Raw genomic sequence first — 143204 nt, 5'->3', positions numbered from 1 at the left:
TTAAAAAATTGCAAAAAATATGAGTTTTTAAATTGAAGAAAAGCTAGGAGGTGTGTTTTAAAAATACACAAGAATTTTAAACTAAACTTCGATTCTGATTTTACCAAATGTTTTAACCTCGTTTTTAAAAATTAGGTTTTAAAATCGAACGTTTCAAAAAATTGCTATTTTCAAATCATAAATCCAAACAAAATCATTCACTCAATTTTTAAAAATCACGTTTTTAAATCCCAATTTTTAGAATCGTTATTTTTAACATGTTTTAATTTCTAACCAGTTTGGAAGCATGTTGCATTTTTTGAAAGATCATAGCATCCTTTGTTATTAGGCGGCTCAAATTTTATAGAAATTTGAGTATAACCTAAAATGTTAGCCTGCAAAGTCAACCTTGTTCAAACAATTTAAGATACGGGATTCACTTGCCGGATATAATGAATCCCATAACTTCCTCTCTCTTAAATTGTCTAAATTTTTTCAAAATTCAAACAGCAAAATCCTGCATTTTCACTTGTCCTGCATGCATGCTACCCAAAAATAACTTAAATAAAATTCCATAAATACAAAATCTTACCAAATGTTGCAGATTTGAAGGTCGGAGTCCCGTCGACAAAGTTGAGACTCCCGGAAACAACCGTTGAAGTCATTCCATCACCGACCATCACAACGTTCCACTTGTTCTTCCCGACCTCCACGTTCTCGGAATAAACTCCACTCTTCACGTAGATCACGAATCTCTGGTCGCTCTTATCTGGAACAGCCTGCAAAGCAGCCGTGATTGTTTTGTACGTGCTCGATCCATCTTGCGCCACGACAATTCTTGCCATTGTTCTCAAATCTGGATTTTGAAGCAGCTTCCGATCTTTTGAATGCAGCCATTTCGGCTCTCCGTCGTGCTCGTCGGAGAAACTCATTAGTCTTCTTAGCTTCAGAGAGCCCAAGACGCCGGAAATCCATGTGGTTATGGCAAGCCCGTTGCTGGTTGTCTCGGTAGAATTCTTTAGATGATTGGCAATGGCTGCCTTTAATGACATCGTTCCATTTGCGTTCTCAAACCCGTCTATGCACGTCTCTTGGTAAGTACCTGTTGAAATATAAATTAAATAATTAATTTTTTTTTTAATTAGGTTAAATTTTTAAAATAAATAGTGATTTATATATTAGCAAGGTTGACATCTCATTTCGAGTTATATATATAACTCGAAATGTAGCAATGACGACTTTTAAGTCATTATTAGTGTCGACTTTAATTAGAATTGGCCGGCACTCATGCACTCATGACCAATAAGGTCAAAGTTAGGAATTTATATTGAACGGGGCAAAGTATGAAGGAGAAATATATAACACAGGAAAAAAAAATAGATGAAAAATATATTAAGATTAAAGATTGATTCAACATATAAAAAATAAAATTAGTATTTATTGATCAGTGTTAAGAAAATATAAACAAATAAAAGACAGAAAATAATTGTTTTTCTTAAAAACTTAGTATTTTTTGCAGGGTAGGCTAGGGGTAGCCGAGCCCGGTCTTCATATACATCCTCTCTAGTTGGAGCATTTGCGACGCTGCTAAAACCCAATAGCGACAACATCTTAATTTTTAGCAACCACAATTTGTGTCACATAAGACTTTATGTTTTGTAATGAATTTTTCATTTTAATTAAATATTTCATTCACACTTATTAGAGTAAACTTTAAGTCACACATGAAAAAAAAAATTAATATAAATTAAACGATTAAATTCAATGTACCTGCAGAACTTAGCCACGTTTTGAGATCATCCATGACTTGAAGTAACGAAACCGAACCGGCCAACAATGTGTCATTGAGATGATCCATTGCAAGGCTCAAAAGTTCTTGACAGTTCTCCAAAGCAATCGTCGTCATGTTGTTGGCGGCGGCACTGCCAAGAGCGCCAGACTCAGACAAGCGTTTAGCAGCATTCGACACTTCAGTCATGGCCGCCTGTATCGCCAACTTGAAGACCACGACAGGCTCAATCTGCGTGGAGTTTGCTAAAGAACCAAGGCTGCTGTAACATGTCTCCGGGTACAAGGTAATGTCGCAGACGGCTTTCATAGACGTCGCGATCAGTTGGTCTGCGCCGCCGCTTTTGGCACTGGAATTACCTCTTCTGGTTCCGACCGCCGCCGCAACCATAACTCCGACAAGGATAATGGAGCATAAGGCTATGATGGTGATTCTCTTTTGGGTTTTCCGGCGAGCCTCCAGCTTTGCCTGCTCGGCTTCATCCACTTTGCCGTAGCCTTTGAAAGAAAACATGTTTTTCTACTTGTAATTGGAAAAATGGTGGTGTCTGGATTTGTTTATATATGAAGAACAAATTGGAAGATTAACGCGTCTCTACGTGCAGCGCATGATATATATTATCATCTGTGGAGTGCTTCTCATGATATATAAGCATGCAAGAATAGCTGGAAAATTGATGTATTTCTACACCAAATAATTAAATAATTTCATGTCTCTTATAGGAAACAAGAATATATATATTAATTGTAGTATTATCAATGGAAGCAAATAATATTTCCTAAGTTAAAAAAAAAAAATGTGTGACATTTTTCTTTGCAAAAGTTAGGTTTAATTGCATTAATTAAGTATAAATTTAACATTAAAAAAGGAAGATGTTATCAATTAATCTTATATTAGGAAAGTTCAACATTCAAAAAGGAAGATGTTATTGATTTATTTAAGGCAAAAATAATGTCTCTTAGGAGCTACCTAGATATTTAGGGTATCAACCTATATTAGGGGCAGATAAAATAATATATATTTTAGAAAATATTTAGGATATCAACTTATATTAAGAAAAACTACAGTTGTCTCCCCTCCAACTAGCTAGCTACCATAATTTTTGTAATATCCCACATTCAAAAAAATAGAAAATTTACCCGTACATTAATATAGTATAATAATCATGTCCTTAAGTTTCTCCTCTTTATCCCAAAAAAAAATTATTTCTTTACTGTAATGAAAAACTCAAATAAGTTAGAAAAGAGCATTATTTTAGATAGAAAATGAAAATATTACTCAAAAATGCATTAGAAAAAAGTTAGTTCCTCAAAAAGATAAAAATATTTGGAATTATCTTAGGGTGTGTTTGAGATTGCGATTTCGAAAGAATAATCTATATTTTTAAAATATATATATGGCAAAATGTAATGTGTTTGACATTGCGATTTTAAAAGCATTTAATCTAAAATAGGAAAAACAATCTGCGATTTCTATAAGCAGGTTAGGGGGTGTTTATTTGAAAAAGTGCGAATTTAAATCAAAATCACGATTTAGCATAACATGTTTTACCAAACGCCTTTGCAATTTTTAAAAAGTAACAATTTCAAAAACACAATTTTTAAAATCGCACTTATTGAAACTGCAATCCGAAACGGACCCTTAGAGTCTTAGAATATGAAATATACGCCGGCCAGTGCCTATTTTATATATTAAAATGTGTTTGGTATTATTCTCCTACACATTTTTTGTTCATTAATTTTTTTTTTTTTTTTTATTTAATTCATGTACATGTGAGTCTCATAGATTCAATGGTAGATTTACACATCTCTTATACGGAGATAGACAAAAAATATGTAGGAAAATGAAAACAAACATTTCTCTTTCCCAATAATTCAATTTTTTAAATATTTTCCAGGAATGTTTTATTATAAGTTTTTAGAATAAAAAACCTTAAATCTCTGGTGCTCGAAATATTGCCACAATATTTTGAATAATATATAGTAATTTCTTATTGTTTTTGGTTGTTGTTATACTCATGATGGTCAAACTTTCTTATAAAAGGAAAAATCAACGTGCATTATTTTATCCAGGCTAATTTGACATTCAAACTCCTATATTAAATAATATCTATGCATAAGAGCCATCTCTAGGTGTTCTTCTAGTGCTCTTTTGGTGTCCTCTCAACTGTAATGTGGCTTTTAAAATCATCGTTGAATTTGAAATTATCATTATTGACTTTTAATCTAATGGTGATTTTAAAAGACACATCACAGTTGAGAGAACACCATAAAAATACTAGAAGAGCACTTAGCATTTTTCTTATTTAATATATATATATTTCCCTTATATAATTTCCAAACTTTAGCCCCAAAAGAGACAAAAGGGAATTGCTCAACTCGTCGCCTAGATATGCGGATTTAGTCATTGTTTATTTATGGTAAGTTGAGATTTAGTCGTTGTTTATTTATGGTAAGTTAAGAACCACCACAATCTTCTTTTTTATCAATGATAGTTTTGAAATCTTTCCTTTTTTTTTTTCTTTTAAATTTTAATCAGCTTACATTATTTGTTTTTGACAACATATTGAGGGGAGAAAAGTCAAGCAATAATTAAGAGATTCAAAAGTCAAATCAAGTGCCAAGTCAATTTATAAGAAAAACTTGTATTATCCCTAAAAGTATATGATTAATAGTAAAATAAATGAGAAATTATATTTCTCCGTCTCTCATCTATATCTTTTTCAAGTTCCATTATTGAATTTGTACATTGATTCTCCAGATCTAATGGTGGATTCGAAAAAGAAATGAACGGTAGATGACACTAAACACATCTTCATCTTATTCATCTTTTTTTAAAAAAAAATAAATAAATCCACTATTGAACTTGTATAATTTACATTAAGTTCCACAAATTTAATGATGAATTTATACGTTTTTTATATAGAGATAGACAAAAAATGTGTAGGATAATGAAACCAAACATTTCTCAATGCTTAAATGTTGTTGTTTTTATATTTATAATAAATGATATAATTATATATTATTACTTGGCCGATTTAAGTTCTAAACTAGGCTTCTCTTTTCCATAAAAGAAAATCTTGATTGATTTGGATTTTGATGTGAATTAGTTATAAGTGATGACCACGCATGATGCAAATGTGTATATATAAGGCAAAAAAAAAAAAAAAAAAGGTTTCAAAGGCATTTTAAAACTGTCCAAAGAAATGCAAAAGAGGGGGAAAAGAGAAACAAAAATCATTAATAAAGAAATGAAGAGTTGTCAACTGCCTATAATAATAAACTATTAACAATATAAAAAATTGGAGAATCAATGGCAATTACACCATTGAAAGGAATGCGGACAAATAAAAAGAAATAATTATTCAAAAAAATAAGGAGTTCATTTGTCAACTACTTACGTGTAAGTTTGTAACTGATAACCAATGGGAGGAAGAGAAGAAACCCTATTTAAATAAGACCAGATCAATAAGGACACTAAATATACTTAGAAATCCCACTTTCATTTATGGTAAATCAAAGTTAATTGTTTGAGAATAACTTCTATAAAGAGTTGGTGTAAGCCAGTTTTTTTGTGCTCACCCATCATAATTGGACACCTCAACATATCAGAAAAAACCTAAGTTTAAGAAAAAAATACTATCACACCAGATTATACCAAAAATGAGAAGAAAAAAATTAGAAAACTGATTAATTTAAAAACAAAACAAAACAAAATTTAAAGGGGTGGCTGGCTACCACCCCATCCTCCACTTGGGGTGGCCGGCACAGATGGGCTTGGGGTTGTTGCGCCGCAGGCAAATCTGGGGTCGCCGCGCAGCCACCTTATGGCCTGTCTAGGGTCGTCGGCGAGCCACCCCATGGCCTATCTGGGGTGGCCTGCGAGCCATCCCTAGGCCATGGGTGGCTGCCGGCCACCCCAAGTGGGGCTGGGGTGGCAACCAGCCACCCCTTTAATGTTTGTTTTTCTTTTTTTTAAAAAAAAAAAAAAATTAATTGGTTTTTTTAATTTTTTTTTCTTCTCATTTTTGATATAATCAATTGTGGTAGTGTCCAATTATGATTGGTGGGCACAAAGGAGCTGGTTTACACTAGCTCCTTATAAAAGTTATCCTCTATTTTTTTTTTTTTTTTTTAATTTAACATTGGTTAGGAGGCTCCTTAAAACCGCCCTTTTGTAGCACCCAATTAGCAACTGACACCTAAGCTAAACCACAACAATTGCTTTTTTCTTAAACTACAACCAACTTCACTGAATGAAGAAAAGAGAGAAAGAAGAGAAGAGACCCAGTGGGTTTGGCTGAAACGACGCTGGTCGTGGGTCTTGCCGTGACCCACGGCTGGCCAAACCAGCCACTCCGGTGCCGTGAGTTACCGTCTCCGGCATCGATCCAACCTTTAGGGTGATACAATCCCCTAAAGGGTTAACCTTCCCCATCTAGATTTTAGATTTGAATCCAAAAACGAGTTTTGAAGTATTAGAAACGATTTTTTAGGCTTTAGAAACGAATTTTGGGCATTAGAAATGGGTTTATTGTTTGCTTTAGGTTTTGATATTTAAAGGATTTGATGGTTGGTTTTGGAAAACAGTTCTAAGAGGAGAGAAAGCTGGGATTTTGCTGTTGAGGAAATGGGTTGCATGAACCAGAGTTTTTGTGCGAGAGTCTGTATTGGGTTACTGTTGATTTTTACAGTGAGATTTTTTGTTGGGGCTCTGACCCTCTTGATGAAAAAGTAAAGAGCTCACATTTTCTTATTATATTTGTCTAGCAGTGCTCTGTTTGGTTCTCGGGAAAGTAAAAGGAAAATGATTGAAGGTTGCATCTTTCATTAACATTTTATTTCATAGCCAGCGGGTTTTGTCGTGGGTAACGGCCAGCCAACGATAGTCATGCGGGATCCATGGCGTCGTGGGTTTGGTGAGACCCACGGCGTGGGTTTGGCCAGACCCACGACGGGGGTCTGGCGTGGGTCTGGCCAGACCCCTAGTGTCGGTCTGGTCTGGGCGGGTTAGGGTGTGGTTTGGATGGCTTTGATTTGGTGTGTTTGTGCTCATTTTTATTTTTTACATTTTTGTTAAAGTAATGATGTGTCACTTGGTGAATGGTTGCTGTAAAAGGGGTGGTTTGCAGATGGTCCGGATCATAGTGGCTCTCCTTTTTTTTAAGAGAAAATCATTTCAGTCTCATTAATCGATGAAGGATTAAGAGTATAAAACTCTTACATCATAAAGCAGAAGCTCTTAGAAAATCATAGCCGAAGCTACAAGGTTACAAGTCATATATATATACATAACAATCTGACATTTAAAACCTATCTATCACATCAATATCCGCTAACCCATAACTAATCTTCAGTTGTAATAACATATCTGTTCCAGACAGACTCAACTCAATGCGTAGGTAGCTCATATTCCTCGGCTGTAGGAGCAGAAAACCCAATGCCAAAACTCATCCTCCTTAACCCAAAAGCCAAGAAACTGTTCACATCCACAACTCAAGGGTCTAGACAATCCTTATTCAAAAAAGTTACAAAGAAACTGCAAAAACAAATTAAAATACAAAAAAAGAAAAATACAAAACCATCATACAGGGCGTAGCATCGGTGGAGGCGAAGCAACAACCGCGCGTGTGAAGCACATGCAGGAGAGTGAAGCTCCAAAACACAATATACCAATTGAATTTTGTTACTTCTCTATAGGGTTTTCTCACTTTCTCTCTAGCGCCGCAGCCTCAGGTAAGCCCTCTCCCCCATGGTGAGGGGAGGAGGGATGGCCGTTTGTTGCCTCCCTCCTCCCCCTCGCCTGCCCTTGCACTGAGTGCCAGCAGTTTACTTTATGTCCCTGGCCCAGGTTGCCTCCTCCCTACCCTTTCTCTGCCACCCATTCCTCTTTGTTCCGCTTTTGTCCTTGGCGAGGCTCTCTGGTTGTTTTCTACTCCTTTCCTTTCTGTTTTTTTGCTGTGTTTTTGGTAAGATGGTCTTGTAGCCTTGTTTGTGTGCCACTCGGTGTAGGTGCTGATTTTGAGGGTTTCTTTCAAACTCCCCTCAGTTTTGTTTTGTGTTCGCCGCCGATCTCTTCCGCTCGCTTTGCCGCCCACCGTTTGATGCTGGGTCTTTCCTCGTGCCCCTCCAGCGATGAGCTTCAACATCCCCTGCTGTGATGGTTTTTCGGCTAGTTGGCAATCGGTTTCGCCACCCTCCGTCCACTGTTTTGGGCTTTGTCCGCGTCCCCACCGCGTCGAGCTTTCATCGTTCCCTTCCGGTGTCGATTTCTGGCGAGTACAGAATCGGCATCCAGGCTGCGTGTGTCTGTTCCCGTTTGTTTTATTTTCCTCGTATTGTCTTTGTTCATGTTTTTTCCTTGTATGCATTTCATTCTTGTTATTTGCTTGTAATAAGGCCCTGCCTCTTTGGGTCGCCCACGTTTTATTTAGATTTTCTTGCTTCTGTTTTGTAATAAGGCTTGGCCATTTGATCTGCCTGCTTGGATGTGAACTGAACTTTGGTCGAGATCTTTTAGGTCGTGGATGTGAATTTTAATCCAAACCTTCGAGTTGTGGACATGAACGTCATCCTGGCTTTTGGGTCGAGGAGGAATTTACGCTACCTATGCATTGGATTGCGTCTGTCTTATGCAGATCTGTCATTTCAACTGAAAACTAGTCATAGGTTAGTGAAAGTTTTAGGTGATGTTGTATCCTTATAGCTTTGGCTATAATTTGCATTTTCAGGGCTTTGTGCTCCTACGATGTAAGAACTTTATGCTCGTGATTATTATCAATAAAATTGGAATGTATTTCTTTCAAAAAAAAAAAAAAGGAGAGTGAAACTCCCACATCAGCTCGTGGTGGCAGTGTTGCGACGAGGAGGGCGGAGACAGGTGGCGAAGAGGTTGGAAAAGGCGGGGGAAAGGCGTGCCGTTAGCCTGGCAAGCCCAAAAGGAAAAGATCTAGGGTTTCTCCTAGTGTTTTTCTGATCTTACGTGAATATTGTTTTATAGAAAAGCAGAAAAAACAAAACTTATCACATTAGTCCCTCATTTAAAAAAAAAAAAAAAAAAAAAAAAAAAATCAACGTAAGATCAGGAGAACATCAAAAAGAACCATAGTATTTCTCTAAAAAAAAAAAAAAAAAAAGCAACGTTGGTAGGAGAATAATAATTAATCACTGGACAATAAATATAGAGTAATCAACAAGTATTCAACATCCTCGACCGGTTATGGAAAAAATTAAGGAGCCGTTTCAAGCAACACAGGATCAGAATGGGAGTTTTCCAAAGGAGCTGAGGGGGGAGATATTAAAAGGGAAAGAAGATATTAATAATGGGGTCAGCAGGAATGTGGGGAGCGGTGTTGACATTTATGGGGAAGGTGAATTTGCTGGGATTGACGGCATATACGGGAGAGCTGGTACACAAGGAAAAATAAATGAAAATAATGAGGAGCTGGTGGCATCTACACAAGGCGTTGATTTACAAGGGGGTGGGCCACGTGAAGCCAAAGCACCTGACATGTCTCCCATTGAAAGAGGCAGTTCGGAATACAGGGGCAAAAATGGAAAAGAAGAGCTAGAGCTGGACAACAACGGCTGCATGAGCTCCAGTAACCCGAACCCACTGGGAAAAGGAAGCAACTGGGAGAAGTAGCTGTTGACCAAGAAGGAAAAAAGGCAAATGCTCAGAGGAGAATGAAGCAAAAAGGGGACACTCATTTTGCACTGTATGATAAGGATGAGGAATTTATTCATGGATCAGGATTGGCGGGGTCTGTTCAACAGCCCTGCCGACCGACATGAAAATCTTATGTTGAATTGTCGAGGGCTTGGGAACCCGTCGACAATTCGGGAACTTTGCCGAAAGGTTAAAGAAAAGTGCCCCGATTTGGTTTTCTTAATGGAAACCAAATTACGGAAAAATAAAATGTCGAATATTAAACAAAGGATAGATTTTTCTAATATGTTGGTTGTTGATTGCATTGGAAAAAGTGGAGGTTTGGCGCTGTTTTGGAAGGAGGGATTGGGAATTGAAATTCAAAATTATAGCAATAGACATATCAACGCCATTATCTCCCCAATCAATTCTAGCCCTTGGTTTTTCACAGGCTTTTACGGTCATCCGGAAACCCATAAAAGAAAAGAAGCTTGGAATCTTTTACGGTATCTCAAAACTCTCACTTCGGGCCCATGGATTTGTGCCGGTGACTTCAACAAAATTCTCACCCAATCCGAAAAGGTTGGTGGATGTAGCCGACCCAACTATCTAATGGAGAATTTCAAATCCACTTTAAATTTCTGTGGATTAAGTGAAATAGAGTGTCGGGGTCCAAGGTGTACGTGGAATAATGGGAAAACAGGACGTGATTTTGTGATGGAAAAATTGGATCGAGTGGTTGCAAATGCTGCATGGCATGACCGGTTTTCTAATGTGGAAGTTTCCTCGGCGGTTGCTATTTTTTCTGACCATTTTTCTCTAACAATAAACCTGGCAGGCCAAGCTAGGAGGGGTAGGAAGAAAAGTGGTTTCAGGTTTGAAGCAATGTGGGCAGAAAATACGGCATGCAAGGAGGTCATAAAAAAAATCTGGCGGGTCAAAGGTGTGGAGAATGGAACATGGAAAGCAGTGCACAGAAAATTAAATGAGAGTAAAAGAGGTTTACAAGAATGGCAACGTGAGAATGGAAGAACAATGGGCCAGCAAATAAAGCAATTATCAAAACAGTTAGCTGCATGCCAGACAACTCTCACGGAGGTTGATACGGACCTAGTCCAAAAGCTGAATTTGGAATTGAAGAAAAAACAGAATGAAGAAGATCTTTATTGGCGTTAGAGAGCAAAGGAAGACAGGATGAGGGATGGAGATAAAAACACACGTTATTTTCATGCCTGTGCGAATCACAAGAAAAAAGCAAATTCAATTTCTGGGGTTACGGATGAGAGGGGGCAGCGATGGGAAACAAATGACCTTATTGGAGACGCTTTTGTGTCTTATTTCCAAAATATGTTCACGACAGGGGGGCCTCGAAGCATGGAAAGTGTTTTGGAGGTAGTAGGGCGAAGGGTGACACATTCTATGAATGAAATGCTGCGGAAAGAATTTACGGTTGAAGAAGTGGGGATAGCTCTAAATCAAATGGCTCCTTTGAAAGCGCCCGACCCGGATGGTTTCGTAGCTTGTTTCTTTCAAAAAAATTGGGCGTCCATTGGCGCTGAGGTTAGCCATGCTGTACTCAATATTTTAAATTCGGGATGCATGAATAAAGAGCTAAATTTAACATATATTGCTTTGATTCCCAAATGTAAAAACCCCACTAGTGTCACTGAATACCGACCCATTAGCTTGTGTAATGTGCTTTACAAATTGGTTTCGAAGACTTTGGCTAATAGATTGAAATTGGTGCTCCCTGAAGTTATTTCCCCAAACCAAAGTGCATTTATTTCGAGGCGGCTAATTTCTGATAATATTTTAGCCGCGTACGAGACTTTGCACACCATGCAGACGAGACTTTAGGGAAAAGTGGGTCATCTGGCGGTGAAACTCGATATGAGTAAAGCCTATGACATGGTGGAATGGGATTTTTTGGAAGCGATTATGGAGCGGATGCGTTGTGATGGTTGGTGGATTGAAAGGATTATGATGTGTGTCAAGTCAACTACTTATCAGGTCCTTATCAATGGGACCCCTATGGGTCGGAGCGTTCCCACTAGGGGCATCCAACAAGAGGACCCAATTTCACCTTATCTTTTTTTGTTGTGTGCAGAGGCACTAAGCTCCCTGTTGACACGGGCGGATGGAAATGGCACTTTACCTGGAGTTCCAACTTCTAAGAAGGGGCCTCAGTTAAGCCATCTATTCTTTGCCGATGACAGCCTATTGTTTTGCAAGGCATCTCCCTCACATTGGATTCGGCTGACAAATCTCCTTAAGAAATATGAGGTGGCTTCGGGACAACGTTTAAACCAAGCAAAAACATCAATTTTCTTTAGCCGCAACACTCCAACAGAGGCTCGACTAGAAATCTTACGACTATCAGGGATCCCAGACACTTAGAGATATGACACCTACCTCGGGCTACCGGCACTTGTGGGCAAATCTCGAAAGCAAGCTTTCCAGAGTATCAAGGATAGAGTTTGGAGACGACTAAGTGATTGGAAGTTAAAGTTTCTGTCACAAGCAGGGAAAGAGATCCTATTGAAAGCAATCATTCAAGCAATCCCTACCTACAGTATGAGCATCTTCCTCATGCCAAAGGGATTGTGTGCCGAAATCAATTCCATGATGCAGAAATTCTGGTGGGGGCATCAAGAAAATGAAGCACGCATTCATTGGATGAGGTGGAGTCAATTGGGATTGTCTAAGGAACGGGGCGGCTTGGGTTTCAGAGATTTGGTGAGTTTCAACAAGGCCCTCCTAGCAAAACAATGTTGGCGTTTATTACAATCCCCGGAGAGCTTAACAGCTAAAATTTTGAAGGCAAAATATTATTCCAACTCCTCTTTTTTGGAGGCAAAGTTGGGCTCAAAACCCTCATTCGCATGGAGGAAGTATACATGGAGCTAGGGACCTACTTGAGGCTGGCCTAATATGGAGAGTAGGAAATGGGCAATCGATAAAGATTTGGGGTGATGCTTGGATCCCAATACCATCAACTTTTAAAGTCCATTCTCCTACGAAGGTGCTGAATCCAAATAGCACGGTACAAGAATTAATTGATCGGGAAAGGGGTGAGTGGGATCAACATCTTTAAATAGCATCTTCATAACTGAGGAGGTAACGGCTATTAATTCTACACAAGTGAGCCAGATGCAGCAACCGGACAAACGAATTTGGAGGTGTACAAGTTCGGGCATCTTCTCGGTTAAAAGTGCCTATCACTTAGCAAAGGAGATGGAGATGAGGAGCTGGCCAGGAGGATCTACAAAGAGGGAGGAATGTATTCTGTGGAAAGCACTGTGGAAATTACCAATCCCAAACGCAGCAAAGAATTTTTTCTGGAGAGCTTGCCACAATGTACTTCCCACTAAGGCAAATTTACTCCAACGTAAGGTAGTGCAAGAACCTTATTGCCCCATTTGTGAGCAAGAACCGGAGACAGCTCTTCATGCCTTGTGGGATTGTTCGGCAGCAAAAGATATATGGGGTTGCAGTAAAAGAGCATTCCAAAAGATGACCACAGAGGGGGGGAGCTACATGCAGACTGCGGAGATCATTTTCAATAAATGCGACCTGTCCGATTTTGCTCTATTTATTCAAATATCACGCCAAGTATGGTTCCGCAGAAACAAATGGGTCCATGATGGAATTTTTGTTGATCCCAACGTCATTCTCCACAAAGCTACAGAAGATACACTAGCCTATGCCCAGTTACAACAAAAAAAAACCAGAGGACAAGCATGGGTCTACTTCTTTGAAGGTATGGCGAGCACCTAACCAAGGTTGGCATAAAACAAACTGGGATGTGGCTATTGATAAAGTTAATGGAAGAGTGGGGATCGGAGCTGTCATCAGGGACGTGAATGGGAAAGTGATCGCTGCTCTATGTAAAACGAGGATGGGTATATTAGAGCCAGCTATGGGGGAAGCATACGCTGCCTTTCATGCTGTTTGTTTATGCAGAGACATGGGAGTACAAAATTTAATCCTGGAGGGAGATGCCAAGCAAATTGTGGAGGCTATCTAACATGACACGGGCATATGGAGTCGATTTGGGCATCTAATAGAAGACACAAGACGGATACTATTCACTTTCTCAAGATGGAATTGTGTCTTTGTTCCTCGTGAAGCAAATGAGGCGGCTCATAGGTTGGCGAAAGTGGCAACAACTAATATCAGTGATAAAATTTGGAGGGATACCACCCAATTCCATAGGAAAAAAAAATCCAGGAATCTTGTCCGGATAAATTGATATCACTAATAAATGAATAAGAAAGCAGGAGTATATATAGATAGAGTTATTTATGAATTATGCATGCTCGATCATTTCCTAATTTATGCATCCATGCATGATCCTCCCTCCTTAATTATTTGTAGTAATCTAAGGGAACCTATATATACAATAGAGGAATGTTATGCTTACAAATAAATTTTATAGAAAAAAAAAAAAAAAAAAAAAAAAACTTTTACAAATTGATGTGGCACAACATGATTGGATATAAGATAAGTTCAAATTTTGAAAAATTTAATCATGTTGTGCTATATCAGTTTGTAAAAGTTTTTCTATAAAATTTGTTTGTAAGCTTAGCACTCCTCATACAATATACTCCACGCTCTCTCACACTGCGTCTTTCTAATTTCTTTGTGAGGAATACTAGAGTTCTTTTTTATGTTCTCTTGAATATATATATATATATATATATATATATATATATGAAGGACGAATGGAATTACCTTTTTCAGAAAATAATATTTACATTTATTAGAGCACTAGAAGAACACCAAGAAGAATTGTAACATTTCTCTTTGCGTAATACCAATTTCACACACTTGTGTAGGATAATTCCACATGTAATGTCCCACTTTCAAAAAAAAAATTACCCTTACACTAAAAAAATCTCTCTTTTTCGCATAAAAAAATTGGAATTAAATATGGACCGTTCAAAAGACTACAAGAAATCTTATACAATTTTTTTTTTTTTAAAACCACCTAAGCAAAATCCATAATGGAACAAATCCCATTGTCAACATGTACATATCATGGAACAAATTAATTTGGATATATTGGGTTTCTACTGGGCTGGGCTGGACATCCTATGCCTTCCCACCCTCAGCCCATGGACACCCCCTCTTTGTTGAACATCAACAGGAAAGGAAAATATGGGCATGTGATACAGGAAGCAGTTGAGTCATTGAGTGGATTGCCGGAATGGAGGGTCCAACATGTTCCACGACAAGCCAATGGAGTGGCACACTGTCTAGCAAGATTTGCCTTGTCTTTCACGGAGAAGAAAATCTGGTTAGGAAGTTTTCCATTATGTATCAGAGATCCTGTATTGACAGATCAAGCAATTATATGAAATAAAACAAGAAGTTATTTCAAAAAAAAAAAAAAAAAAACAGGAAAGGAAACAAAAATGATGGTGTCGGTGAAGACTGAAGAGAGAGATAAATAACTTTATGGTTGAAGCTAAAAATGTTTATGAAAAAAAAGAAAAAAAAGAAAAAAAAAAAAGAAAGAGTTATATCGCGGATTATGTCAAGTTCAAACTCAAAATTTTTGTTCAGATATCATGTTAAATCACCATTATTCTAAAATTAAACCGATAAAAAAAATGATAAAATTTATTTTCTGATATGAATTATTGTAGATTCTAATCCGGAATATGAAAATATCTAATAAACATGAAGAATGTTTTATGATTCCTTCATGTGTTCTACTTGTATTCTCTTGATTCTACACTAATATTGTTTTCTAAAAAGAGATGAGAGGCCAGTAGAGTAATTTTTTTTTTTTTTTCTGTTATTTTACACGACCTAATTAAATTGTTGGTCATTATATATATATATATATGATATGGTCTTCTCAGACTTGACTCTCTGCCTTTACACAAAACAAGTGATTTTCTGTCATTATTTACTTTTCCATATACAGGATATAAATAGGAAATTATGTGGAGAACAATCTGGAGACACAATTTCTAGAGTAAAAATATGTGGCAATATATATGAAGCCAAAGTAGGTTTGACGTGAATGCATGTTTGCTAACTTATGCGCATTAACATCTACGTAGATTTATACTACAATTATTTTACAATATTAAATTAACATGTTTAATTAATTTTTGAATTATACAATGAGTAATGCTACATTTTTATCCTACCGTTAGTAGTACTCTTAACCAATCACATTATATGGTTCTCTATAACACGATGGTTTGTGATGGCAATCACATCTTCATCCATCATTTGTTTTTTTTCAATGATAATTAGGTTTTTCATGGAAAACGTCTTATCATAGGGAACTGACATAATTGTATGTAATCAATAGAATTGCACCAAATCAATTTTAAAAAGAGGTAAATTTAATTATTTAATTAATACTTTAACATTTTACTTCACGTGCTCAAACTTTCTTTTTGATTGGTGAGGTTCAACACGTAAAATATTTAATTTAAATTAATGGTGAATTAACTGAGTGAATATTCAAACTCATAATCTCTAGCTTTAATACAATGTTAAATTATCATTTGTCTCAAAAACTTAGAAGAATAAATAAACTCATTTAATCAATCCCTTAAAGTGGTGATTAAAAATAAACTTCAAAAAATGGAATATCATTTTTATAAGTAAAAAAAAAAAAAAAAAAAAAGGGTGAGCACTAATTATGAAAAAACGGCTGCAAAAAAATCACGTGCTAGAAATAGGTATAATTATGACAAGGTATAAAGTAGGGTAAAAATACGATGTATCATAGTTATGACGTGCACCCAAGTGTTGTCTAATCAAAGCCCAGAAACAGCCAAGGTAAACACAAGTCCACATCTCCCTTAACTTCATTCAAAATATCGTCCAATTGCGTTGAAAAGGATAAGATCCCTGATGACACGATAGAGGGGTGTGTGCTACTTTTGCTATGGAGGTGACACGTAAGTACTTCTCAACAATTACGAGAAGGTGGGGATCCACGATGGATGGGGAAAGGTCGCAAAGTTGAAATCGGCAATTAAAAAGTTAACGCACATGGCGAACAGATCTGCCATTTGAGGCGGCTATGAACTCCACCCACAAAAAATTAAAACATATTTTATTATTTAAATTAATATTTTAACATTCCTCTTTCTTTCCCTTTTTTTTTTTTTTTTTATGTGTAAACTCAAATTACCGACATATGAAATAAAAAATAAATTGTTATTTTGATACTATTTTTAAATTAAAATGTTATTTTTTATTCTCTAGTTCGTCTCCCATTCTTAGCTCAGAATAGAAGAAGAATAAGAGAATATAAAATAGCATATCTCTTTAAATTATCATTTATTCTAAAAATTTAAATTAATATTATAATAATATATAATAAAAATTGAGAATGAAACAAATGCTCATTCTTTATTCACTTGTCATGTGCAATTCTTAACTTAATTTTGAAGAATAGATTTCTGGTTGTTTAATTATGTTTTTTTTTAAAAAAAAAAATAATTATTGATGTGATAGAAGAGCTTTCAACTTGAGAGATTTTTTTAAAAAAAAAAAAAAATTAAAGAGCCCCTACTACGAGGACGAGCTGCAAAATCTCACTTTTACTGCCTCCAATAAGAGATTAATACATTATTTAAAAACATCAAATACAATAGATATGAAAACATTGGATCTAATTAAAAAAAAAAATACAAAATACAAAAAACAAAAAACAAAGGAAACTTTACTTTACTCTCTTAAAGTTTTAGGTATTTTTTCAATTTAAACCTCAATGTTTAAAAATTTGTAATGTACTCCTTAATGTTTTAAAAATTGTCAATTAAATCAGACTAAGATAGATTTATGTTTTATTTTATAAAACACTCTAGTCTTGGATATTTATTTCCAAGGCTGGTTTTCTTTTCTTTTTTTTGGGCAGTATTAGATGTGTGTTTTATAGAGGGTAGAAGCAGACATTTTAAGATTAAAATGTGGTACAAATTATGCACTCTCTTCCAAATGAAGCACGATGAAACTGAGCCCCTATGTTCCAAATTTGTTGTGCCCAGTCCTGAAAGGTACTATCAACTATGCCTCTTGTCTTGTCCTTTTGGTCAGGCACAAACCAAAGCACATGAAGCCTAGGTAGGCTTCCAAGAGTAGCTCCAATGTTTTGTTTCTTTGTGGGGAAGGTTTATGTGGGGGAATGCAAGAGAATGTTCATGGAGCCATGCACAATCATTCATCAATGCCAAAACTACATTTATCCTCTACAATTGTAATGTCTCTAAAACTTTTAAAAATTTATTTATAATGAATCCTCAAACTATTATCCTACCTAGCTTCCCGTTGTTATCATTTTTGGTTAGATTAGACGGAAACTGCACACGACCCAATATAATAGTAATACTCCCGCATTAGATTACCCTCGTCCACGACCAAAGGTCAGTTGCTAGATAGACGGACATTTCATGCATTTGCTATTGAAGTTAACAACAAATTCTAACAGTGGGGGGCTAAGTGAAAACGACTAATAGTTTTGGAGATCAACTATAATGTTATAAAGTTTAACAGACATTGCAATATATATTGAAGTGTGAGTTCGGAAGATAAGTGTAGTTTTTTCATCAACAAAATTATATAGGAAAGGCTTAATTTATCATCTTCTTCAAAACTTTGAATTATAAAAAATAAAAATAAAATTGAATAAACAACATTTTTTTGTCTTCACAAAAACTATTTTGGTGTGTGATTTATATCTTTAACTTTAACTAGTACAATTCAAACTATATATATATATATATATATATATATATATATATAAAGAAAGAAAATACATAGCCCTCCAACAAATCTAGTTGGTGCTGATTGAAAAACTTTGAATCCAATAGACAAGAAAATATACGGCCAACTATGTAAAGATCTCCCAAAGTCAATACCTATTGATTTTTATTCGTGAGCAATGACGAGAGAACAAATTAATTAACTCCGTTTACTGTTTCCTAGTGCTAAATAATATATTATTTTACTAGCCTTTTGTAGCTAAATAAATAAATCAATCCATCAAGCAAAGTGTCAATATAATAATAAATAATAATAAAATAGGAAGAAAGAAAGGTAGAGAGAAAGAAAGCTAGTGATGCAACATAAACAATTAGAGAAGAAAGAAAACAATATATTATATCAACTTTTTGGTTAGAATATGTTAAAAAAATTCTAATTAGCATTGATTTTGTTGCTTTTGAAAGCACGTTTATGAAATGGGAGAGATTAAGGGTGCGTTTAGTATTGCGACTTTATAAACAAAGTTCAATTTTAAATCAAATTATAAAAAATAAATTATTTGAGATTGTATTTTTAAAAATTTGCCTTTTAAAATCACATGTAAGGTGGTATTTTTTAAAAATGCAGAATTTTAAAAGGTTAAACTGTAATTTTAAAAGTTAAATTGTGGTCTTTAAAAGGTAGTTCAATCGACTGGGACCACGTCTAATGAAACAGAAGTCACTAGTTTGAATCTCTGCCCCCCTCTTGTGCCGACATGTCAAAAAAAAATAGTCAAATACTTAATTACGTTTTTACCTTTTAATAAAAAAAAAAATTATATATTTTAAAATCGCACTTTTTAAAATCACAAATCGAATCTTTATAAGCATTGATTTTATATAATTTATAAAGTAAAATATTGGAGATGAGATAAAAGATGCTTTGCCATGTATTAATTAATTAATTAATATGTTAAAATATTATGGCCCACACATGAGTCCATGACAGCCTGAAAGTCAAAAGTGATAATGCTAATCCCCTCGTGCCTAAAACAGTTACGTAAAGAAAAAAGGTACGAGGACATATTCTTTTATGAGATTATGTAGTACTGTCTTTTTCTTTTCTTTTTTCTTTTTTTTCTTTTTTTTTTTTTTGGGAGGATCTGAGAATTTCGGTTTATAAAATTATGTAATGGCAATTGAAATAATTGGTTTAGGATTTTATGATTTTCCATATTTCAGAAATTTAATTTCAGTACATTAAGGAATTAATAATTATAATTATAATGTTCAAAATAATTAAGTTCCTTTTATTTTGATTGCCCATGAACTGGGGAGGACACTACTGAAAAAAATAGAATGAAGAACTTTTGAATTAAAAGCTGACCTTGTCTTTTAGGGCTTTTTTCTTTTGAGAAAATATATTTTAGCCTCCAATTATCACCCATTTTGCAATTATGCCTCTAAACTTTAAAAGATAGTATGAATGCCCCATATATTTTAGCTCCCAATTATCACCCATTGCAAGTATGGGTGAAAAGACAATTACGGTTAATAGTTATTGGTTAAAACCACTAACTATAACCGCATTCGCTAACCGCTTAGGCAGTTAACCGATAGTAATTAGTAATTCTAATAACCGCTTTTCAAAAGAATTTTTTTTAAATGATATCGTTTCTATGGTAATACGATAATATGAATATCATAGTATATACGGCATCGTTTCTAGATTTTTATAGATATTTAAAATTTTAAACACAAAAATGACATCGTTTCGTGTGTGTATATATATATATATAAAAGCTGTTAGCAGTTAACGGTTAGTGGTGGTTAGTAGTTAACGGTTAGTGGTTAGTGTGATTAGCATGCGGTTATTAACTGCCCATCTTTTCACCCCTAGTTGCAGGTAAAATTAGATGCTTCTGCATTTTTCTACCCAAAATACTTTTGAAGTTATTAATAAATAAAATTTTGAAAAAAACTAATTTTTTTAAAATGATTATTTTTTAAATAACTTTAAGGGTATTTTGGGGAGAAAAGTACATAATTATATAATTTGACACACGGTGGAAATATAAGAGGCCTTAATATCACTTTTAAAAATTTGAAGGTGTAAATGCAAAAGCGATGATAGTTCAAAGGGGACTGTAGTGTATTCTCTCCCTTTTTAATGATGTGGAACGCCTTTAAGGTAAGGTTACTTTGTGGCTCATCCATGCCAGATAAACTCTGGATACATTACCTCATCCACAAGAAATCAAGAATTAGTCATCTGTCAAATGAGAAGTACTCGAACAAACGATCTCCTAGTATTAACAAACACGTCGACCATTCGAACTGACTTTTGTCGACTTATTTTAAGATATTTTATCAGTACAAAACAAACAAACAAACAAGAAAGAGAGGAAAAAGATAAAGAAAACCTTATAATTACCCTTAGGTTGCTAAAAGAAAAAATGTTTATCATACTAAAGATGTCAAGGCCATATGAACGGACCACAATCATTTTAAGAATGGCAATTTGGCTCTTTTTTTGAAGAAAATTTTCAAATGCAGACAAAAGAGAATCGTGTGGACTTGGTCACAATTGATTTCTCTCTCAAATATATGCACATGAATTAGATGTTCCATCAGTTATCCACAGCATTCTAAGAAAGCTCCGACAGGAGGAGGACAGTTCATAAAAATCTCTTTGATCCACAACCAGGTGGTCCTCTTAAGTCCCCATTTTTCATGGACAAGTAGGGTTAACTACAAGGATCTTTAAAGGCTTCTTTCTTGGACTCTTATGAGAAAGACTTACCAGGAACTAGGGCTCATTTGGGTGTGGGAGTCACTCCCAAGTTAGACGGGTGGCTAACTCAGTCACTCCCAGACTTTTAGGGTGGTCTGGTCACTACCCCAAAATATATATTTTTATAATTTTTTTAAAAAAAATATGTATTAATTATTTTTATTAGTTGGGTTAAAAAATTTTGAGTTGAGTTGAGTATTAGTGATCTCAAATCAACCAAAAATATATATAAAAATAAAAAATAAAAATAAAAAGTTGGGAAAAGTGAGGTCCCCAAACAAGCCCTTAATATTTATGTTTGTTAATTTATATTTGGTGTTTTTTTTTTTGAAAAGTGTTTTGATATGACATGAAAGTAAATAATTTTTATGTTTTAAGAAGTATTTTTGTGCTTTAGATTGTTTGTTAGTGTTTTTCACTTGAGAATAGAAAATAAAATCGTTAACAAACATGGGTTTATTATTCCTTAATACCATAATATCGTCCTAAAACTTTTCGAACCATTAACTTCTTAATGCTTATTATTTAACAAAACCTTCTTCTTTTTTCTTTTTCCTAAATGAATAAGGAAAATAGTTACAAAAGGAATTCTTCTCACTTTTGATCCGAAAGAAAGAAAGAGCGGACGCTAAAAACGAAAATGGACTAAGCTCCTCAACAATATAACCCAAATGAAATAAAACAATACAAAAATACATATATTTAACAAAACCTTGTTTCGGGAGAATGTTATTGAAGTACTCACTAACTTCCACAATGAAATTAACTCAGTGATATTGAAGTGCTCCTTTATCTTGGGAGAATATTTGAACAAATAAGGCTTTTTTTTAAAAAAAATTTTAATTTTTATTATCTTTATTATTATTTTATAGTGGTGTACTTTGCTTAATCGACTACATACATTAAGAAAGAATCTCACTATGGACAATCTAAGAAAGCGACAAGTTATTGTGATTGATTGGTGTTGTACATGTAGGAAGAGTGTGGAGTCAATGTATCATCTTCTACTTTATCATGAGATTGTCAATGCTCTTTAGAATACTATCTTAAACAGTGTAGGGTTGGTTTTGGTTGAATTGTAGACCCCTTCGCTAGCTAGGAACGCAAGGTGGAGGGCTTCAATTTGATGTAGTGTGGAAGATGATAAGGGTGAAAATGCAGATGCAGATACGGTTATTAACATTATCCGCATCTGCAAAATGCAGATAATGATTTGTGGTATCCACATCATGCAATTACTATCTGCATTCACGCGATCATTGCGGTAAATAAATGTGATTATTATTCGCTATCCGCATGTGAGGTAATAAACATTTTAGACTTTGAAGTTGTAATTCTTTTTTGTAGTAAATACAAAAGGGAATTATCTATAGTCAAACATTATTATTCATATCACACTTACTAATCATTTTCCTACCACATAATTGACAATATCTCCCTTACATTTTCAATTGAAAAAATGTCCCAATAAACTACGAAAACATTATCAATGTTCCTTCAATGCTAGCAAAAAGATAAAAAAAAAATGATCCTACAAATTTTTCAATTAGACAAATACCACTATAAATTTGGGAAAAAAATAATAATTTTTTAGAAAAATTATATTTTAGGTTTTCTTTTTAGAATTTTTGTTTTTTATTTTATTACGAGTATTTTTGTCATTGAGGAAACATTGCAATTTTTGGTAGTTTGAGAAGTACATTGTCTCAGTTGAAAGTTTGAGAGGGGGTAGGAGATGAGACATTATCAATTGAGTGGTAAAGGGTATGTGGACTTTCTCCAAAAAAAGTATATATATGATGCATGGTTACACTTAGTTGTGAAATTTGAGTTACATTATTTCATTGTACAAAATATGATTATTGATATTCTTAGATTTTATCAATTGAGCCTAGGTCAAGAAGTCCATTTTAAGTAACGATTAGCCGAGACCCGCCAAGACTAGTCCATCAACCAATTTTGGCAGCTGAACAAGGATTGTAACACAACTTAATAAAAATCATTATTTCAACCATCTCCATATAGTAAATTGGTGAATCTACCATTGAATTTTTGTAAGACTCACATGAGTCCACAAATTCAATGGCGAATCCATTAGATTTGTAAAAAGAGATGGTTAAAAGATGATTGAGAGAATGATGTATAGCATATCTCGACCGCGTAGCCCCCAATCCTTCCTCTTACCTGAAAACTGCCAACTCACGACATGTCAATACATTTTTTTGGAAGCCCACGACAAGAAAGCATTATAACGCCACCCTCCTCCTTTGCAAGAGTAGTTAGCATTAAATGTCGCCCGACTCATGACAAAAAAGAGGTTATCGGGACATCTCTTACCAAAACCGACAATCTACCTCCACAAACTCACTACTCGCCATCCAATCAAAGGATGACACGTAACAGAACTATGGGAAAAATATAAAAAAATACCCCCAAACTAATAGCCATTTTTGAAAGAATCCCACAATGTTCAATATGTGCTAAAATAGCCTATCAAACTACCAAAGTATGTCAAAAAGGCCACATAATTTTTTTTATTCCAATTATACCCTTATTCTTTTAAAAACTAAAATAAAAGAAATTGATAAAATAAAAAACTAAAAATTTAATTTTTTTTTTTAAAAAAAAAAAAAGAAAAAGAAAAAACGAAAGAGATGGCTTTCCTTTTTTTTTTTTTTTTTTTTAGTTTAATATATATATATATAATGACACCTGTCGCCATTTTTATTGGTGTTGACATCACAGAATTCGTCACACTTTTTAACAGAATTTGACTTCAGGAACTAAATTGTATTTTTGGAATATCACAAGAACCTTTGATTTTACTTTCATACAACATAAAGCGATTTGTAATTTAGACCAACTACATTGACTAAATTATTTATTTATTCCAAAAAATATATATATTTTTTGTTATTTATTCACCCATTGGTTTTTTATTTCTTTAAAAAATTGTTTTGTTTTTTTTTTTTATAATCATTTTATTATTATTTTTTTTTTAAAGAATAGGGGTATTATAGAAATATAAAAATAAGTGACATTTTTTATACATTTTGATAGATTGATGGATTACTTTAGCACCTTTTAAACATTACATAGCTATGTTACAAACGGTTGTATTTTTTTCCCAAAACTATATATAATAGCTAACAAGGTTTGTTAAGAACAACAAAAAGGTACGTAGTCATTGTGAAAGATTTTCCTCATTTCTCTTTCCTATATGCCTCCAAACATTTCTTCTCAATATTTGAAAGTCCCCTCAGCCAAAAAAAAAAAAAAAAAAAGTAGCCGTGGCCCGTGCAGATTTCTGACTTTTTCAATCATCATTTCTCCTATTGCAGGAAGCAACCATTATATTAATACAACTAGAGCAATTAAGGTAATAAAAATCTGAAAAAACTTTTTCTAGAAAACTTTCCTTTTCTGTATTGATTTCAATCACGAGGCCTCAAACTTTCCCGTGACTATTAGAATACAATATAACTCTAGTTAAGTTATATAAGTTCTCTAACAACTAATATATATTAGGATTGACAATTTTTATACGATTCGTGAATTTGATACGAAGTCAATGTAAAATTGAAAGATTAAGATTAAGGAGTTAGACCCGTTTAATTAAATGAATTAAGTTAAAATTGACTTATATAATCTTATATCAATGCATTGATACGACCAAAAACCGACATGTGAATACACATTGTTACCATATATATATATATAACAGTTTAAGTAATACTTACGGTATGAATTACTAAAATGTTGATTGTAACATGGAAGTTGATATAATACTTATTATGTTAACAAAGTGACTTGATAATTTATGTCGTACTTAACACGATAACTATTAAACTATGAACTGCTACGTAACTGGACCGGGATCTGCTCCAATCCAAATGGACTGGAAGGAAACTGGTTCTCTTTATTATAGGGGCAAAATTATCCGAAAAATACTTTTTAAACAATTTTACTCTTTCTTTAACAAGAACCGGCTTGACCGGAGGAGATTCAAATGCCACGTAACTCTCATCTTTTAATAAATATGGACGATAATAAAAATCATAATACCCCGAATGTTTCATAATAAAGTAAAAATCAATGGTCCCCACAATTTTTTGTTTTTTTGTTTTTTTAAGTTAAAAATCAATGCATAGTAGCAATAATAGAGATACAAACTTGGGACTTTAAAATAAAATAAATTTCTTTTAAAAGAAAAAAAAAAAAAAAAAAAAAAAAAAAAAACGCTAGATTGACGTCGTTCCGCGAAGCGAGGCTTCCACTCCGTTCTGGTGTGTTGCTTAGCTTAATTGCTCTCCTGCACGTTCCAACGCATAAATAATAAATAAAATAATAATAATAATAATAATAAAAAATTTGGCAAAGCAAATCTCTCAAACAAACACTCACACCATTATTGGGTACACACCACACAATGGTTGCTGAAATCAGACGCAATTTTCTTGGTCGCCACTAGAATTTGCCTAAAGAGGAGCATAAATCCTTTACAATGCTTTACAAATATGGTAAAAATCTTTAATCATCACCCCTAAATAAATTAGAGTAAAGTTTTTCCCTAAAGTATTATATCATTTATAACATATGATTTTCACCTACATTTTTAATAAATTTTAGAACACGTAATTCTTATCAACATATGTCGTATTTTATTTTCTTACATTAATTCAAGTCTTTTTTTTTTTTTTTTTTTTCTCGAAAGAGCAGGTGTTAGTTGTGATTATCTTAGCGGAAACAATGACATTCTTTGACGTGTTCAAGTTATTTATAATAAGTAATGTTATTGAAGTATATTGTCATATAATATGAATGATGTGACACTGAAAATTAATTTTGAATGTCACAATATCTCAGTTATATGGCAATTACATAATTATCTATTAAATAATATTACTATATTTATAATAAATAAAATCATATATCTTTATGATTGACATATGAATAAATAGATAAAATTTATAATAATATTATAATTAAAGTTGGGGTGTTTATAAAACTACCAGAATGCCTATTTACACGTGTTCATTACTTAAGAGAATGTCAAACAAAGAAAATATATAACTATTATCAATCAAGTTATTGGCAAATATATATATATATATATATATATATAGCAGAAAAAAAAAAAAAAAAAAACACCCAAAGTAAACTACATTGTCAGACCAGTGTAAGACCAATTTTTTTTTATTAAAATAAAAATACTATTAGATGATCAAAATAATTATTTAAATTTCTCAAAATTGTTGATAATAGTGTTTTAGTCAGAGTAATATTTAAACTTATTTGATTTTTTTTTTATTATTATAACAAAGTTTTACCTAACACCAATTATTTTAACACTACTATTTATAAATAGCTAAAATAATAATAATAATAATAATAATAACAATACTAACGAAGACTTGTCAAATGCTTACCTCTTTATCAACATGTAATACTTCAAATGAGTTTCATGACAAAAGCAAGTCATACAAAGTATAATTAATACTCATAACATAATCTTGATTTCTTATAATCAAAGTGCTTGAATTGCAGCATAATTTGGACCGTTCATAAAGACAGAACGACAAAATTCACGTTTTCAGATAGGTGGGCTCCATATCTCAAATTATTCGGATCAAAAGAGTCATAATTAATTATCATGATCACGATTTCTTATAATTAGAGTGTTCAAATTGCAGTGTAATTTGGACGATTCATAAAGACAGAACGACAAAATTCACCTTTTCTGTCAGGCAGGCTCCATATTTCAAATTGTTCAGGAGATCAAATGAAAGCCGTAATCTTCGCTCACGAACCTGCAAATGCAACTCAGAGACATCAATTATAAGGAATATTAATTCTTATTATCATTATTATTTGTGATTTTATAAATTAATCAATAAATAAATAAAAAGATTGTATGACATGAAATTTAATGGTTTAAAAAATTATGGGTTGAATATAAGTTGTTTCCACGAGGCTGGGAATGAGATGTTTCTTCTTCTTTTTACATTTTTGGCTTTTAAATAAAATTTTGTTTTTCCCATATTTGACCGTACATTCCTAAGCAACACAGAAAGTGATGAGATCATGACCAACGCCGGCGTGCCACGCGTCGATCGAAACAGCAATCATGTGAGACTGAGTTTATGAGACAGATCAGAAAAATCCTATCCAACAAACATCGCTGTTCCCACCGCTTAACCGCAGTTAAAACGTTAACCCGACCAATCTCTCTCACTCTTTTGTTTTCTCTTCCGATACAGAGGAAAAGGAAAAGAGAACCCCAAAAACTCTCTCTCTCTCTCTGTCTGCGTCTCTTTTTTCTCTCTGGGTGTCTTTCTTTGTTTGGAGCAGTACGAGGAGCTTCAGAGTTCAGAGGCCAACAACGTGAAGTAGATATTGGGTAACATACATAATCTTCTGCTATTTTTCTTCACTCAACTGAAGCACATGCATAGTATAAGAAGTTTATCACCTTTTGTGATGTTAGCTTGAATTGTGTTGATTTTTGTTTCATTTGGGTGTTGATAAGTATTGGGATTTGGCTGTTTTGTCATTTGATTTATGTAGAATTTAATGTTGCCAATGTTTGTAGAGAGCTATTGTTGAGTGCTGTGGATGGCTGAGCCTCTGGATCTAGAAGAGGCGGCTGCTGAGCCTTTTGGTGTGCTCAAAGCCATGATTTTCGGATCCCATTAATCAATTTTTTTTGCTTGATTGTAGTTTCAGTTTTCGTTTTTTAAGTTGCTGTTGTGTGGGAAGAGATTTGAAAAACAAAAAAGTAGTAGTTTTTCTTGCTTGGGTAGGAGAAAATTGTCTGGAAGTTTGTTTTAAAAGCTAAACCAGATCGTGTGTGGCGTGGTTTAGACGGAGAAATCTGAATCATAGCCTTAAAGTTATATGCCTTTTGGTAACTATGAACGCATATTGCAGTGGATCTGAGGGGAATTAATTGTTTTTCTTTATGGTAATTATCTAATCCGAATATGACCACTTTTTTTTTCCTTCAAGTTTGTAGCTTAGATTGTTTCTTTCTATAACTGGGAAGCCCATGAGTTATTAGCTTATTTTGATGCCTAAAACATATAGGCCTTGGTGGGTTTATCTTTGTGTTTATCCATTATTATTTGTTCTTATCCTATTTCAGACTATACTTTGTACTTTCTTGTTTTGTTTGTGCTTTCGTTTTTGTACTTTCCTAATTAATGGATGTTATAAGATTTTTAACTTCTTTTGGATTTACATTTAGTTACAGTCTTTTCCAATTCAGTGTACCTGATATGTATGAGATAGTATTATGTCTGAACTGACTTTTATTTGTTCTGTAATTAAGGTATTTGCAAAGATAATCTAGTGGGTTTCCTTAACTTCACTGGGTTTATATATATTGGAAGTCCTGGGGATTGGGAGTTGGTACTTTGTGCGCAAAATTTGGATATTGATCATAAGAGAGTGAAGAGTGGTGACGTCAACGTTAACTGGGTTGTGAATGGGAATGTTTGAGGAAATGGGGTTTTTTGGAAATCTTGAATTTCTTTCGGCTCCTCCTGGGGAAGGGGAAGCACTTCCTGAGCATGAACCAGAGGCGACGGTGGAGGAGGATTATAGTGATGATGAGATGGATGTTGATGAGCTTGAGAGGAGGATGTGGAGAGACCGGCTGCTGTTGAGACGCCTCAAAGAACAGAGTAAGGGAAAGGAGGGAGCTGACAATGCAAAGCAGCGCCAATCCCAGGAGCAAGCCCGGAGGAAGAAGATGTCCCGTGCACAAGATGGTATCCTGAAATATATGCTGAAAATGATGGAAGTTTGTAAAGCTCAAGGTTTTGTGTATGGGATTATTCCTGAGAAGGGCAAGCCGGTGAGCGGAGCCTCCGACAATCTGCGAGCATGGTGGAAAGAAAAGGTCCGGTTTGATCGTAATGGTCCTGCTGCGATTGCCAAGTATCAGGCGGATCATTCAACCCTTGGTAAGAATGAAGACTGCAGTGCAGTGGCATCCACTCCTCACACCTTGCAGGAACTCCAGGACACTACTCTTGGCTCACTTTTGTCAGCTTTGATGCAGCACTGTGATCCGCCTCAGCGGCGTTTCCCATTGGAGAAGGGTGTTTCCCCGCCATGGTGGCCGACCGGGAATGAGGAGTGGTGGCCTCAACTGGGTTTGCCTAAAGATCAGGGGCCTCCCCCTTATAAGAAACCTCATGATCTGAAGAAGGCTTGGAAGGTGAGTGTTCTCACAGCTGTAATTAAGCACATGTCCCCTGACATTGCCAAGATCCGGAAGCTTGTTCGTCAGTCAAAATGCCTGCAAGACAAGATGACTGCCAAGGAGAGCGCCACTTGGCTTGCCATTATAAACCAGGAAGAAGCTCTGGCCAGAAAGTTGTATCCTGATAGATGTCCTCCTGTGTCAGCTGGTGGGAGTGGATCTTACATAATCAGTGATGCTACAGATTATGATGTTGAAGGAGTGGATGATGAAGAAAATGTTGAAGCAGAGGACTGCAAGCCCCTCGAAGTCAATCTCATCAATTTGGGGGCTGCTGGACCAAGAGATCATAGGCTTATGATGCCCCCAGTGGATCCTCAAATCAAGGGAGAGCTCATTGAGATCAACTCAGATTTCACTCAAAAAAGGAAGCAACTGGCTGATGATCATCCACCAATGATAGTGGATCAAAAGATCTTTACATGTGAGTACTCTCGATGCCCGTACAACGATTACCGCCTTGGGTTTCTTGACAGGAATTCGAGAAACAATCACCAAATGAATTGTCCGTACCAGAGTACTAACTCTTCCCAAGTGTTTGGAATGCCAAACTCTCAAATCAACGATGACAAGCCAACAGTTTTCTCTCTACGCTATGCTCAACCTAAGCCAGCCTATGTTTCGGGACTTGGACTTCCGGAAGATGGACAGAAGATGATCTCTGAGCTCATGTCATTCTATGATACTAATCTTCAGAGTGACAAAAGCATGAATCCTGGGAACCTCAAGGCTCCTGAAGACCACCACCACCATCACCAGCAGCAGCAGCAGCAGCAGCAAAAATTTCAACTTCAGATGGACGATAACTATTTCAGCCAGGGAGTTATGATGGGAGGCAACATGTCTGCTGGAGAAACAACCAACATGTCCATGCATCATCACACTGTGCTTCCAACAACAGAAATTCAGTTTGATCAGTGCAAGGCATTTGATCCCCCATTTGATAACAACCCCACTGATAATATAGTGGACTTCAGGTTCAGCTCTCCTTTTAACCTGGGATCTGTTGATTATGCAGTGGACTCTTTGCCAAAGCAAGATATCCCCTTGTGGTACCTTTGAAGAAAAAAAAAATGGCAGAAATTCTATCTTAGGCCTTCTCTTATTGACCATGTGTTGAAGGGCGCAAACTAATCTCTACTAAGTTGTGCTCTGGATCCAATGAAGCTTCTTGGACCCTTTCTCATCATGAAAACCTAGTTTTGTAATATATAAGCTTGTTTATTAGATGTTTTAACCCACATGAACTTGGGGCAAGTCGTGCGAGTCTAGGGCGTTAGGATGCTTTCAGCGCAGTACTGAAGGGCCAATAAAGAACTGGGGAAGTATTAGTCCATTGTTCTGTACTGTCATTGAAATGTTTAGAAGCATGTGCATCTTCCTGTTGTTGCAACCATGTTATATAATATACACATATACAGCTGCTTGTTTTATGTGTTGCTGATTGTTACCTTTATTAATATGATTCGGATCTTTCAGCCTTAACTTACTAATTTTGTATTGAGTTTGTATCAGGCCAATCTTAAATGTCGCTTGTCAGATTTGAGGCAGATTTTTTAACCCTAACTCGCTAATTTTATGTTGCGTTTGTCTTGGGCCAGTCTTAAATGTTGCTTGTCAGGTTTGAGGCAGATTTTTTAACCTTAACTTACTAATTTCGTGTTGAGTTTATATCAGGTCAGTTTAAATGTCGCTTATCAGGTTCGACGCAGACTTTTTAACTTTAATTCGTTAATTTTATATTAGATTCTTGTTAAATAATGCGAGTCTAGAATTTTCGGTTTCCGTATTGATACGAAGTAGAAATCACCTGTAGTAATTATAGTACAGCAGTGGAAAGATCATGTCCCAAAAGTTTGTTCAAATCGGGAAAGATGAGATGAGAAAGGTGTGGCTTTCTAGGACAAAAAAAAAATCTATGCATTAGATCCAATCATCCAAAGATCAAAGTATGGACCCATGAGTTTGTCAGTTTCCTAAAAGGTCCAAGTACGAAGTGCCCTCTGTTTTAGGGCAGAAAATGTGATAGAAAAAGAGATAAGGACAACCCCAACGCCATCCAAGGCTTCTTGTGAGTGGAATTTCCTCACAAGCCGCCTCAACTGCCGGTGGAAACACATCACCACAGGATTAAAGTAGGAGGAACGTGACCCTCCTCATGAGTTGTAAGACTAATATTATTAAAAAAAAAAAGGAAAAAAAACTATTATATTCTTTCTTAATACTACAGAAATAGGTTGAGTGATTTGATCTTATAGAAATGGGTTTAATTTTTTTAACAGGAAAAATATACTTTAGCCTTATCTACTACTATTACATTTTTATTTACACTTCAAAATTTTAAAACATGGCATTAGACTCCTATATAATCAGTTCGTGTCAAATTAGATACTTTTATATTTTTCTTCCCCAAATACACTTAAAGTTATTAAAAGATAATTATTTGAACAAATAATTAAACAAATAGGGGTGACCCTTTTCATTTCATACTAGCCCGTTTAAGGTTTTTTTTTTTTTTTTAATGGTTATTATTTATTTATGTGGTGGTAGTTTAGGGGTTATAGTATATTTTTCTTTTCTTTTTTTCAAAAAAAAAAAAAGGAAAAGAAAAACAGAATTTTGCCCATGAGGGTTGGATCGGTCATCCCCAAACCCCAAAATAAACCCTACCCCCGGAATGGCCGCGAGTCGCGCTAGCAACTTTTATTCATTGTTTTTTAAAAGAATGGTTCTCAAGGGCAAGATTGGTTTTTTTAGTGGTGCAATAAGGGCAAAATTGAAAGATTTGGGCAAAGTAGTTACGTGTAATCCAACCTAACGAAGGGGCTTAATCGCAATAAAATGATAATTTGATATATCCAAGTGTTATATATGCTGGTTCACATGACTTTTTTGAAGTAACCAGTAGTTAAAGGGCTTAAATTTATTGAACTTTACTTTTTAATGTATGAGAAAAATAAAAAGGTATTTTTACTGTACAACTTTACCTAAATCTCATTTGATAATTTAAAACTATTTTACTTTTTCGTTAATTGTGTGAAATATTTTTTACCTCTCAAGTGATTTTTTTAAGTGCTCAGAAAAAAAGTGATGTTCTTAAGCTTTGTTTATTAATAAACAAATCAATCACATCCAGGTCAAACTGACCCTTGGTGCATCATAGGGCCAAAGGCATATTTCTTCTCTTACTTTCTTTTTTCTTTCTCAGTCAATTTTCTGCTCTCTGAAGATCTGTATTAGGTAGAAGGTCTCTTGGTGTTGACCAATTAATAGTACTCCTTCACTTTTGAAGGTTTTGTGGTTTGATGCAATTATTGATTTTTGAGACAATTCTAATTGGCTATTAGATTTTCCAAGTGGTGCCCACATTTGGCATGGGAGAAAATTTGGCAAAAATGTTGAAGAACATTTTATAAAAGAAACGAGAAAGGAAAATAAAAAAAGGTGGTCAAATATTGGTTATATGAAGTTAGGTAAGCTTTGAAAGTAATTGCCATATATTGTCGAAAGATCGGGGGGAAATAGGTGCAATAATACGGACAATTCATGTGAGAGAATAGTCAAACATTAACTCCTCGAACATATCTTCAAATACTCACTTTTTAATGCATTATCCTTATTGCATGCAATACGATCGGCGCATCACACCCTATTTTAAGGAAAAATGAAATTTCATGGTGTCATTCTATCTATGTGCAAGTAGCATGCATCAATTACCATTATCGAAGGATCGGGAGGAAATAGGTGTAATAATACAGACAATTAGTGTGAAAAAATATTCAAATACTATTTATTTCGACAGATGTTAAGATAGTTTGAACAGACATCCGAGTAAGTAAGGCTCAAACACTCTCGTACATGAATTATCTTTATTGCATGTAATACGATAAATGCATCGCACCCGATCTCAAGAAAAGATTAAATTTCATGGTGTCATTCTATCTATGTGAAAGTAGTATGCATCTTCATATATATATATATATATATAGTCTTTGGTGTAGATAAGAATTTGGCCGACAAAGAAAGCTAGTTTAATACCGTTAGAGTTATTATGACCCCTAGTGAGCAGAGAAAGCAGTATTCATCTATTATATGAAGATATCTATAATATTCTATATTTCTTTTCACGTACTGAAGTGACCAAGCTTATTAAATATGTTACTTGTTCAATGGTCCCCCATATGTTATATTTGTACACACTTTTGCCAAAGCCGTACCCTTTTGTAAACTATAAATGTTGTAAACTTGTAATCTTCATTATTTGCACCTTTTCTAAAATTTATTTTTATAATATTGAATTTTAAAGTGAAGATAGAAAGTAAAAAAAATAAAAAAAATCAGTCCAAGTGGGATGACGAGATCAACAGATATTGTTGATTAATTAAAAAGTGTACTTATCTTCCATTAGTGCCTTGGAATATTTTTTGGTTTCATTCCTGGTTCTTTACATCATATATGGCTCCAGCAGTTTTTTTTAAGCTATGAATGAAAGAAAGTTACTAATTGTTGGAATTAGTGGCTTATATTAACACTAGTGAAAGGCTAAGTAGATGGGAACAAAGTGAACATTGTGACAAGGACGTTCATGGAGTGGGAGGAATGATTAGGTTGTTGGGGTGCATGGGCAACGCCCTCACGGTACGGTACAGGGTATTTTGGGAATTTCTTTAATACGTCCGTACAAATAAGGTTTAGGATTTTTTCCTATATATATGGTATGATGTAATCCTGAATCATTAAGAAAAAAATACAACCGCTTCGCTGCAGACGTAGGCACATTGCCGAACCACGTTAAATCTGTGTCTCAACTCTCTCTCTTAATCTCTCTCTTTTCAATTCTATATTGTCCATCAGTATTGTGCATGGTAACAACACCAATGTAGCTATTCTTTACACTTGTTTATCACACTTGTTTATTACACTCATTCAATTTTGCTAATGTGTTTTAAGTGATTTTTTTTTTTTTAAGTGACCGACATGAAAAATCACTTAAAACACGTCATGTCAACTAATATAAAACGAGTGTGAAGAGCAGTGTTACTCTTTTTTTAATTAAAGCTCCTTATAATCACTTATAAGGTCTAGTCACACCTAATAAGGAACTAATGAGGGACTTAGCACCCATGAGTGCCTTTATAATCTATGTGGACAATTCAATCACCCAATGTGAGGCTAATTTTCTTGGGTGTCACAAAATCTCCCCCACTCAAATCCCTGACGTCATTTGTAATGGTTTAGGGAAAGCCCTAACTAGATTTGTGTTATCATTCCAAAATGACTGGTCGAAGTTAAAATTGAAACTCCTATAGAAGCATTTATGAAGCGCAATCTCACCTACTAAAGTTAGTACCCAATAACATTTTTATAATGCACGCACTGATCACAAAATGTTGTACTAACATTTTGGGATGTCACAATCTTCTCTATTCAAATCCTTGATGTCCTTATTAGGGCCCATGTCATGCAATGTCTCGATGCCACTTGGTATTATTAGAAACAGCCCAAGGAAAATGTTAGTTATGTTTACAGTATCACCCCAAAAAACTAGTCACATTATTAAAGCTTTATGAAATAATTTATAAGGCTCAATCTCACCTGATAAAGAGCCAACGTGAAACTTAACAACCACGAACACTTTATGATTCATCTACTAGACTAACATTCTAGCCCTAGGGCATCACATCTGATAACTTTCAAGAAACAAATTTCTATACTTTCTGTTTTAGCCTATTTATCAATCTTTTCAACATAAATAGAAATGGCCCTGGCCTTGTCAAGAAGATATGCATCATTAGGAGAGAAATCAGAATACACTAGGAATTGTCTCTTTGGGTCACTTCAGCTAGCAAATGGGCATGCTTCCAATATTATTGGTTAAGGTTTGAATTCCTTAAAAAAAAAACAAAAACAAAAGAAAAATCAAAAGCAAAAACAAAAGAAAGAAGGAAAATACTAAGAATTGTAGAGGGCAAAGAGAGAGGGAATTTGTCTGTCCTCACATTAGAGCTAGGAAAGGATAAAGTTAGACATGAACCAAGTCAATATCAAGGTATGGAGGTAGGGAATCGCGCACTCAAAAAGTTGAAAACAAAAGACATCACCAAATAATTATATGTAGGCATGAACCCCCCCCCCCCCCCCCCCCCCCCCCCAAAACTTTAGTTATCATGGTGGAGATAGGGCATATTCTCATGGAATAAACTTAAGCAGCTTAGAGATATGAAGAAAAAAAAAAAGATTTCTCTAAGTCTTTAACAATACCACCAATACCACCTTATGAAAGTAAAGGTCCCTTTTTTTTTTTTCTTTTTTTTTTTTAATTATTATTCAAAAAAGGTAGGAGCGGGCTACTAGAGTAACCACTTAATCGACGTGACCATAATAGTACCTACTCATTGCGAATCAATGATATAAGTGGCATAGATGGTGAAACCTACAAGCACTTCTTCAAGCCCGGTTGAGCCATAACTTGGCTCAGCCCTATTAGAGCATCAATATGACCCAATGTGGTTTACACTAATCAGGTATGAGGATTCTCATTGCATGAGTCAAACTTAAACTCTAGTGTTTGCCTAATCACATAGAGATTACCTTGAAGCCACTAAACTACCACTCTTAGGGCCTATCTGGGTGTACGTTTGAGGGGTTTAAAAATACATTTAACACTCAAAAAGTCTATTTGAAAAAAAAAAAAAAAAAAAAAAAAATGCGATCGCTTTCAAGGGTCAAAAAAACCTAAAAATGGCAAAAATACACTTTTGGCAAAAGCTTAAAAATGAAGCTTTTGCCAAAAAGCATTTTTTGACTTAAAAGTTCTATTTCTCAAACATAATCCCAAACATACTCTTAATGGTCTAATGATACTGGTTCACTCTTGATGTTGAATCCAATATCTTATAATGAATTAGGATCTTATAGACTTATAGTAATAATGGGAGTATTATAAATTTGAAAAATGTTTGTATAATTTTTACTATAATATTCTTTAAAACTGACGTGCTAGTCCATAATTGGTAGAAAGTTAGTCACTAGCTAATTAGATTAACGAATCTAATTTTTATTTAATTATTTTGCCAATTATAAACTCTTAACAAATTTATATAAAGTGCTCCACAAATTTTGAAACTTCTACTTGTGTACATAACTTGTAACACCTTGAATGGCCTTAATTTTTAGTTCAATTCCCATGATTTTGGACAAAATTGGGCCCAACAGAGAATGAAAAGCCTCGTAAAATTGCTATTGGGCCCCAAGAGTCCACTAAGGCAATAATGAGATTGTCAAACTCTAACTTCCATTTAAAAACAACTAAACCAGTGAGTTTAATAAAAATAATTAAAAGCTGGAGAATCCAGAAATTTTTCCATAACATTAAAAAAATAATAATAATAAACTAAATAGAAAATAAATAGAGGATTTTCGGTCCAGTTTTCTTGTAAAAATAAAGGATTTTTGCATGATGGATTTAGACGGTGGAAATCGCATTTAGTCCTTCAAGTCTGGTTGAACCATAATCTGAATAGGCTCTATTAGAACATACATCAATAGGATCCAAGATACTTTACACTAATCAAGCATAAAAATTTTCATTGCGGGAGTCGAACCTATGTTCTAGTGTTTACTTAACCACGTGGGATTGCCTTGAGGCCATTGATGGGTTCAATGTTAAACGATAACTTAGTAAGGGTGCGTTTGGGATTGCAATTTCGCAAAAATAATCTGCATTTTTAAAAGATATTGTAATATGTAAGGCTTTTGGCATTATGATTTAAAAAGCACTTAATCTAAAATAAGAAGAAGAAAAAATATGCGATTTCTATAAGCAGGTTAGGGAGTGTTTATTTGAAAAAACGTGAATTTAAACTAAAATCACAATTTCGCATAACAAATATTTTATACAAAAAAATGCTTTTTAACATGTTTTATTAAACGCTTTTGTAATTTTAAAAAATAACGATTTTAAAAACGCAATTTTTAAAATTACACTTATTGAAATCACAATCAATTCCAAAACAATCCCTTTGATTTCTTGGCTTGCAGGCTTTGCAGGAGACAAACAGATCAAGTTCGCCATTAGGGGGTTCTTGGAGCCTTTTTTTTTTTTTTGATGACATGGCATTTGTTAGTGACTTGGCTATCTATGAAGTGGTATTTTTAATGACGTGGAGATCCACTGTGGCACGTGACTGGCATGGAGAAGCGAGTTGTGCAATGTCTACATCTGTGTTACAAAACTATTGGGTACGATGTGGCATTCGTCGAATAATTTAACGGAATGGAACGGAGGGATTAATTTGAAAATGTATTAAACCTTAAGGATCGATTTGATCAAATTTAAATACCAGAGAGTGCTTTGATAAAATCTCAAACCCCGAGGGCTAAAACAATATTTTCCTTAAGCTTCATTGTGTCAATGAAAAAGAATGGTGTTTGGCCCAATTACACTGGGGAGGGTTGTTCCTCCAACAAACCAGTAGCCCATAGTCCTAACTCACTTTGCCCAAGCAGTCCATTGTGGGAATCTCTTTATAGATAAGAGAAATGCTATTTTACATTTTGCTATATATCTCTCATTCATCTTTTTTACAATCGATCGTCAAATTTGTAGGATCCAATGGTTGATTTGAACAAAAGATGAATGAGAGATTTACCACAAAATATGAATTATATAGCACTTCTTTAAAGAAAACGAGAAATCTTCTTGATTCTACCCAACTGAACTGCATTCCCATTTCAAATTTGGAAAAGTTTCACTTATTATATATATCTGATCTTTCATTACTTTTGCAATCATACTTTTAAACTTTTAAAAATAGCTAATTTAGGGTTACCATCTTTTAAAAGTTTGCAATGTTAACCATTCCATCCAAATTCAACGTTAAATCCTAACGGAATAAGTGAAATCTCCAAAATACCCCCATCCAAATTCAAGGTATTTTTATAATTTTATAAACATCTTAAGATTATTTTGGAGATTTCACTCATCAACGGTTTTATCTAACGCTGAATTTTGACGGGAGAGCTAACATTGCAAACTTATGAAAGATGATAACCCTAAATTAACACTTTTTAAATTCTAAAAATATGATTACAAAAGTGATAAAAGATCAGTGACAGTAAATAAAGTTTTCCTTTCAAATTTTCTTAATATAATAACATAATATTGTGCTGTTTTTTTTTTATTATTTTTATTTTTATTATATGTCCATCCATCTCGGATCCCTTTGAATTCAAATGTATGAACATTGTGGACCTTGATGCATGCCCATGATGAAAATCCCTCTTCACAAGATCCAAAATAGCCCTAATCAACTCTAAGATCTAACCCTAGCTCTACAACAAATATTTAATTTAGGACTCTTTTAATCAAAATTATGCATTTATTTTATTTATTTATTAGTTCTTTTAAAAATATTGATATCCTAGCTAATTACACATCCCTTACAAGTATGGCCTTTGAGAATTAACAAGTGCATGCTGAACGCGTCTTCAAAGGGCAGAAGTGTTTTTCTTCACTATTGCCGTACCACACACTCCAGCATATCCTCTTTTTGTTCTTTTTGGCAACATTATCTCATTTGCCCTAATTTCATGCACCTATTTTAAAAAATAGCATTTTCAAATCACACGAGTTTTAAAATCGCTCTTTTAAATTGCATTTTTTTTTTTAAATCACAAACCCAGATGGACTCTAAGAGTATATGGTTAAAGAGTTAGTCATTAACTAATTAAATTGACAAGTTTGTTTTTTTGGCTTAATCTTTCACAAATTATGGATGGCCACGTCATTTTATAAGAAAACTTGTACTAAGAATTGTAAAACACCTAGCATCACTCGTTTGTAAACTCTCAAGTTAATACTAGGTTGAGTAGATACTATTCATTTCAAGTGAAATGAATATGAGCAATTTCATTGTCAAGATTTAATTATTTGTTACATTTAAAAGTGTATATGATGTCATAGCATTTAAATTTTTTAAAATAATGTGACAATATATTTACCATGCACGTGACATCATATACAACATTAAATGTAACAAAATAAAATTTTAACCATGAAATGAATCGATCACTCTTATCGGTCGAGAGACAAACTCATAAATAAATATAATAGTATTAAGAGAGAGAGAGAGAGGAAGCAATGCATCATAGGGAGGAATTTTTAAAGCTATAAATGGAACAAGTAGCACAACATTAGTTGACTATGTCTTTATCCCTTCCTTTGCAGCTCCTGTCCCTCGTTTTATTCTCTCGTTTCCATCCTAATTATGTTCATATTTTATGCTATAAACTAATGCATAAACTGTTCACATGCTCATGTCAATCCTTGTCATTCCTGTCTGCAATTCAACTTCATCTCTCTCTCCCTCATCATTGAACCTCCCACCTGCCCTCTTTCTTCCTCATTCTTTTTCCCTGCAACTTCTTCCATCTCTCTTTGCAGTTTTGTTCAGTAAACTTGTCATTATGAGACAGGAAAGGCTGGCAGATGAATATGAGGTCTCAGAGATTTTAGGAAGAGGAGGCTTCTCTGTCGTGAGAAGGGGTGTGAGGATATCAAGTGGTGAAAAAACCCACGTGGCCATCAAGACCCTTAAGAGATTTTGTCTTAATTCAACAACTCCACCAGGAATTCCAAAGAGTAGCCGTGGTGGAGAGAAAAGCATAGCAGCTTCCATGGGATTCCCAATGTGGAAGCAGGTTCCTGTGTCGGATGCCTTGCTGACAAATGAGATCTTGGTTATGAGGAAGATTGTCGAAAATGTCTCCCCTCATCCAAACGTTATTGATCTGTACGATGTCTATGAGGACCAGAGTGGTGTTCATCTTGTCCTCGAGCTCTGTTCCGGCGGGGAGCTGTTTGACCGAATCGCCGCCCAAGAGAGGTATCGTTAAATTACCATTTATCTCAAAAGTTTAAGTTTGTAAGAAAGAACAACAGAATACGTCAAATATTTAATTAAAATGAGACATGTACAACAGGGACTGAGTTCGAACTCATAACTAAATTACCACTTATTTCAAAAACTTAAACTATCAGATATGTTAGAATATCTGAGTTTGTGAAAGATTGTCACCTTGAGTTTGAGGGGGATGTTAGAATATATTCTGATATTCACCGTATTTACTGATTGATTTATATTCCCCTGTATATATATATTGATTTGGTTATGTAATATTGTTCATTAATTCTTGATTGTACTCCCTATTTTATTGGGCTTATTCAACTATAAATAGGCCCTTTGATAAAGTTCAATATCCAACATATATTCTCTAGTTATTTTAACAAGATAATTTATATTCTAACAGGTACTCGGAAGCAGGAGCAGCAGCCGTGGTTCGGCAGATTGCGAAGGGGTTAACAGCTATTCACCGGGCGAATATTGTCCACAGGGACTTGAAGCCGGAAAACTGTCTCTTCTTGAACAAAACTGAGGGTTCTCCATTGAAGATCATGGATTTTGGACTGAGTTCTGTGGAGGAATTCACAGACCCAGTTGTTGGATTGTTTGGTTCAATAGATTATGTCTCACCAGAGGCCCTTTGTCAGGGCACAATAACTTCTAAAAGTGATATGTGGTCCTTGGGGGTTATCTTGTATATCCTGCTCTCTGGGTATGTTGCTAAGTTTCCTGCATATCTCCTTTCAAAATTCAAATCATACCATATTTATAGAAATCTTACAGTACTCCAGCAGCTAGAACCTGCTGCAACATTGCAGATTACAATATATTTCTTGATGGTTTCTATTCCTAAAGATATATTTGATCTCTATTTTCCATCGAGCTACCTCCCTCTGCAAATGGGATTGAGAAATGTGACACTTCACAAATTTTTACTCTAAAAGTTTGTTTCTAAATGACGTACCACTATCTTATGAATTGGTAACACGTCATTTGGGAACAATCAGGTTAGTGCTTGCCACTAAAGTATTATATGAGTTTCCAGAGGAAAACAAATCTGAATTGTCTAACATGTATGCTGCACACACACACAACCCTGGCACCCTAGGGCTAGCCATTGACAATTTGACATTACCTGCAAACCTAACACAAATAAACCCAACATGAAATTAGTGAATTAAGGTTAAAGGATCTGATAAGTTTAATTAAATAGATTATGTTAGAATTTGCATATATAATATTATACTCATACTTCGACACAACGTGAATCCGACACATAAACATGAATTGTCACCCATACGGCGCCATCATTGACCTAACTTATTCAACTAAACAAAGGAGGCAATAACGTAAATTAAGAAGTGAAATCTTTCTTAGTGTACTTGTCAGATTCTGGAGTTAGTTTCTTAATTTAATTTTGGTTCATTTTAATTAGCTGAATACAAGGCTATGATGAATTTGTCATGGATATATATATATATATATATATATATATATATATATATATATATATATATATAAGGATTTTCAAATTCTAAAAATTTCAGGGATATATTTTAACACTCTTCTGTGATAATATTTTTAGGTATCCACCATTCATTGCTCAGTCAAATCGGCAAAAGCAACAAATGATAATGGCTGTAAGTCCTTTTCCTTTTCTTTTTTCTTTTTTTTAAAAAGTCTTATTATAATATGATATTCTTTATTTCAATTTCCTTGAAATGCATGCAGTTTATCTAATTTGCCTAATTTCGAGAGAAATGCTTTTATATGTAGGGAGAGTTTAGTTTTTATGAGAAGACTTGGAAGAACATTACCTCATCAGCAAAGCAATTGATTTCAAGTCTCCTCACAGTTGATCCTGATAGGAGACCTAGTGCTCTAGAGGTATTTTGCTCTCTTCCTTTATACCAACCATATTTTTATTCATTTTATAGTACTGATGTCACAGTTTCAATTAATTTTAAATTACGATTTTTTTTTAACATTATAAAATAATTATGGAATAAAGTTGTAATATCTAGCATTATACATATATAAATAAATTATATGTTGGTGATTTCCAAATAATGCCACAAGTCCCTTTTATGTCACTCTTGTGTTCTTCCAAGAATGATGTGACTCTTAAAATCACCATTAGACTTGTAATTGATCATTATTGAATTTTGATTAAATTGTGATTTTAAAAACCATATCATTTTTAGAGTGATAGAAGAATGACACAAGAAAGATTTTGAGTATTAGTCATGATTTCCACAATGCATCAAACTAATTCAGTACGGGTTAAATTAGTTTCAAACTTACAGGATTGAAGAAAGAAAACCCTATATAGAGCCTTGTGTTAAGTCCCACATTGGAAAGAACAAACAAAAATTCAACCTAGCTATGACATGTGTATAATTAAATAACTCCAAGGGATTGGCCTAGTGGTTGAGGCTTGTGGTCATAGGAAGTATTACCCTATAGATCCTAAGTTCGAGACTTGCTAGGTGCAAACTCTCCCTTGGAGCCACACCCCGTTTACTCTATAGGGGTGGGACTGAAGAGCCTTGCCTTGTCGAGGTTCCTCGTCATAAAAAATAATAATAATAAAAATAAAAATAAATAAATAAATAATAGTAAACTAATTTGTCCATTTGCGGGAGTGAGAATATTTAATTGCACTTGCATTAATCTTTTTGCAGATTGAATCATGGTTGTATAATTGTATGTCATGATTTGGAGGGCCAAGACAAAACCCATACTAAATATCACACAAATATCTCACAAGTGTTGAGTAGTCCTTTGATCGATCCTTATTTAAAAAAATCAAAATAAAAATGGACTTTCAGTAATTTACTAATTTAAAAATAAGTGATAATATAAGCAGATCTAGACTTTCAATAATTTACTATCTAAATTACAAGTAATTTAAACAGCAAATGTGAGAAAATATCTTTAAAGTCTACATGTCTGAACAGAAGGCATTTTGTTCAAAACTTGTTATTAAATTGACATATGTATTTAGAACATATGATTCTTACGTGCATTTGAAGGAAATCTTTGTCTAAATTATTATACGCGCCTCATTCATCTAACCTTGCACATGATTACAATTATTATACTAGCAACAAATTGAAACCACAACCATTATGGTTCCCTCCTTACCTTGTAGCTACTTGGTCTGTTTTTTTTTTTTTTTTTTTTTTTTTTCATGATTATTATTTATAGTCAATCAAGCAAGTAAGAGATTATTGAATTAATTTGGTTGTTGATAATGAAATTCACTTTTACAAAAATTAAATTAATGAAAATCTGAAAACAGCTTCTGGAGCATCCGTGGGTGATAGGTGATTCAGCCAAGCAGGATCAAATGGAATCCGAGATCGTTTCAAGACTGCAGCGTTTTAATGCCAGACGCAAATTGCGTGCTGCAGCCTTTGCTAGCTTGTGGACCAGCACTGTTTTCTCTAGGACCAAAAAGCTCAAATCTTTACTAGGCTCCCATGACCTTTCACAAGAGGAAATTGAGAATCTCAGGATACATTTTTCCAAAATGTGAGTACCCAAATGTCAGATTTTCTCTTCTTCTTCTTTTTTTTCAAGTATTAGGTTGAAAGGTTATTTTTGGGCGGATGGGATCCACATAATTACCAGTTCGAATAGCTAGTAATTTGGATAGGTTATGTGAGAGAGCTCATATAAGACTTATCTAACTACTTACCCCAAATAAATTTTGAGTTGTCCCGCTACCTATCCAAACAAGTGGGTCTTATATTGTTTCTGTTGTATTATTTGCCCAAATTACTAGCAATTCGGACAAATAATTGTCGTGAATCCTTATTTGTTATTTACATAAGTTCAAGTCTGAGGACTGGGATTCCCAACAATTGGGAATCCCTCCTCTTACCCCTACCTCTCTCTTCTTTGGATAGAAAGGCTCTCTTGACCAAGCAGATGGCCTTTTTGCTCGAGTAGGACTCCTCTACTTAGACAGGGAAGCTCTTCTCACAGTCTTTCTGTTATTACCCATATCCCCTATTCTTTGGGCAAGGATGCTCAGACAAGAAAGCTCTTCTCACAGTCTTTTTATTATTACCCATTTCTCCTTTTCTTTGGGCAAGGACAGAGGATCCGGGTCCAAAGCCTAGTGAGGTGCAGAGCATTAAATGGTCTTAGAGAAAAATCAATGAGACAAACAACTTCTACTACTTTACCAATAAATTCTTGACCCCTCTTCATCAGCCAAACTCACAAGAGTCACATTTAACCCTATAACCAGTCTTTCAAGATAACTCATGAAGAGAGAATATCATTGACAAACTGCAGATGTTCAAAAGGTGACAATGCCACTCAATCTGAGTTCGAGCAGGTGCTGAAAGCAATGAACATGTCTTCGTTGATTCCTCTAGCACCCAGGGTTTTTGACCTTTTTGACAACAACCGTGATGGAACAGTTGATATGCGAGAGATTCTCTGTGGGTTCTCCAGCCTCAGGAACTCACAAGGGGATGATGCTCTTCGTCTGTGCTTCCAGGTGCACTCCTTTCGTTGTTTTTTATAACACCAACACATGCACATCCACTCATTTGATTTGCACTGAGGAACCTGCAACTTGTTTTGTGAATTTCTGAAACCAATATCAAATAGTACAATGCTCCATTTGATTGCCAAGGAAACAGAACAAGAGAAGAGATTCTTCTTGCTGCTGCCAATCCAACACAAAATAGTTTTTGAGAATCCAAATTTCATTCCCTCTTCCCCTGCCTTCCAAGCTACCAGAAGAAGCACAAAAATTTCTATGAGAGACACAGAGAGCCACTTCAAAAGCTTTCATCAATTCTTGAACAGATTGCATATAATCCAGACGAAAAGAAGCCGAGGCATATATAAAACCGAGCTAATAGTCTCTCTTGTTTGTTTGGCCAACAGATGTATGATACAGATCGGTCTGGATACATCAGCAAGGAAGAAGTAGCATCCATGCTTAGAGTAATGCTACTTCTAACTTCTTCATGGTGTATTTCTCTTGGTAGCTAACTTGCATTTCTAGCTGCTTTTACTTAGTATCATGACCCGTTGATTTTGTTGAGCAGGCTCTGCCTGATGACTGCCTCCCAGCGGATATCACCGAACCCGGAAAATTGGATGAGATATTTGATCTGATGGATGCCAACAGTGATGGTAGGGTAACCTTCGAAGAGTTCAAAGCTGCCATGCAGAGAGACAGCTCTCTTCAAGATGTAGTCCTCTCCTCTCTTCGCCCATCATAGTTTTCCCACTCTCCACTTTCTGTCAACTTTCCAATAAATTCTGGATTTCTCTTTTCCTTTGTTGAATATTTTTGTCATAGGAATCAGAAGACTGGTAATCAAATGAGATGAGAAGATAATGTACTTCTAATTTTTGAGATAAAAACTAGGACCTGTTATCCTTGATCGCATACTAAAAAAGAGAAAGAAAACCAGGGAAGCAAGCTTCACAGATTGAACATCGAAGTCACCAAAACCAGTAGCAGAAAACTCAGCCCCAGTTTCAACTTAAATTTTATGTTTCAAATGCAAAAGCATTGGAAAGAAGTGTTCTTTTTAAACCCACCACAAGAGAAAATATTTTTTATTAAGATGAAATTACTCAAAACATCCTTATTTTGAACTCCAAAAGGACATATTTTAAGGTGGTTTAAGGTTATATTTAATGGACCTCGTTCACTTATCTTCCTTTCTTCAAACTACCTAGCCAAAAAGACTAAAAAAACAGTGACAGGTGTTCACAGCCTCACAGGACAGGTATATCACTATATGCAAAATTGATAGAAATCATTGCCAACCAACTGAAACGCATCACTTATCAAAAGAGATGAATCAGAACAAAAATGTCAATTTCATGACTTATCAATTTAAATATAATACGCTTTTTTTTTTTTTTGACATGTCCACACAAGAGGGAGAGGGGGGATTTGAATTAGTAACTTCCGCTTCATGAGGCGTGGTCTCCAGCCGATTGAATATTATATACTATATCAATAGTGTTGAGCGATTTTTTATTGTGTTTTATTTTCTTAAAAACAAAAAACTTCAAGTTCAAAACTTTAATGGAGAAAAAATCCTCATTTTCCTGTTAACTACTAGCATCGGAATGCCAATTCAAGTCAAATCTAAGGAAAAGAAGAACCACATGTAAATCTCTACTGCAAATGCGCAGAATGAACTTTCTTCTTTTCTTTCCATCTCTACCTTCATTTGAATTTTATTCTACTTTTCCTTTTTGATTGATATAAACTGCGGAACTTCAGTAGGGGGCAGAGTTACATATGGTATAGTGGGGAATTCTGTGTTCCAGTAAAAAATGGAAACCTCATGGATGAAAAGGGTATAGTCATATTGGAATGGCAGCTATTGCTGCGTTAGCCAGCTCTCCCATGTCAAAACGCGAACACGCAAAATTTAGTTTTACAATTCTGCTAAACATTACAAGACTACCAAATATCAGTAGAGCACACTAATTATATAGAAAAGAAAGTAGAACCACCAAAAAATTCAATTTGGATGTAAAATTAATTATCAGTACACATGCCAATTTGTATATTGGAACAATATCTAGGCACTACAAATCATCATTTTCATCCATACCTCTCATGTCATCACTGCCTCTGTCATCTGTACTGTCACTACAATCATCCAGATCTTTTACTTTGTCACTCAAAAAAGTAGGCTCGCTGGGGACTGTTACATCAATCCAGCTCACGTCCTCTCCCTCCAATACTCCTGGGTCCTCCACCCAATCTCCCATGTTGGCATCTATAGCTTCTAAGCATAGGGGGTCAATCGTACCTCTTCTAATCCTAGCTTTACTTGCTTCGGGTCTCCTGGTTGGACAGAAAAAGGCCAAGACACAGGTTGTAAGCTTTTGCAGCACAACATGTTCAGAAAATAAAAGAGAAGCCACCTTAGCTAGTAGGGGCAAAAAGAACAAGAAAATTAAGATAACTAATCACCAAAGGAAAAACATAAAATATACACTTAACATAGGATGACAAAAAAGAACTGTCTATCGTATCAGATATTCCATCGTTTCAATCATGTTTTTTTTATTTCATTTAAAATTGTACTTTTACTTGGGGGGGGGGGGGGAAAGGGGGGGCGGGAGGTTAATGTAGAGAGGAAGGGAATGAAATCAATGGCCATTTTTTTTGGCAACCAGAAAAAAGACATACCATAGGCTTGTTTCCCCTTTATAATAATGTGAATAAATTGCAGTGGACAGTCATTCAACTTCAATTTCTAGAAGTTAAAAGGATCCAAAACAACCCAAGATCCATATTGTATGGGTTTGGAGAGTTGCTTCAGCCGGCTTTCAGACTTTTTTTCTTTTCTTTTCCTTCTTTTTTCCAGTGAGTTACAGTTGCACCAAATGGATCTTGAAACTATGACCTTGCCCTCCACCCCATTTTCAAGGGAGGAAGTGCCATTTCAGACCTTTGATCTCCTGTCTTCATTTCTACTTACCAATCAAACTTGGAAAGATTAGTTTTCCAAGGGAAACTGATGCCAAAGCATCCTCTCAATACCCAATAATAAGATCTAAACTCAGGCTTTAACTCTTCATAATGAACATGCCATTCCATCATCACCATCACCAAAACTTTCACCAAGTATAGGAAACTAAGGTAAGAAACCCCAGTCCTTCATCACCTTTAGCCAGTTGTAACTCACTTGAAAATACCACCTCTAACACCGCTTGAAAATACCATTGGACCAAGCCAAACAATTAGCCAGTTGTAACTCAAATACACTGCAGTAGAGTAAAGCTTTAGAAACAAATCTATCAAAGTAGCAGACAACCCACCAAATCCTAAGCCCAGGTGGGCAACCAGGTTTGGAAGACTAGGATTGCGGCTGATCAAATCCTTTCTGGAATGAGGAAATGGTGTTTGTGGTGGAAGAGTCATTTGAGGATTACTTGTTGCTTTTGGTTGAGGACCGTGTTTGTGGTGGCCCATCAAATCCTAACGCCTGCCAGAGTAGGGTGGCCATTCGCCAAAGGGTCCAACCACATGGTTTTTTCCTTTTTTTTTTTTTAGTTGTTTCAGAATTTTTATTTTTATATTTATTAAGGGTATTTTTGCATTAAAGGATATTGACAACTTTTGATTGTTTGAGAGGAATATTGTCGCACTCTAAATTTTGGGGGGAACATTGTAAATTGGATAGTAGTTTAAAGGAGATATGTTGACTTTTCCCAATATTCAAACACTCCCCTCATGTGTGAGATCAAATTGTTCCTTAATAAGTGAGGCCCAACACATGACACATGAAATATTTGACTGATATAAGATGTGAATTACAAAAATAGAATTCGAACTCAAGACCTTTGCTCTGGTACCATGTTAAATCATTAATTGTCCTAAAAGTTTAAGACGATAAAAAATGAAGAATTTGATTATTTAATTAATATTCTAACAGCAACCCTATAAATCAATTTGCTACAGCAATAGGAATACGAAAAACTAGCATGAAATATGTCGATAGACATGAAATGGTAATCTTAATCAAAGTGGCCTATCTCCTTTGACAAGTACAATCTCTTCAAACTAGCCAACCTATTCCTCCGATTTTACAATCACCACATCCCAAAAGGTCCTAGTTTTGAAAGAAGAAATAAGAGGCAATCCCAAATATGACATCGAGAGAGATCCTACCTCAGAATCAAGTAACTCACCAACTCCATCCACCCCTGCACCTCTTTAACAAGGAACACTCTTGTTCAGGCTAACTTTCCACTCTGAATGAAAATTAAGCTTGAAAGCTAGAGTACCCCTCAAAAAGAGCTACTTCCCCAGGTAGAGTAAAATGAAGCAAATTCATCTATCGAACCCAAGTAGCTGGAAATTACTTTGTTACATAAGTCTGGTTTTATCCAGAAGATAGCACATTTACTCCAAGACATACTGTTTGAATTATAAATATTATATGGGGAGATTACAATGTTAGATAACTGTCGTTGTATCCATAAAATAGCATATTTTATCTGGGATGTGGCATTTATATACTGTTAAATTACAATAAGCAAATATATCCTGATATACCTCTGTTAGAGTGAATATATGAATATTTGTGGAAGGGTGTGTAATTTTCTAAGTGTACGAGGAGTGGTATGTAAACCTTCTAGAAGGAGGCTAGCTGTCCTAGTGAGGTGTCATTCTATAGCTGTCATAATACAGAATATTATTGTATTTTGTCCTTCTATTAAATGAATAAGTGAGGAGGAAGGAGCAACACTAAATCAGGAGCTCCATTCCATTCCATAGTTTTCTTTCCATTTCAATTTCTTCAGTCTCGTTTCATTATAACCTAGATGAATGGCAAAGTCTTTCCAGCACATGAGAATAGAAGTGAAGTGATTCATGAGTATGAAACGCCTCACTAGAGGCAACTTCTAAGTGAAAGAAAGAGAGGCAGAAGACCAGAAACAATGCATGATTAAATCCAGTGATTCTTGTTGTGGACATCATTTGGATCAATCAAAATCAAGACTTGCGTAATGACTTAATCTGATGATAATAAAAAAAATCGCCAATAATTTAGTCACAGCTCTTTGTCAGATAAAGTTCATTCCATGAATGTAGAAGATTGAACAGAAGGACCAATGAGCTATCTGAAATCCACAAGTGCTTCGACTCCCATGGTATTACGAATATAATTGTCAAAAAATTACCGAAGGACAAAATACCTCTCTTGAAGACGCAAGTTATAATGAACAAATATAAGATCGTTCAATCTTTGATGCTCCAACCGGTTCCTCTTCTTCAAATGGATACGTTCAAACATGCTCCAATTCCTGTCACATCGGGTGATACTGCAAGTTTGGCTTAATATCCTGACAGCTAAGCGCTGTAAATCTGGGTAATCAGCCGCATACAGTGACCACCAAGTAGCTGCAAAACAAACATAATAAGAATTACTTTACCATGTACAACAAAGTATTAGAAACTTGGAAAGAACAAATGATAAGATGGTAACCTGGAGCCAATGAATCTCGACTACGTAATGCCACAGGTCGACCAAAATCTCCTACAGCTTCCTCATAGAAATTTACATTACTTGTAATCATGACCTGAGCTGTTAAATCAGGCTCTAAGGTTTCAATGCAGTCAAGGAAGCCCTTTTGGATGACTTTGTTAGACGAGAAACTGGGGTTGTAGAATACGGAGGGGTTCAGGTAGTATGCAGCTGCATGAAGCGAGCTATGAAATTCCTCCTGCCAAATATGATCAACAACCTCTAAATAGGGCAAGTAGGCAGATTCCTTGTTGTTCAATGCATCAATGATGCTTTTCTTTGCTTTTTCCATTGCATCATATATGTATCCGACAGACGGCTTCTCTCCACAGTCCATAAGCTGTAAAACAGATAGCAAGGGCTTTGTCACCTTCAGAGTCTGGTCACACATTGACCAGAAGAGTGGGTCCACAATAACCTCTGCCACCTCAAGTCCTGCCCTTTGCTTAGAGAAAGTTGAATGCATCCAAGCAGCTCCAGTAAACATCTGATGGAGATGGCCCTTCAAAGATAACATGTTCTGCAGCGTCAGAAAGATGGAAGCAAACCTGGTAGTTGTGAGTTGGATAATATCTCTTCCACCTGTTTTCTTCCTCATTAAAATGAGGACCCAAGCATTGTTGTATATAAACTGTGTTACCTGTTTAGCCTTTGCCAAAACATCTTTTACTACATCCATTTTTCCAATGTCCTCGAGCATTAAGTCAATACAATGTACTCCACATGCAGTGCAGAAAAAGGTTTTGTATTTCTCCATTAAAAGTTTTCCTGCAGCTTTGTAACTGGGTGAAGTATCTGTCAGAAAATTGACAATATTCTTTTGCCCGACTTCTTGAACGACACCATCAAATAAGTTTAAAAGTGCCTCAGCAGATGTGATTTCTGATGCATCAACAGATTTTAGGAACATGGTACCCTTCGGACAGTAAACAAAGAAGTTTATCACTGTACGACCAGTTCTGTCCATCCACCTATCAACCATTACCGAACACCCAGTCACTTCCCAAGACTTTCTTAGTTCTTCAACATATTCACTCACATCCTGAACGCCCCTGTTCAGCAACTTACCCCTCAAAGATTGATAAGAGGGCATCTTATAACCAGGGCCTACAGCAGCAATAGCATCAGCCATCTCTTGAAAATACTGTGAATTGGCAGCAGTGAATTGTATGCCAGCTTCATACAAAAATCTCGCAACAGCCATGTCAGCTTGATCCATGCTCTCCTGGGAAGCAAAACTCTGGTGTATTGGTTCAGCAACAATAGGCACAACAGATGAAAAATATTGCTTCTTCTGTCTCCTAGAGCGATTGGAGATTCTTTCCACAACCTCTTTTCCCCTTCTCTTGCTAGTGCCTCGAGCAGAAACCATGTTCTTAATCTGCACCACATCGCCATCATCTCCTTCTTCCCTACCTTGAATATATGACATGGAATCCTTGCTACTTCTCATTCCTTTCTGCCTCTTTAATCTTTCCAAAACTTTAAAACCTAGATGTTGTTGCATCTGCACTTTAACTTCTTCAGGTACTTCCTCACATGGAGCTACATTTCCTCTTTCCCCAGCTAAATGTTGCTTCAGTCTAGAAATCCCACCACCGAGCATAATTTTATGACAGTATTTACATTTGATCTTTTGGCGACCCCCATTTACCATAATTCCATGGGCCCAACCAGGATCAGAAGCTCGGGGAGGTGCCAAACCCTAGTAGGAGATATGCACAGTCAACAGTTAAATTCAAAAGATTTATATCTACAGGAGACTTCCATTCACATACACGGATGAAATAAAATGATAAAAGACAAACATTTGGACTTCAAGTTCAAAAATTCAAGAATGGAAAAGTCAAAAGCTGGAAAGAGCAAACATATATATTACGTACCTGACTATCCTTGTGTTGCATAACTGGGAAAGCGTCAAAAGACTTTCAAGTTTCCACCGACTCTCAAGTTTCCACCATCAGCTGTTAATACACTACTTTCAAGTCAAAGAAACACAACAGATGAAAATCATAATCAATGTGAACAGAACATAAGAACACCTAAATTAAATTTAAGGACTCAACAATGATACTAGAGGCAATAGAGTTGCAAAAGTTCTGAAGAATGGAATTTATAACCACATTAATGAGAAGGGAGCATACAGGAGACTGAGTCCAAACCAGAAAACTAGAAACATTTTGTCACTACAAGTAGACATAAACTACAGAGTTATAGTAGATGCATATGGACAGCACTAAACCAGGTAATCGACCACAATACCGTTGCAGGGCTATGCTTTGACTGCAGAATTATGACTTGACAAAACCGTATTCATTATCCATGCGCTTCCAAGGGCACTTGCGCCTTAGGCAGGGTCTGACTCTTGGATTCATTCATGAGCCTTTGACCATTTACAATAACACTTCAATTTGTATTATAATGACTTAAAGTAATCGTTGGTATTTTACTAAGCCATTCACTTTGGACATTCAGAAGAAAAGATGGACCATTCATTAAGCATGATAATATTATAAAGGAGAAACTTCACTTAACTTCTCTGAACTTTCATCGCTTTTACGATCACTTTCTGAAATTAAAAAACTCTCAATTTAGTGTATCCAAATTTAAAAAGTTTACAATGTCATCTCTCTTTTAGGATTTTCTGTTAAATCCGAACGGAGGATTGAAAATTCCCAAAATACTCCCGTCTTTTTTTAAAATAAAAATAAAAATGATATGCTCCAGCTATGTGGCCCACATGTTGCATTTTTGTTCATCTCTGTAATTAACCTTTGTCAAACAAAAACTAATGCATTTTTATTCATCTTTGTAATTAACCTTCCCCATCATGTTGCACTCCTCCGTGTCCAACATCGACGTCTGCAAGCTCGACTGCAATCTCACCCACGGGAATTTTTGCTGGAATTTCAACGTCACGAAAAGGCTCCATGCCAAAAATCCTTTTGCCTCTACCTCTGCCTCTCCAGTATCTCACGGCCAAGCATGGTTGTGGGTCTTTGTGACCTATGGCAAGCTTGGCCTGACCCACAGCTAGCTTGGTCGTGAGTCTAGTTTTTTAAAAAAATAAATTTTTAATATTTAATTAGGGTAATTTTGTAATTTTACAATTTTACAGGAGTATAAGAGACATTTCACCTATTTATCGTCTAATTTAACCCCAAACTTTAATGGTAAGGGTGACATTGCAAACTTTTTTTTTTTTTTTATAAGTATATTATCAAACGCATAGAGGGGCGCAACTCATGTATACGAGAAGTATATTGGGAAACCCCTACTGATTAGAAAATGATTTATAGAGCTCTAAGAAATCAGAAAAGGTGGATTCATGCGAGTTTGACCAAATCCCGCTCCAAGAGAACAAAGTATGTAACGCCAACTTCCTCAACTCAATCATGCCGCTCTCATTATCCTCAAAGCTGGGTGCATTCCGTTCTCGCCATAAACACCACATCACACATAATGGGATGAGCCTCCATATACGCAAAGCATACCTAGTACCCAATTGACCCCTCCAACTTTCCAAGATGTCACTCACCTTTCGCGGCATAACCCAATTCACTCCAAAGAGGTGAAAGAATACATTCCATACCTCAGTTGCAACCTCACAATGTAGGAGTAGATGGTCAATGGACTCTCCACAATGTTTAAATTTAGATACACTAAATTGAGAGTTTTTTAAGTTTCCCATATTATAAATGTGTGTGAGTCATGGTTTATTCCTTAATAATCTCTAGTTCAAACAGAACAAACCAAGTTGGAGCTATAAGATCATGAACATCAATAACCAAAAGCACCATCTAAAGCTGGACCCAATGTAGTACACCCAAGTATTACTTTTGCAACGTAATGCACATAATGTTTCATTTCTTTAATAAACCAACACAAAACATCCACATATTCAATGTTTTTTTGGCTCAATTTGGTGAGTCCCAGAATATTTCCACCACCATAACAATTTTTTTTTATAAGTATTTCCACCACTGTAACATTGTCTCAACAGAGTGTTTCTATATGATGTTCTAAGGTCACCCCAACAGAATACATTAAAACTCTGACGAGAGAAAAAAATAAATATATATTTACCAACAACACTCTGATCAGCCATGACACAAGGATTTAGATGCTCTTTTTTTCTAACTTCTCTTTTGGCAACTTTTGGGTTTTATCATGTGAAGTCTACATGCCTCATCAGATGGAGATAATTATTTTACATTTATAAAGTTTTTGAATATCTAGCAGTCTAGGGTTACAAAAATATTTTCATTTCAGATCAGTTTATAAGTTACAGGTATTTTTGTCTTCAGTGGCAGAATTATAGTTTTATGCAAACCTCATGCAGGATCTCATATTTAGTTTGAAGTGTTTTAGTAATAATTACAGGACTAGTGTGACTGATCTCTAAGAATTCTATGTGTCTTTTGGATTTTAAGTTATTCTTTTAATTAATTTATTAAGTATGCTTGATATTAAGAGTTTTATTCCTGGTAGGATAAAGTCAAGTTGAAGAATCTATGAAAATGCTTCACTTATTCAAACAAATTCAAACTCCAAAAATTTGAGATTGAGTTTGTGTTATTGAAGGCATGCCTCATTTTATCTTCGCCTCTCTTTCTATTCTTCTATATTCACGACTCTCGGATAACTATTCACAGAACTGGAATAGCTCTTAAGATTGCTTTTATGTCCATCATACTGGGGGGTATTTTCGGTAGAAGGAACAAGTCATGCACAAGTGAGTGGATCTCTCAATGTTTCGATGATTGTGAGAAGAATTCAAATCTACAGCTTTGTTTTCTTAAATCTGCTTCGAGTGGATCTCCATTAATACCCTTCTCAATATCTCTAACTCTAAAAACTTTTTGTACTCTTTCTTCATTCTTGATCTTGTTGGGTGTTTTTCTCTTATATATACTTCTTGTGTAGTTGGGTTGCACCCCTTGCGCTTTTAATTAATTTGATTTACTTATCAAAAAAGTAAAAAAAAAAATTCATGCACACATTATAACTCGAAACATTTTGATTGTTTATATATTTGAGTTGCAGTGAGTCCTAGCTTAGAAGTGCAATTGAAGTGGAAGTTTGGGGGCAAAGAGTAATTTTCCTTTTGCTTATAAACCTTCAAACACCTCATCACAAATCAATGTACAAACCCTACATTCTTTGCTCCACCATTCCAAAACCATAAATTTATTCAATCTTTAGCCCTCTTCAAAAGGAAGCTAGGTAATTATCCATATCAGTCCTATGGCATGAACATCATCTCACATGCAGGTAGGAATGAAAATAAGTCCATGTCATTTGACAAGACATGTTAGTAAAATCCATGTATCAACATTCTAGAATATGCAGCTTTGTGACATCAATAGTTGATGAATCTGCAATCTTGAATGTTTCCAGTGTAATGTTGACATTATTTTGGTTTCAAAACAGTGTCAAAAACACTTGTACAAAGTCATGTACAAACACATGCACAATTGGGTCAAAAGCAAACCATAAAAAATCAGGAAAAAACCCACCAGAAATATAATTTATAAAATCCATATCTTTAAGAATACTACAAACCAATACTTAAGCATATAAGAATAGTCAATAAAAGAAAATTCAAAGAAAAGCAAACCCAAATGCAAAAAACCAAAAACAAATAGAAAACAAGTATCCAAGGCAGAGCAAATGTTGCGTTAAGCACAACTTAGAAGAGTCCTGGTTTTGTACAGTCCAAACTAACAAAGAAATCCAAATTTCAACGTTTAATTCTTTCATTTTCTCAGCAACCAAACAAGGCGGGAAAAAAAATAAATTCTTTAGAAAATGAAAACTCTGATTTGCCTTAATCCGATTCAACTAAACTAAATTAAGGAAATTAATTTCTTTTTATGAACTAAAATTAAATGCAAGATCTTACTCGGAAAATTTCCGAATTCCGGTATAGAACTCAAGTGCCGAAATATCGTGATCCTCTTCCGAGACATCAGGTCCAGAGCTCGAAAACGAAATGACCGGAGGTCCGAGCAGCAAAGGGTTTGAACTAGCGCAGAGACGGATCGGAATAGAACGGTTTTCGAAGGATCTGATTGGCGAAATCGGTGCTGGTTTCTTCAGAGGTGGGCGAAATTTCGAGGTTTTAACATCAAAAAGCGTGTCGGCAAATCGTATCGGCTTGACGGAACGCCCTCTGAAAAAACGGTGTAGTTTCGCTCAAACGTAAAGTTGTGCTAGTGCCGTTACGTTAAGCTCCGTTTGCTTTAATGCAAAGTGTTTTTTCTTGAAAATTTTTTAAATTTTCTTAAAAAATAATTTTCAGTGTTTATATATATATATATATATATATTAAATTTTAAATTACAATAATGTTTCGAAAGGGTTCCAATTTTGTCCTAACCGGGTCTCCATTGAATCTCAGCAATGTCACAGCAAAGTCTAATTGGGTCCCGGTGAGTTCTAACCATGTTCCGGTAAAGTCTTACAAGAATAACTAAAAACAAAAATTACCAACCATAATATAATCTTACAAGATATCTTGTAAGAATATATTATGTTTGTTAAGTTAGATATCTTGTAAGATTATACTTTGTTAACGTATTTTGGTTGGTAATTTTTGTTTTTTGTTTTAAAAAAATGTTTGATGTGACATAAAGTTATTTTTGTGTTTTGATTAATGTTTGTTTAGGTTGAGATAGTAGTTAGTGTTTTTATTTTGAGAGCAAAACAAAAAATTGAAAATAAAGATTTTTTTTTAATGAAAAAGTGTAAATTTTTAACAAATAAAGATTTTAACATTTGACGGAATTTGAATGTAAAAACTAAATTCTTTTTTTGGTATACCCTAGGGATTTCTTAATTCATTTTGATACCGTAAAAAGTTAATTACAAATCAAGTAAATTACAGAGGCTAATTTTATTTATAATTTTTCCTTTTTTTTAATAATAAAGACGTTCGAGACAGTAATTATTGAAGACTGTGGATTTGTGGACTCCAATTATGTATTATATGAATTGTTTCTCCCTAAAAAATAAAATAAACCCTAACATGTTTATATTATTTCTTTATAAATATGAATTTTGGGTCGCTTCAAATATTTTTAGCCTGTTTTAGGAAAAAAAGAAGAGTTAAATTTAAAAATGGTCCATGGACCAAATGTTTATCAAAAACTTCTAATTTCTTAAGCTTTTTCTAACTTTTTAAGGTTAGTACTTCCCTTCACTTGTCATCATTAAATCTAACAACCCAATAGTCTTTAAAGATAATTCAATTAGCTAGGGACCACAAATCATGAAACAAATGTTACTAATTCGAATCTCCCTCCACCATTTCCCTCTCCTTGTGTGAATATGTCAAAAAACAAAAAATCTAACAACCACAACCTGATTGCCACCCGTACAAAAAGGTCACGTAAGACCTATAAAATATTTCACATTTCATATTTGTCATATAGCATATCCCCTAAAAAGGAAAAAAAAAAAAAAAAAAGATTGGAAATGGACCATTTTCACACACACACACACACACAAGCTGTAAACTAAGAGTCTGTTTGGGATTGCATTTGAGAAATATAGTTTTAAAGTAAAAAAGAGCTTTTGAGCAAAATCTTTATTTTTAAGCTTTTGCCAAAAGTGTTTTTTAGCCATTTTTAGGCTTTTTGGACCTTTAAAAACGCTTTTAATTTTTTTACCAAATAAATACTTTTTTCTTAAACTGACTTTTTGAATGTTAAAAGCACTTTTAGCCCCATAAAACGCAATCTCAAATATACCCTAAGACTAAGAAGTTTTATTTTGAGGATTTGGCTTAGATGTAGTCAAAAATAAAAAAAATAAAATTAGACTATTAAAAAAACTATACGAGATCTCCAGTGTTTTTTTTTTTTGTTTACAGCCTCTTAAGTCAAATCAGCCCCAAGTCAAATCCTTACTTTGGGTGGGAAGGGAGAAAAGTTTCCATCTTTGGTTTCATCTGTGTAATAAGTGCATCATGCAAATGTCAATCTATAATCATATGGAATTTTCATTTTCTTGTCTTGAAAGATTGCATAAATTAGATATTTTGACGAATCTTTTTCAGGTGCAGTAATTCTAATGAGAGCCCCCTTTTATCTGGATGTAGTGCAAAACTCTTATTTTACAGTCTCTAATAGAAATTTGGCAAGTCAGCTAAAAGCATAGAATACAACAAAGACGAAAACATCAGATCAACTAACTAAACCAACCCATCAATCGCTCAATTTACTTTTCTCATTCTGTTCTTACCCCCAAATGAGCCAACCCCTAAACCACCTCCACCTCTCCAACCAAACGCCGCTACCTGAATCCACCCAAAGGGCAGGATTATGTCAACTACTCATCTCCTTTGTACGGAAAAAGGGCAGGAGTATGCTAAATAGCAGTCCTCTTGTGCAATATAATCTAATTTATCACGTCAACTACTCGTCTCCTTTGTTTTTCCCTTCTCTCCAATCGTACAAGAATCTAATACAAATTACACTACTTCATCATAGAAAGCTAAAAAAGAAAGGCTGGAAATGAAAAGTAAAAAACTTGGTCTGTAACATGGAGCTCCAAAGTGAACATTCTTATTGTGAAGCATAAGTTCAACGTTCATTGTACATCATTGCTGCTGACGATGGCTTTTGCAGTGGTTAGTCACAGACCTCTGCTATCATCCTTGAACTTCAATCTACTCGAACCAATATTCTTCAGCAATCGATCTGGACTAGTAATCAATAAACAACAGCAGTAAACTTTATCCACAATATCCAACATTACACTTTCCCGCTTGATAGGAATAATGAAATTTTCCTATCTAAGACAAAGTTGATTGGCATTGTAAACCTAATGATACATCACTTGAAGAAAAAGCTAGGGTGATCTCACATAAGTCTACTATTTTCTTCTAAGTGGATCCCGGCTGAGTCCATGCTTCTTTAATGTTTTGATGTAATTTCTCATGAGGGTAAATTTGTTGCTCCCAAGATGATAGAAATAATCCCAAGAATATATGCCCGTTTTATGCAAGTCATCGAAAACCATCCTGAAACATTGATCCGATGATCACAGCATCACATCATCAATGGGAAAAATTTGTGAACAGAGTTTTCAAGATAAAATTTAAACAGTGATGCCCATGCTTGGTTAAAGTTTAAAGTACCTTACCCCATAGTTTCCTACAGGTTCCGCAGACATGATTCCGACATGACGCCTTCCAGATATCACCTGATTCAGGTCAAACAGTATTCATGAACAAAATGTAAACTGTGATAACCAGTTCATTTGGAAGTTTTTCAGATTAGCGTGTTGAATCAACTAAAAAAACTCCAATGCAGTGGTGCATTACCAGAAAACAATCTAAATTTGGCTGTTACTACCAATGAGAAAATATTATAGTGTTTTTATAATTTCCATCAACTAAAGGAACCCTCATGCAGGATATGCATTTCAAGAATGCAAGAATGCAAGATTAATGGAATGGCATCCCATTAATCTTGATGGGACTTCAACCCTTTTTGCGTATATTGGTCAGATTAATTATGAATGAAAGCCATTCAAATAAATTTTTTTAAAAAAAAAAAAATAGTGGAGCCAAATGATTTACTTCTATACTTGCATTGAATGGTGGATTGTCAGACAAGGACAAAAATAGAATATCTTTTTTTTTTTTATATAGAAATAAACTATTTAATTCACAGTTTCCACTATGCTAGGCCTCGTATAATAACATTTAATATATTTAATATCCCAATTATCACAAAATTCTATCCATATAGGTGAAAGTGGATGAGGCCTCCTCATGTTTGATGGGATGCTGCCCTATCATAGTTTATCCCATTATCTAATACATAATAGAAAGGAATTTTTTTTATAAGTAATTGAAATTAGTAAGGAAAATTAAAGCTAAAGATAATCATTATTTTGATTTTATGGAAAAATCCAATAACACAGTGAAAGAACAATAGAGGAACAACAATTCTTTTCTCTTTTTCTAGTGAGTCAAGAAACCACAAATCTTTTGAAAGTACAGAGATGAAAAATTGTTCTAACAATCACCTTCTCGCCCCCAATAGACCTGACCTTGCCATCAACAGCTGGGCTGTGTACTCTAAGAAATTCTGCAGACAAGTTAAAGGCGCTACCATCAGCAAATCCCACCTCCACCTGAAATAAAAGATTCAGAAAACCAAATAGTGCCAAGCGAAATGACATGATTCATCAAGAACTTAATATAGCCAACACAACAGAATTTTTTTTGATAAGTAGCCAACACAACAGAATTCAACATAGCCAAACCTATCTTATCATTCCGGATAATATCAAATTCCCCAAAACATAAAATAAAATGTACAATGGGAAAGAAAACACTAAGTTATAATTCAAGTGAGGGAAACCTAGCACTGAAATAGATTTACAATTATATTTTTCTCCATTTAAGTATGTGTGTAAAATATCTTTGTAAATGTAAAGGAAATAAAAATTAAAAATTAAAAAAAATCCAAAAAATTAAAATTGAGGGTAAATCAATTTCCCAAATAGAGCTAATCCACAATATGGGATTGGGAAAAAAGAAGACAACAAGAAAGAGCTTACCAATTTAGGGGCATGAAGAGCGAATCTAGAGAGGCGTGGAGCATCTACAGCTGTGTGGATTGTCCGAATTGCTCTCTCTATTGCTAGCATTATTTCTCTGAACTGCTGAGTTGGAATCTAAACCAAGTCTGAGGTTAGTTTATTGAATTTGCAGTATGACTGGTAAAATTTCATTCCTGAGAAAGTGATCCATAACAATCACTAATAGAGCTTTCTAGATATATTATCATGTGATTTGGCCTCAGTTCATCTACTGCTGAAGTTCTGCATGAAAGGCTGCAGTCACATCTTAAGCTTTCAATGTCCGCTTGGGTAACCTTGAGGAAGATTCCCAACTTAAGCTTTGCAATGCACCACCACATTCACATTGCAAATACGTAATTAGACTGAAGTCTAAACTTTATTAATTCTAATCATTACAAAGATACTTGAACCTCACAAATATCCTTCACAAAAGTCAACGCATAGGAATCAAGGATTTACTTTTACTATCCATTAAGTGATTAAATCAACCCATAGAAAAACTCCAGGGTTTACAATTAAATATTCCCAATTTATACTACCCATTGTCCATAGAACCTAAAACCCATTTATACTCACTTATACATAAACTATATAAATATCCATTATCCATGGAACCCATGACAAACTTATGGTTAATTAACACTCTAAATGCAATTAACTCCACCAATTAATAGTCTAGTGTTTAAACACCTAAAAGCCCCAAATTAATTAAAACTACCAAAAATTACCGTTTGCACCCATACTTCAACCATTGGCAAAATTGAAGTTTCATTTCATTAATTTAACAACCCAATGCTTAAATAATGCGTAGCAATCCACTACACACAAAAAGCCCCAAGCCAAATTTAGAAATTTAGTCTCATACCCAAAATTGGCATAACTTGGAGAAAAATTAGGGATAACGAAATTACCTCAATTTAATCGGTAAAATGGACGCTCTAACGTTGATAATTACTACCCGGAAATTGAAATCGATGGAAACTTTAATCCGAATCAAGGCCCATGCCCATGGCTCAACACACATAAAGTTCAAGAGAGAGAATGAGAGAAATTACGAGAGAGAGAGAGAGAGAGAGAGAGAGACTTACGGTTCAATGCAAGAGAAACCCACATCTAGGCATTTCTACTACATTGCCATGATCAAATGGAGCAAAATCCTTTGCCCAGCACAAGACCACGTGAAAGAGAGCAAGAGAGTTGACGAGAGAGTGAGGAATATGAGTGTTGAGTGTAAAAAAATAAATAGGGTAAATATATCATTAAGTCAAACCGCTAAAGTTAAAAACCCTCTAGTTTTTTTTTTTTTTTTTCAACAATTTACTCCATGCATCAATGGAAATGTCAATAAACTTTTTACTGTTTCAATCAAAATACACAATTTTACCTCGTTAAAATATTTATTTTTTATTAATTTAATTTTAAATTTTAAATATAAAAATAAAAAATTGGAGGGGTAGTGCCACCCCTAACCCCCAAGGGTGGCCATGAGCCACCCCTAAATCCCACAGCCACCCCATGCGTGGTTACGGTGACTTGCGGCCACTCCTAACCCCCTGTGGCCACCCAGGGGTAGGCAAAGCCACCCCTTCAATTTTTTTATTCTTAGATATAAATTTTAAAATTAAATTAATAAAAAAATAATATTTTAATTAGGTGAAACGGTGCGTTTTGATTTGGACTAACAGTTGTTAAAAAAATTTAACGGTAGGGTGTTTATTGGCATTTCGATTGACACAGGGAGTAAAATGTCGAGAAAAAAACCTATGAAATTTTTAATTTTTTACGGGTTGACTTAAAGACTTATGATATATTTATAAGGCAAGAAATAATATAATATAAGAAATAATCATCTTATATTATTTTAGGGTAAAGTCCTCTTGACCCCCTCAGACTACCGCCCCAATGACAATCTTCCCTGAAACTATCCATTGCGACAATTTACCCCTCAAACTACCAAAACAAATTAAACAATGGCAATATACTCTCTAATACTAGTAAAATAACAAAATTACCCATATACAATTTTCAATAAGACAAAAATACTCTTAAATTTTTTTTTAAAAAATTAAATATATTTAAAATTTAAAAATATATATTAAAAATTTAAAAGGGTTTGGGGTGGTCTGCCCCATGGCCTAATGAAAGTGGCTGGCCACCCCCTTGCCCGAAATGGGGTGGTCAAAACCACCCCCCCCCCTTGCTAGATTAACGGATTATTATAACAACCCAGAGAAATAGAGTACCAATGAACAACAAAACCCCAGTTTTCATCTTGTTGCGCTAAACAATTTAATTCTTTCATTTAAAGAACCAAATCACAAACAAGGAAAGAAGAAAAAACATATAGCTTTTTTTCTAGTGATTTCAGATATCATCTCAAAGAAAACATACCAATGGTAGGGATGGTGGTAACTATTTCCCCTAATTTGAGCTCACACACCTATTGATTTTATATAGGATTAAATACTTTATTCACTTTTGAGGTTTTACAACTTTATTTTTTTATTTCTAGGGTTTACTTTTGATCGCAAAAAGTCTCTGTGGTTTGCCTAAAGATATAGATGGTCATTCCATCCATCTACCGTTGATAGATTTAACGGAAATCCACATCACTGACTTGGGGACCAATTACATTTCGACATGTGTCCTAATTACCAAATCATCAAATATAACTAGATTTACACCCTTGCCACGTAATAATTTTTTTTTTTACAAATAATAGTTTTTTTTTTTTTTTTTTTTTTTTTTTACTTCAAGCTCTATCAAAACAGAAACCCTAAACCTTTGATCAAATAAAAAAAAAAACCCCCAAACCCATTCTTCCCCAACCCCAATCTTCGGTAAATCTTGCCTTCTTTCCCAACCTCCGGTGGCTACGAAGCCTCCACTCTCTTCGGCCACGAAGCTTCCCCATTCTCCAACGAAGATGCTTTCCGTTTCTGGCTGAAAATTTCACCTTGTGTCTGTTTTCATTAAAATAAACTGAATTTCTGGGAACTGGCAAGCAACTTCTCTTTGTTCTTCTGGGTTCCTTCTACTTTCCTAAGCTCTTCTTGATATGAATCTCTCATATTAAAGCGCCCATAAATTTTTAAAAAGAAAGATTCTTTCTTTCTAAAACAGTCGATATTTGATTCCATTCAAAGTTTCTGTACAAAATTCTTCTGGAAAGGAATCCCCGAAGAGGAATCTCCTAAAGAGTTACCCCTAAAGAATACCAGGTATCTAAAAATAATAAGATCTTAATAAATTATGTAAGTACAAAATAAATATTTGATATAAACGAAATTGTTGTTGACAACATATTTTCATTTAAAATTACATTTGATATTACTAGAAGTAATGATGATATTTAACCACAAACCGTCGAAAGGAATGTCGACGTAGAAATGATTGGTCAATGTGGAAGGAAGCAATTCAGGCATAATTGAACTCACTAGCAAAACGTGAAGTATTTGGACCTGTAGTCCAAACACCTGAACGTGTATCGCTTGTTGGATACAAGTGAGTATTTGTACGAAAACGTAATGAGAAAAATGAAATTGTGAGATACAAAGCAAGACTTGTTATGCAAGGTTTCCTGCAAAAACCTGATATTGATTATGAAGAAACATATTCCCCTGTAGTGGATATAATTACATTTATATTTTTTATTAGCTTGGTAGTTACTAAAACTTTGAATATGCGTTTAATGGATGTGATTACAACATATTTATGTGGATGCATTCATGCATTTGGTGGATGACCATTTAGTTTCATATCTTGGAATTCTACCCATTCATGTCATCTTTTCGAATTCCTATAACATTTATGTAATACATTGATGTACCATTTCGATTCGTTTACTATCCTTTTATATTTCTTAACCTCCCGTTATGATTCAATGTCTATAAAAATGAGTATTAAGTAATATATAAGAGGTACAAATATAGAGAAGAATCATACATAGTTCCTAAAGAACTAGTTTCACATATTGCAATTTTTTTATATTTTCTGGTTATTTTATTTGATTTTACAACACTGAAGAATTTTTTTTTCTTAATAGTAGGTTTTGATATGTGAAAAATATTGCTGGACACGTGTATCCACGTGAGCACCAATAGAGTTTTGCTTCCATAACCAAAGTGCTCGAATTGCATTCTCATTTATCACATCACGTATACCCTCGACCCGCATATTTCATTTTCCACCCTATCAATCAGAAACCCTCCAGTTCTACCCTTTCATTCCCCAACAAAGTCTGAAATTCCTAGGGCTACGTTTCATGGCAGAGGTGATGAACATGCCCCCCGACTCTGTCGACCAGTCCCCCAAGCCCTCCGCCAACGACGAGGCGCCACCGCCTGTGCCTGTGCCTGTGCCTGCGCCGCCACCGCGCAGGAGGGAGAGGGACAGGAGGGACGAGCGGGACATGGATCGGCCACCGGCCCGCCGCGATTACTACGACCGGAACGCGTCGCCACAGCCAAGGGAGAGAGAGCGGGACTACAAGCGCCGCCGCAGCCCCAGCCCCCCGCCGTATCGCGACCGCCGCTACTCTCCATCTCTTCGCCGTTCGCCCCCACCTTTCAAGCGGAACAGGCGGGGGAGCCCCCGCGGCGGCTATGGACCGGAGGATAGGTGAGAGATATAATGGGTTTTGGCAACGTTTGAGTGATTATTTGGTGCATTTTGTCTAAATATATAGGTTTTTTCAATTGCTATTGATGATGGATTCTTTTCGTTGTTAATTTGCAATTAGTTTATTTCCTATCACTATGCATATGATTAGAATGTAACCGGCCTACGTACAGCTTACCGCATCACTTGGTGCGAAAAACCCACCAACTTAGTGATCACTTGATAATATTAGGCCTATTACTATATCACAACCCGTTTTAGCAAATTAACATGCACAATCAATGGAAGACCAATTACAAAAGAAATATTCTTACATAGAGTTCGTATCATCATACTGTTTGAAGGGCGTGGAAGGGCCATTTGGCTCCTATCCATGTTGAAAAAATGATGCTAGTTTGCTGCTTGTGTGGAACCAGGTTGTGGATGAATGGATGGTTTTTAGGGCATGTTGTTTTTGAAAGTGTTGGAAATGGTTTGCCACGGATGGTGCTATTGATATTAGGTTAGGGTCCATTTGGGATATAGTAGCAGTAGAATTTATTTTTGTTTTATAGTTCGTGACTATTGTTGTTATCTTTTGTTTATTTACTTTTTTTTTTTTTTGGGGGGGGGGGGGGGGGTGTTCCCTCCCAATGCTTTCCGCTGTTCTTTTGTATTTTGTATTGTCTGTGTTGTTTATAGAGGATAGCTTTGATTGGGTACAATACTATGGAAATCAGGTTTTTTTGGTGGGAATATTGACACATGCATATTGCGCTGTTGCTGATATAAATTAGTTTTGACCTCCACAGTAGTTCCCTCCCCCTTTCTTCTCTGTTCCCCTTTGTCTTTAGGTATTTGTTTGAGGTTGCTGAGAAAGTTGATGTATTTTACATGGCAGCCTTGACCTGTTTCCTTCAATAGAATGTGTTTGTAGCACGAAGTCAACATGATAACTTAACATATATTTTCTTTAAAAGATAAAGAAACCAGAGAGGGTGGATTATGCTTATTGTTCCTGTATTATAGATTTTTTTTTATTTGACTAGCTTATTGTTTTAATTAGTTTTTAATAATTTAGCTAACTAATTATTATTATTTTTTTAAAAAGTGGATTAATGTTTTGCAAAATTTGTTTGGTTATTTTTACCTTATGTTAATGATTGTTTAGGTTTGGCTATGATTATCCTGGTGGATATGAGCGTGGGATGGGGGGAAGACCTGGATTTGCTGATGAAAAGTCTCATGGTCGGTTTATGAATCGTTCAGCTGGTGCATATCAAAATGGACCTTCTGGTATGTGTGTTTTTGGTTTTGCTTTGTCGTAGTTTGCATGTGTGGAAGCTCTTTGATGATCATTGCATGCTAATATAGTTTATGTGTCTTCTTTGGAAGCAAAATCTCTTCATGTTACATATATTGAGGTAAAAATTAAATAGCAATATGTGCAGCGTGTCCAAAGTTTCAAGCACGAAAACAAAATTAATGAAAGGTTTCAAAAACAAGAAGCCGATCTTGATTAATAGAAGTCCGATGCAATAACCTTTGTCTATGTGTCTGCATGTTTTTCATGTGTAGATACATATAATTCTACTCTCATTGATTTATTTGTTTTATGTTGCCTTTATGTCCTGATAAGCATCAAGATAATTAATGGAGTAAATCATATTGCTTACTAGATACAATGTGAACAAATATAACAGTCTGTGGCAATGACAATGAGTTCAGTATTTGTGCTACTGAATTAATTTTCATTGCCTAAAAAAAACATCTTTAAATGTGATATTATTGTAGAAACAATATATATTAGATAGGTAGAGATCACTTTGTATCTTTGGACAGTTGTTTATGTTTTTTCTTTAGTGATTAGTTATCTTGATTTTCTTGCTCTTTTTGCCATTACTTCCTAGGTGGTTCTCTGATATACTTCCTTTGTACTTGGGGGCGCCTTACCCTTTTAACGATATTTCGATTAATTATCAAAATATTAGATAGAGAAAATTTTCCCATTGTTTGTAATTGTTTTTCCTCTAATCGGTTAACCAGTTTGCCCTAGATCAGTGGCAAGCATGATGGTGATTCTTGGGTTCCAAAACAATATCGTGAGATCAATTTCTTTTCCTTTTTTTTTTTTTAATCGAGATATCATTATAAGTGGAAGGCGCCCCCATGTACACAAGAAGTATAAATGAGAAAACACCTAGTTTGAAAGAAAAAAAAAAAGAACAAGAAAATTATGATAAGCAATCACCAAAGGAGAATCAAAAGCAGTTGTCTAAAGATACAGAGTATTAAAAAAATAAGGACTTCATCTCATCCAATGTCCTCTCACGGTCCTCAAAATTTCTGTCATTATTTTCTCAAAATAGAAACCACATGAAGGCACCATCTTCCACATAGTAGCACTTCGAGAGTTGCCCACGATCCACCAACATGCATACGAGTCGACTACTCGTTAGGCATAACCCGAGACAGCCCAAATCGGCTGAAGAATTTAGAAGAAAATGGTCCATGCACTCCTCATTCCTTTTACACATGTAGCACCTATCGACCATAATAACACGCTGCTTCCTAAAGTTATTTATGGGAAGGATTTTTCCTAGAGCTGCCGATCAAGCAAAAAAGGCTGCCTTCAAAGGAACCTTAATCGGTCAAACACTCTTTCAAGGGAAAAGAAACCATCATTACAAGGCATGACACTGTAGAAGTATCTAACATCGAACAAACATTTTTTGGAGGGGACCTACCAAAATATGAATCAAAAGGTCTCTAGATCTTAGAAATATAGGTTCATTGATAGACTTTGAAAAACGTTATGCCGACTCCAAAAACTTGTTTATCACAATTTATGCGTAATTAATTCTATGAAGCAATAAACAATTCAATCACCCAAAATATATAAAGCAATAAAGAGGCAGACACATATATTTTGGTTACGAAGAGGAAACCTTTTAGAAACCGATCTAAAAGTAAAACCTCTCCGGGGCAGCGAAATCCAGGAAATCACTATCAAAAGATTATCCAGAGATTACAGATACTAGGAACACTTACAACCCTTTGCAAGACCTTGGCTCTGTAAGATTGACAAGCCTACAACTCGTCTCCTTGCTCACAATCTTCTTCAACGTGATTCTCCTTTACCGGACTCTTTCGATAAACTTCTCAACTGTAGATTTATCAAAGGAATAACTAAAACTCTAAGAGATTCAATTTAACGCTCACCACATATGATCTCTCTTAGCACAGCCTCCGACGAACTCTCTGGGGGTGAAAATTCGTGCCTCTCTCTTCTATAATGATGTATATATACCCACGACAAAACCCTAGACCTAACCCACTTAAAATCACGTTTTTGGGCCTAAAACGGGGTGTCCGGATAGGTTAATTAGCTGTCCGGACAGGGCCTTGCGGAGCAAACATAGAGTTTCTGGAAATGTGGTCCGGACCCAGGAAAGGCTTGTCCGGACAGGGCATGTAATGGGTGAAACATCATTCTGGAAATACTGTCCAGCCTTGATCAACAGCTCCGATCTATAGGCGTTTGTGGTCCGATTGAGCTGAAATTTTGCAGGGACGTTCATGACACATGAATCTACATTATGAACTGTGGAAATTGGATTCTGAGCATTCTATATCAGTGTTTGAGCCTGTGAACAGTAACTTCTGTATTTTATAACTGAATTAAGCCAACACAAGAACTAACAGACTTGAAATAGGAAAGTTTGGAAAACTGCATGCAAGAGCACCCAAATCCAAAACACTTGCAAGCGAGCTTTGTTTCGTCTAAGTGAGTCATTTCACTTACCAAAAACCAACTGTTTAAGATCCTACAAAGTGATCAAACCAAACGTTTCCTGTGGCCCCCTATCTTTCCGTACCTTCTAACGTGCATTGAATAGAGAAAAGTTAGCGAAAATACTTATGTATAGGCTAAATGAAACCCACCAGACAGGTCAAGACGAGGATGTCTCTTACTCTACACAACTGGAATTTCAACGATGCAAAAAGCAGCAATTTTAAGCCCAAGACCAGCACCAGCAGTTCTCAGTTGAGGACTCGTGGGATTACATGCTCGCAGGCCACAAAGCTACAACTTTGGTTTAGTGGACCTTAGCCCCACATGCTGGCTGGCCTTCTATTAGCTTCATATTTGTTCTCGATTCCCTTTCTCTTTAGCACATCTGCACTTTGCCTCCAATCCCCCCAACTATCTCCCCCCATTCGTCAACTTTTGTTTGCTGGATTCCATCCCTTCTCTACCACAACCTCCTTTACAGTGAGCTGTTCTCGCTGCCATTGATTGCCAAGCTGGATCTCCCTCCTTGATTTTTGTGCCAGATCCTTGTTCCTCTGGTTTAGAACTAATTCTGCATCTGAATTTGGCATCCAGGACCTTGTTTGCTCAAAGCCCGGCCTGACTCTTGTTTTCTTATGTCCATTGGGCCAAACAAAGAACTGGCTAGGTTTTATTGGGTAGCGGCGATGATGAACACAGTGGTGGTGGCGGAGGAGGAGTGGGAGGTGGTGTAAGGGTGGACTAGCTTTGGGTTGTCCTGATGTGCCTCAAGCAATCCACAGTTATGTCACTGAAATTCCCCTCTCTCTATCTCTATGCCTGTGGGCTCTATCTCTATTTCTTTCTTTAAGCCTTTCTCTCTCTTGGGCCAACCTTGAATCTAGAAAATTGGAAATTTTGGTTTCAAGTGTTGGCATAGAGAAAAAACTTGGTGTCAATGATTTAATGGGAAAGGGATGGAAGTGATCGATAAGAAAAATTTGATACTGCAAGTTTGATTAAAAAAATTCAAAACTTTTGGGGTGTAAATACTAAATACGAATTGACCTAAACCACGAGGTGTAGATGCATTTTGTATTTTTATAATTAATAGGGATCTTACTACATATATTGTAATAACTGAAAGAACTTGAAAAGTTTGGATCTATTGGAAATTTTTTTGAATTGATGCTTGGGCTTGGAAAAGAAAGGTTATCGAAAATATTCCATGGTAGTATTCTTTTCCCTTCCAGTCCAATGTGAACCAAAATATGGTGAGAAGGTTTTGCAACCAAAATTTGATGAAAGAAGTTATTGCCCCAACAATAGTTGTTGGTAAATCAATTATTTATTTATTTTATTGAAACCTTTTTTTAATGTTTTTTTTGGATTAATAGTGAAATTCGAACTCAAGAACTCACCCCTGCCTTAGGATGCTTTTAGTACTTTACAACTGTAGGACTACTTAGGCTAATGCTTTAACTTGGGGAAATTTGGAAAGCATACTTATATAATATAAAACTTTACAACTGTAGGATGCCTTGTATTGTGTGTTTGTGTTTATTCTTTCTTTTTTGGGGCTGATTTTTTCTCGTCTCTTTTTTTTTTTTGGCAGACTTTGAATCAAATCGTGGTGGTTATGCAGATTCATCAAACACAGCGAGCACACAAAGGTTAGATCTTTATGTATCAACTCTCTTGATCGTAGATAAAAGTGCATGGTTTATCTTGTGCCTTCCTTTTTTTGTTTTGCCTGAAAATGGCATATCCCCACCCCGAAATTAACAACGGACTTTCTGAGTGTTTTATATTTAACTATCAAGAAAGTTCAAAATCAAATTAATAATGAAAAGATCTACTTATTGGAAAAAAATTAAGCAGTTTTGTTGAAAGCGTGCCTAGTATGCTTCAAGTGCAAAGTGCCAGAGCAAAAGCGATTCTTACCATAAAGTGAAGTGCGTGTAAATAAACGCATCTAAAGCAGAAAAAAGCGTGCCCTTTTTTTCAAAGAGCCAAGCAGTAAAATGCAATAATGGATGCTCATTGTTTTAATTTAAAAGTTATGTAATAAATTATAAATAGCCATTGGATGTGAAGCCAATGAAAATTTATCGTTGATTAGCTATATGCACTCTGTTTTTGAAGTCTAGTACAATACACACAATTATGTTTTTATTTATTTATTCATAAAAAAGTAGTCTAGAAGAAGACATCAAAATGTGGAACAAATCATCTACTCCCTTTTCTGGCCAAAATTTCTTTTATTCTTTTCTATGAATTTATTCAGAGCAAAAGAAAGAGAAAATAGCCTAAAAGTGATATAATGTTTAATTCAGAATGTATATGAAAACAAAAAGGAGATGCCATTTAAATGAAATGGAAAGTTTTGGGATCATTTATTCAGTTTAAATGACTATCATTTATTGTTTAATTGTTTAGTAGTTTAACAATATAGTTATATCAAGTATTTGTAGTTTTAACTGAGCATATAAGTATTTAATAGTTCAGGTATATGACATTATGTATACTGAGAATTCAAATAACATATTCTGCTAGATATATTCCTATATAACAATTCTGAAGAACAAAAATTGACTTGACCTGTGTTAAAAAAAAACTGTGCTTTACTTTGATAAGGTGTGCACCTGTGCTTCACAGCTAGGCTCCATGGGGCCTTTCATTTAGTGACCCGAGGAGTTAAACAACACTGGAATTAAAAATCTATTTTCCCACTCTTTTTTTTTTTTGTTTTTAATTTATGAATAATAATTTTTATTAAGAGGAGAAGCAAAGCTCACATATAAGAAAATTATACAAGAGAAGCCACCACCCTAATGGGGTCGAAAATAGAAAGTTAACAAGATCTACAAGATTAGAGAAAGAGAAATTAAAAGAGCTCTCAAGGAGGAGGATTTTAACTATAGCACGTTAGACTTGCGATCCTCAAAAAGACGCCGGTTTCTTTCTCTGCAAATGATCCACATTAGAATAGGAGGGATAACTTTCGTATGGCCTCTTTGGATTGACCCCGACCTTGTGTGTTCCAACAATGTAGTAGCTTTAGGATATTGCTAAGCATGATCCACAAGACGCTAAATAAGATTAGAACCAAGTGCTAGTTCTCGCTAGTAAACTCACAATGGATGAGGAGGTGGTCAACTGTCTCCTCGCTCTTTTTACAAAGACAACACCAATTGACAAGGGTAAGAGCCAGCCTCCTAAGATTATCAATCGTGAGGATTTTGCCCAAAGTTGCCATCCAAGTGAAGAAAGCAATATGAAGTGGAGCCTTCCCCTTCTAAACACTCTTCCAAGGAAAAAGACAAGACTCTCCAGACTGTAGTGAAAAGTAATAGCTCTTCACATCAAACCCACAATTATTTGCTGGGGTCCACAACATTTTATTTGTCTCTCTCAGATGGGTTTTCAAAGATTACAAAAGATTGAGAAAAGCAACAAGGGACTCAAGCTCCCAATCCTGGACCACCCTAAGAAAAATCGAGTTCCAATGGACATAAGTGCCAACAACGTCCATGTAATCTGACACTGGACCCTTTGTCATGAGTGACGGAATAGAGTTATGGGAATAAGGACTTGAGATTCGCTATTAGAAATGAATGCAAGACTTATCCCCTACTATGTAGGAGACCAAGTTTGAGAAAATCCCCCAGCCGTTCCGAATATTCCTCCAAAGGCCCACCCGATATGGCGTTCGAGTATTCTCAGAGCACCAGCCCCTCTTTGGATCCCATACTTCTCAACAATCACCTGATTCCATAAGGAATCTCTTCTTGAGTGAATCTCCAAAGCCATTTACCCAATAAAGCTTTATTAAACAGCATGAGGTTTTTCACACAATCACACCTAACCCTCCAGGAATCAGGAAGCAAACAGTTTTCCAATTCGCTAGATGGAGCTTAGGCTCTCCATCAAAACCATCTCAAAGAAAATCCCTTTGAATACGCTCTAATCTTCTGGCTATATCGGCTAGTAAGTGGAAAAGAGACAAGAAGTACGCAGGTAAACTGGAAAGCGTTAAGGCGACCGCCTTGAGACAAACATATCTTCTTCAAACTAGCCAATCTTCTTTCCATTTTTTGAACTACCCTGTTCGAAATAGCTTTGGACTTGAACGAGGCACCCAGGGGAAGACCCAGATATTTCAACGGCAAAGAAGAAATGCTACAATTTAGAATGTCAACCAACTCTTCCTGATGTGGTACTTGACCCACCGCAACTAATTATGATTTTTGAAGATTAACCTTCAAACTTGAAATAGCCTCAAAACACAGAAGAATGTCCCCTAGATCATAAATATGGTCTCGATTCACATCACACATAATTGAGAGTGTAAGGTGGGAGATCTCCAGAGGAGTAGCGTTATGGAGGTTGACTCAGAATCCAGATAAATAGCCCCCTACCGTAGCTCTAGACAACATCTTACTAAGAGCCTACTTTGATGCATGATCTTCAACCCAACACTATATTAGGACCAATTAGTTAATGGTTATGTTTTGATGTGGAAAGGTTTAGGAATGTTTGTTTTTTATTAGGATTCAAATTTGGCACTGGAATTTAATATTTTCCATTACTTATAAAAAAATAAAAATAAAAATTGGCACTGGAATGATTAGTTTTAATTCTAAGGATCCAGAGGTCTGGTTTTAAAGGCTTAAAGAAAAGAAAAAATATAATGGAAAAAACGCAAGAGAGAGAGGAAATGAAGTCTAAATCATCTCAAAGGCCTCGAACGCTGCTAGAAATTCACTTCCATTGAACTCTGAATGCTACTGATTATAAACTCTTTTATAGGCTGCTAATAATCCTTTCTGAATTGTGTAAGGTAAGATGAATAGTGTTGGTACCACTTTGTCCTCTTTGTTGGAGTTGAACAATGTCATTAGAACATCCATATTGCCAGAAACAATGTTGAACTTTGTTTGGTATGATGGAAATTGTTTTATAGAAGTTCCATTGTTGAATAAATCTTAAACATGTAATGCAGCGGACCAGTTTCTTCTAATCTTGACATTCAAAGATTCTTCTTGAAGATCTTCATTGTGTTAACAACCAAGAATTTTTATCCCTTTGACATCTTTTTTTTTTCTTCCTCTTTTTAAGAGACCCTAGCAGGTCAAGCCTAAAGTTGTGACCGGCCCCTTTAACACGAATTTAAGTTTGTATCCAAAGAGATATGAAGTTGGATCAGACCATAACTAGATACGAATTTCATAAACAGGATAAGTTTAGTTTACAGCCCCCAACAACAGTGTGTAGAAGAGGTGGGATAAGCGGTTGTTAGTTTTAGTAATTACAAATTGACCACCAAAAGTTAGTCTGAACTCAGGCCATCAACCTTAGAAATTCTGTACCGTACTTATTTACATGTAATATCATTTAATTATCTCCATTTACTTAATACATTACATGTAAATAGGGAATCCTCCGACTTGAAGAGCAAAATAAAACAAAAAAAAATTGAATTCAATAAAAAATCCTAAATTCTAAATTCACAAAGAATAAAAATTTGGTTCCGACTTGAAGAGCAAAATGAAAAAAATTTAGACATCATAGCAAGGTGTGATTTTTTGATTACGGGTTTTAAGCACAATCTAAAAAACTTGAAAAACTCTTTTGCCCAAATTTAGATAAAAATATCAAAGACTGGCAAAAATTCATGGCAAACTAGGTGTTTGCCAAACTCCTGCTTTAGAGTAGCCGTCAGACAGCTCAATGTCTAAGACAAATTTACAGGGCCGTAAGTTTTATAGACATATTCGATTATTTCAAATATCTTTTAGAATTCTTGGCTGCAGCAATGGAGAGGATTTTGTTTTTAAAACCCTTGATAGAAAAAGGAAGGTGTTTCAATGTTGGCGACCCCCATGGAATCCATAAGTTAATTGTATGTAGGGTTGGAATAGACTTTGGCACACTGTCAGGATCTAGATTGGAGTAAGCAAGGGACCTGGCAATCTTCTTAGGCATTACGGTGGGCTGATCACCAGCTAATTTATCATTTATTTTGATACAACAACAAACATGACCTCAGTTTCTTCACTCACGTTTAATGTTCTCTTTGTTGAGCTATTCAAGTTTCTTCTAATCAGACGCTTCTGCTTTTATCTTTTCAGCAAGTGGTGACTCTTCTGATGAGGTCTTGGATTTTTATTAACCTTGTTTGGTTTCTTTCTCTCAGTTTTGGCAACATTGTCTTCTTTTTTTCAATTTTTTTTTAAAAATATTTCTTTATTAATAATTACCAAGAATTTTAGTAAAAAGAGGAGAGCCCTTCAGCACCCTGATTGTGTACAAAATTTATCCTACAGATTAGAAGCAAAACACAATTGCTCAACAAAATTTAGAAAAAAGAAGCATGAAAATAGCCAAAAAGCTAGCATCCTTTCATACCTTGATCTAAGGAATAAATATTTCAAATCAAGCATAGCGAGCTTCACACTATTAAAATCCAATTACTCCTCACAGTCTGCATGTGTTTTTTTTTTTTTTTTCCCCTTAAAAATATATATTTTTTTGGGTTAAATTCACTTTACCCCCTTGAAGTTTCAGGAGTTTTTTAATTCGAACCCCAATATTTAAAAATTGGCAATGTACTCTCCTAATGTTTCAAAAATTTTCAATTCAGACCCTTCGTTACTAATTTCCATCTAATTGGACGGAAATCATCCCAAGTGCGTCTCACGTGGGATTTTGATGCCCTCTATTCCAATTATGCCTTCATTAAAACCTATGAAATTATGTAATTACCCTCAATTTTATAGGTTTTAATGAGAGTAATTACGTAATTTTATAGGTTTTAATGAGGGCAAAATTGAAATAGAGGGCATCAAAATCCCATGTGAGATGATTTTCGTCTAATTAGACGGAAATTAGTAACGGAGGGTCTGAATTGAAAATTTTGGAAACATTAGGAGGGTATATTGCCAATTTTTAAACATTGGAGTTCGAATTAAAAAACTCCTGAAACTTCAGGGGGTAAAGTGAATTTTCTCCTTTTTTTTTTTTTTTAGAACATATATAGGCTTCAAAACAATTTCCTAATGGAAAAGATTTTGGTGTGTTAAGGTGCCCCCAAAAAAGCATTCATCAAAAAAGGTGCCTCCAAGAAAGCTGCAGTGGGGGGAAGATCCTCATGTTAGAGAATTTTTTTGAAGAGGAGATAGATTATTGTAGCATTAAGGCTTCTCTCAACTCAAAAGACTTTATCAGATTTTGACAGACGACTTGATTCATTTTCTGTGTCTTGTAATACTGAGATGCAGACCCACTATAGTGCTATTTGTATAATTGCTATTATGCACTTGTGTAATGCTTCTTTCGACATGACAATATTTTTTTAAGAAACAAATTTAATTGCTCACATTTTTCAAGTCTCTCTTTTTTTTTTTTTTTTTTTTTTTTTTTTTTTTTTGTATTATTATTATTATTATTTTTTTGTGCGGTGGCTTTTCTGTTATAGTTGATGAATGTGGTCTATCTAATTTTTATTTAACTTCTACCGAAGATGTTATTTCTTCAGACCCATGTATTAATGTGATGCAATACACAAATTGTTTCAGGGAGGGCTTGATGTCCTATAAGCAATTCATTCAGGAGCTTGAAGATGATATCTTACCTGCTGAAGCTGAGCGTAGGTATATTCTGGGAAGTAAAATATGTTTTGAATCTTTTTTTTTTTTTTTTTTTGAGCATTTGCTAATAAATTGATAGTTTATTTTTTATCAACAAATGATTGTGCTTTTGATTATTTAGGTATCAAGAATATAAAACAGAGTACATTTCTACTCAGAAACGTGCTTTCTTTGATGCTCATAAAGATGAGGAGTGGTAGGTTCTCTTTTTGTGTTGTTGATTATAATTGGTTCTTTTTTGGCTGTTATGGTTCATCAATGAAGTAATTTTCTAATGTCAACCATTCATATAAATATAGTTTTTTTTTTTTTTTTTTTTTTTTTTTTTTATTTATTTATTTAATTTTTAATTTTATTTTTTTAACTAATTATATTTAATCTGTCAATGAAGGTTGAAAGACAAGTATCATCCGACCAATTTAGTTACTGTTATTGAAAGGTGAGTACTACTTCAATATTGGTCTGAAGAATGAGAAACACAAAATCCTTTTTGCATCAATTGAGCTTGGTATGGTTAAGACGTATTGTGTATTTTTTGTGTGCGCACACACACACAGATACATACTCATGCATATTTACCATACTAGATTAATATATTGGCTTAATAACTTTTGAGGGTAGTTAGCTGGACATGTTAATACATCTTGTTTGGTTTTTAATTTCTATGCCTTGCAGGAGGAATGAACAAGCTCGAAATTTGGCGAAGGATTTTTTGCTTGATTTGCAGAGTGGAACACTTGACCTGTACTCTCTCTCTCTCTCTCTCTCTCAAAATAAAATAAAATAAAATGATAGAGAACAGAAAGTTTGCGTCTTCATGGCTATGACACATCTGTCTTCTTTGATGTAGAAATCCTGGTGTTAATGCCTTATCATCAAACAAATCGGGGTTAGCAAGCGATCAAAACTCTGATGATGAAGCAGAGGCTGGTGGAAAACGAAGAAGACATGGTAGAGGACCAGTTAGAGAAAATGATTTTTCGGCTGCTCCAAAGGCTCCCCTTGTTAGTACTGAGCCTAGAAGAATACAGGCAGATATTGAACAAGCTCGGGCCCTGGTACGCAAGCTTGATTCTGAAAAAGGGGTTGACAATAATATTTTATGCAGTGTTGGTCATGACAAAACTGACAGTGATAAGTCCCATGGTGGATCTGTTGGTCCAATTATAATTATACGAGGCTTAACATCTGTAAAGGGCCTAGAGGGTGTCGAGCTTCTGGATACACTTATTACGTATCTCTGGCGGATCCATGGTTTAGATTACTATGGCATGGTTGAAACTAATGAAGCTAAGGGTTTTAGGCATGTAAGGCCAGAAGGAAAGAATTATGAAGAAACAACCAAAGCTGGGGCTGATTGGGAAAAGAAACTTGACTCATTTTGTCAAGAAAGGTTGAAAGGTCAGGATCCCTTGGAATTAATGACTGCTAAGGAGAAGATAGATGCAGCTGCTGTTGAAGGCTTAGAGCCATATGTTAGGAAGATAAGAGATGAAAAGTATGGATGGAAGTATGGCTGTGGAGCCAAGGGCTGTACGAAGCTTTTCCATGCTTCTGAATTTGTGCATAAGCATCTGAAGCTTAAACACACAGACCTTGTAATGGAACTGACTTTGAAAGTGCGTGAGGATCTCTATTTCCAAAATTACATGAAGTAAGTTTAAGTTTTGTTTGTTTGTTTGTTCATTGTAACTATTGGCAGTATTTTTTGGATGAGGTGACGAATACCTTATTATATATGCAGTGATCCAGATGCTCCAGGTGGAACACCTGTCATGCAGCAACCTCAGGTATCTTTTGCTCATGTTGTATGTTATACACATATGGGGCAATAATAAAAATATTTAAAATCTCAAACTATTACTCGTATATGATGTTCAATTGATCCAATTTATGCCTGTTACTTCTGTATTTTATATGATTCATTACATGACCTATTTTCAGAAGGACAAGCCACAGAGGCGAAGACTGGGTATGGAGAACCGATTGAGAGATGATCGTGGCAACCGGAGGGATCATGAACGTATTGAAAGGATTAATGATGGTGAACGGTTTGATAGGAATGAGAATTCCCCTTCCCGCGATCGACAATCTAAACCCGGTGTCCTCGATGTAGGGAATCATGATGACTCAATGTATGATGCATACAGTGGGCAAGCCATTAGTGGTGTTGCCCCGTTTCCCTCAGATATACCTCCTCCACCAGTATTAATGCCTGTTCCTGGTGCTGGGTTGGTTGCCCCTTCATATCATACTTTACCTTCTTTTCTGAAACACTTGCAAGTTAATTTTGAAACTTATTTTAAATCTCACCCGTATTGATTATTGCAGGCCTCTGGGACCCTTTGTTCCTGCCCCTCCAGAAGTTGCAATGCAGATAATACGGGAGCAGGGGGTAGGGCCATCCTCGTATGATGGCAGTGGCAGAAAAATGCGACCTGGTCCTAATATTGGAGGGCCAACACCTATTCTTGTTCCCCCAGCTTTTAGACCCGATCCTAGACGGATGCGAAGGTATGTGATATTATGAATCTTTCTATGTTACTGGGTTGTCAATCTGCTCAAGTGCTCATCAGTAATGTTTTTGTTCAGTTATTCCTGCTTGAATGCATTTCATTCGTTGTATTATATTCTTTTCTGTAAATTTACCCTTTTGCTCAGTTATTCCTGTTTGAATACAATTCATTTCTCTCTCCCTCTCGGCGGCGTGTGTAGGCGCGCCTTGCTAGCTTTTGTTGGTGTTTCGGTTTTCTTTGTTCTGTGTTGGTTGGTTGGCTGGGTGTTACTGGGAGATGTTGTCAAAGATTTTCTGTGAAGCTGCTGAGTTTTTTTGTCTTTGAATCTGTTGGTATGAAGTCCACAACGGAGAGGCTTTTTTTTTTTTTTTTTCCTTCTTCGTTGACTCAAAATTAATTGAGTTCATCCTAGAGCCATGAGGAAACTCCTCCAAGGTCACACGTAGTAGAATGCAGGAAGGGTTATCTCCAGTCAATTTCTTTGGGAAGAGCAGTTTTCTGGCTGCTTTCGACGGTTGAAGACATGGCAAAAGTAGAGTGGGCTTCCTTCGTAAGTTTAGGGACTCACAGTGCGTCCTTTTGGGCCAGTGGTCCAGTTACCATTACAGGTGCTACATGGCCATTGAAGAGTTTAGTGGCGGTGGGTGAAGGGGCTTTTTCCTTATTCCTAAAGGCAAGAAAAAATGGGGATGGTGTGGTTTTGTGGAGGTGACGTGGTACTTGCTGGTTTCGTATACCCCGGTGTGCCAAGCTTCTCTGGCCATCGTTCAACCCTCCCCGAGCTTCAAAATGTCCTAGTGGACTGCTTGTTTGCTTAGGTGGTAGCTGGCCGTGGTGGTCCGATCAGTTCCAACAAGAGTGGCGCCAGAGGGGCCTATAACAGTGAGCTAGAGAGTACGACCCTCTAGACACACCTAGTGTACGGTTGCACACCTATCTAGTGTTGTTGGCGTTCTCTCCGCTCGAAAATTACCAAAGCAAAACGGGAGGGGCAGGAAGGTGGGCATACTGTTCTTCCCCAAGTGGAAGCTACATAAGGCTAAAAGAGTAAGTCTTTAGTACTTGAGGAAATCAAGCGCTAGCATCGGTATACATTTGAAAGTCTACATGGATGAGAGTGGAAAGCATTGTCATAGGGAGAAGCTTAGTTGATTCTCATGTGGATCCTCTGCATTAGCAACTCTTACAAGGCTGTAGAGCAGGTTGGCGGGGTAAATCATCCATTAGTTGTCCTAGTGCTTTGGCCTAGCGGTTTGCGCAAGCCCAAGTCAATTAAAGCCAGCCTCTTTTAAGAAGCCCGCTGTATTAATGGGTCCACAGCCAAGCTTTTGCAGCCTACGTTTTCCATTTTGTGAATAGTGGGCTCCAATCCAAGATATAATGTTGGTATGGGCCTCACTACTATGTCCCCTGAAGGTCCTCGCTACTGGTTTGGGCCTCGCATTTGGTAACTGGTGTATGGCTAGAGTTACGTTTCTCGGGTCATTGCTCTCTCTTGGGCATTAGGTCCTTTCAGACCATAAGTGGGTCGTCAATGCTGTCTCTCTTTGCACTGCATCTCGTGGGAATCTATAATGTTAATGAATCATGCTTCCAAGTTGGGGGACGAGGATCGAACAAAGATGTGTATGGCCACAATCTTGCCGGTGGCTTGGGTCTTCTCCACCGGAGATGGACTTTGAGTTTTGTTCCTTCTGTCGTAACTCCCCCACATCTTCTTGCTCAGTTTTGTTCTCGTTCCAGGATGTAGACAGTTTCCTTCATCCACTGGATGCTTTCTCTTGTGGGGTTCCCGACAAAGTTGAGAGTGCTAGTTTGTCTCGATCAGAGGATCAAGTCCGTTATGTTTTTCGTTCTTGTAGCGATGAGCTTTATTTTTCTCAGCTCTGCCCAATTTTTGTGGTTTTTTCTTATTACAAGGAGGGTGCCCTCTATGTCGCCCAACTGAATGCCGCTCTTAACTCAACCCTTCTTGTGAGTAAAAATGTGAAGGTTAAGAGATGCATGCATGGGTTAGAAAATTTTTTGGGGGTTTCTTATGAAGGCTTTGAAGAGGAGGTTTTTGAGTTCTCTGCAATTGAATTCAGATGCAAGGGTCATAAAGGAACACTAGGATCCATAAAAAAGAGATAGGGAGTAGGGTTAAATGAGTTAGGGAACTAAGTAGTTTGTCTTGCTTAGTGAACTATGAATTCAAAAAGAAACCACTCAAACCTTGTCCTGCTCCTTGGTTTTGTGGTGAGGCTTCTACCCATTATGAAACTGAAATTATTAGTTGGAATGTAAGAGGTCTTAATGACGCAGCGAAAAGGGTCATTATTAGCAATTTATTGGAAAACCGAAAGCCTTGTGTAATGTGTTTTTTCAAGAAACAAAAATGGAGTAGATTTTTGCCAGTATAGTTCGGGGCATGTGGGGTCTTTTATGGGGTGGATTATTTTGCCAACCTCCGGAGCATTAATTGGAATTATCTTAATGTGGGATAAATGGGCAGTGGGATGCATTGAAGAGGCGGTGGGCACTTTCTGTGTCTCTTGCAAGTTCAAATCTATTATGGATCAGTTTGTTTGGGCTTTTTCAAGAGTCTATGGACTAAATGCAGATTCTGAAAGTCAGCATCTGTGGGAGTTGTCGGGGGTTTTCAGTTGGTGGGAAGCTCCTTGGTGCATGGGAGGAGACTTCAATGTTACTCGCCTTCGAAATGAAAAGGTTGGGGTGTCTCGATTAACCTTTGCCATGTGGGAATTTTCAGACTTCATTTCAGAGCAGGGGTTGATGGTATCTCATTGGCTGGAGGTTCTTCCACATGATCTTAACAATCAAGACCCCCTTCTTTGTCGAGGATTGACAGATTTCTAGTGTCTCAAGAGTGGGAAGAGCATTTCCCAGACCTGATTAAGTGCCATCTTCCTCAACCTCTATCAGATCATTTTCCCATATTGCTTGATACCGAAGGTATGTTTAGAGGTTCAGACTCATTTAAATTTGAGAACATTTGGTTAAAACATAAGGTTTTGTAGATATGGTAAAATAGTGGTGGGACTCATCAGTTCATTGGTTCTCCTTGTTTTGTTTTTACTAGTAAACTAAAACGGCTGAAAATTGACTTAAATTGCTGGAACAAGGACGTCTTCCGAAATGTTGAGGAGAGGAAGAAGTTGAGGAGATTCAGTCCCTGGATTTTCTAGAAGAGGATAGGTTTCTTGTAGAAAAGGAGAGTTAGAAGGGCTAAGGTGAAAGCAAATTTGGAGAATCTTGCCCTAATGCAAGAAATTGGAGGCAAAAATTGAGGGCGATCTAGTTAAAAGAAGGGGATCACAACACGATATGTTTTTCACCGCCAACTTTCATAGGAGAAACAACTTTATCTCCAGTCTTTGTATTGAAGGCACTACCATGTCCGATCAAGAGTTGATCATTGACGATCACTCAATATTGCAAGAATCTCTTCAATGAAACTGTTACTTAGCGACCCAAATTAGGTGGTTTGGGGTTTTCTTGTTAAGACTCGGTAAGAGAGATTGGTTGGAGAGACCGTTTCAAGAGGGGGAACTTCTTTAGGCTTTGCTCAGTATGGATGGTGACAAAGTACCTCCCCACAGCTTCACTATTGACCTCCTTTTTTTTTTTTTTTTTTTTTTTTTTTTTTTTATGGGTCTTGTTGTACTATATTGATGATCTTAAGCTAGTCTTCCATAACTGTCATGAGCATGAGATGTTTGAGAAGAGCCTCAAAATGCTACTTTTATCGCTCTCATCCCTAAAAAGATTGCTGAGTCAGAAGTAAAGGATTTTAGACCTATTAGCATGGTGGGGAGTGTTTATAAAATTTTGGTGAAAGTCCCATCAGAATGAATTGGTGCTGGGAATGCTCATTTCAAGCAGTTAGAATTCCTTCATAGGGGGGAGATAAATTCTAGACTCAGTACTTATAGCTAATGAGTGCCTAGACAGCTGTTTGAAATTTGGAAGTCTCGGTGTTATTTGCAAGTTGGACTTGGAAAAAGCCTATGACCATGTCAATTGGGAGTTCCTCTTGTCTCTCTTGGGATGTCTTCATTTTGGTTCTAAGATGTTTGCTTCTATCTCCATGGCCTACTTTTCTATCTTAATTAAGGGTCGTCAACATGGTTTCTTTGGTAACTCTCTGGGCCTTCGCCAAGGGGACACACTCTCGCCTCTCCTCTTCGTGATTGTCACATAGGCTCTCAGGAGGATGCTTTCTAGAGCTATGATTGGTGGTTATTTATCAGGATTCTGGGTAGACATCCAAAATGCTGCCCCCTTGGAAATATCCCACCTTTTTGAAGACAATATGCTTATTACTTGTGATGCAGATCGTGCTCAAAATGATAATTTGGGTCACGTTCTTCTGTGTTGTGAGGCCATTTCTGACTGGGAGGGTAATCTCGAAAATCTGAACTAGTCGCAATAGGGGAGCTTCTACATCAGGAAGAACTGGCTGATATTCTCTGTTGTAGAGTCTCTTCTCTACCTATGAAATATTTCGGTCTTCCCCCAGGTGCTTTTAAGTCGAAATATATTTGGGATGAGATAGTTGAGAAAATGGAAATAGGATTGGCTAGTCAGAAGAAGATTTACTTGTCTCGGGGTGGTCTCCTAACTCTAATCAAGAGTACGCTATCCAGTTTACTGATGTACTTCTTATCCCATTTACCAACTTGTATAATTAGGAATTTGGAGCATATTAAGAGAGATTTTCTTGGAATGAACCTGGCGGTGAGCCCAAGTTTCATGCAGTGAACCAGAAGACAATCTGCTCAAAGTTTCTATTGGAGGGTTGGGAGTAAAAAATCTCATGCATTTCAATAAAGCTCTATTGGGGAAGGGCTTTGGAGACTCGTGTAAGAGGAGAGTTCTCTTTGGAGATACGTGATTGTTGTGAAGTATGGGGTCCAAAGAGGGGGTTGGTGTTCAGAGGAAGCTTGATGGAAGAATATTAGGAATGCCTGGGGAATTTCTCCATTGTTTCATTCAAGGTTTGGGAGGGTTCTCCGCATCCGTTTCTGGCACGATGTGTGGTGCAGAGCAACTCCTAGTAAGTCTTCATTCGTTGAACTTTATTTGATAAGCTTATGAGAAAGAGGCCTTGGTGTTGGGTTACTTTGATTCCTCCGACGCTTCTACCCATTGGAATTCAAGTTTCACCAGGGTAGTCCATGATTGGGAAGCTGGAATCTCACACTTTTCCTAATTTGTTATATTCCTTGAAAACCCATATAGGGGAGGTAGATAGAATGTTGTGGACCCCATTTAGCAATCATGGCTTTGAAGTGAAGAGATATTATTAATCTTTATAAATCTTTATAGTCTGCAGGACGAGGCCAATGCCTTTTTCTTTCAATAAACTAGTATTCATAAAAAAATAATACAATAAATGTTAAGACAAGACCAATTTCATTCGTTTAAATCAATGTGGTGAAGAAAATGATTCTCTCATAACTTTTTTGCCACAACCATATGTGGCAAACAAGCCGCTGCTGGTGATTTGGGCACCTTTGGATCGATTCTTGTAAAAACTTGACTCTTAATGTTGCTAGCAAAGTTGTATGGAAGAAGTTGGGAATGGCACTGCTAGATTGGTAAATTCCAGTGATTTAAAGAATTGGTTTGTTAATATCTTTGTTGCCAATGATTTGTTAACTTGTGCTTGTGATTTTCGTAGAGGTTTTTAGTTTCCACTTCACTATAGCTTATATAAAATTTCTCTGATTTGTGATTTTGCGAGTATTTACTTTTCTGTGGCGGTGGTGTTTGTGGTGCAGTTATCAAGATTTGGATGCTCCGGACGATGAAGTCACTGTGATAGACTATCGGAGTTTGTAAAGCCTCACTAGATTGGCCTTTTTCCCCAAATGCACGATCGCTTCGGCTTCTTCGTCGAATTAGAGAGTAATCTTGTTTTGAGATTGGCATTGAGTGTGGCTTCAATCTGAGGGCGGTGGTCTTTTATTTGTACCAATAATTAGCTTCTTTTTCTTTGAACTTCCTCCTACAGTTGTTAGGGACCTGAGCAGATTACTTAACACACACACTACCAGATTTAACCAGATTGTAGGCGGTTAGGGTTTTTAAATTGGCATGTTTTTTTGGGTAAATAAAGACTATTTGACCGAATAGGATGTGTTGATTTTAGTCGAATTCAAAAGATTTTGTGAATGTCTTGCCAAAAATAAAGATTATATTTGTGAATGGAATTTATATTTTTTTGAGTCTTCTTAGAAACATTTTCATGGCTTGGATGGAAGCCTACCTTTTGTCCTTTTCTAGTTTTCTTACCCTCAAAATTATTGAGATTTTTGGAAGCCTACCTTTTCCTTGTGTCTCTGCTAGTTAATATGCAATGCTCAATCACAAACAAGCGAACAAGAAATTAATCACAAATAAACTGGTGATATTGGTGTTTTATTTTTAATCAATTTCCGCTAGAAATTCCAGCATGAATTTAAGTTATGAGTTGATCCTCTCCACTTTCTTCAAGACATTTCCAGAATGAATTTCGTCTCTATATTTTTGTGCCACCTATCTATAATCTCCGGACGCTTCTGCTTCTGCTTCCGCTTCCGTTGATGGTCTTTGCCTCCATGCCATGCGTGCGCATCGCCGCCTCATCCGCTCCTCTTTTGGCAACGGGACATATCAACATCTGGATGTCCAAATGGGGTACCCTCTTGTTGATGGAGACACAAATCTAGTTGTAGACTTAGATGCGGTATCCTTCATCACCGGATACCTCTCATTTCGGATATTGAGGTGGTGCTTCACTCAAGCAGTTTCTATCCAACCAGTATTAGTGCTTTATCTCCTACTTGCTACAATTGGTGTCTTATTAAGGCAGATTCGCCTTTGGTCTGCTGTTTCAAACTTCCATTCATGGGGGCCTTGTTCTTAGCCAAGGAGCCAAGCATCAAATGGGCAGGTCAATCTTTTGGCCAATTCTCAATAGTTTTTAGGTTTATTTTGCATTTGGTTGTTTTGACGTGTTTGTTGGGTTTTCCTGCTCTTCTTTTGTGTTTAGTTGGTTGTTGTAATCTCCCCTTCCCCTTTTCCCTTCACATTGCTTAAAAAAAAAGGAAAAAAAAAAAAGAAGGTTATGAGTTTGTGAGTCTCGATCTTATTGAATATCAATACTAGTAAGCAGAAAAATGGAAACCCGGAAGATAACCATCAAGCCGGCCCAACTGCTAGGCGAGTTAGGCTGGCGCCTAAAGCCCCAGATTTTTAAGGCCCAAATTTTTTTTTAATAAGGCTAAAAAAAATTTGCATAAAGGCCCTCAACATGCTTTCTTGAGGCTCTCAACATGCTTTAAGAAAAATATTATTATTTGTTTATAATATCGAGACCCCAACATGCTTTCTTGAAGCTTTTAACATGCTTTAAAAAAACAATATATATATATATATATATATTTTTTTTTTTATTTTAATATGGAGGCCTTTTGCACAATGGCCACGAGGCTCTCAACAGTCAACATGTTTTAAAAAAATAATAATATTATTTGTTTATAATATCGAGGCCCTCTATAAAATAAGAACGAAAAAAAAAATTGAGAATCCCATAGACTTGTATGTTGTGGTTATTTTGCAGAAATCCAGTCCATCACAAAAGGTTAAAATGTTCAACTTTTCATATTTCAAAAAGGTTAAAATGGTTATTTTACAATCTATGAAAATACTGAAAGACAAAAATACTGCTTCATTTAAGTATAAAGAACAAAGAGTAAGGGAAAAATGGTAATTTTAGTCTCAAACAAAAAATAACTAAGTGCTGAATCAGTGCTTATTAGGTAAAGATTTCCGGCCATATTAAAATAAATATTATTTAATTAATATTTAAATATTAAAAAAATAAGGCCCAATTTTAAGGTTTTGCCTAAAGCCTCCAAAGACCCAATCCTGGGGCATCAAATATGCCACCCTTTTGTTCGTTTGGAGGTTTGGAAACGGATAGAAAAATAATACTAAATTTTACGAAAATGTAACAATCAACCGTTTTCATACTAAATTTTTTTAGTTCTGATGAGAGACGGAGCAAAGTTTTTCTTTAAATTGGGTTAAAAAAATTTTAATTCAGTCAATTAAACTGACATATTTTTAAAATGCATGCAACTTTTACATGCTGATGTGAAAGTCACATATATTTTAAACACTCAATTTATCAATTCAACAGAATAGATAGATCTTTTTTTCCCAACCCAATTTTATTTTTATTTTTATTTATTTATTTATTTTGTCTCAGAGAGAGATTGTAAAGCTTCACTAGGTTGGCTTTTTCAACAAGTTCGACTGACCACCTCTATCTCTGTTTGCCATTTTGTCTTATTTATGACGAATTTTAGAGGCATTTTCACGAATCGTCTATAAAGCAAGAGGTAAATCCATTTATTGGATCAATTTAAATGTTTTTATTTTTTAAAATGGAATATTCTTAGTTAAATATTGGTGTGTCATAGATTCTCTATCATTCACCAAAATCTTAATCAAAAAGTCTGTCTTATTATTTTGTTTGAGAAATGCTACATGTATTCTCAAGTTCATACTCTTAAGTGCACACTTCTTGACGTGACAGTAAAAATCACCATTAGATTATCTATTCAAATTCAATGATGATTTTCATTACCATGTTAGAGAGTATACACTTGAGAGCGTGAACTTAGAAGTGTATGTAGCATTTCTCATTTTGTTGAGAATACTTAATTTTGTTAGAATAGAAACCCATGAAAAGTGTCGGGCAGCATACAATTAATAAAATCATCTTGTGTTCTTATTGGCATTATTCTGATAGGATTGAACTATGAATATGATATGTCCATTTTAGCTTTGTCAATAAATATTTATTTAGTAAAAAATATTGGAACTCTACTATTAATCCTTAGAAATTTTAGACTGGGACAACATATATATATTTCAAACTGGATTTGAAATTGTTTTTTCAAATTAATTTTTTAACTTCTATAATGTATTGACATAAACCAAGCCTTTTGTCTTTCAACCTAAAAAAAACCCTTACAACACAGCCACCAAAAAAGGCACAACCATCTCTCGGCAAACGCTGCTGCTGCTGTTCACGCCAGGCGCTGTCGCCACCCATGCCAAGATCTTTGACTTTGAGAATGATAGAGACGATTCCAGTGAGAGGGATCCCGGCCAAGATCTCTGAGAAGGACAAAGGCGATTCCAATTAGAGAGATGCCGATTAAGATCCTTGAGAATGATGATTCCAGTGTGAGAGGGACTTCATCTTCGTCCTCCAGAGGATTGTAGAGCCCACCATCATACATTGACTGCTTGGACTGATCGAAGAGATCCTGGCTATCAAAATCCAAAGATCACGGCCTAGGTAGCAGATTTGCTGGATCTCGACCTAGGCGGCGACATTTGGTGTGGGTCTCTCTCACCACCTCCCCCGGCCGGGAGGGCAGCGACACACGGCGTGAATAGTGGCAACATCTTGCTGGGAGGTTGTTGTGTGTGCCTTTTTTGGTGGTGCTGCTGAGAGAGTTTTTTTAGACTAGGTTTGATGTGGTGTTTTGTTAACATTTGATTTTCTTACGATTTTCTTATTCCACACTGATGTGTTAATCTTTTATTGGAGAGCACAAAGATCTTGATTTGTACCAAGACCTTATAGAAATTATTTATTAAATTAACATATGTCCTTAGAACACATAGTTCTCACATTACGTCATAACTTCTACCCCGAGATAGAAATTGCTGAATTTAAAGTAGACTTATAAGACCTACTATAATATTGTTGATATTATGAGATCATTAGAAGAATTTTGTGAAATTTCACAGATGCCCCATCCATTAGATTTCCATATAATGGACCAAATTGAAATAAAAGAGATGACTCGTCAAGCCTTTAGCCCTAATAAAATTTTCACTTAATTTTTTTTATTAAGTCAAATAAATATTTTTAGGCTAAAAAATTAGGCTTAGCCCCTCATTCATACTTTGGTCCCCCGAATGAAAAATCCTAATTCCGTCCCTGTTTACACGATATGCAGTAATGCAGAAGTCATTCCCAAAGAAGAAGAAGAAGAAGAAGAAGAAGAAACCTACTAACTGAACCAGAACAAGTGAACAACATGATTAAGCATAAAGAAGTTGAAGAATGACAGGGCCAACAAAAAGAAAATGCCAGTCTCCTTACTCCTTACAGAATATCAGCAATGCTCATTAGGCAAAGAGGTGGAAGTTCACAGCTTGCATATACAAATAAGTTTCCAACACATGGTTACATGGAAACAAGGTATTGAGTTAGAAATATTGCTAACCAAACCTAACTAACATGCTAAAACTGAATGTGGTCAATGGAGTAGATCTAGCAAACCTAACTACAGCTAGACAATTCTGTCAATGAAACACTAACATGGTATTAACAGGGTACATGAATCTTATAAACCAGGACACACCTACAATGCCACTATTGCTATTGCCTTTTCAAACAATGATAGGTCTGAATCAGTATAGGTCCTCAACGGAACTCATGTGAAGACTTCATCACCATTACAATGAAGCGCTGTAATAAACATCAAATCATGGCACAACATTAATCATCTTACCGTCAAACTTCATATAAAAATTTCAAAGAATAAGCATATAGAAGTCTGAACTTTTCGATTGGTTATTGATTTACATACTGCACGAGACTTTGGACGGTAACCTCATCCACCACCACATTCTTGTAGAGAGTGGAAGTGCCATTTGGCTTTTTAAGGTCATTGGGTAATGGGTATATATAACCTCTTTCGAAATTTTGATTAATAATTTTTAATGAATATAATTTCTGTAATAAAATGTTGCTGGATATAACGATCTTTCGGAGGAAATAATCCTCATGAACAAGTGTGAAAGTCCAACAGTAACATAGACTAGCAAATGAATATTGAAAAAAAAAAACTGCAATAATGTAAATGCAGCACACTCTCCAGGTAGTATAGTAATTACAATATGCAATATGTATCCAAGGGCATTAATTTTTTGAAAAGTAGTCATAAGTGTTGCTAGTTAAAACCACGGCTACTAAACTTGGTAAATTTTTATTTGATAATGTCCATCAAGTCATCCCCAACATTATGTATGGTGCATCCTTAAGTGTCCGGAATTCTTTCTTTCTCCAATCATTTTGGTTCATATATACTAAGGGATATCAAAATTGATTAAGCCATATAGGCAAACTCCAAATCAGTCTTATGAGGGACTAAACAGAACTGGTCCTCAGAGAATAGCAAGATAGGAACTTGTACAAATGATGATAAATATTTAACAATTAAGAGTTCCGGGAAAAGTATGCTTACAGCTATCAAAGCTGCTCCCGGATATAGGCCATTGATCTTAGCATGGAACCTAATGTATCTCTGGACACTTGAAATTTCACCTCTGTTTCTCCAGAAATTGTCTTTGTATCTTGGAGCTGACCAAACACAGAGACAGAATTTCAAGAACCACTCAACACTTGAAAGTCATGCAACCATTCTAAAAAACAAAAATTGTAATCCCACATGCTCTTGGACTTTTTGAAATTGAAAATATTAAGAATTCTAAAGTCAAAATATCTCTAGATCTTTGATAGATCATATCCATGTAATTCTCAATGTTCTGGCTTCAAAATGTCTAGTTTGGTGCCAAGTCTGCCACATGTCCTTAGTCTGAGACAGACATTGACTTCCGCTAAGCAATGTTTTTTGATAGAAAATTTTGCTAAGCAATGTAGCTAAAGTATCATGATAGAACCAAACGGAAAAAAATAAAAGACGAGCAAAACCAATGAAAGATTGCACGAGAAAGGTAAAACTGGGAAAAAAGTCCATAAGAACTAGGGACAAAAGTCAAATTACTGCTAAATGCATGACATTCTGAATAAAAATGTACATTTAAGCTGCTACAGCTCTATTATCAAAACCATAGGATGTTCCTATATAAGTATGATGCAACATAACTCATTATTAAATATTCTGGCTAAGAATCATACATTGAGACTGCTGAAATAAAAACAGGACTTAATTTAATAAAAGTACTATTTATAACATCCACTTGAAGGCCCCATGTCAAGTGTGCTGTTGACGATGTGCCGTTTTGTGGAATCCAATTAGATGATAATGCGCTTGCAACTGGGCATTGGCTCAACTGGTAAAAGGTAGGCGAGATTATGTAGGTCTCAGGTCTAAAATCTTGCTCGGAGAAAAAAAGGAAAAAGAAATGAAAAGTGCGAGTGATCCTTTGATCTTATAACATGCCTATGCATTTATACAGCACACCCTAACAGCCACCTATATCCCTTTTGAAAACATTAGCTAAGCTCTTAAGTTTCGGTACTGATTTATTGATCTTTCTCAAGGAAAATTAGGAGTTGTTAGTAACAGGATTACCTATAATGAGAGAGAGAGAGAGAGAGAGAGAGAGAGAGAGAGAGAGTTCTACCCTTTATGTTTGATTTTGCTGGATTACCAATAATGATAGTAGCAGGATTACCGATATGAAATGCCATTTCATGGTGGTTTTCTGAAACCAAATGAATGTCTGTGCTACAGATTTGGCAATCCCATGAAATACTTGCACATGGTTTGCCAATTTCACACATCATTCAAAATTATGGACCATGATTGATAAAACTATTTTCCATGTCAAATTGAAATCAATATAGATCACAAAGAAGTACCATCAAATGCTACTGAAAAAGTTTGAAGGAATATAGAGATGATGTCTGTTACTACGAACCTCTGAAACAGCCACAAATTAGAAATCGAACTACCGACTTTGAAAGAACACCAATCTCTCCCCAAATGGACAATTTCTACAAGACAGCATTGGGATGTACTTATCCTGTTCTTATATATATATATATATATATATATATAAGTAAAAATGTATATATCAAAAAACCCAAAAGGGCGCAACACAATTACACAGGGGTAGAAGCGAGCACCAAGAATCGCCCAAGAAAAAACCCTAAGCTCACAAGGAGCCCCCACAAGAGACCCAAATAGACCCAAACAAAAACACCCCAAAGCCCGAAACAAACCAGGCCTAAGACCTACAAAAGCTCAATAACAGCCCTACAAACCCAAAACCCTAAGCTTACTAATATTTTTAGAAGAAAAGAAAGAAGGGAAACAGAAAATTTCATTGGAGGCTGTGAAGTCAGAGGGGATAATGGAGACGAAAAGTAGACAATATCCATTGTAAAAATGATTACATGTGATGCATGTAAACGATATAGACAGGCCAATATTTTTTAATATTAGAGTAACTATTTCTGTTTCAAAGGAAAACAGCAAACACCTGGACACTACTGCAGGTAACCTGTACAGTTTAGTTTATCAGATTCACAGCATATTGTGTACAGGATTCTGACACATATCAGCCAATATGTAGCAAAGGTATTCCAATTAGATGTTCATGTTTTTTTTCTTCTCTTTTTCAACTTTAACAGAGCCCAAGAAAAGATAATGCACAATCATGCCAGGCAGTGTAAACTACCACAGTTTCCATGGTGAAACGTTAATGTAACGAAACTGTAGAGCATGATTACCTAACCAATAAAGACTAAAATTATAATTATTGCTGTAATTGCTATTAGTACCGGGTGACATAATATGAGTGCCTTTTTTGAAAACAATGCATCTAAACAGCAATTCATCATTGGTTTGTCTCCAGCAATTTGCCAGTTCACCAAAGTACAGACAACAGGAATACACAACCACTGAAGAAACGACCGAAGACACAAAATTCACTAAATTCTCCTTTTTGTAATTTCATTGAGTGAAGCAAACAAGTAAACAAGAACAAGCATAATCTCACATGTGACAATATTAATTATATCAATGTATAATAAACCATTAGCTCATAAGGCTCAACACTCCCAATATGTCAATGCGGTACCAAAGTTCACTACTATCCTAGCAAGTTGTGGTCAGGAGTTAGATCAGGATTATCTTACCAAAATGTGGTAGACTTTCATTCCCAAACACTAAATTTGACCATCCAATACTTTTCTTATAGTCTTTCCTTTTTGGCCTTGATTGAAAGGAAAGACATTTGAAAATAATTTATGACTATTGTAGAGTATGAGTGTTCATGGAAAAGATAACTCGAGCTATTCTAACTACAGACCACCCTCACTATTCTAAATTATAATTGAACACTCTACATAAACTGTAAATAAGTCTATCTCCACTGTACCACATTGCAGGGTAAGTGGCATACAACATTAACATTCCTATTCCAAGTAACACAGTTATCCACCTTCTAGGTAAAATACGCTGAGTTCTTACTAAAATTGAACAGAGTGATGAAAGAACTTAATATAACAATTTCGTATATCCTTAAAAGGGATTTTGTACCTTTAAATTTATAACAGCGACTCTATTGGCTGGTGTTGATAGCTGCTGACTGATGTAGGCCATGGATCTCAGCATAGGCTCAAGTGTGATCCTTGTTACCCTAAATTGTACCTCTGTCTCTCCGGACGGGTTTTTGCCATAATCTTGCAGCTAAAGCATAGTTAAAGGAAATTACAAAAAGAATGATGAGAACATTAAGAGCAATGTATTTTAGTAATCCTTCTCAGCTATTATGCATTTCGAGCACAGAGAACAAGTCAATGTAATATTGTTACAAGGTTAAAGGTATGATGTAGATTCCAAAAAATATTAAACGGGTTCTTCAAGGATAGGACTAAACCCTTCCAAAATATAGGATACATTCATTTCCACTTTTCAGTTCATCATATTTCACTATCTTTCCTTTCTTTGGTAATATTTCAACCTAAGACCTAGTTCACCTACCCCAACTCCCACACAATATTCAATATTAAATAGAAATTAAATTGGTCAAAAACAATTGAAGACCACTAGTGGGAGAGAGAAATAAACAAAAGTTGTCAGAATATAGAGAATACAGATGCATACCTTCAAGTTAATGACAGCTACTTTACCAGGTGGTGTAGAATTCTTACTTTCTATCACCCAAGTCATGGACTTGAAACAAGTCATAACCACCTAAATAAATAATTGAGCCATCATGAAAGTATATTCAAAACTTCCTATCAACAATAATTTGCTAGATCTTGGGTGATTCATACCGTGTTATCAGGATTGCCACCATCATGTTGAATAGACACAGGAGCCATACTCGGCTGGTTCAAATCTGCAATAGGAACTCCCTTGTCATTAAGATTAAAGCGATGTGGAATTGCTTCTTGCCAAGGCCATAATGATGGAGCCATCTCGGGAATTAATGTAGAGGTTTTCCTGTTGCTGTCTTCCTGACCATTTCCACTAGCATGAGAAGTAGGAGGTGTGACTTTAGCAACATTTTTCTTCACAACAGCAATTTTTCTCCCACCCTCCCTTAGAGCACTCAATGCTGCATTATAAGTCTCAATAGAAATTGACCCTTCTTCTGCGTATTTAATGGCTTCCTGACATAAACTGTTGAAGCGCAAGGTGAGAGTCTCAATACCTTGTGAATCTGCATTTTGTTCATCAAGTCCAACACCGGATTTGGAATTCCTTGTCCATCGCTTCAAGATGTAATGTGATGGAAGGGTAAGAACATTTGTTACGGTGAAGACAGTCAATATATGTCTACAAAGTACGCCAGAGTATTCAAACATCTGACAGCTGCAGGAGGCTTTCATCTCAGAAACATCTAAATTGACCATGTAAGCCTTGTGATCATGTTCATATTTTGCAACCCTGTATTTACTGACAACCCCATCACCCTCAATATTATTTGCAGTGTACACAAAAGTCTCAACCAACTCATCCTGAAACTTTGCAAAAACTTTTCTGGTATAGAGGTTTGCCGCTTGTTGTTCCATTGGTGATGGAGTCTTCAGTACTGGTGTGGTGCAAATGGTATCGTAATCAGCTTCTATTTCTTTTTCTAATGAATGTTCCAGGGCTCTTTCATACTGCTTAAAGAACAGAGGTATGGTTGTCTGCTGATTCACATAACCATCAAAAAAGGAGCTAACACCTTGGTTTGAAGAAAGTGCAGCAAAGAAAGTGCCACGGAAATATACTGGGGCCCACTGCTTGCGAGCATGATACACTGCCTGAAGCCACTCATTTTTTTGTAGATCATATTTATCAAGGAGAGTGGCCCAAGATGATTCGAAATCCTCAATTGTCTCAGAAAAGTTGATGCAGCTATACAGCTCTCCATAGAAGGAAGGGTGAGCAAGGTAAACATGAGCCAATCTTTCTTGGCCTTCTCTTAAGATGTGCCATTTGCAAATACAGTGACGAGTTTCTGGAAAAACCTGAGCAATCGCAGCTTGTATGGCTCTATCTTGGTCTGTGGTTATAGAAACAGGAGGCCTATTATTCATTGCAGATAGCCATGTTTTGAACAGCCAAGTAAAGGAAGACTCAGACTCATCTAGAAGTAAAGCACAACCAAACAACACCATCTGACCATGATGATTTACACCTGTAAAGGGAGCAAATGGGACCTGGTACTGATTTGGTCTATACATTGTGTCAAAAGTTACTGCATCACCAAAGTTGTTATAAGCATTCCTTGATCTTGCATCAGCCCAAAAGACATTACTCATGCGGTTATCATCATCCAGCTGTATTGCGTAATAGAAGCCAGGGTTTTCAGCCTGCATCTTCTTGAAATAGTTTAGAAGATTTTGAGCATCTCTACCAAGGGTCCTCTTTCTGGTCGAAGGTCTAATGTAGTTCACATGCCCAATACTTCTGGCAGGGTGATTTGGCTCTACAGGGGAGGCACTCCTAACTACATGATTTGGTTCAAAAGATAAACTATTGCCATCCATGGAAACATAAACATCACTAGTAGCATCCAACGTTTCAACCACATTCTTGGTAGTACCAGCAAAATGCCTACGGGGTCGAAGGTGATGGAACTTACTAGGAGACACCATGGAATGGTTATGGTCCTCAACAAATTTTGTTACAACCCAAATGTTTGAATCCTTCCTCTCGATCCTAATCATAGCATTGCAGCTTTCTACATTCTTCCTTTTAAAAACCTCTCTGGTGCATGCAAATTCCCATGTTACAATTGGGCCATCAGGCTTAGTACGACTGAACTGGCCAACATGGGTGCTAAAACCCACACGCCTGGCATATGCATCATAGAAAGTCTTTGCCGCATCTTCAGATTCGAACTCCATGCTCACGTGTGGTGTAGCAGTCGCATCATCCTCCTGATCTATTACTTCTCTCCCTGTAGAATTCTCAGTTGCATTCTGATTTTCACCGTTGTCGGGTTCACCATTTCCAGGAACATAATCTTCCCTATTGTTTCCTTCAACATCTACTACTTCAATATCCATTCCAATTGAGCGTACGACAAAAGCACCGCTGTGGTGTCTTCTGGAGGACTACAAAAAATTCCTCATGGTCATCCCACTCGAGGCAACAGTTAATACATAGCAAAAGGTTGAAACATCCTGCATCATGTACCTCTATAAGTCATTGGCAAAGCACAACATTATTCTAAAGAAAACCATTGAACAAAGAAAAATAGATTCGCGGAAAAACACCCAATCCGCATAACATTCATGTTATTGGGACCCTGATATTCAAATTAGCAGAACCAATTGCATTCTACACCCATGGAATTAGAACCATAAACGCCAGTTCCATATAAATATTCATTCTTATTACTCTGACAATTACTTTCAGCACCAATTGCAGAACCAATTGCATTCTACACCTATGGAATTAGAACCATAAACGCCAGTTCCAAATAAATATTCATTCTTATTACTCTGACAATTACTTTCAGCTGTGTTTCCAAAGGTAAAATTTTCTGCCTTTCAATCTTTCTACTTTTTACCAAAAACACAAAATTTGCTTCAAGAATCAAAACATAAGTAAGAATATTCAAGTCTCTGACAGAAGCAATAACAATACGCAAATGCTTCCGTATACACAATTACGCATTGTAACTTCAAACAGTAACACTCACAGCACTTAACAAAAATTGCCCAAAAAGTATAAAAAACAAATAAAATGTCAAAGCAATTAAATCCCAAGTCTTTATTTCAAAACATTCCAAAATTTCCATCCCAACACGACAATTTGGGTCCCAACCTTCACTTCTAAATTCAGTTTCCAAAAGAACGCCGAATGTGTTGCCAAAAAAAAAAAAAAGCCTACCCATTTTGAAAAACTAAACGAATCCCACTTCTTGAGATTTAGAGACAGAAAATGAGATCAAAGAAACAAAAATAAATAAAAAAATAAAAACACACCTACGTGTTGCCAAGGAAGAACCCAATTGAGCACGGTTTTGGGACTGTACTTGCTTCTTTTCAGTGTTTAGTGGGTCAAGTACGTTATCGGTTTCGGGTTTTCAGGTTTTTAGCGGAGAGCTCCAATCTCAGGAACCAGCTCATGATGAGCTTTGTGAGAGAGAGAGAGAGAGAGAGTACAACGAGAACACAGAAAGAAACTCTTCGTTTGTTAATAATAATGCCCTTTTTCGTTTTCTGTTAATGTTTTCACCACAACCTTTTTACTATTTACACGTAAGCACGGTTTTTTTACAACTGGGCCTAGGTCGGGTCTTAGAAGGCCCAATCCTCACCAACCTTAAATGGCCCACTCTCTATTTGGATTGCTTTTGACATAATCAAAATTCTTTAAAGAGTTTAAGGGCCCGTTTGAGAGTGCGATTTCAATAAGTGCGTTTTTAAAAATTGCGTTTTTAAAATCGCTACTTTTTAAAATCGTACAGGCGTTTGGTAAAACATACAAAAAATTACTTTTTTTTATCAATTAAGTGTTTGGATAACATTAGCATATAATTGCGGTTTCATGACCAAATTACCAATAAGGATGAACAAGATAGAGAGAATGAAGAAAAAATAAAAAAAAAGAGAAAAGAAGGGTTTTAATATATTTTAGGTGGGTATTCTTGGTATTTTTTTCATTCCCGTTCTAAAAAAGGTAACTATTGTGTCAAATATCTTTTTAATAGAAATCGTGATTTTGTTTTAAATTCGCACTTTTTCAAATAAGCACCCTCTAATCAGCTTATGGAAATCGCAGATTTTTTTGCGATTTTAAAATCGCAATCCCAAACACCCTAAAGTTGCGATTTGATTTAAAATCGCAGATTATTTTTTAAAAAACGCACTCCCAAACACACCCTAAATCAATAAGGACAGCTGGACAGAACATGTCTTTTACATCCTCCAATAAAGAGATCCTAAAGAGCCTATTTGATAGGGCTGATCAAATGGAAGGGTTATAACCGCTCCGTTAATTGCTAATCGTTAATCGTTTTGGTAAGCGATTATTAAAAATCGCTAATTGTCTGTTAGCGAATTTAGGGTTAAGGAAAAACAGTTATAACCGCTAACCGCCTTCATATATATATATATATAAATTTTTTCATTTGCATTTGGATTATGGATTTGGGCTATTTATGACTATGTATGTGAAATATATAATGTGGTATGTGATGTTTTGAGCTAAACCTTATTCAAAAATATTGACTGGCCCAAAAAACATGTTTTTTTTTTTTTTGGAAACATTTTGGCCTTAAACCCTTAAAATAAACTCAAAAATAAGCCAATCTCATAAAATAAGCCCAAAAAATAGGTCCATTAAGGCCCAAAACACTTAAAAAAAGCTAAAAGTCCATATACAGTAAGAACATGTTTGAAATTACGTTTGAGAAATAGATCTTTTAAGTCAAAGAAATCTTTTGGACAAAAGCTTTATTTTTAAACTTTTACCAAAAGTGCGTTTTGACTATTTTTAGGCTTTTTGAACCCTTAAAAGTGCTTTTAATTTTTTTACCAAACGAGTTTTTTTTTTTTCTTTATTCAAACGGACTTTTTGAATATTAAAAACACTTTTAGACTTCTCAAACGTAATCTCAAATATGCCCTAAATATATCTCATCCAAGGAAGAGTGTGCTCATAGCGGCAGTCTAGCAGATGTTTAAAATTCACTTCGCATCTGATTTTGGTCTGTCTACATGGATTACGAGCAAGCAAAGAAATATTCGGCTCTGCTTATGATTTTAAATCATATCATTATTTTTCAAATTAAATGCTTATTACTTTAATCATCGAAGTAGTTATCACTTCACTATTTGTTATGTTTTACAATATCTTGAAACTGATAAATGCTGATGTGATAAAATTGTACATGATACTTGATAGAATACCCTAAAAATCTATAGGATCTTTTCCCGAAACTTTGATCAAATCATTTAGGCTCATTTGTTTCGGGATAAAATAAAATAATTTTTAAAATATATTTCTCAATTTTCGTTTTGGCCAATTTTTTTTTTTTTTTTTACAAAATGTTTTCCTTATATAAAACTATAAGCCATTTTTCGAATTTGAGCTTTTTATTCTTAAATCGCCAGACCATTGCCAAACCATCGACAAAACCCTATTGGAACTTTGCTGGAACTCAATATGTTAATTTCGTTTACATTAATATTTTATGTTCTACATAAAAATTGATTTTTATATGTTAATATGATTGAATGAAAATATTTATAAAAAAAAAAAAAAAAAAATTGTGATTTTTCGTACACGCCAAACGCCAAAAAATATATTTTGCTTAGCCGTCACTTCATGTATTTTGGTCAAACAGCCTTAACAGTCAGTTTATGTATTTTGATCATATTATCAATATGAAACACTTAAATGAGTGGTTTTTTTTTTTATTTTATTATTATTTTTTATCCATTTTGCCTCAATTCCTTGATATAATCTTGATTTGAGAAGAGTTGTGATTCTATTGCAAACCCACTACACCACTCAACGTCATATCTCTAATATAAGTCTTATTTTTATATACTCAATCCATTGACTTTAAAAAAAAAGTAGATCTTAAACATTTCATGGTAAATTGTGATCTTTTGTACACGCCAAACGTCAAAAACTAGATTTTGCTTAGTCGTCACTTCATGTATTTTGGTCAAACGGCCTTAACAGTCAGTTTATGTATTTTGATCAGATTATCAACATGAAACACTCAAATGAGTGGTTTTTTTTTATTTTTTATTTTTTATCCATTTTGCCTCAATTCCTTGATATAATCTCGGTTTGAGAAGAGTTGTGATTCTATTGCAAACCCACTACACCACTCAACGTCATATCTCTAATATAAGTCTTATTTTTATATACTCAATCCATTGACTTTAAAAGAAAAGTAGATTTTAAACATTTCATGGTTGTGGCTCGGTCAGTTTCTTTGAAGTATAATTAGAAAAAAAAATTGAAATGTAATATTTTCTCGATTAAAAAAATGAAACACGTGATTGTTTGCTTAATATATGTTCTTTATATATCTATTATTCTAATCGTATATTTCACTTGACAGCCACGAAATGGACAGGATTTCCTACTCTTAAGGATCTGAGTTTACATATTTTGCTTCATGTTGAGTCTAGCAACTTGAAAAATGCTTACAACTGGCTTTCAGACATGATTAGGATCATGAAGATAAAGATGGTCGGACTTTGGAGGATCGAAAGAACGGTTTCCGGCGAGGCAAAGGGACACCAAAACTTTAAGGATGTGATGTGAAGTTGTCTGGTAAGCTGCTTTTGATATACCCAGGATGACTTTTGCTTTGCCTTGAATATTATGAACATGATTATTTTCTTTAATTATATACTAGGGTGATCGATTATCATGATCATTAATCAAACTACTATGAAATAGGCATAGGGCATCATAGATCACTTTATGGTTGTTTGGTAACCACTTTGTCAAGTCCATGACAAGAAAAAATAACAACAAAAAATAAAATAATAATTGTCTTAACAAAGTTTTATATTTGTTTATAAGAAATTTCAAGAATTTGCGGTTATGTTTCGGAACCATCTTGAAGTTGAGTAATGATATAAGGAGGACTAGAGTTCTCACAAATATAATGTAGCTTTTAAATTAATCATTGAATTTGAAACAATCATTATTGAATTTCGATCTATTAGAAATTTTAAAAATCACATCACATTTGAGAGGATTTTAGGAAGATTCTAATCCTCTTTAATCGCTCAATCTTTCTTCTATTTCGAATAATATTCGCTAGTTTATTGATTAAAGAATTAGTAGTAAGCTGTTTAATGTGTAACTACTTATTATTAGAAGTTTTTATCTCTTTTTATGATATTTTCAATTAAATTTTTATAATCAAACCTAATTATCTACTTTGTAAGAAAGAATTAAAAAAATTACATAAAAATTAATATTTAAATAAAATAATAAAAATGAATAGCTAAAATGGTGCTCTAGAAGACTAGGTAGTTAAAATAGGCAAAAATAAGTTTACTGATCTGGATGTATGAAATAGAGCATGTTGCATGATATTTCATTGTATGGTATTGAAAGCTTCCTTATTTTTTTGTGCATCTATGGTTGACCCTCAAGTTGTGATCAAGAGGAAGTTTGCAGAGACGAAATTGAAGGGAATTTTGCACAAACACAGAGAGAATTGAATGTGGCCTTTTCACAGAAAATTAGGGCCATCAGGTTTTTCGTCTTCCTCCACAGCAGAGGAAGTTACTCAAGGAATTGATGGGACGGGTCTCACTGCCATTGTTACAGGTCTTGCATGTTCCATCCTTTATTTATTTATTTCTCTGTGAATTTCAATTGGTTGTCCCAAGGAGTGAAGGACTTTGGACTTGATGGCATCTCCATCGGGTCTAAGGTTCGACTTGCTCTGTGTCAAATAATTTCTTAGAGCCACGTTCGCAGCGAAGCCGAATTTAACCCGATCCCTATTAAGGGCGCCTTACACGAATATGGGGTTTACCTTTTAACGGCGGATACGCGAAGTAGCCCTAGTGAAGCCATGAAAAATCTATTTTAGTACTGTTTCTTATGGTAGTCTACCATTTTCCATGATTCTCAAGAAAGCAGACTTCTTGCTAACCAAGTCATTATATTGTTTGTAGAGATTCATGCTAGATTTAGCCTTTTTTTTTTAATTCTAATCGCAGCCGTAGTTGTCTGTTTGTTCTATTCAATATCTTGCAGCCTCACCAAATTAGTTTTTTGGCAATTTCAGTGAGCAAAATCACTAAAAATCATAAAAGACGTACAGTACTCTCTAACAGCCTCGGCAAATTAGTGATTTGGGTTTGGTGTTAACTCACCAAATGAATAAAAAATAATAAAAATTTTCTCTCTTCCTCTCTATTCTTTGAAAAAAGTTAGAAAAAGAGTAAAGAAAGTTTTGAAAAATATATTTAAATGGAATAGTAAAAGTAGATTGTTAAAATAATGAGACTACTGAGAGTGCTTTAAAAAAATTGATAGTTAAAATAGAGAAAAATATACTTTTGACTATTTTGGTGAGTAAATTAAATTTGATGAAACTGCTAATAATGCTCTATGGATATTCTTGTTGCACAAGAAATGTTTGGGATAAATTTTTGCAATGAACTTGCTACGCTCTGATTGCAGGAGCATCTAGTGGTATTGGCACTGAAACTGCACGAGTTCTCGCATTGAGAGGTGTCCACGTAATTATGGGAGTCAGGAATTTGGCTGCTGGTGAAGATGTCAAAAAAGCAATAGTTAAGGAAATCCCAGGTGCTAAAGTTGATGCCATGGAGTTGGATCTTAGCTCAATGGCATCCATAAGAAAATTTGCATCAGATTTCAATTCCTCCCATCTTCCATTGAACATCTTAATGTAAGATAAGGGTCCAAGCAAGCTATGAAAACATTAATCGTTGTGCATTTTCGTCTCTTAAGAGCCTATTTAGGATTGCGTTAACGAGTTTAAAAAGTACTTTTTTATTACATGGAAACTTCAAAAGCATTTTTTTTGACTTGTTTGTTCTAAAAGAAATCCCAAAATTGCTTTTTGAGTAAAGCTTTAAAAAAAAAAAAAAAAAAAAGGTCTCTCATGCTTTTTCTATAGACAAAAGCCCTATTTTTCAACACAATCTCAATCAGACTCTAAGAGCATGTTTGAAAAATTAGAACTTTTAAGTCAAAAAACGTTTTTTGGTAAAAGTTTCATTTTTAAACTTTTGCCAAAAGTGCATTTTAGTTATTTTTTGGGTTTTTTTAACCTTTAAAAACGCTTTCAATTTTTTTTTATTAAACGGGTACTTTTTTTTTTTTTTTCTTCGAACAAGCTTTTTGAGTGTTAAACGCATTAATTAGTAGGTCCTTCAAATGCACACATAATAGGCCCCAAGTCTATTTATATAAAGATATTAAACAAAGAGTGATTGTCTTCTTTGCTTCAAGTAACAATGCAGGAGTTTTTGCAACACAATTCATGCTCTCCAAAGACAACATAGAACTACAGTTCGCAACAAATCACTTAGGTGTGTTGCATTTATTTAAAGAAAATATATTTGTTGTTAAACTGATCAATATATATATATATAATGCATGATGTTTCAACTTTTGAAGCTTTGAGATACTCTTTGGCAGTTCTTCAAGTTTGTGGATTTAGATTTTTAATTAGAATAATTAAACAGCTATCAAGCAACCAATCTTTTTTATTTTTTTTATTTTTTGGTATTTACAGGTCATTTTCTTCTGACAAATCTTTTGTTGGACACTATGAAAAGAACATCATGTGAAAGCAGCAAGGAAGGAAGAATTGTTAATGTTTCATCTGTAGCTCACCGGGCCTCATACCGTGAAGGCATCCGTTTTGATCAAATTAATGATAATTCTAGGTAGTGCCATCTAAACATAGCCTTTCAATTATGCTTTTTTTTAGGTCAAATTTCAAGCTTTCTTTAAATCAAAATAAGTCAACACTTTCAACACTTCAATATCGTGTAATCTTCCATCCAAATTTGTTCTGTGAATTTCTGTAATACTACTACCTTCACAAACCGATGTGCTTCCATGTTTGCTCATCTTTTGGTGTGCCATGATTAGAGACCTTTGAAAGCCATTTTTGCATCTTCAATCATTTTTCCGTATTGACTTCAGGATTAATAATTTAATATATTGGAAAATGCTAAAGACCCAACTATTTTGCCCAACTTTGGACCAACTTTTGCTTTATTTTTTAATTTTGAAAAAAAAAACAAAATGAAAAATGAAAAAAAAAAAATGTATGAAGCAATAATATTTTTTTTGGTCCTTCTTTTATTTGGTATTTTTTTTTAAAATAAAAAAAAAAATGTATTTTTCTTCATAATAATGTCATTTTTTTTTATACCAAATAAAAGAAGGACCAAAAAAAATATTATTGCTTCACACTTTTTTTTTTGCTTTTTAAAATTTTTTATTTTTTTAAAAAAAATAAGGCAAAAGTTGGTCCAAATTAAAGTGGGGCAAAATAGTTGGGTCCTAGCGTCCCTCTAATATATTTTAGCATGAAGATCATTGCCAAGAAATATTGGTTCCCCCAAAGTGGAGCCCTAAGGGGAGATCTGAATATGATCTTGTTAGAGAAATTGAGTTGGAAAAAATTGTAAAAAAATAGTTAGAGAATTAAGGCTCCTTCCAGAGTGGCACATCATAGCGGTGATGTATAAAAAGAGGAGCAGTGATAGGAACCTAAGGGGATAACGATCACTTTGAGGGGATCAGCCTCCAATTCTTGCTTAAAGTAATTGATATTTTCATTCATTGATTGATTCTCCACCATATATACGGCATCTACATTATTTATAGAAGTAAATAAAACATAATATGGAAATAAGCATAGCACGCTAGTAATTGTAAATAGAAGAAATAAGCCTTTTTCAGTCGTTTTCACTGTGACATGCATCCAAGCAAAAGGAATAACAATTGGGGATATTTTGGGGATCCTATAAAGCGGGAATTAAGTCCATAAATCACCTTGACAACTTGGGGGTTTTTACCATTATATCAGACAATAACTTGACAAAATAGAACAAATATCATCATACATCAAATATGACACTTATATGTTGTGTTTTATTTAGATGGTCTACATTGACAAGAGAATCTTGCATACATTTGATTGTGTCTTGATTTGCTCATATACAGGTATATATAGCGCTTGGACTGCATCTGGATATAGACAATCAAAGCTTGCCAATGTTTTGCATGCCAACGAGCTTGCAAGACGTTTGAAGGTATGTGAACTTCTCTTCCAGGATATATAGCAGTGAATTAAATAGAAGATATATTCACAGTGAAAGAGTAGATTAATGACACTTTTGAACATTTTGCAATTTTTTAGACAACATAGCCCGACATTAATTATTTATGTTTTGCTATGATGCTTATGAGTTTTAGCTCAATACTGAGCAACTCATATGCCTTATTTGCAAATTTTCTTCTCCACTATGTCAAGAGTTGATTTTCAAGGATCACATCTTATTATTATTATTATTATTATTATTATTATTATTAAGTTAATTCTGAAATCCTGAAACTCATTTATTTATTTATTTTGTATTAGATATATATTACGAGATGTGTTTGGTGTCATTCTCCTGCACATCTTTTGACTATTTTTTTTTTTTTTAATTCACCATTGAATCTGTAGGACCTACATATTCAATTGCGGATTCGCACATCTCTTATACGGAGATAGACAAGAGATGTGTAGGATAACAAAACCAAACATTTCTCATATATTTCAGCTTTAGTGTCTTATCTCTGCAATTATAATTTTTTTAATAAAGCAAACTAACTCTCTTGGTATAAGGTTCAAATATATTTATCCCTGCTTTAAAGTGTTGGAATGCATACTGAAAGGTAACAGGCTTTTAAGACACCTTCCAACTTAATACATTTCATCTAGAAGGGAGCCTTTTGAGATTTATGTTGGTAAATTTTGCTATGTCAAGAGATTGGTGATAATCCATGTGGACCCCTTTGTCCCCTATATCTTGTCTGCAGTATAAAATGCTTGTTTATATGGAATACAAGCCTTCTATGACTAACAGATTATGTCTCCTACAAGTGCTTCTTTTAGGCCAATGTTTGTCTTCTCACTTCTAAGCATATAAAATTTAGAAAAGTCCTTTATTTAGCAAGTAACTTAACATTACCTTACTTACCAAAAATTAAAAAGGTGTCAACAGCACCATGACTTCATTCTTTATTAGTTATTTAGCCATAAGTGTTTGAAGGGAAAGACCATGGTGAACTGTTGGGGAAAAGAAGGCGAGGTGATAGATTATGTGTGTTAGGTTTTTAGACTGGCTAATTCGGTGTCCAATTTGGATGAATGTTAGACTGATTTAAACTTGTAATAATTGGTTTTTTTGGTCGTTCGTTCGCTAGGACGTTTAGACACATTCGAACAACATGAACCAAAATGTAGTTACAGAATTGACTGTTTGCTAGAGCGTTCAGTGGATGGTTATAACGTGAGAATCTCTCTCTTAGGTTGTCTAGACTTAAGGTGGTAACACTGAGCACGAATGTGACCCACTTTACCACAATGATATGATCACTAAGGAGTCGAGGTTGTTTCTTAGGAGGGTTGACACCCTCAACCTTAGGCTTCACGAGGCTCTTAACTTTTTTCCTTTGGTCTCCAGACTCTTAAGACACCCTTCTCATTTCTAGCCTCCTAGGAATAAGACTAGAACTAGGTTCCTATTCCAAAAAACCATATTATAAGAGGTTTTTGTCTACAACATTTTCTGACCTAGCTTCAAAATTCATGCACATAACTTATTTTAAAAAAATGTACTTTTCTCGTCAATAATTACTTTGGACTTTAGGTATGAGATTCTGGTTCTTTTTCATAAAAGAACATTATTATAAGGGGTCATTATGAAGCTTCCTTTTAAATGACATATCTTTTCTACAAAAGAGCAACATATTTTGTATAGGACTTGGAATATGGTTTTTGGGCTCTTGGAAGTTGAAGGACTTGAATGAGAGTTTGAGGAAATTGAAAAGAAGATGAAATAAATGGGAGGAGACATAATGGAGGACTTGGTCATGTGATATGGGATGTTGGAATGTAAAAGACAAGGTTGCTTTTCTTGAGAAGCCAAAATGCATTCATGCCCCTCCCAAAATGGAAAGTTCACCATCACATGTAAAGTTTGCTTTTTCCCTTAACTTTACCACTTACCAAGACTCATTAATTAGCAAGAGTTCTACTAAATTAAGTGTGATTGAGAATAGGTAAAGCTCTTAATTAATGAAAATTTATGCTACATTAAAAATCATATGGTTTATTTTCTATTGTTCTTTATGCCATATGATATGAACCAAAACGTTAAATTATGAAATCAATTATTTATCATTTAACATTACTTCGAGGGACGGAGTTGGGGGGGGACCAGTAGTGTCCCTCACTCCCCCCCAAATTACAAGAAAAAAAAAATTAAGGTGAAAAAAAAAATAATTTAAGGTATTTTTTGCCAATTGGTTCCTCCAAAAAAAAAATAAAAAATAAAAAATTGGCATTTGGTCCCCCAAACTCAAAACTGGCTCCATCCCTGAGTTTACTTCACATATCTAAGCCCAAAAACTTGAACTAAAACTTATACCAAATGTGAGGATATTACAATTCCTTTAAAAAAGATGTCTTTGACAGAGCATCATTTGATTCATTTCTCAACTGTTGACATATACCTATATGTATATGTCTAATATATATTTAGACATATACATATACCTTGCCATACTTATCACATTGTGTATATGAAGGTAGCAATGTTAAAGTGGAATCCATAATATTGGTATTTGTTTCTTGAAACAGGAAGATGGGGTGGATATATCGGCAAATTCACTCCACCCGGGAGTAATCACCACCAGTATTTTTCGTCATAACAACATTGCAAACAGTATGCACTTTGTTGAATTTCAATGTAAACATGCATTTTTGGTTTTTTTTTTTTTTTTTTTTTAAAAAAAAAAAACTCAACTTTAGACCTCTAAACTATTATGCATTTTGAGAAGACTCTCAAATTTTAAAAACTCTCAATTTAACCCCTAATCTTTCAGTTTGATTCAATTGACTCCCCTTCGTCAGATTCAACCGTTAATCCCTAACGGAAATGACTAAAAAGACCAAATTACCTTTCGGTTTTCCTTTTTAAAAAAAAAAAAAAAAATTAATTTGAAATTAAGGATAAATTTGAAATTTTATAAAAAAATTCAGAAGTATAAACATCATTTTATCACTTTTTAACGTTTAAAATCTGACGATGTGAGTACATTGCATCAAATTGAAAGTTTAGGAGGTGAAATTGAGAGTTTTTGAAATTTGGGGGGGTCTTCGCAAAATGCGTGGTAGTTCTCTTAAGCAAAGTTTCTGCTTTTTTTTTTTTTTTTTTTGGAATTAACATCCTAAAAAAAAAAAAAAAAAAAAAAAAAGCATTTTTGGTGTTATTGGGCTGAAGGTAGGTTAATGAACAAATGTAGGTGTAATAGTATATGTTGGAACTGTAAATTTTAATGAGTTTCATAGTTTAATTAATTCAATGCTATGGATATCTAAAACATGGCCATACATGTAAAAACATCATGGTATAATTTCTGAAATCATGCAACAGCTCCTCCATGTTTTCATGTATTTCCTTTTCCTTTTCCTATGTTTCTCAAACCTCTTTTGCTGGAGATAATTTTGTTATTGAGGGTCACTTATTGACTCCCACTTATGTTTTTGATGCAAAATATTGGGGACTTATAGCTATCTTTATTTTGCAGGTCTTTTTCATTGGCTTGGTAGATTTGTGCATAAAAATGTTCAGCAAGTAAGCAGTATTTTAATTAGACATGTTAAATAGCTTAATCAACTAAGATGTATGAATCTTGTGTACATCATGCAGAAACCATGTTCAAGTAGGCTCTAAATATTTAATCATCTTGTTGTCATAAAAGTAATTAAAATATTGAGGTTTGCTTTAGACTCCGTTTGTTTTTACGTTAAATGTTTTCTGTTAGAAAATGTTTCAGCGAAACCATTTTTCTCATTGAAAACAATTTTTGACATTTGGCTCATAAAAAAAATTTGGGAAGGTGGTGGCTCTGCCAATGTCTTTGACAACAACTCCAGTGGTGACTCTAGAAACTTCGGCGGTGGCGAGTGAGAGTGTATGTGCGAGAAGAAGGTCGATGATGTAAGGTGGAACTTTCCAATCTGGGGAGGATGATGTAGGGAGAAATTCGCACCTAACGAGTTTTACTAAAAAAATCATATTTAGAGTTTCAGACCTCGGATTGGAGCAAGCTTTGTGGCGTTGGAAAGCTAACTCAAATATATACAAGTTATTTTTCACAAGGTTTGGCTAGTTCCGATGTTTACTAGGTCAAAACGGGTTGCAAATGGAATATTGGAAAGCTGGACGGCCATCGTAGAAGCTAAACCGACTTTATTTCCATTTACTATTAGGGTTAGGAGTCTAGGGGTTATAAATAGATGCTTATAGCCCTAAGAACATAGCTTTCGATTATTATTCAGTTTTTATCAATAAGAATACTCAGAGTTGAGTTTCTTCAAATTTTTCCTTCAAATCTTAGATAAACTCTAGCGTTTTGAGAAGATTTCTTAGATCTTTGATAGAGTCAAGATTTAGAAATATTTATCCATTCTTCTTGCTGTTATACTTTGCATCCCATGACGTCACGCTGCATCAATTGGGTACTGTGGACCGAGAAGGAAAAGCTCAATCGTTAAATGGTTTATAATTTTAAAAACTATGCACAATTTTATAGAAATTAAAGAAGGTTTTCTTGGTCAATCGAAAATGTTTTTGGCTTAACCATGATTTTTCAGTCGTACTGAACACCAAAAAATAAAGAAAACAAATTTAAGAAAACATTTTACCTTGAAACAAACGAAGCTTAATCTTGAACATTCATACTTATTAATTTTGACTATGTTAGATGCCAAAGAAGGAAAGGGTTCGTAGGGCACAGTAACTTGGAATTTAAGCATTCATTTGATCACACCATACTCTTGCTTCTTGCTTCTTATTTTTCGTGTTTATGATTTCGTTTATGATCACAGGGAGCCGCTACAACATGCTATGTGGCACTGCATTCTCAAGTCAAGGGGGTGAGTGGCGAATTCTTTTCGGACAATAACCTATCTGAGGCAAGTTCACATGGTAGGGACATCGAATTGGCAAAGAAACTCTGGGATTTTAGCATGAATTTGATTAGATGATGTACTTGTTGAATAATAAACTTAATTTTAATAACATTTAGTTGAGTCTTTTTATTTGATATTCTCATATGTTGCTAAGTAACTTGAAGAGATTGTCTTTTAATTTTTTTCAAGAGTTATTTTACATGGGAGTTATATAATATGTAAATGAATAAAGTTAATGTAAAGAAGTTAGAATGGTCATTTGTATTCTATAAATACACATGTAAGCAAGTTATTTTCATCAAGTTGAATAAGAGAACACAAAGTCCTCTATTAATTCAGTATTCATCTTCCTATTTTGTCTTCTCTCTTGGTGCGTGTTGTTTCAAATTTTTAACAAAGTGGTATCAGAGCCACAGTTTCTTGATCCTAAAGAAATGGCCAATTCAACATTGTCATTTCAATTTCTTTACCTTTCCAAAGACAATTTTGATAATTGGTGCATTCGCATGAAGGCTTTGCTTGTATTGTAAGATGCTTGGGAGATTGTAGAAAAAGGTTACAATGAGCCTAGTGATGAAGCTTCTTTGAGTCCTAATCAAAGATAAGCTTTTCAAAGACTTCGAAAGAAGAATCAACAAGCTCTCACTCTTATTCATCAATGTTTGAATGAAGCGATGTTCGAGAATGTTGTGAATGCACCCACCTCCAAGCAAGCATGGAAGATTCTCTTAAACTCCTATCAAGGAGTTGATAAAGTGAAGAAAGTTCGCCTTCAAACATTAAGAGGCGAATTTGACATTTTGCGAATAAAAAAACCCGAGTCGATTGCGGATTATTTTTCAACGGTGTGGGCACATTAGGTGGTCTGATCAGAAATTCACAACATTTTCTCTGTAACAAATATTTTAATGATATAGAAAATGATTAAGGAAAGTTATTGGAGTGTATTTTGACATAGGGAAGCAAAAAGTAATTTGGATCCTTAAATGTAAGGAAAATGACGAGGAAACTGCTAAGAATGCTCTTACATCAAATAAAAAAAAAATCAAAGATTTTTTATTTTTTATTTTTTTGTAAATAAAGTCATGTGAAACTTAAAAAAATAAAAAAAAAAAAGAAAAAAAAAAAAAAGAAGAGATTTTTATTGGTTTATGAAAAGTGTGTACAATTGAGTGGCCATGCATGCCATATCTTGTATATTAAGCTTAGCCCATCATTCATGCGAATTTGATGTTTTGCGAATGAAAGTTCGCCTTCAAACTTTAAAACATCAAAATGAATTAAATTAAAAGAATGAGATGCAACAACTCACTATTTATCAATAACCAATGTGGGACAATGCTATACATATATGTGTGTGTTTTTCTTGGGTTTGCTCCATTTTGTCCTAACAGTGTCTGAGAAGCAAGTGTGATAGCAACGAGGAGGCATGTATCCTAAATGTCTAAAGCCCACCGGCCCACCCCCTTCCTCCTCTTTTGGGCCTTTTGGTTAAAAGCGAAGCCACATTAAGCATAGCTTGGTTTTCTTTTCTGAATTTTTTATTTTAAAAAAGACGTCTTTGTGATTGTTGCTTCCTCTATTAGAATTTAATAGAAATCTAATTCTAATAGAAATCACAAAACCTCTATGAAATTCCATGCGTTTTGAAACTATTTTTAAAGTTTAAAAACTCTTAATTAAAGGTGTCGAAATTTCAATTCCTTTCAATTACCCTATTTTGTTAGAATTTTTCATTAAATCTTATCAAATTTTTAAAAATACCCATGTTTTTTATTATAAAAAAATAAAATAAAAATTTGTAAAGATTCAAGCATTTATTTAGTTTAACTTTAGAAGTAACATCAAGATGAATGAAAATTCAAGAGAGTTTTATAAAGTTTTCCCAAATCTTAAAAGATGAGCCAATATAAGATGAGTGTAATAAATGAGTATGAAAAGTAGTGTTTTAAGTAACTTTTTATATTAGCCACTTAAAAGAAAAAAAAAAAAAAAAAAAAAAAAAAAAGAGAAGTGTAAACTACTTAAAATAAGTTATATCAGACAGTATGACATAAGTATGATAATCACTTAAAAAAAGTTAAAAAAAGACGTCTTTGTCATTGTTGCTTCCTCTATTAGAATTTAATACAAATCTAATTTTAATAGAAATCACAAAATCTATATCAATTTCCATGGGTTTTGAAAGTATTTTCAAAGTTTAAAAATGCTCAATTAAATTTAAAGGTGTCAAAATTTCAATTCATTTCAATTACCCTATTTTGTTAGAATTTTCAATTAAATCTTATCAAAATTTTAAAAATACCCATGTTTTTTATTATAAAAAAATAAAATAAAAAATTGTAAAGATTCAAGCATTTATTTAGTTTAACTTTGAGAGTAATATCAAGACAATAAAAATTCAAGAGAGTTCTATAAAGTTTTCCCAAATCTTAAAGGATGAGTCCAACCAAAAGGTTTGGTAGATTGGTAAGAATATTACAAATTAGGTGATAATTTAAGAAGAGTAATTGTAGTTTTTCTAAATAAAACTAACTCAATTGATTAAATAAAGGGAAAAAAAAAAAAAAAAAAGAAGAAGAAAAAACTCAGAAGTGACAACTTTTGTGTCCCCTTTTACTTTTTACTTTTGAATAAAAGAAATGAAAACAGGAAAGACGAAGCCAAAGACATTCAGAATCTTTCCAATCTGCCTACCCAGAACAGATCCCACCAACAAACTTAAACAAATCCCAACAATCCCAAACCTCCTAAGAGACCAAAAAACAGTCAAGCAGAATAGATACAAGAAACCGATGTTGTTGTTGAAGAAGATGGTGAATAAGAAGTAGAAGAAGACAACAACAACCTATCCTGCACATTGTCCTCCTCCATGCTCCTTGAGACACCAACAACCTCAGCCCCATTCATGTTGTTTCCATCATCTTGATTAGATGCTGCTTCAAATATCAAATGAATGTCATCCTCAAATGCTGCGTGATCGAACAGGTCTGTCAACTCGCATGGTTTTCCGAGCAGGAGGTCAGGAACAGTGAGCGGAGCGAAACCCGTGTCGATAAAGCTCCACGGGTGCTGCTCGTTGGCTGCAGGGTCCAGAACCTCCATTGAAGAAGTAGTGTCCATGCAAGGAGGGAGCTGTGTATAATGAGGCTGCTGCTGCTCTAAAACCATTTCTTCTTGTTGTTTTTGTGGCGGCGGCGGCGGTTGCTCCACCTCTACTTCTGATCTAGTGCAACAGTTGGGGAGTGCCTCTGATTCAGCCAAGCTATGGACATTGAAGCCAGGGATTTTCTTCTTTAAGCGGTCAATGTAATTACTGATGTCAAAATTTGTCACTGCATTAGCTCCTCTGTACTCTATGGCTGCCATATCATATGCTGCTGCTGCCTCTTCCTGTGTGTCTTTTGAAAGCGCAAAGTTCAAAAAAGTTAAAAGAAAGACAAGGATATTCCATAATTAATTAATTAATCAGATAAACAAAGATGTAACTTTATGAGAAAAGAGTGTTATAATGCAGAAAACTTCAAAATAATATATGGATGGGATTGGAATTCACGTGTCCATGATAGTTTACTAAGTTTGATAACTTCATTTTATTGACTTCCAAGATTTTTTGCTTAAAATATAAGCATTAATTGTCAGCAAATCGAATCACAATGAACAGCCTACCCAAATCTACCACATATTTATGCTTCCCACTTGAATCTCAAAAATCAATACACTTTTGAACAGCCTTTACCAACCACCCAATCTTTCCAATTTATGGAATGACTATGTTCATTGTATAAGAAGTGAAAAATAAAAACAAAAATAAAATAAAAGGATGATACACCCTATAAAGTAATAAAAAAAATAAAAAGATATAAACTTATTTTGTTTTAGTACATGAAAAGGTGTTATAGAATTTTAAATTACCAACAATACCAAGTACTCAAAGATGCTGGAATGTTAACCCTTTGAAATTATAACTATTGCAATCGAGCCAAGAAGCCCATGGCCCTGAAATTAGGTTGTCTTGTCCTACTCAGAACAAATGGCCCTGCAATTCCCCTCTTAGATTGTTCGAATTTCAATTAAATCTTGACAGCTTAAATTCAGAAGCAAAATATTTGAAATTCAAACTGCTCGAAACAAGTAAGCCCTACAACCTTCTATCTTTCTGGAGATCCTAAATTCAGGAGCAAACTGTTCGAATTTCAAGCTGTTCGAAACAAGTAGGCCATGCAACCTTCTATCTTTCTGGAGATCCTAAATTCAGGAGCAAACTATTCAAATTTCACGCTGCTCGAAACAAATCAGCCTTGCCGCCCCTCGATCCTAGTCTGAGTATAAAAAGCTTAGAATTCTAACCCTAATTTCAATTGAATTTTGACAGCCTAATTTTAAGCTGCTCGAAAACAGGTAATTTTTGCGGCCCCTTGATCCTAGTCTCAAGTACGAAAGACGTAGGATTCTAACCGTAGAAGAAAAGGCCAAAAATTTGGCAATAAAAAATCATAATTAGCCACCAAAATAGGTGTTGTGAGGCGGGGGGAAAGGACTTTTGGGTTCCCTACAGCAATTAAAAGTGCAAATGTTAGTTGTTTGAAAGCTTGAAAGCCAGGTGTTCACCACCAAAAACTCCCTTCATTCTTGCCGCACAGACACACACGAGAGCCCTCGTGCCCGTCACTTTCCAACAGGTATTATACAAATTGCAACCTGTTTTTCTTGAGAAGGACAGCCAAAGAAGGTGTCACGTGCCGCACTGCTGGCATGCATATTATGACGGTCACCAAAATCTGGTCAAAACCAGTTTCATGTACAAACCGCATGCAGACTGCACAACTCACACGTACGCTCTCAAAACCCACCTTCCAAACGAAACCCAATATTTGTGCCATTAAATCTTTGTCTCTTTCCCCTTTTTAATTTTTTTTTTTTTTAATAATGCTACTCTTTTATATTATACTATTTATGGGTATATTTTAAATAAATAGCTTTTCAAGTCAATCACTTAGGAAAAAATAATAATAATTAAAACATATCACGTTAGCCAATATAAGACGAGTGTAATAAATGAGTATGAAAAGTAGTGTTTTAAGTAGCTTTTTATATTAACCACTTAAAAAAAAAGTGTAAACTACTTAAAATAAGCTATATCAGCCAATATGACATAAGTGTGATAATCAGTTAGCTCTAAATATTACGATGACTTTTCCAATTATTTTTACCATTTTTCGAAGGATTTGTTTTTTGTGCAAAAATAAATGGTAAAAATTGAGAGTTTTAGTTTATTTTGTCACTGAAATTAATTTCCATCGTTTATTTTTGTATCAAAGGATTTAAGAAATAGAGACAAGCCAAACTCTTCCTGTAATTAATCTTCAAAAACTTCTAGTAATTTATGAGGTAAAATATTTTTTAATCCCAAAAAAAAAAAAAAAAAAACAAGTTAACAATATGTAAATAAATAATTGAAATTGACTATAGTACCTGTCAAAGTTTTCCAAGTAAATATTACCCGTAAAATTGAATAGGTGGAGGTGGCAACAAGTTTTATATTAGTATAAGGCATCTTTATTAAAGGTTATATTAAAAAAAAAAAAGAAAAAAAAAAAGAAAAAGGAAATTGACAATCAAGTCTAATTCCTATGGTTTGAAATTAATTGGCTTACTAGGCTGCAATATAAGCAGCAAAGGACATTGAGGCTGGACATTAACAGAGTCAAAAAGAAAAATTCCTTTCTCATAAATAATTTCCAAAAAACAGTTCGTCCGAAATGATTAAAATTAAATAATTTAAAAAACAAAAATCATAAACTGATATAATTCTTGAACTGTCAAGGGGTGGACACCAATTTTTTTTTTTTTGGAAGAAAAAAAATTAAGGAGTTCAGAAACTAAAATAAAACAAAAGAATTTATTTATTTTTTTTAAAAAAAAAATATGTCACCAATGATCTTCCTTGATGAATCAATGTTAGTATAGGCAGACGAACCCGAAAACATGAGAATTAGAATCACGCCAAAAATTCAAGTCCGAACAAAGAACGAAAGGTTAGGGGTGTGGATCTCTCGAGTGTATGCCTTGGGTAGACGAACCCCGCACTTTAGACCGCTTGAAACACCAAGCTCCGAACCCCTCTCATTCTGTGCCCTAATTTCGGCCGAATTAAAATTTCGGGCCGAAAATTTAAAGAATCCCTATCCGATGAACACATTTGGGTTATTAGAATGTGAGTGAGAAAAGTCAGCAATGAGTAGCATGTACTCCCCCTGGCCTAGGGTAGCTCCATTAGCTACCTAATCCAACAGTAACAAATAGAATATCTTCCACAACATCAACGTATAAGGTAGGCTAACAACTAACAAGAATATCAGAAAAGGTCAATTGGTTGAAAAGCTTTAGGAACCTCTCCCCATTTATCAAGGACCTTCTTCTTTTTTCTTTTTCTTTTTTTTTTTTTTTTTTTTTTCTCTTTTTTAATGTGTATGTATATATATATATATATATAAGAAAAAAAGAGATGGGTTTTGGATCTTACTATAAGTTCCAAGGTATAGATACTTGTTACCGAAAACTCTGCCAATTCTGGCCTCCCACCGCCCGTTATGGTGATGCCTGTGAAAATAATTCAACAGTAACATTAAATTTTCGCGATAAATTTTGAAAATAAAAATAAAAATCTTAAGATTTTTGACAATGCAAGCCTGATTATATATAATATTTAAAGTGTAATATTATTATTTTTTATTCAAAAAAGAAAAAAGAAAACCGACCTAGCCACCCCACGATACTTAGAGACTCCTCTGGAAAAGCCACTGCTCCGGCGGCGGAGCGATGCCAGGTATTCTTCCTTGGTAACATTTTGCATTTCTTCAAGCTCCTTCGTGTAGGTTTCTATCTGTTTCATTCATGGATGGTGAATTGATGAGAAAATTAAATCAATTAAAAAAAAAAAAAGGAAATATATGTGAAAATAATTAATGTACCGGAAAATTCAAAGTTGTTCCAGGGCCCCAATATTTAAGGGCGGCGAGATCATAAGTATGAGCAGCAGCTTCTTCATTATCATATGCTCCTGTATATATATTGTAATCAAATGATGAACAAAAACAAACCCAGATGATGAAAAGGAAGATCAAAAAGATTAGGAAATTTGAATGAAGAAAAGGGATTGAGAGTTACCCAAATAAACTAAACGGCGACAAAAGTGCAGATGAACGTTGAAATGAGAAGATTTATCAGGAATAAAAACAGAGTCAGAAAACAGAGGAAGAAATATAAAAAGGATTTTGTGAGGAATTTAATATTAAACAAAGGATTGCAGAGATCTCGTTGATTATCTCAGTTTTTTAAAATACATTTGAAAATTATGAAATTACCTTGTCGTCCTTTCTTGTTTTGAATGTTATTCCAGGAGCTCTTGTCCCACAGGTGAGCTTCAAACCTCCCCGTCCATCTATGCCTGCTGATCAAACATGAATATCACACATGCAAATGAAAACCCATCAAGGAAAATGTGAGAGAAAAAAAAGGACCTGGTGACTCCTCTGTAAATTGAGCTTCTCCGACCGCCGCCGCCACCAGAGCCATTGGCATTCTGCAGGAATTTGTCTGGGTTGTGAGTTTTTCGAACACGCTTTGCCTTGAGCTTGTCTGATTGGTGGGGAATGTCAGGGCCAATACAGGAAGATGAAGAAGAAGAAGAGGAAGTAGTGGGAGACCTCTTCATCTTCCCAAGGAAAACAAGGTGGACGACGAAGAAGAAGAAGAAGAAGAGTTGATGAGAAGAAATGGGTGACTTTCTGGTGTCTATGAAGAGGGTTGAAGAAGAGGTAGCAGCATTTTGGTAACCTAAAGTGGTTTACCAAAAACAGGAAGGAGTATGGAAATGGAGGATGTTAAAAAAGAAAGGATGTTTTCTGAGGGAATTGAAGAGAAAGGGGTTTAAGTTTAACCTTGGGTTAAAGTGGGAGATGGTTAATTAACCATATGAGTTAATTAAATGCCCAACACTTGGCTTTCTGGTTCAGCCATGCTACCAATGAGATTTGCTCTATATTCTGGCTTTCTATGGGGTTTTTTTTTTTTTTTAATAAAAAAAATTAAAAAAGAATCTCTCTCTCCTCAAATTTTATAAACTGAAAAAGATATGTCGGTTACAATCTGGGTTTTCCACTGTAAATTGCTTGCCACAAAGGAACGTGTAAGGAGGCATCTGAACAGTGGGGTGAGCATAGAAGAGACTTCAATTTTTTACCAAATTAGGGCAACAAAAAAAAAAAAAAAAAAAACTTTTTTTTAAAAAAACAAAATGGCAGACGAGAGAGACTATGTGACTATTGTACTTTGACGTAACCATAGTAATACTTACCTGTTAAAAACTACACAAAAATGACCTAAATAATGAGAATCACAGGTGTTCCTTCAAGTCGAACTAAACTAAAGGCGTCGAGATTTTCATTGCGGGTATATATATTTTTTTTTATGGAAAGAAAATAGGGCAGTTCGGTTTGGTCTGATTTGGTTGAAATTTCATGTATTTGGGCCAGGCTTGAAACTAGTTTGAATACTATATGCATTGATTGGACTTAGACTGGCCTGACTCTGAGGCTCAGCCAGCCCAAGGTGGAGCTCTACATTAAGAGCCATGCTTTCTTTACTACTACTGCATAAGCATAACTCTAAAAAGAGTTTTGCCTGGCTCAAGTGAAAAAATTATCGGAAATTCTATTGTACTAAAGTGAAAAAAAAAATAACTAGATTTTTCTCTTAATTTTACAATTTTTACCGTTTATTTTTTACAAAAAAAGAAAAGAAAAAATTACTAGAGGCAAGCCAAACTACCAAAAAAAACCACCTATAAAGACAAGAGACAAAACAAAACAAAACAAAAAAGTTATCATTCACAAGAGCAAAGGTGAAGGTGAGTACATAGTTGCAACTACTTACTTTTAGATATTTTTAGATTCTCATGGTTTGATAAACACACTAACCATTCAAGAGAATTTGGAGGACTCAACTATCGGCTTTCAAGGAAATGTGGGCCACGAGCCAAGGGCCTATTACTTAGGTAGATGAGTTTTAAAAAAGAATGGTGTGAGTGATTTTTTTTTTTTTTTTTTTTTTTTTCTTTACTTGATGTAAAAGGTGATGAGTTTCATATTCAGGAAATAGTAGATTATTGAAATATTTAGATACCCTTTCACAATCTCTTTTATTGAAAAATAAAAATGTTAGTCGTACATACAATTTACATATGGCTAGCTTATCCACAGACATGGTAGCGCAACATAAAACTGCCATGTTAGTCAAGAAAAAAAAAATTATTTGCACAAATGAAGCCGCATTTCGTCATTACTAAGGAATGACTACCCCAGCCACTCCCATTAGGAGTTAGGGGTGGTCGTCCCCTATCAAATTTTTAGAGATGGTTATACCACTCTAAAGCTATTAATATGATCGCACCTCCAATCAGGTGATTATAACCACCCTCCGCATTGTGATTGAGGGAGGTGCCAAGCAAGAGAGGGTTTGTACAAATTCTTCTAATTGACATGGCAAGCCACATCAAATTACCAAGCCAGCTCTTAAGGCTTGTACAACATGTTAATCCTCCTACTATTGGACGCCAAATTTTGTTTCAGTATGGCAAGAAACGTGCTCTTAATTGGAGTAGGGAATGCTCCTATGAGAATGCGGGTTATGGTTGGTATATTATACTTTCATAAAGAGAGGCCTTTTAGAAACCCTAGCTATCTTGGAGCAAATTGTCACTATATAACTCACGAGTAATTCTATTAATCACCTCTCCCTCACTCCCCAAAGCCTATATAGGATGGTCTCCTCAACCAAAACATCAATTTTCATATACTAAATGTTATGGAGGACCACGACGTATAAACTTTAAAGCATGAGAAGAGAATAAAATGAGTAATATATAACATTACTCATAACTCTCATCTTATTTGGGATATGCACCGACTTGCTGGCTCAAGATCATCACCATTGTAGGCATTAACTAAGAACAATCTTAAAATTTGTCGCGCACTTGCATGGAAGAGAAAAGCCCCATATCTCATTATTTCAAGCACATTATTTAATAATAAAGTTCTGAATGGTCAAATAGACAAATAGAAGGATTCTAATCCTTTATATTCTACCAGCTACGGGCTGCCATAGCCTGGACTGGACTAGGTCATGCCTTAAACCTATTATTTTGCCAAAAGACATTTTGTAGCTCAAGTAGGTAACTCTTAATTGATTATAGATATTGGGCTTAAAAGCTCCCTAAACGTTTGAATTGTTTTGAGTAGATTATATGGAAGAAATTTAGATAAAGTACAAAGTCAGGCCAAGCTAGGCCGAAGCTAATCAAAACCACACCAAACTTCACACGGATAAGGATCTTCTTCATCTCAAGTAAGATGAAAATTATCTATTTTATAGTTTAGATTAAATTTCACAAAATCTAATGGTATATATATTGCTTAAATGATATGACACTATCTACATCATTAAATGACCCGATTGGCAAACATCATGCCTGAAAAAATAAAAAGAAAAGGCGAATTTTCCTAAAGCATGTACTTCACTAAGCATAAAGGAGAAATCATTCATGATATTCTTGGTAACTTGCATAACAAGCAACTAAAGAGTAAAATTACATGGCTTTATACAAGTGTTGTTCATTTGTTGTGCATAAAAGTAGTCCCAGCTTCACATGCGACTTGTGGGGTTTCAGTAACCAGAACATTCAGGTGATAGAAGCAAAAGGAGAAAATGAAAGTGTGAAATTACCACCACACAAAAGCAAACTGCCAGACTCAATTCTGTTTCTTAATATGACCCTGTCAAACAACAAGCTTTCTGCTGAGGCCTGCAGATTATATTCATCCATGTTGTAACAGTTTGATCTTGCAATCTCCGAGTCAATGTCATGTTTCTCAAAATTTCTGATATACTTACTAATATCCTGTTGAAGATCAAAAGTTTTAGTTGTCTTGCCAGCAAAGGAGAACTGAAATTTCTGACCCTTTTCTGCAATGGCACTGTTTGGACTGACTCGATCTAAGTTGCCCTCCTTGCTGCTGCTACTGGCTGTTAGTGCAGAAGCATCATATCCACTCATGAACTGACTTTGAACATCCGATTCCTGCGAGTATGAAAATTTTGTTTCAGGAACCCATGGTGCAATTCATAATCAAAACCTTCGCGTATATAATTTTGCAACCTGTATACTTGCTTAGGTTTTGTGTTTGAGAACTTCAAGATTCATATTTTCAGAGTTATGTTAAGAGTTGAACAAGCAAACAGAAAGTGGGAAAAAAAAAAAAAACCACAATTTCAGGCCACAATTTCAGGAGAAAAGGGATGTGTATAACCGGTACAGCTGCGTCATCCTGGACTTGAACTAGAGACCTCACCCATGAAGTAAATCATTGCACCTACGGTCCAACCAATTGGGAAAAAAATCAATAGATTCCTTTTCGGGAGCAAGACTTGTAGGCGGATCGACTCATCAAGTTAGATCAGGAAAATCTTACGGTTTTACGAAACCGTGTGGCTACAACTGTTTTACCAGTCTATTTGAGTCTCAGGTCCCAAAAGTGCATGATAAATACCGCCAAAGCCGAGGAAATATCTTGATTCATCCCTTTTTGAGGAACTACCAAAACAATTGACCCTTCAAACATTCCAATATAAAGGATTAGACCATTTTTATTTTTACTTCCCCATGTCCCCCCTGTGTGGCGACATGGGGGCGAAAAATAAAAACAAATAACACAATTTCATTTGCAAGAGGATACCCTCCTATTTTATTTATTAATGCTTTTCCCAAAGGTTCGGAGAAACTTGCAATATTCAACAACCCCAAAGTTTATTTATTTATTTATTTTCGTATTCTTACATGGGCGTTCTAGCAGACATTATGCACTTGTTACACAACAAACTCTTAAAGGAAGCTCCAAGCAAGGAGGACAACAGGTAGGAGGAATGGAGGTTTGGGCTCTAGAGGGTTTTGGTGTTTTATGAAACCCCTTCTCCCTCACTTCACACTTCGGAGCGTACCATTCTTATTCTTATAGAGAGAGAGGCACTTAATTTATATAATAAAATTAGGTAGGTTCCTATCTACCCAAACTTCTCTGGTTCACCCCCAGCATTCCCCACTTGTCCGACTGATTGCAATAATAGCTTTTTTCACAGTAGGATTCACTGCAACGATAAGAGACATAGTATGAACAAACAAAAATAATAGAATATTTATGGTTTTCTACATTATGTTATTTTCTCAACATTCAGTTTTATATTGATTCCTTGCGATGGTCCGGGACGAGGCGGCACTTGTGATATTTAGGCTTGGGAAGCAATCTAGGAGGCCTCAATGACCATAGATAGAACCTATCCAATTTTTACAGTGGTTGCTGTACACGAACTAGCTGTACCTATCATTTCAAAACGCCAATGGCTTTTGCTACCATAACCTTCCCGACCACTTTTTTCTTTTTCTAGTCCTGCTGCCCACTATGCCAAAAGTGAGGGATCCCTCTTAGCTATTACTCAAACAAGCAAATAGTATATATATAATAAAAATATATAAAAAAGCAACTTTACTAAATAATGTCAATCCTATGGTTTGCTTGTGGAGTAAAACAGAAAGGAATAAAAATGGGGAAAGCTTCTTTTTTTTAGTTAATATTCACCAAATCACAATTATTCTATCTGATGTTGTAGAGCCGGGAGAGAAACATGTGCAGAAGAACAAAAATTTAAACATTTAATTCTCAAAACTTTCTTCCTAGTTTTTTAATCACAACCAAAAAAATTAAGAGCAAAAAAAAAAAGGAAAAAAAAAAATTCTCAATAAGTTCTATGTTAGTTATTTCTCTGTCAACAGTCCTAACTCCTTGCCCAACTAGCCCTCTAAGTCACACTTCACACTTGTCACAGGGCTTTCTTCCTCTTTAGTAATCCTCTCGTACTCATCACCCCTCTTTCTACTCATCACCCCTCTTTCTTTTTCCTTTTGGAGTCCACAAATCCCCACCATTACTTCAAGTCAGACAAATTGCCCAAACTCAAATTTTAAATGTTATCAGTCCGTCTCTCTTAACTTATTACTTTCTTAGTACTGACGCTCACCACCCCACTACTGGTCTCACTTTTACTCAAACAAACATATTCATTGGATCTTCTCAAATGGGCAAGCCAAAGGTTACTTTGAAAGCTTGCTCCACCCCTATTCACAGACTCCAAAACTCTCTATCAGTGGTGGAGATCCCTTATCAGAACCTAACCATTATTGAAAGCCTTGACGTGCATCACAATGTTGAACTCTAAGGCAGCCAGTCTGATGTTATTTTGGCCTCAACCCAAAAAAAGAAAAAGAAGACAATTTGTACATTTTGGTAATCAAGTTTTTCAAATTAGCGACAAGCAGACCACGGTTCACTTCTAGGCCATAAAATGATTTTAAACAACCTAAAAGGCAATTGGTCATAGTTTATCCTTACCTGGAGCTCTCTTTGTGATTTAAGCTTACTGATTTAGATAAGGTCAATTATTTTAACACCTGTTGCTCCACGACAGGCATTGGTCTGAACCCTATTCCATGGGTTACATACAAACAATTGTCTCTTGATTTAGTAGAAAGGCTGAGTAAAAAACACTAGCTACCTCCAAAATGCTATGAGGTTCTTACTCCATGGTCGAGTGTAGATATTGAAAAAGAATCAATAGAATTCTTAAGACATGGGACAAATACTGCTAACAGAATTCTTAGCATGACTCATCTTGCTGCCAATTCAAGTCCTCCAAGCTCGAGTATATAGCACATTTGATTGTCATCTTGTTATAGTCTTAGAGACTTGATCATCAACAAATTACCCATGTCTTTCTTTGTTAACTAGGACCAACTCAATGACTCCACCAAAGATGTTGAAACTCACAATTTCCAAACTGATGGTTCTTCTCAGCATCCGTTTGAAAAAGGCTAATTGTTGTGGATTGAAAACTCGGAATAAATTATAATTGATTCTACAGGGCATGACCTGGATATACTTCTATTTTTGCATACTACCAGACATGAATGCCCTTGATGGCAACTCCCACAACACACAAATATATATTGCATATTAAACCCAATTTGGGCCAATTATAGTATTTGGCAAGTTCAATGTTCATTACACATCTAATGAACATTACATCAAAGATTTTCTTAAGATACGGTAGAAAATTACTTAAAATATGTTAATATAGAGAAGGATTTGAACGTAAAGTTGAAAGTGCCTATTCCATTATTTGACGGGTGAAACTGAAGCAAAGGTCAATGACATAACAGTATCTAAGTAACTATCTTATGCATCATTTTCATGTAACAATATACAAAGGCTGTAGACCGAGCACCTTCAAATGATAACCATGGCAACCGTTACCATTTATTCTGTAAACCTCAACTCAACTCAACTAAGCCTTGATCCCAACTATTGGAGATTGGTTAGATAGATCCTTTATTAAAAACTTCTCCTCATGTCACATTCAGCCCCCCTTTTAACCTTTTTGCTCCCACATCATATAATCACTACTCACACCATTGTGTTTGGAGGCCCAGTGCGAAAGGCATCCCACTTTTTTACCATGAACTTATTCCACATTCATCAATATACACACCCAAATTTTTGTTGGGGCCTGCCTCTTAACCACTAAAAGATAAGCGCACCTTGAGACATGCAACCAATGAACTTGGACACAATTTACTTAAAGCCCAAATGCGGGCTTCAAGGAGACAGCAAGTGACTCAACGTGCATGCCAGGTAAAAAGAATGTCATTGCTATAGCTTGCTTATAGTATATACAACATGAGAAACTGCAATCTTCATGTGTAGTCCTGGACAGCTGTATGTACTTAAAGCATATCATGGTCCTCTCATGGTCAATATATGTTGCATAAGTATGTAACATAACAATTTGAGATGAAAACTAGAAAGATAAGCACCAGTTGGTGAGGAGATTGACCTGTTTAGTATTGAAGGAACTCTTAGCATAAGTGGTGGCTGAAGTGCCCGAACTTGCTTGGAGTAGAGTTGCACTGTAATTTACTGGGGTAGCAAGATCAAGCGGTGGGTCCTCTGGTGATGAGAAGTCAGAACTATCAAATGTTGATAGTGATACGCACTCATCAAAATAAGCCAGGGCTTCATCTTCTAGACGTTTTGACATCTTTCTTCTTTCAATGCTAGACTGTCATCATATATCAATGAAATACACTTTTAGAAAGATCAAACAAAAGGCAATCTTGTCTAGATGCTAGCCATACAGAAAATCCCCAGCATTCATGGTAAACAAGTTCAAGCCTCTCCCCACGTTAGCTGTATGCAACGATGAAACGTGACCAATATGTGGAGGAGTATTTTTGAACAGGGGGTGAAAAACCAGTTTATTGTAATTTCTACAATATTTGTACCCACACATTCCTTGTTTACAATTAGAGCAATAGACTCAAACCTTTTTTAAGTCACAAAATCATAACAAAAGACGATCGTTATAGTTAAAAAAAAAACGATGCATTATGCAGGATTATAGTAGATCTTATTCTAAAGCCATATTAAACAAATCAAGTTAGTATACTTTTCGTGTACGAGGGATTTGCCCTTTCTCTTAATAAATTATTGTTCAAAAAAAAAAAAAAAATTGAGTTCTTTAGTTCTGTGCATCCAGTATCCCCATAAATTTAAGCAATTCAATACATACGATGAACTACTGCTGGCTAATTATTCTCTCTAACTGAATGAATTTAACAAGATATGAGGCAAATGAATCCAAGTACTGCTCACAGATTGTGTAAAAATGCACCACAATTTCAACAAAAGTACCAAAAAGTGCCTACTTTTCTTCCTGGACGAGACTTCTGCACATTAGGGGTCTTAGGATCTGGGAGTATTTCCTTCAGGATTCTACTCAACTCATGTCCACGGTGCTCCTCAACAGCCAACTCTGCTTTAAGTTTTCCAGCCCGTTCCAGGGACTGCAAGTTGAACACAAGGTCTATGAATTTAATTACAATGATTTGAAGAGAGAGAGAGAGAGAGAGAGAGAGAGAGATAAACATGGCTGAATAGAAATTTTACTGAACCAAGTAGCATGATTAGACACCGTAATGATTCTCCAAAATGGGATTGAAGATTTAGGACCAAGAGAACAACTGTTCTTCAACATCCTTGGTAGAGCAGCTTTAGGACAAGCTTAATAGAAATTTTAAACAGATTTTCTAAAAGAAAAGCTAAAAAATGTGTCATTGAAGTAAACAACAGAAGAGAGGTCATCATAAGTGCTTGCCAAATGCCCTAAGGAGGTTGATTTAGTTACCATATTAACTTTCAATTTTTCTGCATGAAGTGGATATTTTGAGGACGGAAACTGTGCACTTGTGCTTGACAGCATAAGGCTTATGGTTGTACGAAACAATGGCCTATTTTCTTAAAGGAAATAAGCATTTACTCGCCTCTACCCACGTGCATGAATAAACTCACTATATTTTTAATAAGTAGTGCATGAACAAAATTGATCATAGATAACTATGTCAATACGAATGGAGACAGACTAACTACAGGACCAACTGATGGTTCACCATCATATGGACAATCATTGTTCACCATATGGCCTGAGTAACTAGGGCATTTGCCCAAAATACTATAATCATAGATTGGTTCTATATCCTGCAGGATGGAAGCAATATATACACTGAATCATTGCAGTCATTAAATTGAAAAGTGCACGCATCTTTATCAGCCTCAAGGCTTAAATGCAGAAGTTGGGAATGTTCCCAACTACCAGACATGACAAGACAACTCTGGTTCAACCATATCCCCATCTACACATATAGCTAGGGAAAATCACCTGCTCAAGCTTTTTGGCATATTCTCTTCTGATGTCCAAAACTAAATCAACTGCACCTGGGTTTACCAAGTCAGGAGGGATATCAGCTATATTGGTAGTTGCAATAGCAGCAACATTACTCCTTCGGATAGCCTGAACTTAAAAGAACCAAAGAACAAATTATACACTAAATAATGCTTGCACAATACAATAAAATGAGCAGAAGATAATAAATGTAACTAGCTGATACTGGCCATTGTGGCATTATCATAAGTAACAAAATATAAGAGTAAGAGTGAAAGCTAGGTTGCCAATTTACAAGATTCTGCAAGATATAGAGCACAAATATGAGTAAGCATATGCATACACAATCAAAAAGATATCTTAAGTTCGAAGTTAATGGAAGAAGTGGTTGTTGCTTAACTGTTGGAATGATATTTTCTTCTTATTCTTTTTAACAAGTAGTTGGAGTTACCACATTCACATGTTACAACTGAGGGAGTGCCGCAATTCTCATTTTGATAAAGCCAAACCCATGGATGAATTCTCAACATACCAACCCACAAATTGGTGGTAATCCATTACCGCACAAATGTATCAGGTTAGAAATCACAGTTCTTCATTAAAGAACTAAAGATATGCCAAGAATTCAAACAGTGTTAGTATTATTAAAACCACTTAAAGGGAGGCACCAAATATGCATTAAGCATTTCATTCTCAATCTAAGTTCCTAACAGTTAACATAATGGAATAGCCTATATGCTAGAACATTTGATCGTGGTTCCCCATTAATAAAAATTGGGTTGCCCCCACAAAGGTCTCTTCTATACCTTTTTTTTTAAATAATCTTTTTCCTTTTTCACACACTGGTGTACACTACCATCTATGAGGTGAATGAATTCCTCCCAGAAATCATGTCTTACAAAATCAACCAGCATTAGTAACAATGTCTAAGGTGAAAGCCTAAAAGCTTTTTTCGTAATTAGAAAAAACAGCGTCCTAACCTAATCACGATTTTGTTTTATGAATAAAACAAGAGCTTTAATTAACCTAATCCCAAAAATATTTGCTATTAATATGATTTCGTAACTAGTTTGTTTTGTTGATTGTGCTGATTAAATAGAATCAAATGCAATCAAGTGTTGTTCAGGAGAAGTCAGCAAATATGATATATTGCCCAACTATCGTCAAATTAACAGGCCCAATAACAGCATTATGCAATCAACTAATCGCTATAACATGCCCAATGCCATAAGAACTTACAATTTCAAGGTCATTTTGGATTTCAGAGACAGCACGCCTCACTTCAGAACGAACTGTTTCATATATTCCACTAGCAGTAGCATCACCTTCCACATTATCCCCATGGACCGACTGCAAAATGAATTATGAAACATCTTTATACCGCAAGGACATTATCCATCATCATTTACCAATACTTATTTTCCATCATAGCATTCATGTTTTCGCTAACTAGTCCACAATTTCGTCCACACCTCACCTTCGTTTGTTCACAAACTGCTTTAATAGTTTTCTCTTCAGCTCCCACAGAACTCGTCGTCGACACTTCATCTTCCCAACTTTGAGCTTTCGAACAAGACTGAAAGAGAACCATACAAAAAAATGCAAAACCGATCAATGAAATATGTTCCCTTTCCACTAACATCATACAATATCTCAAAAAGAAAATGGGTCTACCCAGTTTGTACCAAATTCGCGGAGAAACTATCCAAAGTCTCAAGACCCGAATGCTGACCAGACCATATAGCAGAACTACTTCTTACCAAGCCACCCTTTTTCCCATTACTAGACACTACATTCCAATTACTCCCCTTCCTCAAATCCTTTGATGAACCACATTCTTGCTCAGCCTCACTCTGCACAGACAACAAATTGCAAACAATTATCATTTCTCCCGCATAAAACTAATCGAAACGCAACCCCAAATCACTTCCAAACCAACAGTCAATCCAAAAAACTCAGAATTCCATCGCAAAAAGAAGTCCAAACCTCAGAAGTCACACACCGCCGCCTCGACGCGGACCTATTGCGGCGACCCGCGTCGACCCACGAACCTTTCGTCACCGAGCGCCCCCTGCTGTCATCCGCAGCGCCATTGCTCGCCGTTCTTGCCTTCGTATTCGTAGCGTCGGGTTTGGGAGGCGAGCCAGAGCCTCTGCTCCAGAAGAGAGGGTTGTCTCGCTTATTCAAGAACTCGGAGATCTCAGCGTTGGTGGCGGCGGCGGTGGTGGTGGGTCTCCTCGAGAAAGCGCTCACGCTCCGTGATCTTCGAATTGGGGCGGCTTTCTTTTGTGGGTTCTCTTTCTCTGTGCTTTCTTTTCCTGCAGAGTGCGTGGCCGAGGTGGCGGAGAGATTTGCTCTTCTGGAGGAGGATTTGAAAGCTGCCACTGCCATTGTCTGTGCGTGATTATGTAAAGATAAGATGCATGGAAAGAGATGTTAGTTGTTTGAGAAAATAGCAGAATCTGAGCCGAAGATGAACGATGCGATTGCAATTGTTTGAATTCAAGCAAAGTAAGACAAAAGCGAGAGCTATCGTTTCTTCCGCCTTTTCCGTCTTTGTCGAAGTTGACGTCTCTATGACCCTCCCTGTCGGAACAGATGCTCAACGAGTCAAGATTCTTAGATGTATTGCTAAATTTCATTATTATTGAAGTGATAAACAAATTACTTCATTTAGTTTTGCAAAAAAATACAAAATTAATCCTCGTGGTGCATTTTTAATAAGGATTTTTATTTTATTTTAAAAAAATAAAAAAATAAGGGTTTTTATTTTAACTACTCAAAATACAATTTTTTTTTTTTTTTTTCATTTTAGCTACTAATTTTTTATCCAACATAATATTTATTTTGACTATTTGCTCTAATTAAATATTATTTTTTATCATTTCTTTTTCTTTCCCATAACAAAAGAGAAAAGATTAAAAAAATACAAAAAATAAAATATAATAAAATATTACTTAAAAGTTACTACAGTAAACTTTCATATTTTAAAAAAATTTTATTTTATGACGACCGGTGGAGCAAGAAAATAAGGCATAGTAGCTACATTTAGCTAAAAAAACTAATTTACAATGATTGATGGAAATGCTCATAGATCCTGTGATATTAAAATAAACTCAAAAGTCTCTGAGATATACTAAAAAAATAATTTAGTATCTACAGTTAAATTTCGTCCACTAATTTAACAGCTTTCGTTTCGTCCACTAATTTAACAAATTTTGTTAGTATGACACTGACCTAAATATGATACGTATCACAATTTTATTGGCTCTAACGTTACGCTATCAGAATCTGTTAAGTTAATTAACGGAATTTGATTGTATGGACTAAATTATTTTTTGGCATACTGCAAGGACTTTTGAGTCCATTTTGATACCACATAGAGTGAATTGCAAATCAGGTAAATCTCAGAGACTGATTTTGCATTTTTCCTTATAGTTTAACTACTTTATTTTTAGGGTATTTGTAAAATAAATTCATGAGGAACGCGCTAAAACAAATCACACTATAATAATAATTTTTTTTTTTTTCAATTTTAAGACCTAAGTTTGTCGAAAATGTGCAATAGATCCTTTCATTGGTTTTCCATCCAAAATTTTGTTGTATGTTAGCACCACGTCAAAATTTTTGCTACATCACTTTCAAATATTAATTTAATTAAAAATATATATTAAAAAAAAAAATTGAAGGGTTGGCGAGCGGTAGGCTGCCACCCCTTTAGAACTCTAATAAAAGGAAGAGGAGGAAAAAGGAAAAGGAAACACTCCTAGGTAATCTCTTTTAGAACTCTAATCTTCATTTTATTATTTCTTACTTATATTTATTTATATTAGTGTTTTTGTTGTAATAAGGGAGGGGAATTGATAAGCCTGCGTCTTTTAGTTTTATTTAAGTAATATAAAAAAAAATAGAGTTGTTAATTAATGGTATATAGATCTATTATTTCGAAATTAGATGAGAGTGTATATGTTTTATTTAAAATTAATGATGATTTTAAAGTTAAAAAAAGTAGGAGTTGACACACCCATCAATTTTAGTTCCCATAATTCTTTCCCTCTCTTTTGTATTTTTCTAACCTTGCCATTGACTCCGTTTGTTTCTTGAGAATTTTTTTTTTTTTTTTTTTTTTTGCATTTTTTAAAGAAAGATCTTAGATTCATAGACGTGATGGGAAGCTCCTCGTAATCAAAGCTCACCTCACTGTAATCTCCTTCTCAGTTTGGTTCCTCTATCCTTATTTTCTATAATTTATTTTCTCTTTGTTTCTTTCCTTTTCTCTCTTATTCTTTCCCTTCTCAGCTTGCATTACTCGAGCTGACCCAAGTGCTTGATAAGGCACTCAACCCAACTAATGGATGAGCTCGTACAAGGTTTTTTCCTTTTCTCTCTCAGTAAGTCAAGCCAAGCTCAGCTTTTGATACTTGTTATGAGCTAGAGCTGAGTTCGAGCTCTTGATGCGTAAACGAGCCAAGCTTGCACGGGCACTATTCACCTGAGCTATGCTTGTTTATAGGCCAAAATATTTATGAAATTGTGTTGGGTCCAAGTGACTTGACGGAATTAGAAATTTATTTTTAAGGGGGTTAGACTGTATAAAAAAATTTATTGACACAAAAATAAAATTAAAAAAAATATACCTAAATTATTTTGTTTCTGACCTTTTTTCTAATAAATTAGGCGGTTAATCGACGGTTAGCACTTTTTAAAAGAAAAAATTCAAAAAACTAAAAAAAATCAAAAATCAAAACAATGCCATTTCTATGATAATACAATAATATCATATTACATACGACATCGTTTTTAGATTTTTATACATTTTTATATATATTTCAAATTTTAAACGTAAAAACGATATTGTTTCATATATATATATATATATATATATTTCAAATTTTGCACTATTCCTTTTAACTGTCCCACACAAGCACACTCTTGGGCTCTATTCCACAGAGATGGCTAACTCTTTATTTACTCTCATCCAAGCATAAACACAGAGAAATTTGAAAGGATCCAACGCATTAGGATGAGCATGATTGCTTAAAAGAAGCTAGCATTTTATCTCCAAGGAAAAACCCAAAGTTATTGGAAGAACATATCCACTTTAACCAAAGTAAACTTCTCAAAATACTTATCATAAATTCAAAACTCCATCAAAAATCAAAGCCCATCATGCAAACAGATGGCCTAATCGTAGCATTCTTAAAACATCATCATTTTAATTAAAAGTGAAACCAAAGCAGAACAACTGGACATACTCCGAGTGGATGAGAGGACCCCCCCAAAACTTCCGAGTGTCACAACCAGCCGTTAATCCACCAGGCCTGCTACACAATTTAGCATCAGTAAACCAGCAAAATGGGAGATGTAAACAAATTCTAAACCATAATAAAAAGTAAAAAATAAAATTTTAAAAAACCATTACAAAATAGACTTACACTCCCGCGGCACTGTTAGCCACGTAAGATTTGATTCCGTTTTTAAAAATTATGTTTTTGAAATCTTTATTTTTTAAAATCACAAAAGTGTTTGGTAAAACATGTTAAAAAAATATTTTTTTATCAAATATTTATTATGTGAAATCGTGATTTTGGTTTAAATTCGTGTTTTTTCAAATAAGCATCCCCTAACCTGGGTCTGTTTGGGATTGCGGTTTCAATAAGTGCGATTTTAAAAGTTACGTTTTTGAAATCGCTACTTTTTAAAATTACAAAGGCGTTTGGTAAAACATATTATAAAATACTTTTTTTTTATCAAATATTTGTTTTGCAAAATCATAATTTTGGTTTAAATTCGCGCTTTTTCAAATAAGCATCCTCTAACCTGCTTATCGAAATTGCAGATTTTTTTCCTATTTTTTTTATAATAAGTACTTTTTAAATCGCAATACCAAACACCTTATATTTTACGATATCTTTTAAAAGCTTAGATTATTTTTGCGAAATCGCAATCCCAAACACACTCTTATAGAAATCGTAAATTTTTTTCCTATTTTAGCAAGTGACTTAACCCTAAACACATGTACTAAAATTGCATTTAACCCTAAAAAAATTAGTTTATCTCAGTACCAAACGCAACCTATCCTCGTTCCCAAACACACCGCATTGCCCCAACTATCCCGCGCGCGCTTATTCGAAGAAGAAAAAAAGTGCCGCCACCACTGGACCCTCTCTCTCCTCCTGTTCGCTTCCCCACAGTTCCTCCTCTAGTTCCCAAAATGCCCCAGCCAATCCTCCTCAAAGCACAGTGAATATATAAATATTGGTAATTCTATTCTTCTTCAATGATTGTTCAATTTATTTGCATCTTGAATTTCAGGCTCACTCTTTATCCATAAGCTTTGAGTATTTGTATTTTAAAGATAATATACGCCTATGAAATATCAACAGTCGGCTACAATTCTTTTTCTTAAAAAGAAAATAAAGCATGTTTGTTAATCAAAATATTATTGGAATGTATAAGAAGTTTATATTATCTTAAAATATAAACTTATATTTTAAGATTCTTCCCTGTAGAAGTGTTTGGCAGAGTAAGGTAAGGTTAATTCATTTGAGAGTTAATTTTTTTTTTTTTTTTTTTTTTGGGAAACTACATTTTGCACCCATGAAATACAATGTCTTGGCTCTTTCTTTCCATGAACTACCAACTGTGACACTCGACCCCATGAACTACTATTTTATGCCCAAAACCCCCATTTCGTCAGTCAAAGGCTAATTCCGTCAGTCAAATGCATTAACTCAGATGGTCTATCTGTTACTTTGTCTCTATGAATTATAATACATTGTCACTTTGACTGTCTGAGTTACATTTTTGACTGATGAAAGGGGCTTTTGACTGACAGAATAACGGTTTTTGGCACAAAATAGTAATTTATGGAGTCGAATGTTACAGTTGATAGTTCATGGAGCAAAGATTAGTGAATGAATAATAATCCAATCGAGTGAAACAGATAGGAAGGATCCCACTGAATTAGTGAATCATGCTTTGCTCATGCGTGAATATGGGTGAATGATTTAAGGCGACACACAAGACTGCCAAAAACAGTCCAGCAAACAGTAAATGGGCAGAAGTGGGTGGAAAAGAGAGGAGAGAAGGAGAGCACACGCTCTTCAAGATTTTCTAAATTTTATCCATCTTTCGACCCCTCTTTACCAATCAGATATAATCTTTTTATAGCCTACAAAACAATATGGGGTACAAGAAAGTCGTGGACAGATGTAGTGGAAAAAGACATGCTTTCATGATAAACAATGATTTAACCAATGATATGGTTCTTAATATAGAGGAATTGCACAAAAGAATCTATGTAACCAAGCCCATGGAGTTAGGCTTGAGGTTTAGTTGATATATTGGGTTTTTGAGGGCTGCCACTAGGGAGAAAAGAGGGTGTTCTATACTCTATAGACTATAGTGTTTGGAGAAAAATATATCATTTTGGGAGGCAATAGGTGGCCTGCATAGAAAATAGGTTCTTATATCTAGGGTTATTCCTTAATTATGTCTTTTTATTGCAAGATAAATAAAAATTATTTACCTATAAACTATTGACATGTCATATAGCGCTCTCATATATGTTTATTGTGCTGCATGTTGCTTTATTTACTTAGAGTCCCTAGCCTTCTTGCTATACAATAATTTGTCATGTGAAGGACTATTCTAATTATAATTAATAACTTACAAAAAAAAAAAAAAAAAAAAATTATAATTAATTTACCATCTGTCTAGGTATTTATTTCATAGCCTTGGCCCTTTGCCCAAAATATCAAGTACAAAATAACAAATGATTAGCCATGTGCCATTATATTAAAGAAGAAAATCTAAAGTGTAACTTGTGAACTATTTTATATAATATGATTTATCAAGTTCTTTATGTTTATACTGTAACAACTTGTACATATTATCCTTCAGTATATATTATGGCCTAAGAAATTGGGCCAGCCAAAGAATGGGCTAGATCTGAACTTTCACATCGATTTTTGAGCTTGTTATCGAAGAATCATAAAGTAGAAGAACTAGGGTGTCCTTGTTGTTTTGGGCCAGATTTTGGGCCTTTGGGTGAGTAAAAAAGCCTGTTAGGGTAATTTTACAGATTTAGCCTTGAAAAAGGGGAAATTTTGAGCTGTGTGTTTTTGACCAAATCCAATGAAAGTCATAGGAAATGTGTTGAGGGCTAAATTTTTTTGTTGCTAGCCCATGACAAGTCTTTATCCATTGGAGGAGGCCAGTTTGGATTGGGTCGCAATTATCGATAGAAATGTTGAGATTTTGTAAAAAAAAAATGAGAGTAAGTAGGGAAGTTATATTTTGTAAAGAAATAGCATTTAATTGGTATAGGGAAAAATAATGGAAACTATTGGGGAGTATATTTGCATAGGAAAACAAAAAAATAATTTGTTTATTTAAATTTAGAGAAATGTTTTTTTTTTTAAAAAAAAAAAAAAAAAAAAAAAATTGATGTGAGGCTCTAAGTGGGCGCGCACCCAACAAATCCTCAATTTATAATTGCGTAAGAGTGTGTTTGGGATTACGATTGAATTCTTAAAAAATTGCGATTTGAAAGCATAGAAAATCTGTATTTTCAAATCACAGGCAATGTAATGTTTTTTTTTTTAATGCATAATTTTAAAAAATAAATTGTGATTTTCAAAGTCAAACTACAACTTTACTAAACTCTTAACTATATTTTTAAAAATTATATTTTCAAATTACATATTTATTAAATTAATATTTTAAATCACATATCCAAACAAACATTAAGTAGATGATATTTGTGCATAAAAGTCCTCTTGAATATTTGGTTTCTATGCATAGCCAAGAGAGAGAGAGAGAGTTTTGGATTTGATTGAATATGGCAATTGTGAAATGGACTCCACACCGCCTGATCGAGTCAATCTGCCAATAATGCCACCAAAACTGTGCCACCTACCACGTCTTAAGGAGATGTGCTACACTAATCCTCTCCCATCTAATGAAGTTCAATTTGAGAGAGAGAGAGAGAGAGAGAGAGTTTTTGTTACTAATTAAAAATGAGACATATTATAGGTACCAAATTTTGTATTAAGAGATGAGTACCAAAATGAAGTGAAGCGTATTTGTTGGTACCCTTACCATTTATCTTTACTAATTATTTTAATTATTTCTAATGAATAAGCTTAAATTATACCTATTTTTGGATAAAAGATTCAACACTCCTAGCATTTTTCATTACAAGTATCCTCTTGACGGGAGCATGAATGCTTATGTGCCGTTTGCATTATATTGACAGATCATGCAGTAATCGGTTTGGATTATAAGTTTATAACCCAACCACTTTCCATGGAAAAATCCTCAAACGTGTAAAAGTGGAGGTACAAGTCTTTGGGTTTGGTGAATGTGGGAAGAAAAGTCAGGAGTCTCTTTCGGAATAATTGAACGAAATAAGTATGTAATTGCCTTTTCTTTTCCTTCTCATCCATCCATCACTCCACTAGATTGTATCCACGTGGATACGTAATAGTTTCAGACAAAGAAAATAGCATGCACATGGCCATGGGGGACAGAAGTCAAACAGCTCATCTTTGCCAAAGGAATTACAATAATAAATAAAAAATAATTTTGATGTGACTACAAAGAATGCCATCAGAAGAAGAAGCGAAGCAAGGGGGGTCTCTCTCTCATAATTGAAGGACAAGCCTGAAGGAAGGAAGGAAGATGGATGGTAATTGCAAACAAAAGAATAAGGTTGGCTGTTTGAATGTGGCCAAATATGGTGGACTCCACACACTTTCATTGCAAGATTTGATTTCACACCGAAAACTTGAAAGGACAGGCCTTTTACTCAAGTCTTATCACCCACATAGGCCAAATGGATGAAAGAGTTTTTCATGTGCATATAATATGTTCAGAGGACATATTTCCTTTTTATAAATTGAGTAGGAGAAAATTTCTCCTAATTTGATGGAAACTCTGTCATTTTACTAAACATTTAATTGTATTTTGCAAATTCAAAGAAACGCGTGGCCGATATTTGTCCAAGTGGACGTTAAAGTCTGCATGAGTAATTGTTTTTTTTTTTTTTTTTTTTTTTTTGTGCATCTATGAATAATTGGTTTCTAAGCATTAGCCAAAGATAGAGTTTTGGATTGGATTGAATATATTGTATGGGCAAATGGGAAATGGACTCCAAAGTCCACACCGTGTGATCTGACTTATTAACTATTTAGAGCATTCCTAATAGATGAGTCAATTTTTTATGCAAAATGACTCATCAAAACTCACTTTTATCTAGTTTAGCTAATGAATTTTTAAATGCATCCACATTCGATTAGCTATATTTTTATCTATATCATTTAAATATTATTAAAAGTGAGAAAAATTTTGAGAAAAAGAGAACATGTGAGAAAAAATTAGAAAAGTTTTAGGAAAAAAAGAACGTGCAGAGAAAAAGTAGGAAAATATTTGAGAAAAAGAGAAAACATGTGAGGGAAACAATAAAAAATAAAATGGCTCATTTAAAAAATGCTGCTACATTTAACTTTTTTTTTTAGCTCTTCCAATCAAATATCTATTTTGCATTTTCTTTTTGCTAATCCAATGTAGAGGATTTTTTAAACATTTGAAGAGCCATTTCAGATAAAAGTAACATTTGGCTCTTCCATTGGGAATGCTCTAAGATCTTCTCAAGTTCATTTTAACTGGATAATATTCAGTTAATTATATTGAGGGATATGTTTGTCCCTTAAAAAGTGAAAAGATAAAAATATCACTCCAATATATTGGAGGATCCTAATTCGTGATCGACTCAATCTGCAAATAATGCCACCTACCATCTCATTAATTATAATAGTTTCCCAACCAAGAGTTTGGAGAAGCGCGTATTGTTTGATCCGGATCCCCTCCAATTGGAGAGAAATTAGAGATTTTTCAATTGTTAATCGTGGCTCTTCATTTTAAATTTAATAGTCTATAAAATCATTTAAATTTTAAACTTCGGTAAAATAAAAGCCAACATTTAATGCCTCAATTATACAAAAGCAGCTGGCATTTTATAGACCATTGGATTTAAAATGAAGGGTCACGATTAACAATTAGAAAATTTCTAATTTCTCCTCAATCGGAGGGAATCTCAATTCCGTATTGTTAACTGCGTTTCTTAAGAAATTTAATAGTTATTATAATATTCAACAAATTTGTTAAAAAGAAATTGGATACAATAGTATATATATATATATATAAGCTAATGAAAGATACAAAAAAATTATCTTCCATTTAGTGAAGAAATTTGAGAGAGAGAGTTTTTGTTACCAGACTAATTAAAAATAGAAAAATATTATAAGTATTAAATTTTTTATTAAAGTATAAATATGAAAATGATGTAAAATTTATTCATTAATACTTGTAAAATTTTTTAACTAATTATTTTAATCATCTCTAGCGAATAAACAGAAATGAATGATGACCCAACCCAACAACTTTCTACCGACAAATCCTCAATCGTGCAAGTGGATAAATGAATGGTACGTAGGAAGAAGAGCCAAGAGTCTCTTTCGCAGTAGTATTTTATAATAAGTGATGATTTAAAACATCTAATTTATTAATTTTAAAGCATTTTCAGCAATGTTATGCATTTTGTAAAAAAATTTACTGTTTGGTGTTCGGTGTTGTTTTATGATTATTGTGCCATTTTATATATGCGTTTATGTTCTTTGACCATTTTTATAGGGTAAAGTTGTGATTTTTTTTCTTTCAAAATTTTATTTAGATTACTGTGTATGCATAATGATTTGCAATCCATCATAGTATGCAATGATAGATCACTGTACACACACAGTAATATGACAGTATGTGTACAGTAACTATGTGAGACATTTTTTTTTTAAAAAAAAAAAATTATACTGTATAGTGATCAAGATGATGATTTTTCTCATGTTACTGTGTACTGTATAGTGATGTGCACAGTGACCATTTTTTATAGATTTTTTTTTTTTTTTAATTAAAGGTACTCTACAGTAACAATTTGTGATTGATTTTTATTTTTATTTTTTAATGGGTATTGAACTGTAACAAATTGTGATGATTTTTTTTTAATATATTTTTTTAATGGGTAATAAACAGTGATAATTTGTGATTTTTTTATTGTGCAGTGTACAGAGATTGAAGTATTTTTCTGGATCACTGTGCAGTGATCTGTTACTGTACATTGCACAGTGATGTGCACAGTAACAATTTAAAATAATGACTTTTTAATTTTTTTTTTTTTAGTGATGTTTCGTTTCAATGTTTGTATCAACTCTATATGTCCATATATGAAATATAATGAAGGATAAATTCAAACATTATTTATATATTAAAGAAACATGTTGTAACTTATATGCTAATAAATGACGAAAGTAAAGAAACATGGGCAATTGTGAAATGGACTCCACTCTGTGCGAGTGATCGAGTCAATCTACCAATAATGCCACCAAAACTGTGCCACCTACCATGTCTTAGGGAGATGAACTATATATCAATTTTTTTTTAAATTTTTAAAATTACTTTGAATCAGTGGAGTTCATGTATAAGATTCAAAATGAGAGGATAAGAAAAAAATCAAAGGATAAAATGTAGCATTTAGCTTAAGGGTAATAGTTTCCACACGAAGAGTTTGATATGAAGCATATTCATTGAAATCCCTAATATTTCTTTTTATTAATTATTTTAATCATTTTTCACTTATTATAGATAGCTATATTTTTCTATTACCCCTAGCATTTTTCATTACAAATATCCTCTAGACGGGAGCATGAGTGCTTATGTACTGTTTGCATTATATTGACAGATCATGAAGTAATCTGTTTGCATTATACTGCATTATAAGTTTATAACCCAACCACTTTCCATGGAAAAATCCTCAAACGTGTAAAAGTGGAGGTACAAGTCTTTGGGTTAGGTGAATGTGGGAAGAAAAGTCAGGAGTCTCTTTCGGAATAATTGAACGAAATAAATATGTAATTGCCTTTTCTTTTCCTTCTCATCCATCCATCACTCCAGTAGATTGTATCCACGTGGATATGTAATACTTTCAGACAAAGAAAATAGCATGCACATGGCCATGGGGGAGAGAAGGACTAATTACAAGCTTTGAGTGAAGGATCAATTAAGTTATCTTTGTCAAAGGAATTACAAGCTTTGAGTGAAGGACCAATTAAGTTATCCAAAAAGAAAGGATGGAAGTATAATTTTTTTTTTAGTGGTATTACTTTAAATTTTTAATTCTATCTAGTCCTCAAGGTCCTTTTAAAGGGTAGGAATGATAGGGATAAGATAAGGTTTTATTAGGATTAGCATGTTAGGATTAGATTAGATTAATAGTTGAGTTAAAATAGGATTTCAATTATTTAGGATTAGAGTTTATTTGAATTTAAATATTAGAACTTTAGGTGTTATCAATTTAAGCTTTATCAACTTGTATTTCTATTTAAAGACCATTTGGTTATTAATGAGAATTATAAAATAATTTAGTCAAATTGTGGTCTTCTGTTACCTTAAATAGAGTATTGTAGCGTTCTTCTACCCTACGTGAAGAGTTGTGTTCTCAAAGTCCATTTGATTATTTCTATTATGTAATGTGCACATAAGAGGGAGCCAAGATGAATACGTTTTTTTAATGTGCACGTGATGGTGGTTAGGTGGTGACAATTGAGGATTGTATGACAGTTGTGCACACGATGGTTTTTTTCTTCGGGTTTGTGCTGTAATACAAAATTTCGTATTATTAACATTTGTCATTGTCTTGGTATTGCTAAGTGTCCTCGAGTATGTTTAAGTTCTTAAAAAATTAATATTTGGGTTCCTTAATAGAAGGGTAACAAATAATTCTTAAAAATGTTAAAGAAAACATATACATTTCACATATTAAAGAACACTTGATATTTATTAAAGTGAGTTGAAAGAAATTTTTTAGAAACCCATTTGAAAGAAATTTCTGTCAATTAATTAAAGGACGCAAAGGAGGAAGAAAAGTAATTTGAAATAGCTGTGCAATTTGAGTTATGGACTTTACTAGTACGAAAAAAACAGAGAACAATTAAGAATGTGCGAGGAAGATGTCAAGCAAGGGGGGTCTCTCTCAGAATTAAAGGAGACAGCCTGAAGGAAGATGGATGGAAATTGCAAACAGCACGCTTTTTCTTGCTTTTACACCATAAGCTGAGTCATATTGATTACACAGGACACAGCCTACATTTTCAAATCCCACATTTAATGTGGTGTTTTTTTTTGAAAAACACAACTACAATTTTAAAGAGTAATTAAATTACCATTTACTAAACCTTTAATTATATTTTTAAAATCACAAATGTAAAGAAAGGGTTGGATGATATTTGTGCAAGTGGACATAAAAGTCTTGATGAATAATTGGTTTCTATGCATTATCCAAGAGAGAGGGAGAGAGTTGTGGATTGAATTGAATATAATATTGTATGTGATCGAGTCAAACTTCCAACTTCCAATAATTAATGCCACCAAAACTGTCTGAGATGGAAATTTCAAATTATGAATATGTGAGGAAGAAGAAGCCAAGCAAGGGGGGGCAGGCCTGAAGGAAGGAAGATGGATGGTAATTGCAAACAAAAGAATAAAGTTGGTTGTTTGAATATGGCCAATTAAGTAACCATTAAATAGATGGAGTTTTGGATTGGATTGAATAGATAATATGGGCAACTGGGAAATTGACTCCAGAGTCCACTCCACACCGCGTGATCGATTCAATCTACCAATAATGCCACCAACATTGTGCCACCTACCAATAGCGAAGAGTCTCTCTTTCGCAATAATTGAAGGAAATAAAGCATGCACATGGCGAAGAGAAGTCAACAAGGGCCCCGCAACAGCTTATCTTTTCCAAAGGAATTACAAGCTTTGAGGGAAGGAGAAACCATTTACTTCTGCTTTGCTTACCAAAAAAAAAAAAAGAAACACTAAAAACTTGTTGTTTGAGTGCATCGTTTCCTGGCCATGGCAGTGGGAGAGCTCTTTCTTTCTGCGTTCCTCCAAGTCCTGTTCGACCGTCTGGGATCTCGTGAGTTGCTGAACTTTGTACGCCGAGATGGGCTCCGAAAGAAGCTGGAGAGGTGGAGCGAGACTTTGCAAGGGATTGAGGCAGTCCTTGTTGATGCGGATGAGAAGCAGCATGCTGAGGGGGCTGTGAAGAATTGGCTAGATGATCTCCGAGACTTGGCTTACGATTTGGAAGACATTCTGGATGAGTTTTTCACTGAAACTCTGCGGTGCAAAGCTTCTTGTAGTGGCTTCACTCCGAGGGCTGTTAAGGTCAACATGAGGCTGGAGTCAAAGATAGAGGAGATCACCGGGCGATTCAACCGCATGGTGAAGCAAAAGGATGATCTGAAATTGAGTAGCGAAAATGTTCACAGGAGGTCATACAGAACGAGAGAGACACTGGCACCAACATCTGTAGTGACCGAGGCTCATGTTTATGGCAGAGACAGCGATAAAGAGGCTCTGCTTGAATTTTTGGTGGGTGAAAAATGTAGCGAAGCTCAACTCTCTGTGATTCCTATTGTTGGTATGGGGGGAATGGGTAAGACAACTCTTGCCCAGCTTGTGTACAATGATGAAAAAGTACGAAGCTTTTTTGATCTCAAAGCATGGGCTTGTGTATCCCAAGACTTCGATGCTTTTAGGGTGACAAAAGCCATTCTAAAATCTGTCTCTGCAAGTGGTGGTGATGACAATGATCTGAATTCATTGCAAGTCGAACTGAAGGAGAAACTAAAAGGGAAGAAGTTTTTGGTCGTCTTGGATGATCTTTGGAATGAGAACTATCATGATTGGACTATTTTACGTGCTCCTTTTGAGGCAGGGGCTCCAGGAAGTACGATTATTATCACAACTCGCAATGAGGGAGTTTCGTTGAAGACAAGTACCTTTCCGGCTTACTCTTTGAAAGAGTTGTCAGATGATTTTTGTTTGTCTATATTGGCCCATCATGCATTGGGAACAAGGGACTTCGGTGTACATGTAAACCTCAAAGATATTGGCGAAGCA

At 35.0% G+C, this 143204-nt stretch overlaps 11 protein-coding genes across 22 annotated transcripts in view; 5 read left to right on the top strand and 6 right to left on the bottom strand.

The window, feature by feature from the left end:
• Window positions 1-2281, bottom strand: part of LOC132168200 (putative pectinesterase/pectinesterase inhibitor 24) — a 3341-nt gene extending 1060 nt beyond the window's left edge. Inside the window, exons 1-2 of the mRNA XM_059579320.2 lie at window positions 1750-2281; window positions 572-1081 (exon numbers count right to left, since the gene is read on the bottom strand). Of these exons, the coding sequence (XP_059435303.2) occupies window positions 572-1081; window positions 1750-2281 (1042 nt within the window). The remainder of the gene's footprint in view (window positions 1-571; window positions 1082-1749) is intronic.
• A 24877-nt stretch (window positions 2282-27158) lies between these two features.
• LOC132180052 (ETHYLENE INSENSITIVE 3-like 1 protein) lies at window positions 27159-30631 on the top strand. Its single transcript, XM_059592898.2, has 2 exons — window positions 27159-27329; window positions 28260-30631. Exon 2 carries the CDS (start codon window positions 28416-28418, stop codon window positions 30258-30260), a length of 1845 nt encoding a protein of 614 aa, XP_059448881.2. The 5' UTR covers window positions 27159-27329; window positions 28260-28415; the 3' UTR covers window positions 30261-30631.
• A 9034-nt stretch (window positions 30632-39665) lies between these two features.
• On the top strand, window positions 39666-45435 carry LOC132167932 (calcium and calcium/calmodulin-dependent serine/threonine-protein kinase-like). The gene is made up of 8 exons (XM_059578979.2): window positions 39666-40084; window positions 40509-40814; window positions 41688-41742; window positions 41879-41989; window positions 43407-43639; window positions 44411-44618; window positions 45014-45073; window positions 45178-45435. The coding sequence occupies exons 1-8, from the start codon at window positions 39666-39668 to the stop codon at window positions 45352-45354; spliced, it is 1569 nt and encodes a 522-aa protein (XP_059434962.2). The 3' UTR covers window positions 45355-45435.
• Window positions 45436-46567: 1132 nt separating this feature from the next.
• LOC132184872 (uncharacterized) lies at window positions 46568-56334 on the bottom strand. 4 transcript variants are annotated; one of them, XM_059598682.2, is made up of 6 exons: window positions 56048-56334; window positions 52026-52120; window positions 50783-51847; window positions 50104-50644; window positions 49814-50018; window positions 46568-46949 (listed from the first exon to the last, which is right to left on the bottom strand). In XM_059598682.2, exons 2-6 carry the CDS (start codon window positions 52044-52046, stop codon window positions 46688-46690), a joined length of 2094 nt encoding a protein of 697 aa, XP_059454665.2. In that variant the 5' UTR covers window positions 52047-52120; window positions 56048-56334; the 3' UTR covers window positions 46568-46687. The 4 variants fall into 4 exon arrangements, with proteins under 4 accessions (XP_059454665.2, XP_059454642.2, XP_059454649.2 ...); XM_059598659.2 differs by having other exon boundaries at window positions 50104-51847; XM_059598666.2 differs by having other exon boundaries at window positions 50104-51847; window positions 52026-52117.
• Window positions 56335-58690: 2356 nt separating this feature from the next.
• LOC132186544 (Myb domain protein) lies at window positions 58691-61964 on the bottom strand. Of its 2 annotated transcripts, none has more exons than XM_059600525.1 (5): window positions 61833-61964; window positions 60721-60837; window positions 60184-60291; window positions 59288-59352; window positions 58691-59170 (listed from the first exon to the last, which is right to left on the bottom strand). In XM_059600525.1, the coding sequence occupies exons 2-5, from the start codon at window positions 60808-60810 to the stop codon at window positions 59023-59025; spliced, it is 411 nt and encodes a 136-aa protein (XP_059456508.1). In that variant the 5' UTR covers window positions 60811-60837; window positions 61833-61964; the 3' UTR covers window positions 58691-59022. The 2 variants fall into 2 exon arrangements, with proteins under 2 accessions (XP_059456508.1, XP_059456514.1); XM_059600531.2 differs by lacking the exon at window positions 61833-61964 and adding an exon at window positions 61656-61821.
• A 2942-nt stretch (window positions 61965-64906) lies between these two features.
• On the top strand, window positions 64907-85424 carry LOC132167405 (serrate RNA effector molecule). Its single transcript, XM_059578372.2, has 12 exons — window positions 64907-65364; window positions 66515-66639; window positions 70734-70791; window positions 76699-76773; window positions 76892-76966; window positions 77162-77209; window positions 77446-77514; window positions 77621-78424; window positions 78515-78560; window positions 78715-79001; window positions 79102-79284; window positions 85073-85424. The coding sequence occupies exons 1-12, from the start codon at window positions 65009-65011 to the stop codon at window positions 85131-85133; spliced, it is 2187 nt and encodes a 728-aa protein (XP_059434355.2). The 5' UTR covers window positions 64907-65008; the 3' UTR covers window positions 85134-85424.
• A 3966-nt stretch (window positions 85425-89390) lies between these two features.
• Window positions 89391-97743, bottom strand: LOC132183656 (protein FAR1-RELATED SEQUENCE 3). 3 transcript variants are annotated; one of them, XM_059597019.2, is made up of 6 exons: window positions 97549-97743; window positions 94396-96741; window positions 94223-94312; window positions 93656-93805; window positions 90611-90726; window positions 89391-89832 (listed from the first exon to the last, which is right to left on the bottom strand). In XM_059597019.2, the coding sequence occupies exons 2-5, from the start codon at window positions 96622-96624 to the stop codon at window positions 90616-90618; spliced, it is 2580 nt and encodes an 859-aa protein (XP_059453002.2). In that variant the 5' UTR covers window positions 96625-96741; window positions 97549-97743; the 3' UTR covers window positions 89391-89832; window positions 90611-90615. The 3 variants fall into 3 exon arrangements, with proteins under 3 accessions (XP_059453002.2, XP_059453018.2, XP_059453027.2); XM_059597035.2 differs by having other exon boundaries at window positions 97553-97743; XM_059597044.2 differs by lacking the exon at window positions 90611-90726.
• Window positions 97744-101766: 4023 nt separating this feature from the next.
• Window positions 101767-110366, top strand: LOC132167417 (short-chain dehydrogenase TIC 32, chloroplastic-like). Of its 2 annotated transcripts, XM_088513199.1 has the most exons (9): window positions 101767-101875; window positions 102740-102971; window positions 103538-103617; window positions 103824-103980; window positions 105279-105357; window positions 106264-106266; window positions 107955-108039; window positions 108905-108951; window positions 110208-110366. In XM_088513199.1, exons 1-9 carry the CDS (start codon window positions 101767-101769, stop codon window positions 110364-110366), a joined length of 951 nt encoding a protein of 316 aa, XP_088369325.1. The 2 variants fall into 2 exon arrangements, with proteins under 2 accessions (XP_088369325.1, XP_088369324.1); XM_088513198.1 differs by lacking the exon at window positions 106264-106266.
• A 2537-nt stretch (window positions 110367-112903) lies between these two features.
• WRI1 (Integrase-type DNA-binding superfamily protein) lies at window positions 112904-118192 on the bottom strand. Its single transcript, XM_059575985.2, has 7 exons — window positions 117815-118192; window positions 117659-117741; window positions 117462-117470; window positions 117266-117354; window positions 117053-117177; window positions 116818-116894; window positions 112904-113692 (listed from the first exon to the last, which is right to left on the bottom strand). Exons 1-7 carry the CDS (start codon window positions 118006-118008, stop codon window positions 113061-113063), a joined length of 1209 nt encoding a protein of 402 aa, XP_059431968.2. The 5' UTR covers window positions 118009-118192; the 3' UTR covers window positions 112904-113060.
• A 2687-nt stretch (window positions 118193-120879) lies between these two features.
• Window positions 120880-129779, bottom strand: LOC132186106 (uncharacterized). Its single transcript, XM_059599922.2, has 8 exons — window positions 129165-129779; window positions 128864-129031; window positions 128656-128754; window positions 128418-128528; window positions 127176-127307; window positions 126166-126303; window positions 125295-125519; window positions 120880-121431 (listed from the first exon to the last, which is right to left on the bottom strand). Exons 1-8 carry the CDS (start codon window positions 129567-129569, stop codon window positions 121033-121035), a joined length of 1677 nt encoding a protein of 558 aa, XP_059455905.2. The 5' UTR covers window positions 129570-129779; the 3' UTR covers window positions 120880-121032.
• A 12323-nt stretch (window positions 129780-142102) lies between these two features.
• LOC132174112 (putative disease resistance RPP13-like protein 1) overlaps window positions 142103-143204 on the top strand; it is a 9422-nt gene continuing 8320 nt past the window's right edge. For all 5 annotated transcript variants that reach the window (XM_088513111.1, XM_088513114.1, XM_088513113.1 and 2 more), the window contains exon 1: window positions 142103-143204. This exon is cut by the window's right edge and continues 3098 nt beyond it. In XM_088513111.1, coding sequence (XP_088369237.1) covers window positions 142152-143204 — 1053 coding nt within the window. In that variant the 5' untranslated portion in view covers window positions 142103-142151.

Source organism: Corylus avellana, chromosome 2 (assembly GCF_965113065.1).
Source record: "Corylus avellana chromosome 2, dhCorAvel1.hap1.2, whole genome shotgun sequence".
Classification (NCBI taxonomy): Eukaryota; Viridiplantae; Streptophyta; class Magnoliopsida; order Fagales; family Betulaceae; genus Corylus; species Corylus avellana.
The sequence above is the reverse complement of the archived record's forward strand: the minus strand, read 5'-3'. Positions and strand labels throughout refer to the sequence as shown.

What these genes read in the sequence shown, in the direction of transcription:
- LOC132167932 (XM_059578979.2), top strand. Translation starts at nt 39,666, where the DNA reads ATGAGACAGGAAAGGCTGGCAGATGAATATGAGGTCTCAGAGATTTTA. An exon ending in AGGATACATTTTTCCAAAAT is followed by an intron (nt 43,640 to 44,410) that starts GTGAGTACCCAA and finishes GACAAACTGCAG; the next exon opens with ATGTTCAAAAGGTGACAATG. An exon ending in CTCTTCGTCTGTGCTTCCAG is followed by an intron (nt 44,619 to 45,013) that starts GTGCACTCCTTT and finishes TTTGGCCAACAG; the next exon opens with ATGTATGATACAGATCGGTC.
- WRI1 (XM_059575985.2), bottom strand. Translation starts at nt 118,008, where the DNA reads ATGAAGAGGTCTCCCACTACTTCCTCTTCTTCTTCTTCATCTTCCTGT. An exon ending in ATTTACAGAGGAGTCACCAG is followed by an intron (nt 117,742 to 117,814) that starts GTCCTTTTTTTT and finishes TTTGATCAGCAG; the next exon opens with GCATAGATGGACGGGGAGGT. An exon ending in GAACAACTTTGAATTTTCCG is followed by an intron (nt 117,178 to 117,265) that starts GTACATTAATTA and finishes TGAATGAAACAG; the next exon opens with ATAGAAACCTACACGAAGGA.
- LOC132167417 (XM_088513199.1), top strand. Translation starts at nt 101,767, where the DNA reads ATGTGGCCTTTTCACAGAAAATTAGGGCCATCAGGTTTTTCGTCTTCC. An exon ending in GTTCGCAACAAATCACTTAG is followed by an intron (nt 103,618 to 103,823) that starts GTGTGTTGCATT and finishes TGGTATTTACAG; the next exon opens with GTCATTTTCTTCTGACAAAT. An exon ending in TCATAACAACATTGCAAACA is followed by an intron (nt 108,040 to 108,904) that starts GTATGCACTTTG and finishes TTTATTTTGCAG; the next exon opens with GTCTTTTTCATTGGCTTGGT.
- LOC132186544 (XM_059600525.1), bottom strand. Translation starts at nt 60,810, where the DNA reads ATGCTAGCAATAGAGAGAGCAATTCGGACAATCCACACAGCTGTAGAT. An exon ending in CTCTTCATGCCCCTAAATTG is followed by an intron (nt 60,292 to 60,720) that starts GTAAGCTCTTTC and finishes CTTTTATTTCAG; the next exon opens with GTGGAGGTGGGATTTGCTGA. An exon ending in GGTCTATTGGGGGCGAGAAG is followed by an intron (nt 59,353 to 60,183) that starts GTGATTGTTAGA and finishes GACCTGAATCAG; the next exon opens with GTGATATCTGGAAGGCGTCA.
- LOC132184872 (XM_059598659.2), bottom strand. Translation starts at nt 52,046, where the DNA reads ATGCAACACAAGGATAGTCAG. An exon ending in TGCAACACAAGGATAGTCAG is followed by an intron (nt 51,848 to 52,025) that starts GTACGTAATATA and finishes ATCTCCTACTAG; the next exon opens with GGTTTGGCACCTCCCCGAGC. An exon ending in AACTTGCGTCTTCAAGAGAG is followed by an intron (nt 46,950 to 49,813) that starts GTATTTTGTCCT and finishes CTGTCCAACCAG; the next exon opens with GAGACCCGAAGCAAGTAAAG.
- LOC132183656 (XM_059597019.2), bottom strand. Translation starts at nt 96,624, where the DNA reads ATGGATATTGAAGTAGTAGATGTTGAAGGAAACAATAGGGAAGATTAT. An exon ending in GTGGCAATCCTGATAACACG is followed by an intron (nt 94,313 to 94,395) that starts GTATGAATCACC and finishes TTATTTATTTAG; the next exon opens with GTGGTTATGACTTGTTTCAA. An exon ending in TAGCTGTCATTAACTTGAAG is followed by an intron (nt 93,806 to 94,222) that starts GTATGCATCTGT and finishes ACTATGCTTTAG; the next exon opens with CTGCAAGATTATGGCAAAAA.
- LOC132186106 (XM_059599922.2), bottom strand. Translation starts at nt 129,569, where the DNA reads ATGGCAGTGGCAGCTTTCAAATCCTCCTCCAGAAGAGCAAATCTCTCC. An exon ending in ATAGTTTCTCCGCGAATTTG is followed by an intron (nt 128,755 to 128,863) that starts GTACAAACTGGG and finishes GTTCTCTTTCAG; the next exon opens with TCTTGTTCGAAAGCTCAAAG. An exon ending in CAGTTTGTGAACAAACGAAG is followed by an intron (nt 128,529 to 128,655) that starts GTGAGGTGTGGA and finishes TTCATTTTGCAG; the next exon opens with TCGGTCCATGGGGATAATGT.
- LOC132180052 (XM_059592898.2), top strand. Translation starts at nt 28,416, where the DNA reads ATGGGAATGTTTGAGGAAATGGGGTTTTTTGGAAATCTTGAATTTCTT.
- LOC132167405 (XM_059578372.2), top strand. Translation starts at nt 65,009, where the DNA reads ATGGCAGAGGTGATGAACATGCCCCCCGACTCTGTCGACCAGTCCCCC. An exon ending in GGCTATGGACCGGAGGATAG is followed by an intron (nt 65,365 to 66,514) that starts GTGAGAGATATA and finishes ATGATTGTTTAG; the next exon opens with GTTTGGCTATGATTATCCTG. An exon ending in ATGCCTGTTCCTGGTGCTGG is followed by an intron (nt 79,002 to 79,101) that starts GTTGGTTGCCCC and finishes TGATTATTGCAG; the next exon opens with GCCTCTGGGACCCTTTGTTC.